The following is a 126,246-nucleotide window of genomic DNA, read 5'->3' as shown; positions in this document are numbered from 1 at the left end:
ATTAGGTTGTCAAATATCCCCCTTCCGCGTTTTTGCTTTAAAAAATTATTATTTTCAGCAACTTTTTTTATTTTTATTGAAAAATTTTAAAACCACTATGTTTAATCGTCTAATTGAGATAGTCAAACTTTGTCGCCGAAAGTTTTAAAGTTTGAAAAGCCAACTTTATGAATATGTGATGGTTATTTTTGAAAAACGACAATTAGTTGGTGAAATTTTAGTTGTAATGATAAAAGGAAAATTTGTATATTAAATGTATGGGAACCTTAAAAAAAAAATAGCGACGCCTTAGTTAAGCTACAGCGCCTGGCTTAAGGGAGGATTTTTTCTTTGTCAATCACTAACATTTGACGGGGTAAGAGTTGAAAAAAAAATCAAAATTTTTTTTCAAGCACCCTAATGTACATACATACTTAAATTTAAGTATGTGGGTTAGAAAAAGACTACTGTCTTACTTTTATTAGCAGATTTAATTGTATTGTTACTTTTAATGTAAACGTATACTTGCATTTATACAACTATTACGGTTTTATTTACTTTGCCTTTTTTATCTATTCACTTCAATGTTTATTTGTTTAGTTGGTGGATAGCTGATATGACTAGAAAATTTTGTAGGTACAGCAATTGCACCTGTTGCAGAAATATTCCACAGTATTGAAAAACAATCCTTGCATTCCTTCTCAATTATCAAAAAAAAAAAAAAAACAAATACCATAAGCTGTTATTAGAACAATTTTTCTTTTGTAATGGCAAACAAATTATAATAAGAAAGTTTTGCTTAAAACAAACCAATTAAAATGAAAAATTCAGAGAATCTCGGCAGTGTTAAAAATTATAAATAATAGCTAACTATATTTTTATTTATATGAATGCAACTATATATACGAGTAAGTGTATTCTATAACACATAAAGTACCTATGCATGTACATATGTTTGTTAACTAAACGCTAATCAATAGTTTATGCTGACGCATTACAGAAAATCCCAAAAGCGGAAATTTTATTGGAATCCGATGTTTTTGATAACCCTATAACTCCTATTTACACAAACAAATTTATTGATCAGTATATTTTGCATGGAAGTATATAAATATTTTATATATAGTAAGAATATGTTTAATTAGAAATTAGTTTTAGCACAGATTCGTCGAAACGATGATTATGGTCTTATCAAATAAACCGATTGATAAAAGAGCGCAGGATTTAAAATCGTTCCTACGGCAGTCGGGTCTACATAACCGGAACAGTCTTGATTTTTATCTGCCTGCATTCCTTCAAACTATTTTAGGGATGTCTTTCTGACTGAATTCGATTTTTATGGTATCGAGTAGATATTTGGAAGTACCTTTAAACTTATAAATTAAATACTATCTTATTTAAGATTACTGCTACTTTAGTAAAATATAAAAGTTTAGTATTTACAAACATTCTTGATGCTTCTATTTTAATATAACGACTATAAGTACTAAGTGATAGGATATCATAAAGTAAATTAGTTCTTCTCCTCTCGACTTATGAATGCCGCATAAAATCCGGACGGATAACTAATGTATTATTAATAAATAAAAACTTACTATTGTATGTAGTATGCATTTAAGTGTACAAAACATTTGTTTAAAATTTTTTTGTTTATGAATTCGAATAAATGTTAAATTAATTCTCATTTGTTTCGCAGAAACAAATTGCTAACAAAAAACTAGTTCTGTAATTAAGCGCCAATAACAGCAATCCTAAACTATCTAACTACGAAACTGCGCGGCAAGAAATTGTGTTAATGTGCAAAATATGTAAATTAAATAACGCAATGGAGTGAACGTTCATGCAGGCCGCGTTCGTTTTAGGTATTCGCGCCATACAGCAGTAAGCGAATTGGAAAGACGGCTTCATTACATATGTACAAAAATACATACATACGATATACATACATATATACTATAGTATAAAAGCAAACGGGTGTAACGACATTGCCAACCATATAATTAATACAAATTTAATCGACTATGTTATAAACAGCACCTCGCTCCCACCCACATTTCAAGCAAGTAGTGAGATTTTTGTTTGACTGTGTTTGAGTGGAGCAAGTTCTTGGAGCTAAAAATCATGACTGGAAATTAAAACTGCATAAGGCAGAAAATTGTCTGTAAAATATATGAATACACATATATTGCAACACAATTATCCCCATCAACCGAAAAAACTCCTAAACCCACGGAGAAGTTGTAATACTTGTAATAAAGTCAACAATAAAATTGTTTGTAACAATATTATTTTTATAGATATGCCTGTGACTGATGATCGAGAGGTTAAGAAATTGTAAACAAATTATCTAAAGCGATACATTTTGATTTAAATATATTTATGCATGCAACAAGAAATATTTTTTAGGGAAAAACTCCCACAAATAATACCAACTATAACAACACCGCCAGTGAATAATAAATGAAACGTCATGAAAAACCCGACAAATTACAACGTAGTACGTTATATGTATGTGTGAAATATTATATGCATATGTACGTCGGCTGCGGAAAACAATTCAGACGATTTAACTAGTCAACTAGTTGTAATTGCTGAACATAGAGATTACAAAAAAAAATTATAGTGGATGAGATATAGGAATTAATATATGTGAAAATTAACTAGTATTATATTTATTGTTTTAGTTACGCAATAAAATATCGCATATTATAATACACATTCTGTCAATTTGGAGATTCATAGTTCTGCATATTGATAACGAACTTAAACCATTTAAATTAACACAAATGTCTATACACGATAGCAGAATAAGGTAGCTTTTTGAATAAAAATTGATATTGATAAGTGTTAGCCAAGTTTTTCTTCAATTTGTTTCGTAGCCTTTTTATTATAAGTATGTACTTTTTTTACCAGTAACAGTTCACATGCCAATGATAATTTACAAAGGTATAAAAACAAAGCTACTTATTTGTCCTTGCATTCAGCTCACGGTTCTGTTGCATCAGGCCTCTCCGACGAGGCCATATCGGGTAAAATATTTATAAATATGTACACCATTGTATATCAACACAAACGGTCTCCAATGCCCACCTTCTTTTTCAGACGTTCTCTGTCCTAACCTTTCATAAAAAATAGTGTGTATATATACATATACATGTAGGTACAACAACACCTGGTTTATTTTTAAAACATACTTTTTCACTTCATTTCTTCGCACTAACCTTTTCAACTATAAAATCTTCTAAATATGTATTCGCGTAACAATTTGCCACTTAAATTTCGATGTTTTCGATTTATGAGTATTTTTAAATATTTTGATTTCTATGCACTCAAATTCTTTACCATAAAACAAAGTTGCATTAAAATTCACTAATAAAAGTTAACTCAAGAACAAAATTCACGACACATGAAATAGCCGAAGTCTTTTTTCGTTCTGCTCTGCTATCGGCGTCATATGTAGTTATTTTTATGCACACGGTTGTATTTCGATGTAGAGTAATGTGGCCATATCAATATGGTAGTTTCCAGATTATAAATTTGTCCATAACAAATTAGACGATAAAGAACTTGCTTTCACACGAACTACTTGTTGATGAAAATTGAAAACCATGACATAGGCTGCAATAAACTTAATATTCATTAATTCTCTTAAAATACCGCCGTCATAATAACCATTTTAAATTATTGAAAATTTCTCACGAATTTAGCTATTCAGTTGTGATAGAATACTTGAAAATTGAATTCGACTCTAGTTGTGCTCCCTAATTTACTGCATTCAATGGCACATCTTGTGAGGAATATTTTTTAAATTTATGAAAACACTCAAGAATGTGTAGATTTTTATATTTAGAACGCAAATAAAATGTAAATTTATGATTTTAAAATCGTTTTATTACGTCTTACTAAATTTAACCGAAATGGCAACTCTAATACATATCGACAGTCAACTCACCTACACTTTTCACTGCAACTCGTTTTGTTGGTTGTTTTATCAGTGGCTTCTTATCTTACAATTCCTTTATGTATGATTGGATGCGCTTATGATTCTATGTGCTCTTGCCTTCGGCAAAAGCTTTTTCAAGGATTTTTGTAGCATAAAAAAGAAAAGCGCAACACGTTGATCAACGTCCAAGCAATGTAATTTCAGACTTATGCACTACATGAAAACCCTTTCAAATAACACTCATTACCGGTTTATAATATGTTTCTTAGAAACTGTTGAAAGTATGATGCACTTGAATTAAATTTAATAAATTAATTTGCGAGCCAACGAAAATATTTGCAAACCCAATCGATATCTTTTACACTAGTTTATTGTGAATGGACGTGTGACAGAATGTTGCCACGTTCCATATTTTTAAAATATAATATAAAAATAGCATTCATAAAAATTCCTCCGAAAATACTCAGATTTTTAGCGTTCATTTACAATAAATTCAATAAATACTTCATTTCTTACGAGCAATATGAACAAATGTTCAATTTAAAAAAACGAAAGTCAAATTATAATAAATATTAATTGTATTCCTACAGTTTTTATGAGACTTATTTACATAAAACGAGTCCATATGGTAATTAAAAGAAACTATGTTAAGAGTATTAGTATAACACTTTGTTAGTTAAAGCCATAAAAAACATTTACTTTAACAATACCGAAACAAAAATACCCTTCACTGGTTCATTTCTTATAGCATGGAAGGCAATTAAAAGATATTCTTCTCTTAGATCTTAATTTTGCTCCGTCAGTTTGGCAGCTACACGCTACAGTGGTCTGATCTGAATAAATATTCGAAGATAATAGCGCTGCTGCCTTGGATAACAACCATATCAATCTCTTCTATACAAGGACTTGATTTTGACCGATCACCATGGCAGCTATATGCTATAGTGGTCGGATAGCGGCGATTCTGATATATGAACAGTTTTCTAATATTTTCATAGTACATCGAAATATGTTACATTGTATTTGCAACATATGAAATGTAAAACCCTTTTGGTCCACACCTTATCTTTTATCCAATTACAGTATTAGTTAATAAATCTTTCTAGCTGCATATCCTTTGGACCCGTCGACATTTGAATTTATTGAACGAAGGTGGGGACTTCTTGGTTTCTATTCGACATTTCACAGTAAAACGTCTTAGTGTGCATATACAGACATGCATGTTTATGAATTAATTGCGCTTGGAGTACAATTCTCTAGACTGTTCACCGCCCACCATAACACAAAACTTGCACTAAGCACCACATGTACGCTGTGCATTTGTATAATGCATAAATTAGCGAATAACATTAATATGTCTATGTCTATTAATAATAAGTTAGAGAACGAGTCTCACACAGCGAGAAAATAACAGCAAAAGAAAATCAACCGTAATAAATGAATGGAAATGATAGACAAGAATTGTGGGCAAACCGGGTATTGAAAAATAAATTTCGCAATGAAATGAAAATATTGGAAACGAACGAATGTGAAACGAGCAATGGCGCTAAACGAAAAAATAATAATAATTGATTATTGATTTCACAGGAAAAAGGTTAGAGCGCAAATATTACCATCAAATATATAGAAGACAGGCATACACACAAACATGCAATCAAACCATAAATATTTTTTGATATTTATTTAAGTTTGCTTAAGTTTATATGCATATAAGGGGTTTATATACATATATATGTTTATTTATAGACCAATTTTGAATGTATTTATTTTAGTGTTCTTGTTGGAGTAGCAACAATTTATAATTTCAGTTTTCAAACAACTTAGCCGTTTTTTCTAATATTTATATTAGATTGAAATTACATTCAAACAGAAAAAATTATTAAATCAAAAAATGATTTAGTTTAGTTACTTCCTTTTTGTTTTAACAGCCTTGGTTTTGGTTGAAAATGACTGGCACATTGCTTTTAAGAAAACCGGAGACATTAAATCATTATATCTTTTGGAAATTTCAAAGTCTTAATAGAGTTTTTTTTTTGTAAAAAAGTTTGACTTGAAGTTAGTTTTAACTCAACAAAAGTTAACGCCTCAGAGTTTGTGTGTTAACTCGTAGAGAAGAAGAACAGCAAAAATATATCAAAGAATCAAAATTATGTACATATATTTTATAACATATAATATCAAAAAGCAAAATTCATCCAACACAGAGTCGTTTTTTTTACTCAGTAAACTTACATATCCAAATAGTCTTCATTTTTTTATTTTGCGAATTTATACTCAATATCGAATTATTCGCCTTGAATGTCGAAATTATCCCATGTCATATCGAATCAAAGGATTTTCGAAAATATAATAATAATTTATTTCCAAGAATACTGTTGTCATTTTAATTAGTTACTCTTTGTTAATTATTATAAATAATTTAAATAGCAAAATGAAACTTCGCCATTTATAATATACATACATACATATGTACAGACGCGCCATGACTTTGCAATAGACGAAGTTGTCTTTCGGAAAATATATCGGCAATTAAAAATAATTACTTCAGAGGTTAATATAAATACGTCCAAGCACATAAAATTGATTAATTGTATAAATGATATTTGTATACACATCTGTATGTATAAGTTTCAATAATTTGTAAAGTTTTGTTTTTGTTTTGTTGGTATTAAATGTTGAAATTACAAATTTTCAATTTTTCACATGGCATTTGAAGAAGCGGCGGAAACTAGTACTGTCAGATGAATTGAATTATGATAACAGTTTACTCAGGATTTATTAGTTTAAATACAATAATATTTTCTATGGAAAGTTTTTTGGGTATATTAAAAAAATATTTGTTCTAAAGTTATTAATTCTTTCGCTACATTAGAATTAAGCATTTGATAACCAACATCAATGATTAACAATCTATTAGAAAGAAATGTATGCAGATAGAAAATGGGAACTACTTATTAAATTTTTCAAAATACTGGTAACACAGTCCAAACGCTTTGTCAAGTTTCCGCCGCCATTTCATACGTCAAACGTATGCTTCCGATGCTCGTGGTAATGAGTGAAAATAGTGAATTTTGAATTTTTTAAGTCTATAACTGTTTATGTATTCGAGTGTCTATCTATATGTAAATAAAAGCTGCATATCTACACACTAATAAATACAAAGTGAATGTTTCTTCAGATTGTAAGATAGTTTCCAGTTTGAAAAAAGCTTCTTCGCCATTTACACTAAATTACATCAGTTGTACAGGTAAAGCGTTAAAATCTTTTAATACTTTATTACGTTGAATTTGAAAATAAGGATTGTACTTTTGAGTTAAGGTATATTTGAAAACAATTTAACATTTTATGAGTTACGCGCGACAGCACAAAACAAAAGGTTCTCCACTACAACAGTGATTCCGGTCTTCTTCGTAACCTAAAACAAAATTCTTAGAAGATATTGTCCAAGCAATGACTTGAGGTTAAAAAAAGATGTGTTTTATCCAAAATTTTCATCGTTTTCGCCTTTGGTAGGTCATTATACACAGAACATGTAGAGCTGAACGAGCTGAGAAATTATTCAAGCAGATTTGAAAAATATAGTTTTGAGATAAACTAAAAGCTCTTTGACCTACCTACCGACACTTTAGAAGGATGTAACTGAAAACTTTTGTTTTTAATTTCACACTTAGAATGTAAAAGATTCTTCCTAAATATCAGATTATGTATAATCATTAAATGATGGATTAAATAAGCGAGTTAATATAATTGATTGCACTTTTTATTAATAATATATATAGTACAAAAATATATATGTTAATAAGCACTAATAAAAAAAAAGAAAATAATTACAAAACTGGCTAGTACACAAGTATAATCGATATGTTTTTTAAACATATACGGTAGTGATAAAAAAATTATAAAATGTACAAGTATTTACGTTATAAAATATATAGAAACTTATTATATGTATAAGATTTAAAGCTAACAACAAGTATTTTTCATAAATAGTATTTTGCAAATTTACTCATGAAAAACTGTTAACAATTTCTAATATCTATCTATTTGATAATATCTGTGTACCTGTATATACATATATATAGTTATATGAAGATCCTTATATGGAGTTCAAACTCCAATCATTGATGATCCAGGGGACATAATTTCGCTTAAGGAAAAGTCATCTGTCGATGCTGTTGAATATGCGGTATCCCAGTCCTGCCATTCAATGCGATTGAAACTATTGACAGTAACACATAAAAGTATTTGCATATAGTTAAATTAAAAAGTAAAAATATGTTCATTTTTTTATATTGATACATAAATTTTTCCTGTATGGGAATGTATTCGGGATCTTATTCAAATGTGGTTATCAAAACACATGCAATCTTAGTTAGATGATGGAAAATTGTATAATCAACTCACGTTTGGTGATTGAAGATATTCAATTCATTTTCTGTAATAGTTTAACAGTATATATTTCAATATACATTTTATATATAATTTTTAATAAAGAAATATTTTACCAAGTTGTTCGATTGGGAAACTGTGCATATTCTGCATGCTGGTATTGTCTGCAACAGTAGCTTCAGGAAGTTGTGGCGAACTAGGGTAAGATTAAAGAATTAGTTTATGTACTTTTCGTATTTATATAAGGCATTTACGTTTGCTGGTCATTAGAAGAGGCGGGCTCAATTTGCACTTTTATTATAGAGTCTACATAACCACCTTCTTCAGATTTTGCTTTAGTTGCTGAAACTATGAAAAAAATTTAAATTCAATCTATGTATATATACATTATATATTTTTTAATATAAAATATTTTTTCTTATTGAAAAAAATAAATAATAGTAAGAAATTGGTTCAGACAGCCTGCCCAGAAGAAGCCAGAACTGTGGTAAATGATGGAGAAATGTATAAGAATTGTACCTATTGCGACTATAACTTCTCTCGCGTCGTAAGTTGGATAAATTGCGTATTTTTTTATTTTATTTTATTGAGTTTTTTTTTAGATAAAAGTTTTGCATAATCATATCTATATAGTATTCAGAATCCGCATAATTACCATTGTGCTTTGTGGGTGAATTAGAGAAAGCAACATTGCTGGGCATCATGGTGGGATATACAACCTTTAAAACATCCAAATCTCCTATACTATTAGCCAGGGAGCGTATTTGAAAATGTACGCAAGTCCACGGCGCCAAAAATATTATGTTCCCACAGTAGTCGCGATAGGCAATAGTTATTCCACCTAAAATTTATGAGTTCAAATTACGCATTCAATATACATATATGTGTGTATGTATGTATGCCTGTATGTCTGGATTTATATGCAAGCATTATTACCTTTTTGACTATCCGAGAAGCGAAGTAGGAAAGTCCCCATGGGTTGTTGCGACAATATTTCCTTGGTTCTAAGCTTACTTATAAATCCGACAATATGTCCCTCCTGCCATATTTGCCTGAAATGCGCCTTTGTCAATTTCATTATGCCATAGAACCAATCCCAAAATGTAATGCCACAGTCAGGCAACTTATCTTTGCAGAATTGTGAATAACTTATATACTCGTTAGGCTGAACAGCTTCACCTACAAGTTTTTTGTCTGCCAATTCAAATGAGGTTTCATTTTAAGAAATTATGTATAATTCGATTGTTTCAACTTACGAAGAACTTCCAAATTTTCTGCAGTCAATTGACGACCTGTATAGTAGGCGAATCGCAAATTTAATGTCTCCAACAGTTTAATATAATGTACTCGCTCTGGCACTTTAAATGGTTCACGTTCAATTTCGGAGAACGCATTATCCCAGGTAATTGTGGCCCAGCCCTTTGATGCCTGATTATCGTGTACCACAACAACTATGGGTAGACTGAGTGCCCAACACTAAATATAAAATGAAGATGCAATTACAAAGGTAACTTTTGCTAATGAAAATCATACACAGTTTTGTAAAATTTGAGTGAAAACAAAAATGATATTCGCTTTAGCTTTACTATTCTGCTCGAAATAGCCTGTTTTTGGGTCAAGTAGAAAAATTGTCAAGCTCTTAACGCGATACTTTTCCCAAGTAATAATGTATTTTTTGGTGTTAAATTGTGCAAATAATTAAATAAATAAAGCAAGCGAGCAAAGTGTGTATGTCGCTGCTTAGAAATCATTGGAACCTCGCCTACCTCTCTCATGGTCAATTTCCTTCACATTTTAAACGATTGTGTTGTCACTTGAGACTAACTCTCTTACGACCCTCCTTGATCCTAGGGTACTTGCGTAAACACTCGTAACATATTCGTGAAGTTTTAATAATTACGAAAATGCATCATTTCAAATACATTTTTTTCTTAAATGAAAATGCTTTAAACACTCCCATGCTTATTACTTAGGTATTAATTGTACATACATTCACTTTGGCAAACTTACATTTATCGCATATCCCTTATATATCGCGGTTGTGTAAAAGAGCAAAGCGTATTTGCCGTCTGCAACAATTTCGGAACCCTTCTTCACGGAGCGTTTGTTGTCGTGGATTACAAGATTTCTGTAATAAACACATAATAATTTAACTTAGAAAATTAATATTCTGTATTGTGTTCGTACGAAAAATTTGCTGAAAAACTCCTATTACTGGCATCGAATTCCATTTGGCACTCATTTCCTGTCATTTTGCCATTGCACTCTGGTGGCATATGAATATTCTCAATTGTAAGTCGTTTTGCTAGAGCCTCTAAAAATATTGTGAAATAAGAAATTCATTACTTCAAGTTCGTACGTACATATAATATTTAAATTGTATACTGAATGCAAAATTATTGTAAACGAAATTACGACAGTTTTATTTGGTTACTTTTTCTGAATTTACTTTGACAGAAAAGTATATTGTTTACAAGGAAAAGTACATTGTGTAGTTTGGAAGTTTGATAGAACGGACCGTTTCTGACGTTGAATTTTTGAATCTATAATATGTATTCCTAGATAAGTATGTATGTTTTCAGTAGTCATAAATAGAACTGATGATATCGAATTAAAATGGATAGAGAATGGGAAGAATTATATTCTATTATCAAAATCATCGCAGTCATGATTTTCTATCTTGGGCTCAGCCAAACTAAATATTTAGAAATTGTAAATATAATAATTATGTCGAAATGGCTAAAGAAGAAAGAAATAAGGTGAAATGTATCCTTCATCTAGCCAAAAGTATGGTGAACTCTTCATATTTTATAAGAATATTTATTATTTTGTAAGATCTACGATAAAAGCTATCCCACTACGTTAAAATATGTAGTTATTGTATATAAGATATGATTAAAGAAACCCGATATTAACTCCATGTAAAAAACACACATTACAATTTTACCTGAGAGTATTTCACATTTTACAACTGGTTTGCTCAAATTAATGCCCAATTTATCACCGATCAACCAGCGCACAGTTGCTTGAAGTCTGAAAGTTTATGGGACTTTAATAAAATTTTTATTTATTGTTTAACAACATTTACTTACTTGGAACCCTTTTTCTTCACTTGTGGCGGTTGCTTTTCGACGATGAATGTTGAAAAGATGAGTATGTTATGTAAGGTCTGTGCATGTGTCAAGAACTCATTAAGTGTTGGGTCATCTCCAAAATGCAGCAGATTACTTATAAATAATGTAATGTCTGCCATGCGATCCATTAAGGACTCCACAACATATTGTATACCATCTAAATAGGTTGGGAACGGTGCACCATTGCCAGCAAAGGCCTGCTTTCGTTGCCACACTTTCAATGCAACGATCAGCTGGTCCTGAATGACACCATATTCTCTAAGTAGAATACCCACATTCATAATTAAACCATTTTTGCGCTCTGTTAACGATAATGTGTCTGTTGAGGGAATATGCAGTGGTTCCAAGCCGCTTTGGTAGCCATTAAAAAAATCGTTGGCGATGATTTGATCGTTTTGAAATGCCAAAAGTGTTGTGCGCATTTGTGCGGTGCCATCGGATAAACTTCGTAAACTTGCATATAACGGCATTAAATCATCGTCCGCCAATGGCGGCAACATCACACCATTTCCAGGTGGCATACTCATATTTACGTCCTGGTGGCTTTTTAGAAGTTTAGCCCTAGCATTTACAAACAAGAGCTCGGTAACCTCCGAATTTAAAGCTGTAAACATTATGTAAACAATTGAGCTCGTAAAATTCGGAAATTTCTATTCTATTGCATTTGAAGTATGTATATGAATGTGATATATACTTTTTAGGTATAAATGTGTCGAGATACTTATTTTTTACGCTTCACAAAGATGTTTGATAGCAAAAATAGCATAAACCTATATTTTTTTCCTGAATACTGTTTTGCAGCAAAAAAAAAAATAACGTTTTTGTTTTAGGGATATTTGTGGTTTCTTGAATGACTTCAAAGATTTTTAGTGTTAAATACAATATTTGCGCTATCTCTTTATTCTGTCTTGAATGCTGTTCCCATTCAAGGGATCGGTCAGGTTCAAGCTAAGCTTCGGCGTTTAATTGTAAAAAGCAAACAAAAGATTATTTATTAGTTTTCAATTTTTTTTTTCGTTTTTTTTTTTTTTTTTGTGTTTTATAATCACAAACGTTACGTACATCGAGGTAAGGCAGCAAAACTAAATCACAAACTAAGAACAATAATTGTGGAACAAACTGCTCAGCGGTCATTCCTGTGTCCGCACGAAATCAGTAGAATTCAGAATGTACCATACGATCCATACGATAGTAAATTACTCTTTGCATCGAATCGGCCCGGATGGTGAGGTTAAATAACTATTGAACCGCCATTGTAATATAGTAAGAAAGCAACAACTTTTTACGATTAAAAACGAGGAAAAGAAACACAATTTTAAGCAACCAAATGTAGAGCTTCAAATCAATAAATAAAATGGGCCGTAAAGCTCGACTCGATTCTGTTATGGTTGTATGTCAACTAAGGAAGTCTGGGTAGTCAAATATTTACTGATAGCATAATAATAATAATCCATGTCTGCTCATTTTTATAGAAATTAACTTTTCCTGCAGCTTCGTTCGCATTGAATTCTTTGAATAAATGTCAAAGATTATTAACATTAGCAAATAAAAAATTTCATGTGTATGTATGTAATATGTATGCGAATATTAATAATTGTCGCGATAATCAAGTTCTTAGTGGTGGGGTTAACCTTTTTTTTTTTGTCTGATTGATGCTTTATTGATGCATATCGGCCGAAACAAATATTTTCAACTTATGAAATTTATTGTACAAACAGAAATCAAATTTAAATTTCTTGAATTGTAATTTATTTCATCGAATTTAATTGCAAAATCGAAATTCCAAATTTCGTTAGAATATCTTGTTAAATGAATGAGTTCTCCATATGCTATGTTCTTCATAGTATGTAAGAATTTGATTTTGATCGTTTAGTTTACACGAACGCTACATGATATACATAGTTCGATGATCCAACCTGAACACTTTCTTCGGAAATTGTAATGTTGCCTGGGCTCATAATCCTTGCCAAATGTCATGAAGATATCTTTTAAAATAAAAAAATGTTTTCTGCACAGTTAGTATATCAGCTAAAGTGGCCCGATCTTAAGAATTTGCCAGGAGAGTATAGGATTGCCTTGGACAAGAACTTTCTTTTGATCGTTCAGTTTGTATGGATACTATATGTTATATAGGGTTTATCCGCAAAGTAATAGGACAGATTTTCTTCCGCCGTGATTGTGCTTCTGAGCGTGTGCGCACCGACTGGATTCGGTAGAGGGCGTTCCTAGCTAACGAACGAGCGGCTAGTCAGTTGTCTCCGAGCACGTGGAGAGTTAGGACAAACATTATAACGCGACATGTTTCTGTGAGTGCTGCAAGCCGAAAGCGCAGTATTCGATAGAGCAGAAGAACGCGTTTAAATTCTGTGTGAAATTCGGTAAATCTGCGACAGAGACGTTTTATATGATCAAGCAGGCTTACCCAGTGGTGTGTTTCGATGGCCTCAGGCCTTTTTGGATAGCCGGGAAGAGGTCGCTGATGAATAAGCATATTCAAAGTGAAAACGATGCTCATTGTCTTTTTTGATATCGTCCCCCTTGACGTCGCCAAGTTTTACGTGGAAGTCCTCAACAGACTAAAGACAACAGACGAAGATGCAATCGGGTCCGACAAGACATTGCATCCGATTGGAAGTTGCACCACGACAACGTCCCGGCTCACACCGCCTTTCTTGTGAACAGCTACCTAAACAAGGCCAACTTTCCAATGCTCCCGCAGCTGCCCTACAACCCAGATGTGGCCCCCAGGACTTTTTTGTTTCGTTGCCTGAAAAGGTCGATGAAAGGTAGACGGAGCCTAATTTTAAATTTTTTAAAGTATTGTAACGATTAGTTTAATAATTTGTGTTTTATTCAAGCCAATTGCTTTCCTGACAAACCCTGTAGTGTTCTGATATCGGTGAGGTAGAGGGAAAAGAACGTGTGCAAATCATCAGATCGAGATCTCAAAAGACTGAAAGACTAGTTCGCGTATATACGGACAAACAGACGAATATGGCTAAATTGACTAAACTCGTCAGGTTGCGCATTTATGTACATACATACGTGTATGTAAAAAGTTAATATTATATTTATTAAAAAATGTTGTTTATAATTAAGTTCAAATTAATTGGACAATGAATGAATGAATTGAAAAATATATGATCAGCTGCGTTTGCCAACTTCTTCGCTAACTGTCTTTTGCCAACTGTATTTGCCAACTCTCGCTACTCCTTGAGATGTGAAGTTGGTTGCTGCTTGCCAGCATCACATAAGGTGTTGCCTACATTACATATATTTCATATAGAACCACCAACGTTTTCTTCCGGATATTACAAACTTTAGGACAAACTTAATATAGCCTGTTGAATTTTTTATTATTTTAATTATGCACTCCTTATTTAAATATCCATTAATTATTTTAGAATATTGATTGATAAATTAACATAACGTTATGCGAGACTACTTTTAAAGAGCCAAAAAATATTCTTAAACAACAAAAATACACATCATAAAAATATTCCAGACAAGCATTAAAAATATATGTATGTACATATGTGTGACTGTTGCTGTAGATTTCTTGCGAATTTCACAGGAAAGCGACTCGTCATACATATGTAGGTATTGCTGGTGAGCACAGACACACACACACATCATGCACACCACACGATAAGAATATGAAATGTTTATAAATATTTGTTAGTTTTGCATCCAGTGAGACTCTTGGGCACAAAATACACAAATTCGTGGTGCAATCCTCTTTCTTATATTTATTTATTCAGTTAGATATGTCTACGTATGGTTAATGTTTATAACAACCATGCCCACGCCTAAATATATAGGATATTTAAGTAATATTACTTGCATTCATATTTGCGATTGGGACTTTGATAGCCGTTGAAGCTAAGCAATAATTATTATATGTACATATGTATGTGTATGATATGATTTAAAAATTATTAAAAATCACATTATATTTCGATTATACACTGTTATTCATTTTAATATTATATACATATTTACATACATGTAGGTACATTTGAACAATATATCGTCACCTAAATTGTAAAACAACGTAACATCACTTTTCATAAGTTTACGAGCGATAATATAATAGAAACCATTCCTATTGAAATAAAATTTAAGTTTTGGATATAAATTTGTTATATATTGGTTATATAACACTTTTGTATGTACATATATGAAAACAACACCTGAGTTTTGGTTATAAAATGGTTATATATTGATTATTATATCTGACAGCATTTTCTAATTATTATTTTTTCATATTGAAAGAAGTTTGAGTTTTGGTTATGCATAGTACATATATTGGTTATCAAACACTCATATTGAAACAAAATTTTGGTTATAAAATGGTTATCATATCTGAAAACGATTTCCACGATTTTTTTCCAAGATACATTGTTTTGCATTTTAAGCGGCGATATGTACATATGTATGTATGTATTATATGTATTTATGTACGCAACATTGCTTAAAGTCGCTGCCGATTACATTCAATCTATTATAAAACAACTTTAATTAATGCATATATGTATGTACATTTTAATAGCTTTTAAACATGTACATACATACATATACATACATACATATATGTCTAAAAAATAATTTGATTTTGTTTTCACAATTTTTGGATTATTAATAACACATCCATGTATAATTTAATTGTGCACTTATTTTTTTAAGCGATAAGAATGAGCGGGGAAACATCGTATGAATCTCATGATTACAGGCATTTGTGGCAAATAATAATCAATTCATTTATATGCATGTATACGCATACCACAAAATTGAACTTCTACAATTCAAGTTTTGACTATACTATATGCATAAACTGCATTGCAATTATTTACATTCATACGTTCATATATAAAATACCCCACAGTAGTCAACTCACTTTGTAATACTACTAATAACTATTATGAGCAAGTTTAATTTTATTTTAACACTATTAAGATTGTTTACTAAGTAGTTGTGATTAGCTAGCACATAAAAAGATCTATAAGAATATATATATATTTTTTTTAAGTAATGCGCGCTAAATTAGCGCTCTTTATTCACTGAATGAACGTCCGATAATCACTGTGCGATGGCCACTGCCGGCTCTAAATAAATAATAGTAGAATGCTAAGCACTTTCGACTAGCAGTAAGAATATCCCAGGGTAGTATTGAAATGTAATGCCACACTCAACAGAAAAATATGCGCATTTATTTAAATATGGAGTACGTTTTTCTATCAAAAGATTGTGGCGTTATACGATATACAGTTAAAATTTTCAAAAACTATATTTTTTTCAATATTATTTTATTAAAATTTAAAAAGACGTTTGAGAGTGCTTGGAAGTACATTTAAAACTTTAAACACGTTTGTCTCAAAATGGTGTTTTCAAAGTCGGTAACCAACATTACTCCAAAACGGCCAAGCCGATTAGTATCAAATTTTAACCCGATCTTCTTAAATATATTTTTTAGTAATAAGTCCAAAAATTTTTCTCGCAGATAAATATTTTCTTATAAACAATTTGAGATCGAAATTTTGGTCATAAATCGGTTTTGTTTTTTTTGAGAAACCACAATTTTATCAAATAATTCTATTTTGCTCATTCCTTCGATTAATTTAAGATTTAACATTACTTTAACTAAATTTGTTTGGTTTTTTTAATTTCAAAGAATAAAGTTCAGAGTTATAGTTGTCGCCGCAAAACGTCTGTTTTAAGAGGAGCACCCAGAGATCAGCTGTACTTCCTTTCCAAACTAAACACAAATATCTTTAAATACAGTTAAAAAATTTCTGGAAAAATCGTTTTTTCGTCCTTTTAACTGTGTATAACTCCTTAAGCCACCTACATACATACATACATACATACATACATACATATATCGTTAAAATATGGACTAACTTTGACAAGAACATATAACTGGGAGTAAAGAACAAGGAATCTTCTCGCAATTATTGAGCAAGTATTTGTATCTGTAAAAAATATAGAAATTTTCAAAAAAAATTATGACCACTCTGCCAATTTTCAGAATCACTTTGGATGGGTGACGCTGATTCTATGACAGCAGTGATGGCTACTCTGACAATCTCTTACAACATGTCACGGTGATTCCAGCAACTTGTGCTATCGGAAATAAAAAAAACGGTACCCGAAATTTGCTAGTAAAGGACGTACGTGTTTTAAACTTTATATCAAATTTACGCTAAATGGCGAATCTGTAAAAATCACGTATCCATTTTTAGTTGAACAAATTAGTAGGAAACTTTTTACAAAAAAAAAAACAAAAATTACACCTTTAACAAAAATATCGTATATAGTTTAATTGGTAATGTAGCTGTGAAGCTACAGTTAAAATTTCAAGTGGGTGCCTGCGAAAGTGTCCGAGTTCCACCGTCGCACGATTTAAAAATGATGTTGAGTAAAAAACGATTATCAACTTTTAGTTTAACTGACTCACACAAGCGCTTCGACACTACATCCGAATTGTACAAATTATATTATTTCATTATTCTATCAATTGAAAAATTATTTTATGTTCTTATATTGTACTACGATATAATTCTTGTTGCTATTTCACTTAATCCTAGATTGCTCTTAGCCTTTAAACAGGGCACCCACAACCCACATATTAAGTTCTCACAAATATCACTTTTTTGCGATTTTTTCCCTAATCCTAAGTTGGTCTTATCCTTTAAAAAGGATAAAAAAACAACCCTCAAATTATATTCCCACAACATGTTACACAAGAGTGTAATAAAATTATTCATCTGACATCCAAAGTATATCGGGATTTATATACGGTTGTCAAAGTAATAATTACGACAATAATAATTGATTGCCGGATGTCGATCTTTACATTCGTTCAGTTTCCGCCTATCTGTGCAAGCGATCACTTGAGTTAACTTGGTAAGATTTTGAGAAATAGATTCTTTGGATTCCAATGAAAGTTGGTTTTTACAGAATTCAAAACTATTAAACGAATTGACAGGAGTAAACTTTATATATTAAATTTTTTAATAGATTCTCGTTCCAGAGTTTCTGTACTACTTTCCATAGAACTCCATCTTGAATTCTATTAGCCTTAATAGATAAACCAACCGTCACTATAGATAAAATAGAAAGTTAGCACAACAATCCATTAACAATATGCAACTTGAAAACATTTCTCTATTGTGAATTAAATATGCGGTGTGGCCACTCTCTCTTATTTGAGTAAAAAACTTGTTATTAAACAAAGCCTTCGCGTTATTTAAGAAACAGTTTTGCATGAAACACATTAAAATGTTTTAATCAAAATCCAAAAAGTTTATTTTATTGCTGTCATAATAGTAAATAATATATAGGGTCGCGTGTAGTTCATCATTAAGCGGCTGATAAGCGAAACCGCAACGGAACGGAAGTCAATGTTTGTATGTACACGCATACATACGTATAGGTGCACGGAATATGTTCTTTAAAAACATTTTGTTTTATCGTGATAAGAAAGATAAAGTTTATACATATTTAACAATATATAAAATTTAGAAAAAATTAAATTACATGCGATCTCCCATGACTGCAGTGATTACAGCCTAATCCGTGCATGAAACTTAAAATAAAAAAATCTCTACTATCAGATACCATACATTACCTATGGTAAAAAAAAAAATTAGAAATTCAAAATTGAAAAAAGAAAGAATTTTTCTCAAAATTTTGAACGTTTTTTGACAGTAAACAAATCACCATTGTAATTAGGGTTAAAATCGATATCAAACTGAATTGGAAAATTAACATTAACACAAGTAACTATTGAAACCTAACCTTGTTAAGATATAGTCTGATTAACTAACTAAGCTGGCTCAGGACGACGCTATTTTCATATTATTTCCTGTTTCAACATCCTAATTACTAGGGGCGGAAGATACTACATCTACCTATATCGACGTGTCCAAAATGGACTGTTGACATCTATGTTTCTATCCGTCTATCTCGTTCAACCAATATCTTCCAAGCGGATGTATTAGGTATAGAGAAGGCCTGTATAATTCTATTGAATAACCACAGGAGGACACCGAATGCAACCTATATACGGATAGCTAGACTGCACTGCGGGTCTTGTTGACGCCAAAGATTAATTCCAGTATAGTTAACGATTGTAGAAAAGCTTTAAGCTCACTGGCAAGTCAACTCGACTTACCCATAAATTGGTTTAACGGTTATAAGAAAATTTTCGGCAACTGAAAAGCAGACGAGTTGACAAAGTTATATAACTGTTTAGACGAATCCGAGGCCGAGTTAAAATCACGCCCGCTGGGGACGATGAAATTAGAGCTTTATATGCATTTTATACAAACAGCTAAGCTGATGGAAATCAATAACAACATTACAGACTTACACACACTATAACGAGGCACGAAAGGCTTTCCACTTTCTCTGTGAATGACCAGCTCTATCACAAACCCGATACAAAAACTAGGAATCCATCAGGCATCTTACCTTGAATGGTTGTTCACAAACTGGATATATGTAAGCAGTTTCATTGGGAGCACCAAATGGTTAGAACGCAACGATGAAACGAAAAAGCATGGCGACTACYACTACAACAGTGCAACAAAATGGCCTATGGTGGAGGCACTCCTACCTACCCATCATGACAGCTTCGCGCTTAATATTATTTAACAGTTTAACAATAAAAAATGCGACATTTTCATTTCAGTTTTCTATTTATTTTAAATATCTTCAATATTTTCGGCAATAGAAAATCCACCAAAAGACCTACGAAATTTAACAATCCGCCCACTATGCATTTACACGAGTAAATTCTGGTTGTACAACTAAACGGCAAGGAGTATATATAAGCAATTGAATGTTATTTGTTATTTGTACAACATAATTAGCTTTTATCTTATATGTATGTATATGTACGCATTAATATAAATCAAAAACACTACACTATATTACAAAGGTTTTGAAAATAATTTCAAACAGCTGAAAACGTTTCTCTTAACTATACATTATATCCAGACATGTATGTATGCAATACGGTACAATCCGTAGTTAAAGGATTGTATGTAATTTGTAGATAATTATGTAGGTATGTATATGAAAAAATCAGTTAAGATTTATTGTCGCATTGTGCTTACTATATTTTTAAACATTAAATTACTCGTATTTTAGTTTTATTTATTGTATATATTAACACATATAAAAAGGAACAAAACTTCACTCGCCAAAATTCGAAGCTAAAACGATTACCGTTACATATTCATATCATAATACATATAGATGGCATAGATGGATAATTGCACTGATTATATTCAAACCCACATACATATATGTATGTATGTATGTAAATATACGCGTGCGCATTGTAAACCTTTAGATAAAATAATTGAACGTTGCTCGTTTACTCAGTTTATCGGTAATATATATATATAGCAGTAATGCTTGATTTATATTTTTTTATATTCACTTTCAATAATTTTCGTCCCTTAGTATACCGTTTAGTATTTCTTCCAAGTAAAAAGTAAGAAAATTTAACATAACAATACATATAAATATCATTAAAATATAAACAATAACAATTTCATCATTTACGCATCGTATCGGCCACGTTTCAAGTGGAATAATTCCCTAAGCAACTCCTTAATCAAATCGTAGGCAGAAAAGCTGATGCCAACCGCGATCGGTCCCTTGATCCAGTTCATGCTCAACCCTTTGTAGAAGCCATTTTTAATACCTTCCTCCCTGCAATTAATAACACGTAAACGGTATAGGTTTTAGTAAAGAGTGCGCCTACTAGTTATCGGCTTTACAGTTATATACTCACTTATAAATTTTCTTCAAGGTCGAGTATATAGTGCGATATTGATTGTTGGCACCTTTATTGATGCGCATTGTTTGCATACGCCGACGCACTATGTCCAGTGGGTAGCTGGATGTTTGACCTGCCGCACCGGCTACAGCGCCAAATGCAAGCGAGACTAGAGTATTCGGTTTCGAATTTCCTGTCACCTCTGCAAATGGATAAAAAATATATATTTTTGTTTATTAAAATAAAAACAAGAACAAAGCTTGATTTTGGTGGTAGAAAATTAGGTGTAATCATCACGACCATCTAACTACAGTCTGATAATTATAAGTTTGCATTGATAAGACATATTTTCCTTGTTGTACCCAATATTTGTAATCCATGATCATATAGAGGACCGATATTAAAGATGTGTTGCTATACGAAAACCAACCGATTCGAGAGTTCGACCAAACTACGGACGCAACTAACTTCAGATAGGCGCAGGAGTTAAATCGCCACACATTGCATGCGAAGATCTCGATTTGTCTTGCGAATCTAGAGCGACACTTGCACAACTTTTTTTTGGATACTGTAACAGGTTAAACTCCAACACCCCCTCTTTATGCCTTGGCCCCGGGCCACTCGTTAGATGATCTTAATGACAGTTAACTTGCGCCTAAACATAGTATATAAAGCCGCTAAAACAATCATAGAGTTTGTGATAGGTAGTAAAAGAGGTTCGGAAGAGGTACAATTTCAACCTTGCCACGATCTCAAAGACTTTATACCCCATAGGTGTAATGCTTTGTTAAAAAAAAACTGTGTCAATTCAAAAAATATCAATTGCATCACAATTCTGTAAAGTTTTGAAACCATTGTAATTATTGTGATTAAACTCCTTAATTTTACGAGTGTCACTCACTCAGCACACCCAAGTAGAGTGGTTGGGATTTTAGAAAAAAAAGAGGCATACCACGCATATATACGAAAAAGTAATAGCAATTTCTGTTAACTTACCATAATATTCACGTTTGAGTGTGCCATAGGTAAAGAAGGAAACACCGGCGTAAGGTATCACGCCCAAAACGGTCGCGAAATAGCCACGATAGAGTGTGCGCGGTCCTTCTTCGACCCAAATTTTAACAAAAACTTGACGCAGCGTTCTGTAAGTAAACTGAAATGTCAGTACAAACTAAAATAATGGTCTTTATATGCCGTTAACATACCTGTAACCGGTGTACTTGTCCGTTACGGCCATTCGGGCGCGTGCCAAATCCAACGGATAAGTCAGAGACTGTGAGGTTATGCCAGCCAATGAACCGGCTATGAAACGTCTGCCTTTCGTGCTAAATTTGGTGAAAAAAATTGTATTGTTGTATTATAATATAAATTAGTAAACATTTAGGATTTTGTAATGAAAATTCGTTTTTTCATTTCAATACGACATTATAACGATAGTTATTCACATGTATTATATGTATTTTGATACTTACTCGCTACCATCTTTATCGACTTGCAGAATCTTTCGCCACTGCTCGTGCGCTGTGAATTGTATGGCTGCATAAGGCACAATACGCGCCATGGTCGCCGAATTGCCGCGCCATAACGCCAAAATACCCTCTTTTTCGTAGGTATTCCTAAGAAAAGCGATCGCCGCTTTAAATGAGTAGGGAACATTTTTACTGTAAAAAGTATTTAAACAAAACATTTAGGAGAAAAATTAAATTTTGCGAATCAAAAGCGAAACGCACCTTATTTGAAAATTGATTTTTGTGCGATCTAGAGGGGCAATAGTGGTTTTCGCTAAAGCTCCAGCCGCTGAACCGGACACCAAACTTATGAAGACTTCATCGAAAATTGTGTGAGATCCTGCAGTAGTGTTAAGTAAGTTAGAAAATATGAAATTTGCAATAAACTTCGTCTTTCTCACCATTATTACTTGTACTCGAACTGATGACTGCGCTGGGACTTGTGATCGTTTCCGTTGGACTTTGCACTGCTACTTCACTGGCGCTAACACTTAATGCGGTAGCATTACCGGCGGCTGCAGCACTTGAGGACAATTGACTACCTGATGACGACTTAATGGACATCGCTATGTTGGGCTTCTCGAGAAGACGGCTCATTGCAAACTGAAAATACATACAGACAATTAATAAATGAGCAATTTTTTGGACTTCATGAGGCGACATAATCATAATGGAAACAGATGAACAACTAATTTCGTACACAATTTAATTAGCAGCAGGCACTTGCTGTCATTTGTTGAGCTTCATTTGTGTTGCCGACAACATATCAATAATGTTTGTGAGGACATGATACATGAGCAAAAAATAGTAAGACTTTGTTCATAATTTCAAAATGCTTAATTTATTCTTCAAAATCTATGTCGCCCCCCTCAAAGTAATCCCCCTTGTCCCTAATACACTTGTGCCAACGTTTTTATGAAACCTTAAAACAGTTGTTAAGGTCAATTTCCGGAATGGGCGTAGCGATTCACGTTTAATGTCTTCAATTGATTTAAAAGAGTTTCCTCGGAGCGGTCGTTTAAGTTGACTGAATAGCCACGAAACACGGCGAAAAATGACGAAGAATGCGACGGTGTATTATCGTGGTGCAGAAACTAAGAGTTGTCGGCCCATAGTACCGTTCTCTTTCTACATGCATATAAAAGCACAGGATTCTTATTGCAATCAACAGGGAACAAGGTATCTCTTCCGATAAATCTTCGTAGGAGTGAAAATGTGTATTCTGCTTTTCTGATTGCATCATTTTAGGAAACGAATACTTAACCATTCCACAGGACTGTATTAATTTTAAAATCGAACACGAATTACAGTTAACATTTTTTGTAGAAACGTAATCGCCTTAGGGACGTGAGCTTTCCATATGTTAGTATTATTTTTTATTGGCAAATTCATTCAGTTTTCATTTGTTCAAAACTAGTCATCCATTTAAAGACAATACGTCTTACCGGATACAGTTATTATCAATTCTTAAAACGCGCTGAACCGTTAGAACCAGCGCTTTGTGCATCGAATTAGTCTAATAAGTAACTCATATTAGTGGCAATAGTGTTCTTATCAAATAACAAGTAAGGAAGGGCTAAGTTCGGGTGTCACCGAACATTTTATACTCTCGTATGATAAAGTGATAATCGAGATTTCAGGCGTGGTTGTGAACCGATTTCACCCATATTTGGTACATGTCATCAGGGTACTTCCTGAGATATGGTTTTTGGTCCATAAGTGGGCGACGCCACGCCCATTTTCAATTTTTAAAAAAAGCCTGGATGCAGCTTCCTTCTGACATTTCTTCGGTAAAATTTAGTGTTTCTGACGTTTTTTGTTAGTTGGTTAACGCACTTTTAGTGATTTTCAACATAACCTTTGTATGGGAGGTGGGCGTGGTTATTATCCGATTTCTTCCATTTTTGAACTGTTTATGGAAATGCCTAATAGAAACGACTCTATACAGTTTGGTTGACATAGCTATAGTAGTTTTCGAGATATGTACAAAAAAGTTAGTAGGGGCGGGGCCACGCCCACTTTTCCAAAAAAATTACGTCCAAATATGCCCCTCCCTAATGCGATCCTTGGGCAGTGGGCCGATTTTGCCCAACTTCGAACTTAACCTTCTTATGGAGCCAAGAAATACGTGTACCAAGTTTCATCATGATATCTCAATTTTTACTCAAGTTACAGCTTGCACGGACGGACGGACGGACAGACAGACATCCGGATTTAAACTTTACTCGTCACCCTGATCACTTTGGTATATATAACCCTATAGCAACTTTTTTGCGAGAGTATAAAAACTAATAAAAAGTTAACATCTGCATTATTCTATTCAATGAACTGCTCAAGCAAATTGTCATATGAATTATTTTAAACCGTTACACAGCTGTGAAGGTCAGGGTATAATGCCAGATTAAATGTAGAATGCGTTCGTTAGTGTGTGAGGATTTGCTGATTTCGCACGGCTAATTAGCACAAAGATTAAATCCATGACGCACAAATGACAAGTGAAATGAAAAAAGAAGAAGTGGGTGATAAGAGGTGCTCTTTGTTTACCGAAAACTATATACATACATACATACATATATGTTTAAGTATTGTAATAGTAGAGTAGAGAAGAAACTTTTTAAAGCCGTTTTTTTATAATTTTACTAAAGGGTGATCCAAGTAGAGGAACTTTTTCAATAAACTTTTGTAGGCATGCTGTTTTTGTTCAGTATTATTTGGTATTTCATCATGGAGAGACTTACACCTGAACAATTTTTACAAACCGTTCAAATTACTACGAAAATTCAAGTTCTGTGAGGAATATGTTTCGCGCGTTTCGCTCAACTTATATAATAAGTTATATAATCGGCCTACTGGGCTTACTACACGCAACACCATTATCCAACTTGAGTCCCAGTATTCATTCGTGAATAATATGCGACCGAATAATCCACGTCCAGCACGCAGTGAAGAAAATATAGCAGCCGAGTGTACACCAAGACCACGGAGAGTCGATTTGGCGCCGTTCCCAGCAACTCGGACTGACGTATGGAATGACTTGGCGTAATTTACGTCGAGTTCTTAAATTGAAAGCGTATAAAAAACAGTTTTTGCAAGATCTGAAGCCGCTGGACCTTCCCAAGCGGCACCGCTTCGCTCTATGGGCTCTTGAAAAGTTCTAAGAAGATCCGATCTTTTCGAGCCAAATTTTTTTCAGCGATGAGGCTCATTTTTGACTCAATTGGTATGTAAACTAGCAAACCTGAAGAGACTCAAGAGCGGCAATTTCATTCATAAAAAACAACGATGGTTTCACCGACCCATATTTCTTCAAAAATGATAAGAACGTAACCGTCAATGGCGACCGTTATTGTGCCATGATAACCGACTATTTGATGCCTTAAATTGAAGCTCGTGATTTCAGCGACATTTGGTTCAACAAGACGGTGCCACTTTCCACACATCGCATCAATCAATTGATTTATCCAGAATGAAGTTTCGCAAGGGTCACTCTGATTTCACTCGCCAATGCGAGCTTACGACGAATGGCATACACTACATGTCCATACGTTCTATACACTTGTTATAAACGTCGGCTGGAATGGACTTCAGTGCGAAAATTTGTTCTTCCAATTTCGGCAAATTTTTGGTGCGCCATTCGTCAGATTTTTGGGTAATTTCGACGTCATATTCATTAAGCCTCGTCACCAGTAATGATGCGATGATAGTGCGAATACCCACAAGAGACGTTGAGATCCTCTACTGTCTCTTTGTAGTTTTTCACGCATTATTTTCTTAAAATTTCCCATGCTATTAAGCACACACCAATGAATATGTATCAAACTGCACACGAATCTAAAAAAGGTTGTTCGCTCCCACGGGTCTCCGTAACTGGAATGCACCAGGATTTTTTATATGTAAATGCATCTATCGCTTTAGATTTACGTATTTATTATGAACGTAGCACTTTTTCCTTAGGTGATAGCGATAATTATTTGTATAAAAAATCTATAACTGAAATCGCTTATCTAAACCGTTTTAACCTTTGAACAATGATTAACAATTCAACAATCAATACTACTTATATTGGTACTTCAAAAAGGAAGTAAAAGTAAACAAGTGAATTACCATGCACGTATTTATAATCCACATAAACGTTTGCAATATATAGGTCTTTAAAAAGAATTTCGAACACTAAACATGCATCTCTCTGATATAATTATAGGCTAAAAATGCTTAAAGCTAACGTGTACTACACCTAACACCATGAAGCTAGACCATCAAATTAAAATTTTTACACACAAATAACGTCATTTTGCGAACCAAGTCATTCTAATAAGATTTTGAATCGACAACAGGGATTATTTTGGAAATAATATTTCCCGATTTACAGGCAAATTAGATAATAACCCCCGACCTTTTAGTGTATTTTGGAAATATTTTCCACTTATACAACAACAACGCTTCGTGCTAGAAAAGACAGCAAAGCTAACAAAGTACATTCTATTGTGAAAATTTGGATCGAAAATCGGATTGGAGAAGTACAGTGCAAGTTGATTCTAAAATATAAAGGCAGTACATAGACATGTGCCTTTAGTAAATACTACTAAAATATCAAAAATATTAGAAATTATCAGCAAATATTTAAGACAGTAAAGTAATAGTCCAAATTGTTCTTTCACATTTTTATAAATATAGATATTCAGTATTTGGGTTTATTTACGAGTTGATACGAACAGCCATGTGCATATATAGTACATATGTGTTCATTATCAGTAGCAACGATATATGAGTATATATATATATATATTTTTTTTTTATACAGAGTCAGTATATACATATACACATTTATAGTAGCAAAAATTAGAAGCGAAAAATTGTAAAATCGTACAATTTTACTCTGTTCTTATGCCGGCTTGGTAAAACATTGCCATCGATATGCGCATTCATGGTGGCATTAGGCTGAACCATCACTTTAAATAAGAAATTACTTTCGATAAATTATTTCCAGTTAAGGAACAGAAATCCAACTGAAGAAGATATTTGCAACAATTAGTATTCTTATCATTAGTTTAGTACAAAAATAGCTAAAAAAAAGGAATATTAACGAAAATGAATGGGTTTTACTAACAATGTATTACTGTAAGTACCAAATCGTACTCTGATTCAAGAGCCTATAAATATCGATTCGCAAAAATAGTATAAAACAAAGCCGGCGATTCTAGTCGATCTCCAGGAAGTCCTTCCAAAAAACGTGTCAGGGGTGAAGGAGACATTTCTGCGAAAAATTATCTCAAATTCAAAAACCAAAAAACATGTTTAATGTTATAGAAGAATACAGTTTCGATTTTTTAAAATATAGTAGCTTTCGAAAACAGTCGCTTTTTGAAAACATGTACAATTCAGAGTGATTAAAAAATTACAATTATTATCAAAAATCATATTCTTTCTAATTAATACATCTAAGATCGTCGTCTGAAAATACCAACGACGTAATTGTTTCGAAGAAATTTTCCTTAACCCCTCTGAAAACAGCGTTTCGAACAAAAACAATTAAACTATATTAAAAAAATTGTACGTACGCTCATATCACCGAAAATATTTGCCTGATTAACTTAAAATTTTCGAAGAACATTTCGAAGAAAATTAATATCGGATACATACAAAAACTTACCGATTCAAAGTACAGCCTTTCTCCGGATAATGGTCAACCAACATTGTAACGGTATAGACAAAAGGCAATGGAATCGATGACATCTGCTCAAAAGTAACACTAACACTTTTCCTCACTGAATTCAAATCGACCATATTCACTAACAGGACGAAGGAATAAAGACTTGACCTTAATATTGCAGTCGCTGGCGTAATTTCGACTGTCAATAACCATAAGATTTTAGGTGAGATATTCGACAGTACAGAGCCGTAACAAAATCCTCAAGTCGCTAGCCGGCAGCACAAGAGGAAAAGGTAAATGGTAGTAGTTACAGACATGTCAGAACACTGCACTCTGGACTACCACGGGATGCCTCTTGATGTCTCCCATCGAACATCTGCATACTAAGGCCAGCACGCTCCCAGTTAAGGAGCTTAATGAAGAGCTTCTCCAAGCAATTTATGCCGCGATGCTTTCGTAGAAATCATCCCTGCTTGTAGCGGAACCACCGCCGGGGAGCATCAAGAGGTCCTGGCTCAACTACGTTGACGACATAAAACAAAATGCTTCGACCAGACTTCGGACACAACTAACTTCCGACAACCACTGACCGCCATTCACACTGGAGCCATTAACGCTTTCACCGACTTCCTCTCAGTGAATAGCAAAGTAAGAAAATACAGTTATTTGGTAACTAACACAATTATTTGCCACATAAAGTAGTAAGGATTAAGTTTTTTCTTGACTAAATAAAGCTGCAGCACCCTAGTGTGAGGAAACAACATATGTACCATCTATTTAAGTAGCTACTTATATACAAATGTATGTAGATATGTATGTTATGTACATATGGAGAGTTTAAGTATACTGAATTTGCATAAACAAAGCATTTAACATTTGACATGGGAAAAACTTTGGGCTCAGTGTACGCGGTAAAGCTCAAAAAGGTACATACATATAGTATACATATGTACTACATATCTAGGTATAAACAAATTTTTATGTCGTATAATATACATACATGCATATGTATGTGGTACATAGTTTGCTATGCGCAACGTGAAAATTAAATCTAGGCATCTACTACTGATATGAGCAGTAAAAATGAAATTTATTGCTGAAGATAATGCTAACTGTTGGCACTCATGAGTATGTATTCATATAAATGGAGAAAAATGTATGACTGTATGTACATACAAATGTATGTACTATATATCAATTGCAATATTTAATTCAATTAATTTAGACAATTGCATTTGTTGTTACTTTAGCATCGTCCTAAGAAAACCACATTTAAAGCAAAGTACTTTAAAATTAATACATATGTACATCAATACATATAAATAAAGATAAATACTAATTAATTAATTTCTTCTTGTTTGTGCCTCTTTTATTTCTAGATTGTTGTAATTTATTTCTTCTTTCATGTTACCGTTATTATTACATAAAAATCGATCTTAACCTTGGCAATTCTGTCAATATTTAGGAAAGTTATTGGAAAAATATTTAAATATTTGCAACACTAGCACAAACGCCACATTTTAGCAAAAGCATGCAAATTATTATATAACCGTGAATTTGAACAGCTAAAAATAAACTTCACAACTTTAACAGCGATTTAAGTGAACATCTGTACCGAACATTATATTGAAAAGAGTTGCTAATTAATTGTAAATTATTAAATTCTCACACCAGATGTTGGAAATTGTACCAAAAGAAAGTGTTTGGAACATTCTTAAAACGTCAAATTCTATTACTTATTTTACTACATACATATGTACATACATATATACAAGAAATGCTTATAGACACAATTCCAACTTGTCGGCACGTGTTTGTGTATATACATACATGTATACTTATAAATACCAGGGCAAAAAGGTGTAAGGTGTATATTAAAAATATATGTAAGTCCAAAATCCAAATAAAATCTTTCGTGTGCACCAAAACAAAAGATCTCTGGCTCATATCCAAAAAAATTTCAAATAACTATAAATACAAGAGAATTTGTTCCGCATTGTGAGCGTTTAGAAAAGTTTTGTATATAAAACATTAGAGTAGTGCAGAGAATATAAAAATATGCAATAATAAATTTTCAAAATAACATGGACAAAAAATGTCACTTAGGACTTATTGACAATATACCCAAATTACTGAAAAATCAGCGAATGCATATAATGGCATAAAATGGGTTTAGGGAAAAGTAGAAATAAAATGATTCTAGAAAGACAATATATCAACTACATTCGGAGGAAAAAGGAAAAAACGAACAAACGGAATGAAACTTTTATTCCTTATACGACCGCGATTATTATCAAAAAATACAGAGCCGCAATAAAATTCTCAAGTCGCTAGCTGACAGTATATAGGTGAAGGACAAAGGTCGGCCCTTAACGGCGCCGCACCAATATGATCGCCTGCATACAGCGAAACGCAGACGAGGAAACTCCACACTTGTCAGAATACTGCACCCCGGACTAGGACAGGATGTCGCTTGATGTCTTCTATCGAACACCTGCATAGTGAGACCCGTATGCTCCCAGTTTCTGCTGGGGTGCTTTCGCAGAAATCATTCTTGCAGTCAGCTGCTTGAAGCGAAACCGCCTTCTTGGAACAATAGGAGGTCATTCTTCCTTCCGATAACCATTAACCGCCATTCACTTTGGAGCCATCAACACTTTCACCGACTCCCTTTCAGTGAATGGCGAAATTGGAGTGAAACCACCTTGCCTACTTATCCAGAATAGACCCCCAACATGTCCAATATATGTCCTGCGTGCAATAAGTCTCCGCATGACACTGACCAACTCTTTGCATGCCCCACCAACCTCACTTATCTGAAACGCCTCTTTGTTCCGACCCCGTGGAAACAGCACGTTTCTGGGACCTTCCGTTGGATGACGTTGACGACAACTTAACTAATTCTTAGGTATCTAACGGAGATTAGGTACCCGTTACAACAATAACAAATTCAAGCTCTATTAAGAATCTTTTGTATTTTTATTCTTCAAAAGCTTGACTGTGTATCCTTAAAATTAAACCTGTACTTCCTGTACTTCTATATACATATATATCCTTAGAATTTCAAAACAATTGATAGCGTGTTTTTTTTTAATTTTCAAAAATCACCGCTTTTTGGCTGTCCCGCTAGGTGTGCCCCTTAAATGTCAATAAAAACTCAGAGGAAAATTAAAGCACAAATGTAAATATAATATAGATAAATATGTCAACACATAATCAGGTATGGTTGTGAAGTTAAACAAGATTCCTGTCATGGAATGAACAGCACAATTAAAAAAATAATCATTATCAAAATATGTGGGAACACACATTACTTTGTAGTGAAAATACTAATTAATGTCGTTGGATAACCGATTAAGGAATTACTGGCCTTACATACATATGATCGAATGCATATACATATGTATCGCATATACAAAATTGCGTTTATATGTAATTACATATGTATACATACTATGACATTTGATTGCCGATAATTCCAGTTTAGCGCTGAGTCCTCATGCCTTTCGGTTAGCTATGAATAGCGGTTACCGTTGATTGATTCTATCAATTTTCCATCACATTACATATGGATAAGTACAAATATGAACATAAAACACATACAAACAGCCATGAACAATATGTCTTCACACATGTAAATTAAATGTTATTTGTTTATTTATTTAATTATGTGTTCCGGAATAATAATATATATGTAATTTGATTACCGATAGTACGTGCGAAAATATTGAAATAGAACACTGTCGTACCTGTTTATTGATCTAAATGTGCGCACACATATATACTATAAGTACATATGTATTATTTATTAGCAAGGTATATTTGATCAACATGTTTACATTGTTATCAGTTGCTATAAAAACAAAACTGGTTAGTTTACTTTACAGTCGAGTTAACAGCGAAAAACGTTACGCACGCTTTAGTTTTAATTAGAAACTATAATATTATAGAGTAAAATAATATTATAAAAAAATTACCACCCTCGAACGATAATAATAAATTCTTCATTAAACAAACTCTAACATGCTATGTAATTCAAATTTCAACATTTTACTTTTGCTATTAGTGTAATAATTACAGTAATAATAACACAACTGAGCAGATTTTTAACATTACTTGCCATAAGCGAAGACTGTTAATAACAACGGCTGTTAAAAACAATTTATTTGTATTAGAGATTCAGATCAACGAATTTTTGAATGATGAAATCGCAATCGTTGAAAGCGGTGTTAAAATACCATCTGATCAAATTTTACCTGGACTGACAATACAATCTTTACTATCGCCAGTATCAATTTTCTTGTTATATATTTTGGCTCTTTTTGTGAGCCACATTTGCTGGATTGTTAGGCAGTTCCGACGTCATATTTATAAAATCAAGTCGCGGTATTATTATATTGCGGATGATGTATGTAGGGTCCTCAGCTAAGTTGTCAATTCTTTTTTCTGATCTCACTCAACGTAATTTTAGCAAAAAAAAAAAATGTTACGAGCCCAAAAGAACATTAAATAAAATATCTTGAGTCGATTCATAAGGGATGCTAAGATCCCCGGTCTATCTCTGTGATTTCAACACGATGGTTTTCAATTACTGGTTCTTTAACATTATCAATGTTATCGTCATTAGCAGAACTGGAAGATCTACTCGCATGAGGCAAGCTATGGATAACTTCACGATCTTTACTGCTACTCAAATAATTCTGTTCGTCTAGTGCAAACTCCACAAAACAACTTTATTCACAATTCGTCGGAAACATAAAATTCAAGCAAACTGGTTAAGTTTTCATTAAGTTTTTCCCATATTAAAAATAGCCAGACAAGCTTTTCACGTCGTAAACAAACAAATATTAATTGACACCAATCTGGGACAGTCTGAGTCAAATTTGATCAGGTGGTATATAATTAGAAAAAATCAGTAAACCAAGAATACACGCTGGCGGGCATTACAAATATGATTGGTAGGCGACTATTTCGTAGCAAAATTTCATGAACTTATCATTCGTATCACAAGCTGATTAAGCCACAATGGGCGGGTATAGCTTTGAAAATCCAATCCTTCCATTGTAAATAAAAATGGCTGAGGTAGCATCACTTAGAGACAAATAATTTGAAAACATTTGGTTAATATAGTATTATGAAACTTTAACCGTATTCTATTTAAGGTTAGTAATATCAAACGAGAACAAAGAACTTTGTTTGGATACAGAGTTTTTTGACAGACCAACAACTTTCACAACTTTCAACTTTGACAGACCAACAGTCCACATGTACATATCAGATTTGAGGAAGTGAATACATATGTACATATGATAATACGATCGAGATAGACAACAAATAATTTGCACATTGAACAGCGTTTCAAATGCTTTTACAACCGTAATTATGCATTTCTTCACATAAATGGAAGAGGCTATTCGAATTTTCAATGTGCACTATATATGTATGTATATGTAGATCTTTTTAAACACAAGTACATCGCAATCAGAAAATTTTGACTATACAATTCGCAAAAGGCTATTATGACCTCATGTGCGCTCGTATGTATTGTGTGTATGAGTAAACAAAACAATGCGAAGCGGTTGAAAGGCAAATCAAGAGAGTACGTTCAAAACAAAAAATGTAATGATAAACAATACAAAAGCGTGTTGTAAGTAAAAAGGCCGTAACAGAAAACAGCTGATTGAAGACAATGAACAATTATGCAGTCAAAGACTTTTTGCTTCATACATAATCGCAAAAACATATACATACATACTTATATGTAAGCACGTATGTATGTATAAAGATAAATATACTTTGAAGTGCATTTATATTTATATATACGCACTTTCATAGGTAAGAAATCAATTTGTTCGCTTTTGAACGATAGCACTCTACATTTTATATTGTTTATTAGTATTCTTTTTCTTTTTAGTATTTTGCAATTTAAAATGATTGCATTAGATTTGAAATTATTGTGCGCACCATGACGCTCATTGGCAAATACTCGTAAATATATGCACATGCAATATATAAATATGCATTAATTTATATGTACACACACACACACACATAGAGTTAAATATGTACTGCATATAATTTTGCAATACATTCTATTTATAAAATAAGTTGTCGCTGTTTATTGAATAATAAAGCACACGTCTGCTACCGTTCAGCGCATAACTGCATGTACATTTGTATATGTATGTATGTATTTGCCCATGTAATTGACATTTAAATATTTTTCAAGGTTTACGCCAAATGGACGACAATCATTAGATCTTGACGCATCTGAACTAGAGCACTCCTACATACATATGTATGTACATGCTTACTAATATGTATGAATATGTATGCACCTAGGGGAAAAATGACTAATACGCACACCCTGGAATATTGTAGGAGTGATTTCTATACCTAAATAAAATAAAATACATATAACTGACTATAAAGGTATTACCGTAAATTATGTATGTAGATATGAAATTTCTAACCGGGCACCCACTGTCGCAGTGTTTTTGTCAGGTTAAGGCAGCGTCGCAAAAACGTGTCTTAATAATGTTGACTTAGGAGCAGAAGCTGCAACTCAATTTCAATTGAACTAATAAAGGCAAGCCAATGTCAAGCAGGAGTGAATCACTGTTATCCCATCAGATCTGCTAAGCCATCGCGAACTAGGTGGCACCAGCTCAAAACAATTTGTTTGCTGTGATCATTTTACGTATTGTTCTTTAAAAAAACTGCCTCAAAACAAAAAAAGTTGCAAGAATTTAAAAAAGCGTGATAAATTTTATGAAATCCTGTTCGTTTATCAGAGAATATTACCAAAATAGTGTCCGTGTCCGGTCTTTAGAAAGCACTCATATCCGGTTATAGGAATTGCTTTTGTTTGAAAATAATAATAAAAACGTTGTGTTCATAAAGTTTGTTCAGCTTTGGATGATGACCGGCTATGACGATGGTCCGTAATGGGGAATTTCACTCTATATGGTATAGTGGTCTGATCTAAACATTTTATTCATTTTATGGTAGATATGTTTGTATATGTTGCAGTGGTCAGATATTGAAGGATATCCGAAAATTGAACTGATGGTGGAGAAAATAATGTTTGCAAACTTTCATATATAGAAAGACGGACAAAGCTAAATGTTATTTCATATGAACAATTTCTAGGGAGATTGTATTATTGCCTTAGATAATAATCCATGACAAATTTCGTGAAGATATCTCGTCAAACGAAAAGGTTTTCCTTACAAGGACTTGATTACTATCGTTAATTTTTTATGCCAACTACGTTTGTATAAGCTATAATGGTACGATATCGGCGATTCCAACAAATAAAGCAGCTTTTTGGGCAGAAAAGAAGTGTAAATTTCATAGCGATGTCATGAATAAAACTTAATACTAGTCTCGTATTTCTCGTCAGGCAGACAGGAGGATATGGCTCAATCGACTCAGCTCGCCACGTTGATCATTTAGATACGTATATGTATGTATGTATGTACATATAATTTTTATAGGGTCTCCGACGTTTCTTTTTGGATATTACAAACATATACCCTACTCAGGGTAAAAAAATTAATTTAATTTTATTACATTACCAAATGAAGATAAAAAGTGTTAACTAATTTAGAAAATGTAAGCATTTATTGTAGAAAAAAGTTATTAAATTTTATTTATAAAAAATTAGTTAATTTTATTTGACATAATAACTAATGAAAAAACTTCTAACTAATGTTAAACTTCGTGTAGTAAGTGCCTTAAGCCCACAACTTTGTTGCGAAGTTGGAGTACTTTTTCCTGTGATGAATTTTATATTAAATTTATATTGTAATTCTTAAAAAGTTATTTGAATTTAATTCTATATACATATGTATGTATGTATGTATTTAGTAGTTTAATTTTGAATTAGCAGTGTTTAATTTTTTGTTTAATTAAAATCATTATAACATGCTTAATACCACCTAATGGTGTTTCTGTTTGTTGAACTTATTTATAGATTTGCACTACAATTCGAGATGCTAATAGACCGTAAAGCGAGCGACTCAAGGGAGCAAACACACATACAATACACATAACGAATACATGCTGTTACGCATATACACATTGTTTATGTATATATGTAAGAGACATACTAAATAAATATGAGTCGGTATATGAGAATTATACATAAATTTATTTAGACACACACCTATGTGTACATTCCTATGTATCAATATGCTCCATGCCAAAGCATAAGACAAGAAAAGGTGGAAGGAGGCTGGTACAGTATCGCGCTTTGTATGAAGAGCTATGTATGTGGGCATGCGGACTTTGAACTTAACCCGGTAAATAACAAAACTGATAGAGTCCTAAGTAAGTAAACAAGTAATTAAAACAACATTTCATTAAGGAACAAATAAGCAAAAATATTGCAGTCGTATCTGTAAGGTACTTAAACAAGTACAAATATTTATTTGTATGCATATAATTGTTTATTTTATTTATTAATAATGTATAATGTATACATACATATAAGCATATGTAAGTATGCGGTTTGTTACTTACGTATATCGATGCCGATTAGTGTTTATGGAATTGTTATTGACATATTGACAGGTGCATACATACATATTTTCATTTCATTGACTTTAATATGGCAATTTATTATGAACAGTGTTTGAAACAAACAATAGTAATGTTTTTGTGTCAGATAATAACACTTTTACGCATCAACAACGGTACAATTGACATTATTTCAAATTTAAATATTAAGAAAAACAGCAGCTCACTTTCTCACTTCGCAAAACTGACGGAGTTATGAGTATTTATATAAATCTTATGAACGTTTTACACAATGTTTCAAAACTTTAAAGGGTTTTTTCCAAATTTGGCGTTTTCAAAGTCGGTGGTAACTTTAAAACGTCTAAATATTGTTTTGATATTTTTAACACTCTTTCTATATATATATAATTTACGAATTAACTTTGGAGCGTTTGTTTTACAATAACACATACAAAAATTGGCATTTCAACCTCGGAATTAGCTGGTCAAATCGTTTATCTTATGATGTAATTTTAATTTTAGTGATCCATCACCGATTTATGAGGGGCATCTTAAATGTCGTACTTAAATACACAATTGGTTTTTAAAAATAATTTTTTACTGTTTCAACAAAAAAATATCATAAAAATCGGTCTTTTATAGTGTAAACATATGCATATACAGCTGTGTACATACATACATATGTACACTCACATACAAGTATGTATATCCATATGATAAGTACAAATGTGAAGTTTTTCCAAATAATATGAATGCTTGTATATATATACATATACATACATATAGTACATATGTATCTCGTTATTTATCTGTTATCACAACTAATTGAAATGATTAAAAATATACTTGTTTAGAATACTAACGTAGAATCTTTGTTTTATCGCTATTTTTAATTATCACAATTCTTTAACTTTTGTATTCATAATTTTCGTCTTAATTAAAAAACAAAACTTGACACTTTGGTTGATGTACATATGTACGTATGCAAATATGTATGAGTATGGGTATGTTCTCTATGTTTTTTCCCCCAAGCTAATTATATAATAAGAATGTCATTTTCGGAAAACTGCAATACGGTTGGGTACAATTTTTAAGCATTATTTCAATTGTAAAATATACAGCAATCAACACTTACCACTCTTCATCCAAATGTGTTGCAGTCTTTTGTTAGATTTTAGAGGAACTTGGGCGATGGTTTCTGTGCGTGGTGGGGGTTTGAGCAGAGCACGCTGGCTCCTAGTATTCCGTGGCTGCTGCCAAAATTCTCAGATCCAACTGCGTTTAACACTACACACATCGATTTGTTACTTACTTCCACTTTAGCCTACTATAAGTAAGTTTAAAACATATGAAATTTTTTATTTGAAATTGATTTAACTCTTGTTATCTATAACACTTATTATTTTAACGAAAACTACGCACTGTGTTGAATTAAGGTGTATATTTCTAAATAAGTTTGAATAATTCTTATCGCCTTCTAGATTTTTCACTTCACGTCTTAGCAGATGATATTTGTAAATTTGCTTAGTTATGCTTAATTTGTCGTTTTTTAGCGATTTACTACAATAGAAAAATTGTATATTCATGCACAACACTTAGCGCCACTGAACTAAAATTATTAGCGACGTACAATTCACTTTTAATAAAAAAAATTACGAAACTCCTGAACAATTCCTATGTTCTGACATTTCACATTTGTTTTTGTTTTGTCTCCAACATTTTGCCTATTTTGCTTTCTGAATTTTATCAGTAAGTTTGCCTTGTGCAGTCTTCTATTTACAGAGCACCATCTGTTTTTTTCTAACATATGCCTAATTTCATTCATAGCATTTGTGCGAGTGAGAAAGCAGTTATGGCTACGAATTATTACACGCGGAACACATGGAGCGCCACAGACTGCAGGCGACGTCTGTAAAATATTAAAATACACACGTTCTTATAGTCACAGCTATGTAGTTGTGCAGCTGCCTCAATAACTATGTCCTTAAGAACGTGTGTATTTTGAAATTTGACAGATGCCGCTTGCAGTCTGTCGCGCTCTATGTGTTCTGGGTGTTATGTTCATGTAGCAACTCTCAAAATGGTTGTTCGCAGGTAATGTTCGTTGTGTATGTTGGACGTTCGAGTCGATCACCAACCAGGACAAAAATTTAGCAACAACTTTTCAGGTCGTATAAAAAACAAGAGTGGCGTGTAAAAACTACTGCATATGTTGTAAACAAAAACTGAAAACATCTAATTCGTTCTTTTATATTTAAAAGTGTGCAGTTGAACTTATTACTTACCTTAATTAGGAATATAAAATCACTGAGTGAAAAGTGTGTCAAAAAGGAAAGAGCAATAATACGAAAAAGGTAACCTGGTGCTAAAGTGACTATTAAAAAGGGAGACTTTCATTGCAGTTTTGAAATCTTTAGTAATAATAACCTGTAGTGAAATTTGGTCTTAGGATATTAATATAATATTAAATATTCGGGGGCAAGATCGCATATTTGTTGGGATCCGTTTCTAACTCCCTGATTTATACGGCGCGCAAACAGAGAGCAACATCCGAACGCGAGCGTGTTCGCTCGACCTGCTCGAGGGTAAGGAGCATTTCCGCAGACACCAACAAATAAATACAACCAATCCTTAAGAGGCTGTTAGGTGGTTTATATTATTATTTTTATACCCTGAACAGGATATTTTAAGGTTGTTATTAGAACGAAATGTCTTTGTGTTTTATCAATTACATTCCGAGCCTTAAATCAGTCGTTCAATGATATTAAGGTATTCTGTCCTGGTCGGTATTTGAATCTGTTTCCATCTGTTGTTGTTGCTGTTGTTATCTCACATATAATGGTTCCTAAATTGGGGTATTTTTCTAGTTTCTTTCCTCAGGAAACAGTTGACAAATCTGTCTGCTAAATTATTCATAATTTACTATAAACATTTAACAATTACCCTTTGCACTTAACTATTCAGTAAGAAAACTTTTTTATATTTAAAATTGTTATAAACTTTCAGAGCATACTAATCGTTTACGATGTCGGCTGCTTTGAGTCCCTTACATTGTGATCTAAGGTCATATTCAAGGCTTTGGCTCGGCGAGTTCATTGAACTTTATCAACAGGAAGAATGTTTATGGCACCCAAAACATCCAGATTATAGCAATCATAGGTAAATAAAAATGTATAACTGTTTATATAAGCAACTTATGTAATTATTTAAATAATATCTGCAGTGTACGTAATAAGGCCTATGATCGTTTGGTAGAAAAACTTAAGGAAGTTGAACCGAATCCAGATCGTGCGATGGTTGTGCGCAAAATCAACTCATTGCGTTCTGCATTCAGACGGGAATTTCGTAAATCAAGTTCAAAAAACAACTATGAAACTAGATTGTGGTACTATGACAAATTGCTGTTCATCGCCGAACAAAATCCCAAACGTCTTGCAGCTTTGCGTGATGCCAAAACACCTAAACGACCGTTAGCAATCAGTTTCGATGTGGACGATTCTATGGAGTTTGAAGAGGAACCTGTTGTAGAAGCTGCTACAGTATCACCATCAGAGAATATCAATCATAATAATCAAGCCACTGAAATTAAAACTGTAACTGTAACAGCGGGTGAATGTGTCATTGTGAAAGATGAAGATCAGCACCAACAGCAGCATCAAAATCAAATTCAACATCAGCTGCAGCATCAACACCAACACGAATTACAGCAACAACAACATAGCGCCGAACAACACATGCAACATGCAACAACCACAACGCAACCGCAGCACGCAACTGAAGTCAAAGTTTTGGAAATAACATCTCTCGACACAAATTCGCAGCGAGAAATACAACAGGTATACATTTTTATTAATACATTATGGAATCTTTATTAAACACTTTTTCATATTATTTAGGCTGTCAATTCGCTGGAACAACATCAGCAACATATTCAACAGCAATTGCATCAACAGCAACATCAACAACAACAGAATCAGGGTGGTTCAGCGCAAATCGCACAAATTCATCAGCAAGTTCCAACCATACAAATTGCACGTGAGCACCTGCAACCGTTGTTCGGTAACTCGTATGCAACGACTACAACTCACCGACAGGAGGATGAATACGACGCTATCGGTATAAATGTGGCATCCAAGTTGCGAGTAATGAATCCAACTCAACGAATTATTGCCGAGAAATTAATTAGTGACGTGCTATTCAATGGGCAATTAGATAGTCTCAGCGTCTCTTCAACTTTGACTCAGTGAAAATACATATGTCTTTGTAACACAGCAAATTTTGTGCAGGTAATAATTTACAATCTAAGTTATTAGGATTTATATAAGTAAGCAAATAGTTATATAAGTTCTAATTGTATGATATAAATACTAAAATTTAAGAAGTTTTTCTAAAATTGTGCTACGGTATATAAAACATTTTATATACAACATTAAATATTATGTTTAGCTTGGAAAATATACATATTTAGCCGGTACATTTGGTACCATCCTTCTTATTCTGTTTATAGTTTGTTTAACATTATAATACGACCATTTAAATAAAATAAACCTTATCTTAAACTGAATGTAGGGATTTGTATAGCTACATACATAAAAACTGTTTATACTATTCAATTGTGTAAATACATGTGAGTAATCTCATCTCAATTTGGCAGAAAGAACTCGCTGAATATTATTAAAAAATAAAGTATATTTTACTGTATATTGATATTGACAGCAAATTTTTATTTCGCACGTCACACTTGATTATGTAACTCATTAAACATTACAAACATAAATAGTAAAGGCGAATACGTGTTTATACATATTTCAAATAGCAAAAACGTGATATTTACAAAATTCAATACCGTATTACGAATGCTAATTTTATTTAACTGCTGCCGTTGTAGCAGCAGGAGTTGTGGCTTCAACATTTTGCTCACCTCCAGTAAAACCTTGCACCCGCTTCCAGCAATATTTTGCAAACTGCAAAATAAATTAAATATAAAATGTTCCTAAGTTTTGTATTTAGCTTTTCTGCTTACCGTTACAACAGGCAGATCGATCTCTTCTTCGGCGGTAACTAATGTGCGATTCTTTTGCATTACACTCCATGCGTAATGCATACCAATAAGTGAGGGAATCATCACAATCGTTACCAAATTGCGTTGTACAAATGTTTGATTCTTTTTCATCATATTTGTATATTTATTGTGTTTTTATATTTTACAAATTTTTAAACTTTAGATAGTAACACCGCTCTATCAATGAAACAATTTTTACGAATTATTGCGAACAGCTGTTTTGTGAATGTAAAATCAAAACAAATGAAATGGACAACAGCTGTGTTTATTGTGTCGAGTGGTGACAGAGTTACCGCGTCCAAGTAGATTATTAAAAATCGAGTTGAGAACGGAAACACCATACAAATATGTTATTTATTAAACGTTATTTTTAAAAGACTTTGTTATTCTTCCTATAAAAAATGAGCTAAGAAAATAACTACTACTCAACACTAGTTACTTAATGTACGAAAATATACGAATTTTAAGAACACGGTATTTATTATATAAACTACTTGTGTATGTTTAACTAAATCTGAAAATGCAACCGAGCAACCGCTTGTATTCAAAGGAAACCGTTTTGACAGCTCTTTCTATCCAAGTTGCTTGACATTCAAGTTATGTTAAGGTTAGTGATAAATACAGCTCTTTTATAAAAAATAAGCTTTGAGTATTTGTTTTTGATGGATCAGTTTGTATGGCATCTACATATGTGCTGTAGTGTTCCAAAAGCGCCGATACCAACAAATGAATATATTCTTGGCCTGTATTGATATCTCAAAAGTGGTTGACTCCTCACACAGATCATTTACATATAGACTTTATAGCGTTTCCGCTACCAGTTTACCCAGTTTAGGGTATAAAAATTGGTCTACGCTAAAAGTATACTAGCAAATGCATCGTTTTTTTTTATTGATTTCATTAAACAATTATTTATATTTTACATCTGATTTCTATCCAATCTATCATGATTTATTAATTGTGGACTAAGTGGCTTGCTGAGAATTATATATATTTGCGTCAGCACACATAAAGAACTTTCTTCCGTCTTTAATGACTCACACAAGTATTTAACCTAACAGCATCTTTTCGCGTCGAGCTAACATATCCAATATATATTGATGTATTTGTGCAAACCTAAATTCATACAGATAATTAGATGATTAAGAGTCCATAAAATAAGTACTACTCAATTAATTTTAACTCACCGATTATCTGTCGCACCACGAAAGAATCCTTTTGCTATCTTTGACATGGCATGATTGTGAAAAATGAAAACGTGCGTCAAATACGCGAGATTATATGGTACCAACAATTTAGCGAACGGGACACTTTTTAGAATTGTTGCTATTCTATTTTCAGGCTTCTCCACTGGCTGAGAGCAGTATGATTGCCAAAATGCTTGCACAGCTATCACAAAGGCCAAAACACTAAACGCCAGTTTGTTGAGGAAGAAATATGACAGACCACCCAAAGCGGCGGCAAGCAAATGTTCTCGTGTGCCATAAACTGTATAGCGAGTTAAGAGACAGCTTGACATCTGCAAAAGCAACACATTTGTAAATCATTTCAATAAGTAACGAAAGAAACTACTAATATTACTCTGTATATTCCCACATAGGAGAGAAAAAATGCAGTCATTTCGAAGCGTATCATCTTCAAGTCTCTCAAACGTCTTGGCATTCTCCCCTTAGTTACAGTGCTTAGTAAATCTAATGGTATGCCGTACATCAAATAACTACTCATTTCCCTCGATATATATTGGGTACACGATGTGCCCTCATGCAAACATTTTCCCGAATTTTGAAGATCTTCCAAGTTCTCTACACCTTTTTGTTGTGATTCATCTGTGTTTGATGGCTGTATAAACCAGAATCCATTGAATTCCTTACGGCGCTTAAAATGTAATACAACGGCGCTGGAGAGCATGAAGACTATTGTCTGAATGGGTAAGGATTTTGTTATGAAGTGGTTTTGTTTGCGCAGCCAGGTTTCTAAAGCCTGTAAAAAGTTGATTCGGAGATTGTTTAATACAGATGATACAAACAATGCGTTCTTCAGTTATATAAACCAAATATTGATGTGAAATTATGGATTTGGAAAATCCGGATTTTTTTGTTAAAATCGATTCCATCAATTATTATGATGTTGTTCGGATATCTTCACAATGTCTTCGAAATGGCAGCTTTAGAATCGGCTATCGTCGGAATATCGTTAACATCGGTGGTGGTACATGAATTAAGATGATCTTCAGAATTTTCTCTATACTCTTTATAAGCTTAGTCTCCTCACTCTCTGCAATTTGTTTAAAACCACTGGGGCTCGGAAATGGTACATCGGTGGATTGTGAGCTCGCACACAATGCACATTGTAAAATGTATACAATAACGATATGTTTACCAGGCTTTGAACCAGGTTTTGAACCTCCTCGTCTACATACGGCTTTACAAACCAATTGTACGACAAATGTGCAAAGTATAGGTATTGTCTGATGTTCCAACTTCTTTAACACTCTATGATGGCGATAACCTTCTAATTTGACACCAATTTCTGTTCGGTGAACACCAAAAACCAAAAAGCATGGGTCCAGATAAGAAGAATACATTAACAGGCTTTCAGTTCGTACTGAACTTTTTACAAACTTCGGCTGTCTTCACATTTCATACTTTTCTTTATATTCCATAGCGAGCCATCTGATACGATATTTGTCGATGGAAAGATGTCAAGTTCAATCGCTTGTTTGCAGCATCTTTTTCTCGATCAAACCAAGTGCTTGCCCTTCGGGTCTTCGCCTAAAAATTAAAAGCGCTTTGTCTTGCAAATATCTTACCGCTTGTGCTGTTGCTGTGCCGAAGAGGCGGACGGTACGTATGGGGTAGAACCAACATAACTGGAACGCTGTGTACGTTGGCAAAAATGTTGCCGTCAATAAGTAGTATCTTCCAAACAGGCGCCTTTAATTCCAACAATATTTGACCAATTGAAACTATTTTATGATTTCGAAAATCAGAAATTTCAAATATAATCACCTGTAAAGGCATATGCAGTAGATAGTCAAAGCAGAGCTGGTCGCACCCCATAGCGAAGTTTCCAAATAGTGACGTAGTATATTTAAGAGCGTTTGACGGTTCAAGCTACGCGGTCTGAGCACTAGCGGTGACTGCAAATACGTAATCGATTAGATAACAACACTTTCAGACCACAGACAATACACGACAATGATGTGCACTTACAATGGCTAACGGCAGGAAATATTTTAAGCAGCCCACAGAGCAACGATACCAATTCCATCTGAATATTTGTTTACATGTTAGGCCATCATGCCTTAATAGCTCCGAGCAGCTTACAGAATTGTAAGGTGGTTGATAGAGTTTGCTAATCTCAACCATTTTTTATACGCCTATTTATTATATATGTAGTTTAGCACATATATCGGGCAGAGTGCATTGACAAATTTGAACAACCGACCGTTGCGTTCGGAAAGGAACTGATTGATTTGTTCCCGGCTTGTGTTATTGCAAGTGTCGCACATATTTGAGTTAGCTGCAAGCCGAAGGTCGCTAATACGCGTTTATACACACATAACTATGTAAATATGTACATAACTGATCCAACGTAATACATTAGCTCAAATTGCAAGCAATAACGATGCCGATGTTACCCTATGAAACATATGTTGGCTCAGATTCAAGTGTAGTGTTATGTCGCTCAACAATAAACAAATTGCAAAAATAAACATTTTCTTCATTTGTCGAAATGCCTGACAAGGTGTCAAATGAATTAATTAAAATTAGTTTTTTAATAAGATATATTTCGCTATAATTAGCCTATACTTTGGCTGGTCTGCTCGTTAGACATGCTTCGTTGAGCTTCGTTGAGCTTCTTCAACTCATATTTGAAGTGGGTGTCGTAAAGTTGTCTGACAAATGGCGAATCCTAGCGGCTGTTTGATTATTATAGCCTAAACAAGATATACAAGTACATACATACACATGTATGTATTCAGTTTGTCACGAAATTTGTAACACCCAGATGAAAAATAAAGGATATAGTGCTTGAAAATCGTCAGACAAGTGTTAGAGAGATGACAAAGAGTTCGAAATCTCTCGCGAGTTCCTTTGAATGATTTTAATTTATAATTTGGGTATGAAACGCGTTTTTGCTATATGTAAAGCTGTATATTTTTCAAAAAGTGTACCGGAAACAGGTCTCTTTGCACAAGCTCGATCGTGCGAATTCCGATACCACCTTCATGGAGAGTATTATAACTGCCGATGAGACATGAATTTATGAGTTTGACATGCAAACAAGTCAACAATCATCGGAATGGAGGGAAAAAATGCCAAAGCCGCTCAAAGATCAAGGTGATGCTCATTGTTTTTATCGATATTCTTGGTTTGGTGCTTCATGAATTTGTTCCCCAGGGACAGACGGTCAATAAGGAGTTCTATTTGGTCATACTGAGATGTTGCGTGAGAACATCCGTCTATCACAGCCGTAGTTATGGAAGAACAATTTAAAGCCAAAAATGCAATAAATAGCATTGTTTAACCACCGTATTCTCCAGATTTCGCTCCGTGTGATTTTTTTTGTTCCCCAAACCGAAATTGCCGCTCCGTGGAATCTGCTTTCAGTCGATCGCAGAGATGAAACACGCTGCAGGATATTATGGTCATCCCAAAAAGTGCCTATGAAGTGGGGGTTACTAAGAAAGTGACTACAATTTCAAGGTACTTTTATGTATACTTTCTCTTATGCTGTATTTTTATGCTATAAGAAATATATTTGTTAAGGGTAAAACTATTATAGCTTCGATGCAGTCGAAGTTCACTATTTTACAAACTTTTTAGTGTCAAAAATAAGCTCTGAAGTCTTGATATTGTTCGTAAATATTAAGTTTAGAACCCACCGAGAGCGAGCTATTTGTTCTCATAGTCTCAAGTTCCCTTTTTTCAAGAATGCATTACATTTAAAAAAATTTTCAATGAATTCATATAAAATTATCAGTTTGCGACAAACTGTTTCAAAAGTGAGCCAGACCTTAGCATACCAAGTTCTAACTCGTATAATTTTTCTCTTATTAGTGCGGTGCAGACATGGCAAAACACAATAAATTATGCTTGTCAATTTGTAAACAAATAACATTAAGCAGTGCGTGTTTCTTGTTTAATTAAAGATTTATTCAACAGAGAAATCCCATTAAATTCTGGTGCTTTTGATTGGTACAAATTATTTAAAGAGAGGCGGGAATGCTTTGACGACGAACCACATCCAAGACAGATATCAACTGATAATCCGCACGTGAATAAAATAAAGGAATTGGTGCTTGAGGATCCACGATTAGCAGACAGAGATTTACAAGCATCTTTGAAATATCGGAAAAATCAGCGAAAAATATTTTGAAAAATCATTTGGGTCTATTAAAAGTGAAAGCACGATGGGTTTCAAAATCACTAAATCTTTTTTGAAAACAGCTTGACGTTAACGTCTATAAAATAATGCTTTCCGAATATCGGGATGTCACGAGACGTATTATTACGAGCGCAGAGTCTTCGATCTATGCTTGCGATCCGGAAATAGAGGCAAAGATGAGCAGAAGTTGACGAAATCGCGTCAAAGCAGGTCAAAAATCCTGGTTATGCTTACAGTTTCCTGCGATTATCGACGTGTGGTGCACTCCGTGTGCTGAATATTTGCGAATATTGGAAAAGGCTTGTGGCTATCTAAGACAGAAGGTTGCGAGTGGTACAAAGACTTCTCATTCTGGACGACCTTCGAACTCTTCAACTGAGGAAAATATTGAGAAAGTGAAAGATATTTTGTTTGCAAATTATCAGGCAAGTCTTAGAGAGCTGGCAAGAGAGCCCGATATCTCTCGCGACTGCGTGCGAATGATTATGGTGGATATTTTGGGTATGAAACGCTTTCTTGCTCGGCTCGTTGCGATAAAGCTGAATTTTTTCGCATCGAGCCTCGATTGTGACCTAATTTAAAGATAAAAACGCAATGAATACCATCGATCAAGCACCGTATTCACTAGATATGGCTCCATGTCAATTTTTCTTGTTTCCCAAACTGAAATTCTCGCTCCGTGGAATACATAAGAAAAACAGCTTATGAAAAGTGGAAAATGGTAGCTTCAGTGACCAACTAATCAAAGTAAGTCTTGCGGATTTTTAAACAGTTTTGAAACACATGAATGTATTCCATATGTAAGTAAAGACAAAAAAAACGTTTGTGACCTTCCACTAAGAAGTATGTCTGGTGATATAATTTCGTAAAAATATTATAGCTCAAAGCAGGGTAGGCTGATAATAAATCATACCATAAGTCCAGTCTACTCCACATTAAAGTGGCAATTCAAATTTATTTGACTTTTTTCCGCTATAAGTGACAGCGTTGGAATAATAATTCTCCAACCTAACATATCAATCACGGGGCCATATTAAGGTATTATGTAATGAAGCGACACGTTTTCGCATAACATTATTATAAAGCATAAAGCACACGCGAATACCAAGCACTCATTTTTTATTGAATACGAAATACTCAAAGTTAAATTGCAATATGTTAATAAGCCATGTCTTGACACTTGCATTTGTGTAAATTATTCCTCTAAGAACATTATTTAAATAGCGTTTCATCGTGTTAACACTTTATTTGTAAATCTCTAGTGATTAACTAATGTGTTACTTGCTTATTAGAGGTCATCAGACCCTAAATTATTTATTATTGAAACATACAAACAGGGTATAATAAGTTTGTCACGAAGTTTGTAACACCCAGAAGGAGACCCTGTAAAGTACATATATAAATGATCAGTTTGTTGAGCTGAGTCGATTTAGCCATGTCCGTCTGTATATATACGATCTAGTCCCTCAGTTCTTAAGATGTCGTTTTGAAATTTTGTAAACGTCATTTTCTCTTCAAGAAGCTGCTCATTTGTCGGAACTACCGATATTGGACCACTATAACATATGGTTGCCATACAAACTGAACGATCGGAATTAAGTTCTTGTATGGAAAACTTTCACATTTGACGATGTATCTTCACAAAAGTTGGCACAGATTATTTTCTAAGGCAACAATGTAATCTGCGAAGAAATTGTTCAGATCGGCTCACTATAGCATATAGCTGCCATACAAACCGAATGATCGAAATGAAGTTCTTGTATGAAAAACTTCCACATTTTACGTGGTATCGTCACGAAATTTGACATGGATTACTGCTTAAGGTAATAACATAATCTCCGAAAACATTATTCAGATCGGATTACTATAACATACAGCTACCATACAAACTGGGCACATAGTTACTAAAAGAAATGTACCTGTGAAGGATATATTAGCTTCGGTGCAGTCGAAGTTAACGTTTTTTCTTGTTTTTGTTTAGATATTATTTTTTTCATTTAAAATTTTTTTTGTTTACTTATATATTTTATTAGCTTTTATTAAGTAGCGAAATAAATTGATAAATACAAAAAATTTACTTTTACTATAAATGTGTAAGGAAGAGCTAACGTCGGGTGCAACCGAAATTTCATACTCCTGCAACTTGTAAGAATAAAGGCCAGGGAAATGCTTTAAGGTGTAAAACGTCACCAGAGATTGAAATTTAATTCGAATTTTCTATTAACTTGGTACAAAAAAGTCACCGGAAACTGTAAATAAAACGCAAAATATTTAATTATTCATCATTATTAATTTTGTCGCCTTGAAAGTAGTCCACACTAGATATAATACACTTATGCTAACGATTTTTATAATTCTCGAAACACTTTTCATAAGGACTTTTTGGGATGACCTTCGGCTCCTTTAGCGAATTTTGGTTTATCTCTTCGTTCGATTGAAAACGGGTTCCACGGGCGGCAATTTCAGTTTAGAGAACAAGAAAAAATCACACGGAACCAAATCTGGTGGGTATGGTGCTTGATCGATTATATTCACTGCGTTTTTGTCTTTAAATTCGGTCATAATCGTGGCTCGATGCGAGATGCGATGTGCATTATTACCGTGTAAAATCCATGAATTTTCCTTCCATTTTGACGGATGTTCTTAAACAAACGCCTCAATACGGCCAAATAGAACTCCTTATTGACCGTCTGTCCCTCTGGAACAAATTCTTGATGCACCAAACCACGAGGATCGCCTTGATTTTGGAGCCTTTTGCAACATGTGCAACGATTCCGCAAACGAATACAAAATTTGAGTTAAATTCTTTGTTCCATATTTCTATCCCTTTTAAAAATCGCAACGCACTACTGAGATATACCGAAATAAGCAGCTGCTGAAAATAAACTGGTTGACGGAACGCGCTCATATTTGGCATATTAAGGTCCTATTAAGAAATAAAAATATTTTTTTTTAAATATCATTTATACGCGGAATTTAATTACAATTTCCGGGTTCTTTTTTTGTCAAAATGTAAATGCCTTAGAAAGAACATATGATAGTATATTTTATAAGATTCAACCCAAAAATCTCAATAACACTCATAAAATCAGGAATATGTTGTATACTTTTATGTGCATTAACTTTTTATAATACATAAATGGTGTATGCACGTTAGAGGGAAATTTTCTCTGTTTTTTAAACCTGTACTTTTTAATTCGAAATTCAACCATTGTATTCCATTTCGTAAATTTTCAATACACTATTTATATATTCCAAGCACTCTTAAAGTAGTGTTCTAATCTAAATGCTCGAATTTCGACCATTTTTTTTAACTTTTTAAAAATCCCTATATACTATATATTATCCGCCCAATTTTTATTATTTGGTTATAAATATTTTAAGTGAAGGATTTACAACATTTATAAACTTATGCAATCCTGAAATAGGAAAAAAAAATGTTCTAAACTTCGCCGTCACAATATCTATCCATTTGTCCAAAATATTAGTTTGTACTAAAATAAATTTTATAAACATTATGAAATTGAAATTTTAAAAGACATGGTAACCCTATTGACAGCCTTACAAAGTCTCTTGCGTTTCATTCTTATACTAAAAAGCGAAAAACAAAAAAAAATTCTGATGAAAATTCATTTGAAATTTGAAATGATGATCATTACTACAACAAATTCCCTTCTAAAAATTACCTCAGCAGTAATTAAATACTGTTTTTCAGTTCAATTCAGTGAGCCAAAATTTATTTTAACTTACATGTTGTATGCTAAAAAATTGTTGCTATAACTTATTAGAAAAACAATTTTTTACATTTTTATTGGTCAACTCGATTTAGAGCCTTACAGAGCTGGTGAACACCGCGCCAGAATTTGCTCGACTACCTCAACGCTTGCATGGGTGGTTTTCACACTGAAATAAAGTGGAAAAGGGGGAATAAATATAATTTTAATTATGGCAAAAATATTTAAATAAAATAAAATATTTAAAATTTCAGGACCCTAGTAAACATAACAAACATTCGAACATCGACTACTACCATTATAAATAACGCTGGCGTAGTTACTCGTGATTGTTCTTATGATTAACATCATCATCACCACAAAAAAAGAATCGTGAAGAAATTAAACGAAGAGTGAATTTAAAATACCGTTATAAAGGAAAAAGGTGTGGACTTTGCGATAGGTAGTGTTCGATGAACTTGAGTTTCAGTGCACCATCCCACACTGGATTTCAAGAAAAGGTAGCTGCCATCAACGTAGCAGCAGACCTTCTGCCCCGATGTGCAGCAGAATACTATTATTCTTTGTACTACTTGGCTTTTCTAAGTTCTTCTTGTCGAAAAGATACGAGACTGGCTGCTTTTTAATAAGCATATTTATTTTAGTATTTTCGCATATATTAAAAATCTACCAAAGTGCTATGGAGAAATACGAGGTGGAAAGATGAGGACACTTTCCATTGTCAAGCTTTCGCCATACTGTAGTTGAAAAATCACTCTGAATGCATACTTATATTGAGACCTATGTACATTCTCAGCTGTTCAAATTGAATCCCTCTTGATTGTAGACGTGAGGATGAACCTATCCAAACCTTGAAAGAAGTTGACAATTGCATAGTGTCACAGTTAATAAGATTTAAAATCAAATGATATTCGTTTGATAAAGTTTAATCCTCATATTCAGATTTATGGGACTACACAGAGTACACAAGATGTGGATCGATTTCGGCATCTTCGTCAATACTACGTTTTTGGGAAAAGTTCTGAAGAAGTTCAATATTGCGTTGTATGAATAGTAGATGTGGTTGAAAATTGAACTCGCTAGAAATCGAATTTCAAACATTCTGCAAGGTGATAATCAAATGTTTTGAAAACGGAAGTTATGAACAAAAAGACGATATTAAACTGGATATGTTCTGTAACTGAAACCACCTTAGACTATAGATACTTACTAATTATTTGTGATGCCGTTTATGACCATCCCACCAAGCTTGCTGACAGAGTTTTTGTTAAGGGCATAAGCATTTACCAAATACGCGAGCGCCATTGGATAAAACATCATTGTGCAGGGCAAACGTTTGACCCACTCATAAGTGTCGCCAAAACGCGCTTCAGTCAAGTAAGTTGTAACATACTGCCAGCTAATTTGTAAGCTCGCGACCATCGCATAACTGAGCAGTGTTAATTTCGGGAAAAATATGAAACTGGAACCACTTAGAAAAGCCGCCACGCTGTGGTTCAGCGGTGAATCGCCACCGAAATTGCGATTAAAGTAACAATGCAGAAGCTGAAAATTACAGAAATCCATATTAAATGGAAATTATGAACAGAAAAAAGTGTCAATTGCTTACCCTGTATGTAGCGACGTATGAGGTGAGTATTGCAAAGGAGCGTAGTTTGAAAGTCTTCAATTTGACGTAGAGTTTCGCCATGAATCCGTTCACATTTGTTGGCACATTGCTCATCAGCATTTTTATGACGTCCAATCCCAGTCCGGTGAGCATAAAATTTCGAATACCTTGTAGCGCATATTGCTGGCATGTTTTGTCTTTGTGGTTGCATGAACTTTTGCACATTGTATTGTCGTCATTATCTTCCGTTTGTTCCACTGTTGTGGCATTGTAGGCTATGGGTTCCATCAACCAAAAGCCTTTGTACGTTTTTCTTCGTTTGGCATTCAATATCAAGGCACTACAACACATAAATATGAATGTGCGTATCAATGAGGATTTGACGATTAATTTCGTGAGTGCAGTATTCTCTAACATAATCAAGGTTTCGAGTGTCTGGCGAGATGGTGAGATCCAGCGAGTTAGGCGAGAAGGAATGAAATTTCAAAAAATAACAAAATTGCATTAGAATTTGAGAAATATTAGTAATTTCTTGTTAAACTCATTTATGTTTAAAACCATCATTTCCATGCGAACAAATAGATGCATAGGTAGAATGTATGGATGTAGTTTTATACCTTGTTCACCTTGAACACCTAAAAATCGAAATTGAATTTTTGATTGTGTGTAGCATAAAATTTTCAGCAGTCGCTCTCAGATGTAACCAATATATAACAATTTTATAACTAAAACCCTTAATTTTGTTTCAATATGGGTGGTCTATATTACATCGTTTTTCCTTCGCCTGCAAACTTATGAAAAGTGATGTTACGTTATTTTGCATTTTAGGTGAAGATAAATGTACATATGTATAAGGGGAGTCCTCCGCCTAACGGTTTTGTATTGTTTTCTTATTATCAGAAAAAAAAATTGCATCTCGCTTCCAACTACTAGTACAAATATTTCTTTTTGTGTATTTTGTAGAAAATTGAACGCTCTTTAAACAAGGTCAACGGCTATTTCTCAGTAAGCTTTGGAGAAATATGGCTATCCTTGGTCAAAGATCGAAAGTCCTGAGCTGCTTGAGCCATATGCAAAAGAATCGTTTCTGGCCACTCCCACGTGAATGGCGATCAGAAAACTTTCCTCACTTGCGTGAACTTCTACACATAACTCCATCCTCCCACTCATATTCCACTGGCCCACAAACTACACCAAACCGTTATTCTGTGTCTTCGTCCCAAATGCGGAAATTTTGCTTGTTTACATACCCATTGATCCAAAAATGGGCCTCATCGCTAAACAAAATTAAGACTCGATGCGATGTAGCTTGGGAAGGTCGAGTGGCTTCAGTTCTTTCACAAGATGTATTTTGGATGCTTTCAATTCAAGATCTCGACGTAAAATGCGCCAAATTGTTCCATATGTCAATCCGAGTTGCAGCGAACGGCGCTGAGTCGAATCTCCACGGCCTCCACAATCAGCTACGGCTACTAAAATTTGCTTTGCCGGAGTCGTTATTATCTGAGGTAACCTCATTCTGGGTCATAATATGCTAACAGGATATATGGTTTGCCAAGAAATGGAGTAACATCATTATCAGCCCTTGTTCTAATAATGTGAGCCTATGTTACCTTGGAAAGCTAATGTGCTTGTGCGTTTTCTTCAGTATATGCCATTAATTTTAAGCGTAAAAACAAAGTACAGGGTTTGCCCAGGAAGTAATAAGACTGAGTGGGTTTAAAAAAAAAAATATAGATTATAGAAAGATAGAAACTTTAAAAAATAGGCTGCGTCTGCGCCGATGTAGCACTGCCAGCGCGATTTCCAAGCATTAAAGGCGTCACGAAAAGTAATCTCTGGAATAGCCTTGAGAGCCGAGGTGCATGCTGCTTGGAACCCCTCTGTCGTCTCAAAATGCTCAAATCGGCATTTTCAAGCAAGGAAACAAAAAAAGGCCGGGGGCTACATCTGGGCTGTAGGGCGGCTGCGGAAGCTTTGGGCCTTGGTTAGGTGGCTGTTAACAAGAAAGGCCGTGTGAGCCCGGCGTTGTCGTGGTGCAACTTCCAATCGGTAGCAATGTCTTGTCTTGAGGACTTTCATGTAAAACTTGGTGATGACAGTTTGTCCAGGAGGAACAAATTCATGGCGATGCCTTTGAAGTCAAAAAAGACAATGAGCATCGTTTTCACTTTGGATTTGCTCATTCTTCCGGTCTTTATCAGCGGCCCTCCATAAATAATAAACTATTCAATACAGTGAAATTTTCATGCACGAATAAAGTCGAACTGTCTGTTCGTCTGTCTGTATATATACGAACTAGTCCCTCAGTTTTTAAAATATTGTTTTGTAACTATGCAAACGTCATTTTCCCTTCAAAAAACTCGGAACTGCCGATATCGGACCACTATAACATAAAGCTACCATACAAACTGAACGATCGGAATCAAGTTCTTGTATTGAAATCTTTCGCATCTGACGTGGTATCTTCACAAAACTTGGCACAGGTTATTTTCTAAGGCAACAATGTAATCTCCGAAGAAATTGTTCAGATCGGCTCACTATAGCATATAGTTGCCACACAAACCGAATGATCGAAATGAAGTTCTTGTATGAAAAACTGTCACATTCGACGTGGTATCTTCATGGAATTTGACATGGATTACTGCTTAAGTTAATAATATAATCACCGAAAAAATTGTTCAGATCGAATTATTATACCATATAGCTATATAGCTTCCATACAAACTGATCACATAGCTACTAAAAGAAATGCACCTGTGAAGGGTATATTAGCTTCGGTACAGCCGAAGTTAACGTTTTTTCTTGTTATGAATATGTTCATACAAATAAATGTCAATGGAAAAAGTAACGAATTTAAGGATTTTTTTCTCAGTTAGGTTAACAGCATATGTCAGTTCTTGGTAAAATAAAGTTTTTTACTAGAAGTTAACTGAAAAATGGATGCCAACCAAATATTGAGAAAATGGTCCTGAAGATTTGGCATTTTACTGAAAATTATAATTACAGTTGAACTTTCCTAACTCGAATCACCATAATCAACAAAAAACTTCCGAGTTATGACAGGAAATTTGCATGCAATTTGACTTCTATGTATTGCTAATTCAGAGTTATAGAAGTTTGAGTTATGGAAGTTCAACCGTATTATACCTTTTGGGAATTGTGAATACATGCGTATGTTTAGAAATATATAAAGTAAAAACTCTTCATAAACAAGCACTGACGAACCAGCCTTTCTGTCCAGTTATTAGAGTTGTCCGCTTAATAGAGCGCCCATCTTTCACTGTATTTATTATTTTTCAATTGTTTTGACTATCCTATCCTATAATTTTGTTAAAATCGGTTCAGTAGTTTAGTTGTCCATCGCCGACAAACAACGTGACAAGTAATTTTTATATATAAAGATGTGGTATACCCAAATATTTATCTCGATTAGTGTTATACGATAAATAAAACCGTTATGTAAATAAAACTATTATACTCTCTAGCAACATTTTGCGAGAGTATAAAACATTTCATCAATTTATTATCAGGGTATTATTTTAATTATTTTAGTGAAATTTGTACTTCCTCCTTTGTGGTCATTTATCAAATATAATATATTCCAGGCTGACTAATTTTTTTCTGTCATTATTTTCTACAAGCTCTTATACGAGTATAACTTCAAAATGCCTTTCATATACTTTATTGTAAAGGCAAAAAACCTTTCAAAGCAAACAAACGCATTGTCTAATATACATATATACACCGGTATAGGTAATATACTTGTACATATAGTATACTCGTATGCCTATATTTCACATACTTATTTTCTATATATCTTCTATCTCAGCCTTTGGATATTTGCAACTTGCGTTTTTCACATTAGAAATTGACTAAGTATTTAATTAATGCCGATTTAAAGAATTCACTGTTTAAAATAATAATTATACTTACACATTGAAATATGGTGGTCGAGAACAGGCTCTGAACTCGTGGACTTGGAACCATGAATGTACAAAAGCTGCCGATGAAAGTCGGCAGCAATGCAAAGGTTAAATAAGTGAATTTTCCTAATAAATGTCTATAAGGGGAATTTAAATTATTTTAATAGCATCGTTCTAGATTTTCATTTAGGTTTTTTGAAACGAACCGCAAACTACAAATAATGATTTGGATCGACCAACCGACGGCCGTGGCGCCCAACACTGCCTGCGCATAATACATGAGCGTCGACTGCAGCACCTTCTTGTTGAGTGACCGTATGCGCATGAGTAAGGGTAACTAAATAAAAAAAAAAAAATGTTCAACTTTATTGAACTGACGGACCAGCACATACACTTTCAAAATTTGCACTTACACCCATCACAGGCAAGAAATATTTCATATTCGAGAACATAAATTTATATGTGTTGTGTAATGCATTCCATTTACAAGAGTGATCATGAAAAACACCGCAACATTTAACATCGTTATCAATTAAATATTTAATGAATTTACTCATAGCCACCATTTTGCAATTTTGAAATTTTGTTGACTTCACTAAATTGTATTGTTTTTGTTTGTTTTTCTTTATACTATCGGTAAAATCGAACTTGCGCGCACCAGCGTTTATTTAAAACTAATTCGAAGTTAAAGTTGTGACCGTCAATTTAATGAATTTCTTTATGTTTCGCCTTCCCTTATTTTCAAACCTTGCACACTCACATTTATTTTTCTTCTTGTATAGTATATTTGTAAACGTCGATTGAACTTGTAGCAGTACGTCATTATAATTCCACGAGGAAATAAAAAGTTTAAATATAATTCTAATTCTAATTCGAATCTAAATATGCACTATTTATAAGCTGCTTAAGCGGCAAGTAAACTCAGCGTATAAGAAGCAAAGGAAACAAGAAAACAAACTCCGGTTATAACATACTTACATAATCCCTAAATTCAGTAAAAAATCTATACATATACATATATATATATGTATGTACATATATTTATAATTGGCTGTTTTAGAAAATGTACGAATAAATAATTCAAATTGAAAGTGAAAGTGAAAATGAAAGTATATGAGAAATTTAGTGAGAGACTATTTCTAAATGATTGCTAAATTAGTCGACTTCCTCGACAGTTGGCCCGCCAGCACGTCCACCTTGTGCTCCCTTAGCCGCACCTGCATCACCACTACCAGCGCCGCCATGCATTTTCGCCATTACAGGGCCACAAACTCGTTGACACTCCTTCAGGTGATCGTCGAACTCGTCCTTTTCAGCGAGCGTATTGGCATCCAGCCAGGACATCTCCGAAGTGCATTTATCGCGTACCGTGGACTTATCGGCGTCTGTCAGACGTCCAGCGGGTGCATCTTCAATGGCCTGAAAAGAGTATAAATCGATTTTAAATCGAGTGGTTTATTGGGTCAGAGTTACAAGGGAAGGTGAGTTTTCTGTAAGGTGCCCTCCATTAATCTTAGCTTAAGGCTACCGAACCACCGTAGTGTCTTTCAAGCAGACGTATGACGACTTGCGTCCTAGCACTGGACCAATAGGCCTCGCACGCTCTTAGCAAGCGCTGATTGACGAGCTACTCCTGAGCTAGAGTAGATTACAGAAAGTCTTTTGTACTACTTGCCCTTGGCAAAGTTCAGCTTGACGTAATAGTAGGTGCTCTTACAGGATATTCGCCAACAGGCATACACAAAGGTTTAAAATCTTGATGGACGCAAGTTATCAAAATTGTTTTTGCTCCTTTGTCCAGTCTTTGGATTTAACATCTTGTCGATCCTAACCTTTGGCGAACCAGAAGACATATTCGGAACTAACATTACCCGTCTCAACAAATTTGTGATAGGTTCAAAGCACTTTGTCGATTTGTAAGGGTCATAACAGAGTTCTAAACTATCCAAATGAGGTCGCTTTTCGACTCCTTAACGTAACCAAATCTTATGGGTAAATAATACATAAAGCTATTAAAAAAGAAGATATTAAAAAGGAGAAAACGTTAAATTTGCTTGAATCGAGGGATTTGATATTGATCAGTCACTGGATAGGCTAGTTTACTTCTATACAGACTGATAGACAGACGGTCATGACTATATCGACTCAGCTTGCACGCTGATCATTTATATATATAAAATAATAAAGAATAATCATGAAACATTCAGCGCCTTCAGGGCTTTTTCTTAACTATGACCTCATGATTCAGATATTTCCATAAAATTACTTAGGTGATGACGGATGAAAATTAACCCATTGATGGCTTTTTACCATTCAATATAGGTTAGAGTACGAGTTATCGCATTCAAATGAAATATTAATTACTTTTCTAAGAATGCTTTTAGGTTAATATTTCACCTACCTGTTTGCAGCTGAAGATGTAGCTCTCTAAAGCATTCCTAGACTGAATTCGCTGCTTCTGTTTCTCATCCTCATCCTTATACTGTTCAGCATCCGATAGCATACGATCGATTTCCGCCTTGGACAGACGTCCTTTATCATTAGTAATGGTAATCTTCTCCGATTTACCGGTGCTGTTGTCCTTAGCGGAAACGTGTAATATGCCATCGGCGTTAAGGTCAAAGGTGACCTCAATTTTGGGCACACCACGTGGTGCTGGCGGTATGCCAGTCAAATTGAATGTACCTAAAAGATTGTTGTCCTTAGTCATGGCGCGCTCACCTTCGTACACCTGTATTGTGACCGCATTCTGGTTATCGCTGTATGTAGTAAAGGTTTGTTGTTGTTTGCATGGAATGCGAGCATTGCGTTCAATTAGTTTGGTCATGACACCACCGGCAGTCTCGATACCCAATGAGAGCGGCGTAACATCAACCAGCAATACATCCTGAATTTGGGAACTACCCACACCAGTAAGAATGGCAGCTTGTACGGCGGCGCCGTATGCCACAGCCTCGTCGGGATTGATGGACAAGTTCAGCTGTTTGCCGCCAAAGAAGTCTTGGAGCATCTTTTGTATTTTCGGAATGCGTGTAGAACCGCCCACCAACACTACATCATGAATGGCGGCCTTATCCATTTTAGCGTCGTTTAGCGCACGCTCAACTGGCTGCAGTGTCGAACGGAACAAGTCCATGTTCAACTCTTCGAAACGTGCGCGACTGATTTTCGAATAGAAGTCAATACCCTCATGCAAAGCATCGATTTCGATGGAAGCCTCTGTGCTGCTGGAGAGGGTGCGCTTGGCGCGCTCACAAGCGGTACGCAGACGTCGCAAAGCGCGCACATTGGAGGACAAATCACGTTTGTGCTTGCGTTTGAATTCTTCAACGAAGTGATTGACAAGTCGATTATCGAAATCTTCACCGCCTAAATGCGTATCACCGGCTGTAGATTTGACCTCAAAGAGCGAGCCCTCATCGATGGATAATATGGAGACATCGAAGGTACCACCCCCCAAATCAAAGATGAGCACATTCTTTTCACCTTTCAAATTCTTATCTAAACCGTAAGCTAAAGCAGCGGCTGTGGGCTCATTAATGATGCGCAGCACGTTCAGACCAGCAATCGAACCGGCATCTTTGGTGGCCTGACGTTGACTATCATTAAAGTAGGCAGGCACCGTAATAACGGCATCGGTAACATTGCCACCCAGATAGACCTCGGCGATTTCACGCATCTTAGTTAAAACCATCGAGCTTATTTCTTCGGGCGCGAAACGTTTTACTTCGCCTTTGAACTCGATTTCGATTTTGGGTTTGCCACAGTCGTTGACCACTTTGAAAGGCCAATGCTTCATGTCCTCTTGTATTTTTGTATCATCGAAGCGACGACCTATAAGACGCTTGGCATCAAATACTGTGTTTTTGGCGTTCATGGCGACCTAAATCGGGAAATAAGTAAGTAAGAAGAAAGAAATATTAGTTGTTTATAGTAATAATATATATTTAAGGTATGCTAAACGATCTACAAAGCTGGTTTAAACAAGAATTTGTACTCGGAATAAAATTAAACAAATAACTGTTTTATTAAGGGTACTCATTGAATGAATAGGAATGGATGGAAAACTTCTCCAGTATGCTGAATGACACTGAAAGCATAATACCTGGAGGTGGTGGTGGAGGTGGACGATGCGGATGAAGTAGATGTCCCATTGCCTGACCATGGAGAAGTTCGTATAGCAATTACCCGTCTGACGAACAACAAAGCGGTGGGAGCTATTCAAATAAAGCGGTGAAGAACTGATAAGGTGCGTGCATCAGCTTCTTTGTAGAGCATGGTACGAGGAAAGCATGCCCGACGATTGGAATTTAAATGTACTCTGCCTAATCTACATAAAGAAACTGCGTCAACTACCGTGACATAAGCCTTCTAAACATCGCATATAAGGTTTTATCGGGCGTACTAAGTGATAGATTGAAGCCCAAAATCGACAAACTGATTGTACCCTATCGGTGTGGCTTCAAGCCTAGCAAATCTACAACGGTTCAGATATTCACCATCCGTCAAATCTTTGAAAAAAAAAAACCACCTCTTCGTCGATTTCAAAGTTTCTTTTGACATCACGAAAAGGAGTTGCCTTTATGTCGCTTTGTCTGAATTTGGTATCCCCGCAAAACCTGTGCAAACTGTCTGTAAGCAATACCAAAAGGTCTGTCAGGATCGGAGAGGTTCTCTCCGAGCAGTTCGATATCAAATGAGGTTTCAGTCAAGGCTATCTTGTGACATCTTCTGTCTACTGCTGGAGGAAATAATTCGAGCTGCTATAGAGAAAGTACAATCTTCTTCAAGAGTGTAGAACTGCTGGCGTACATCGATAACATCGATATTATTGGGCATAACAACCGCGCCGTTAGTTCTAATTTATCCAGAATTGATAAGGCAGCGAAGCAAATGGGTTTGATAGTGAACGAGGGCAAGACCAAATATCTCCTGTCATCAAACAAACAGTCGTCGTCCTCCTGACATGGTTCTTACACGATGGGACGATGAGCTGTACGGGATATAGGGCGACGTCCCATTGGATGAAAACACTTCAGCTCTGAAAGTATTCGACGTAATACCCGGGGTAGGTGAAAGACTAGGTGGGAAAAGACCTGACTACATTTGACGCCAAACAGCGAAAAGGAATAACCACTGGCGCTTTGCTGGAAACTGGGCTATAACCACGTAAGCGTGTTTACGCTAATAAAGAAGAAGAAGACTAATAAAAAGAATGAATAAAATTGATTTAAAATTATTGCTATTAACAAAAGGCCACCTCTGAAAGGTGGCCGTTAAATTCTGTATAGATCATATGATCGCCAAATGCGAGAACCCACTGGACGCCTTAGAAAGGCAATTACAGAAAGATTTCGGATAACCTTAAAATGAGATTGATCTAGAGTGAACCCTCGAGAGGATTCTCGATAACATGGTAATAGGTTGAAGATATAGGTCATGAATATTTGGATATATGCGCTAGTTGACTTTGCCGAATATCATTACAAATTTTTATGGGGAAAAATTGACCGAAACTTTGATCGAAAAACTGGGAAGTATGTATCTCCTTCACATGATTCGACGTTCTCCGCCCATGTGTTAAATAGAAAACTCTCAAAAATCAAGTTTAAAATATTTGTTATACACCCATTTGTTATCCAATCTATCTTAAATATTTAATTCAACTGTTTGCATTTTCTTTCTAGCAATACAAAAAAAAAATGTATGTATATTATTTAATTTCCTTTCCATTGCTAAAAATAGCCAACAATCATAAGCAATTTTAGAAAATAAATATACATACATTGATTCATTGCAATGAATGCTATTTTTGAAACAAAACAATTTGGATGGAAACACACGTCCTCTACACTGAGCCACTAAACCAGAATGTTCCACGCGATGTGACTTATTAAAATTTATGTATGTACAAACATAAGTGTTTGTATATATAGCATACATACATATATACATATGTATGTATATACATATGTATGTATATAACTTAATGATGCCAAAAGATGCGAACACCCACACGAACGCCCAAAATTCACACCATTCCCACAACATCGCTCTGCCTTGGTCAACATGGTAATTGGGGTACAAAAAGGAAAAGTATATATATATGTATTTATGTACATATTTACATACTTACATAACCATATATGCCGTACATATATTTAAACATTGTGTATTACGTATTTTCAAAATGCATGACGAATGCTTTCATATTTATGGCCGTTGAACAGGTGTCGACGACTCACGTCATGTATCGAAATGGTAGTAAATGTCGGAGAGTAGTGGACCAGCCAGATCCATATAAAGGCATTCCGAGCGACTGGGTGCTTGTCGCCGCCGATCATTACGGGTATTTGGCTATTGTAAAAATAATGAGTGACGGCACCTAATCCGACATAAATGTATGTGCGAGCCGGTATGTGCAAACTTACTACACCTTTTCACCTACATACAAATGTGGTAAATATGCTGTCTGACATGGCGGTTCATCGAATTTGGCTTAGAGCGCCTCTGGGCGATGACAAGTGTGTGAGCCATAATTTGAAGAATTCCAATGAGAATACAAGCAATCGTCAGCGGGTGCACGCTGCAATTCCCAGCACTATGTTTTGCCCGTAAAGTGTAGGGTCAAGAAAAACGTCGTTGCACAAATTGCAGTTTTGGTTGTGCTTTGATGAAATGTCAACTGAAAAATTTATAGTGACAGCTTGTCAAAGCGCGATATTATTCTAACGCTTTATTTGTGTATTTTGTTTTTACTTTTGTTTTGGTGTTTTTGTTTTTTGGCAGTTTGCATTCGTACTTATTAATGAAATCATAAATTACACATTTGGTGTGAAAACCAATAAAATTTTACAAATTAACAATTAACATACGATTTTGGTTGGCAAAGTGCAACAAAGACAAGCACCAAATGTATTCTTCGTGGATTTTGACGCATTTATGTTTGCGTGTAGAGCTTATTAAACAGTTGTCGATCACTAACATTCAGCATAAATATTGGGTGCATACAAGCCAAGCGTGCTGTTCTGTTTATTTGATAGTAAAAACTAAGGAAAATGAATTGTGAAAGATACTTTCCTTATAAGGATCTTTTCTAGTAAACTCATAGCAAATCTTTCAAATTTATAACTGTAAAAATGGACTTTCTTGGTTGGGTTACATTGTAAACAGCAGAATAGAAAGTTGGGAAATCGATTTATTTATGTAACCAGAGTAATTTAAGTCGTTCGAAGTTAGCTCCTCAAGTAGAGCCGGCAGATATCTCAAGCTTAGATAAGATTTAAAATTATAATATGAACACATAGAATTAGGATACAATATTTAAATTTAATGCTTTAGAAAGCATTTTAGAATCAAGAATGATGATAGACAAGGTGATGACACTCGTCGTCTTAAACAAAACGAACTGTCAAATTTTGATAATAATTGTAAACACAGCCTTTCTGACATTTCGTTCATGACGACACGTATCAATGTGTTCTGTTTTCAATCGCGCTCCAAAAAAGTAACGGGTCGAAATTATCGTAATTTTTTATTCTATCAACCGATTTCATTCGACAATAACGGAACGACAATTTCAGAAGCGGCAATAACGGATTTTTCCCCCTATATATAAACATTATTACTTTATTACGGCCACATGAACTAGACTCTGCTCAAAATTATGAACGAAAAAATCGCAGAGAGCCTCTAAAAATTTTACGCAATCACCCTGCTATTTTATTTAGTCTTTATTTTCTTCGCAACTGCTCGGTTAAAAAGTGTTTTTGACTAAAAAGGTGTAGTAACGACTTAATCTACCGATCCTGTGAAAATATGGATAACTCATCTTACGCCCCCTTTGTAAAATTACACTATATATTGGCATTTTAAGTTCGGGAGAAGATTAGCTAGGCATATGTATGTCCCTAGACAGCATCGAATACGCTCGCGTACGTAAAAAAATATTCCTCTAATAAAAACCTTTTGCTCTTCTTTATCTTCTTCTTTATTGGGGATAGACTTATGTGTAGAAGTTCACGCAAGTGAGGAAAGTTCTCTGAGCACCATTCACCTGGGAATGATCAGAAACGATTCTTTTACATACGGCTCAAGCAGCTTACGACTTCCGGCCTTAGACCAAGTATTCTCTGGGTAGCCAAAAATTGTCCGTTTGAAGGTGCGTATAAGTGAGAAGGCGAAACTTCTTTTACCTTTTAGTTAATTAAAGGCAAGTGTAGAGAAAAAAGAAAATAATAATTGAATTTAAAGTAAATGTAAAGTAACAGGACTAATTTCGATTTACTCGTGGTCGAATGGATAATCATTTTTGGTACCTGGAGTTTAATTCAAAGTTTTTTATTCAGGAAAAAAACAACGTTTTTGGCAAAATTTGATTTTAATGGGTGAAATTATTCAAAATAGAATGAGCACTAAATTTTTTGTGTGGAATCAAATTTCTTGGTGCCAAAACATTTAAAATGTTGGAAAAGGTGAAAACCATTTTGAAAGATCACTTAGGCCTATGAAAAGTAAAAGCACGATTTGTTCCAAAATTTCTAAACTTTTTCGAAAAGCAGCGTCACGTAATGGCCGTGAAAGAATACTTTCCAACTACCAGGATGCCATGAAACGTTTTATTACAGGCGTTGAGTCGTGGATCTATGATTACGGCCGGACAGACGATCTATCAGCCGAATAAATGTGAGCAGAAGCCGTAAAAATCACGTCAAAGCTGGTCAAAAATCAAGTTTATGTTGACAATTTTCTTCGATTGCCGACGTTTGGTGCACTCCAAATTCCTTCCGACTGACCTATATGTACATAACTGTCAACAAGGAATACTATTTGACTGTTAGCCGGAATTATGGGCCGACAACTCTTGATTTTTGCACCACGATAATGCACCGTCGCATACTGCACTGATTATTCGTGAGTTTTTTGCCAAAATTTCAGCCAATATCGTGCCGTAACCAAACAAACAAAGCTAAATCGGTCGACAACGGGATTTAGCTCTGTTTGACTTCTAGCTATTCAGCAAACTCACACGACCGCTCCAGGGAAATCGTTTTGAGTCTTTTCAGACATTAACCGTTAACCACCACGTGCCTTGAAGGCTATTTCGAAAATTAACTTTAACAACTATTTCAAGGATTCCGAAACGTTGGCACAAATGTATTTGAGCTAACAGAGGTAACTGTAAGGGAGATGGCATAGATTTTGAAGAATAAATTGAGAATTTTAAAATTTTGAACAAAGTCATACTAGTTTTTGCTCATACTAACATACCATCCTCACATATTATACTGTGTTTTATGACTTTATTGTTTGAGAGCTCTGAATTTTATAAAAGAGCCTTTTGAGAGCAAATGAATTTTGAACTACAAATGATATGCCTTCAATTCTAATGGCTTAATCTCATAGAAAAGCACTTTGTACCCCAAAAAGTTTCTCTATTCACACAAATACTTCAATGACTTTCAATTGTCCTTTCATAACTAAAACAAAAGTGTTCTTCATTTTTCAATGCAATTAAAACCGAATCCTTTGAATGTGTTGCTTAATAATATTTGCCGTCTTATTTCGTATTTTCACGAATTAAATCATATTCTTGAATAGGATTTGATTTAGCACTCTATTTTTTACAATTTTCATTGCTTGCATGTGTGCGCGTTTGTGTTGATACGCACCTGATTCTTGGCCGCATCGCCGATCAAACGTTCCGTATCGTTGAACGCAACATAACTGGGTGTGGTGCGATTGCCCTGGTCGTTGGCGATTATTTCGACTTTGTTGTTTTGCCAAACGCCCACGCAGGAATAGGTGGTGCCCAAGTCAATACCGATCGCTGGTGCCTTAACCATATTCGCGCTTGATTTTTCAAATGCTCACTTGAATGCACTAAAAATAAATGCAATGATATTTTATATTATGTGTATTGCACTCGGCACTTTCTCCGGCCAATTATGAGATATGTATGTTTGTCACTTGGTTGTTTGACTTGTGACTTGACAAATGCTCGCTTTCAAACGCGCCGGCAAACTGTTGGCTTTTCCTGCTGCAACACTCGAATTTATGCCTTCGCGCTTTCTTGCTATTCTTCTAATTTGCCGAATATTTGTGTTTGTATTTGTGTATTGACATGCACGAAGTTGCTGGCTTGCGTTTATCTCGTAGCGTAGACGAATCTCTTTGCGCATGCGCTTGAGCAGTTACGAGCACACGAGTTGTGAAAAGTTTTGTTTACGTTTAGCAGTTGTTTTCAACGAAAGTGAACGTTGTGGTGCTTCGGCTTTACTCGTTACTGGCGGCAATCGTGAGGGCTAAAATGCTTTCGGCCAATTGTTTGTGGAAAAGTTCTCAATAATAATAGCGTTGTTGGAAATGTTAATTTTGTTTGTTTTGTGGCAAGGAAATTCTTCTAGAACACTGCTTTTGAATTTTTTTTTTAATTAAAATTTCGATATCAAAACTAAATGAACGTATTGATGACTTTTCTGACATAAAAATAGAATTTCATTTGATTTTCGGTTTGTGATTTTTTTTTGGCTGTGAGTGGGCGGTGTGGGAGCATTTTGCGTCGGCAGACAGCTTAAATCTGTAGACATTGTATATGCAATAACAAAGTTTGTGGATACATGTACATATATACATATTATATGTATGTATACTATACATATGTATGTTTGCCATTAAATTATAGCATTCAAACTTGTGGCTTATGAGCTTAAATTAATACATTTTAATAATAAAATAAATGCTTATATTTATGGATCGTTTAACTTAGATTCACTAAAAATACAATAAATAAGTATTCAACGTTTGCCCTTTTTCTTCTTCTTTTGTCCATCGGGCCAAGCAAAGCCACGCGTTTTGAGTAAGTCCTAAAATGAAAGTAGAATTTAATACCACATTAATTAATAAACTCTGCTTTAATTAATACCGTGCTACTTTGTCTAATACAATTATTTTCGTGTAGTAAACCACATATAGACATAGATATTTACGTAGTACTTAGTGTACAAAAGCAAAATATAAATTTTGAAAAAATGGAGATTTATTTTTAAAGTCTCATCAATAAAATCAGCCGGGATCATCATCGAAATTCACGGAAATGGAATTGAACATCTCCAAAACATCGATTTATCGCATTTTGATCGAACATTTGGGCTTACGAACGACACTTGTGACCGATTATTTGACCAAAAATCACATTTTAACCATTAACCATTCCCCGTATTCACCTGATATGGCACCATGCGACTCCTTCCTTTTCGGAAAAAATGCATTTGCCCATGAAAGGAGAGCGTTAGTAGACGTAGAGGCCATTCAAAAGGCTTGCACCGGCATACTGTCGGCCATACCAACCAACGAGCAATGAAGCTGAAGAAGACTATTTTGTGTAAAATAAATTGATTTTGCCGAAAAAAAACATTTGTTCTGTTTTCTTTTTAAGTCCTTTTTACTTTGGAACGCACCTTGTAAGTAGTTTACACCTTGCGAATCCCAGAAAACGGTAGTGTTTGTCGATAGAACATATCAGTCTTTACCTACAACGCAGAAGGTGTCGGATGAAGTCCACGCTTTCGACTGTTAATTGGTTTATTGTTAGTATCAGTGGAGCCTCTTCAAAGGCCAAGCATTAGCTCCTTCGGATTGCATTTAATTAGCTTCAAATACTATTGCGAAGTGGTCACTCGGCTTCGTTTATTATCCGGAGTGGAAAAACACAACACCCATCGAGCCCCAGCTTTCATGCGTTATTTTTAGGTTCCTCTGTTTCAACTATCTCCTGCACTTTCAATAGCAGTAAACGTTTCGATGCATCTGGACATGACACCTAAAAAACTTACCTTAGAACACGTAAGCCCATTCTTGGCGGTCTTTAACGAAGTGGGGCAATTTTATACAGCATCTAATTGCTTTTTGATTTCATTATGTGATTTCCCTTCCAAAAAAAAAAAATAATCGAACATTTTTCTGAAATAAGCAGATATGTCCGCTTCATCGCGACAAGCGTCTAGAAATAGTTCTACACTAAAGTAATAGTCTGTTTCAACAGACCGCACTTTTATTTTTATATTTACCTGCACATTGTGACACACATAGTAGGCATTCTCCATGGCTACATCGTTGAAGATGTCGCAACCCAGCGACTTGCTGCCGCTGCTCTTCTTCTTACCATCCTTTTTCTTCTCCCCCTCCTCGCCGTTACCATTAGTACTGGATGAAGAATCTTTGCTATTACGTTTCTTCTTGCCTTTTCCACCCATTTGCAAAAATAAATTTACAATAATTCCAAATTAGAAAGACCAGAGTTAAAACATGATCGAAAATATTGTTTGTATTGACTTAATAAACAACTGTACATCTCCTTAGTAACATTGAGTGAAGCTAATGTTTACTGCTATTTCTTTGATGCAGCTCGTTGCCCAACTATTGTAACTGTTCTGGAAAATAACTGTCGTATTGTTCTGGCCAAACAACCGATGTGATCCATTCAATGTACGACGAAACACGCGTGTAAACTCCCGGATATGCGCTGCGACAAAATTCGCCATACGAGGTCATTCCGATTAAATAGTAGCGAAAATGTTTCCTATTTTTACGCATTAGGTTCAATTGCAGCGGTCCGCCGGAATCACCCTGAAGAGATATATAAAATATAACTTATTTATTATACATATATATATTTTTCTAACCATATAAGCTTAAGCTCTCTTCGAACCATTTTCCGAACTATGGTATAACAGAAATGCACATATACTCTGTTATATGTATCTTAGGGGGAGAGAACAGTTTTACAGGAAAAATAAAGGCAGGGTCTATATATGAAAATAGCCGAGAGTTTTGACCTGAAATCTAACAATACCTTGCTCTGTTTTCAATATCTCTTGCTGAAATTGAAATGAGGATTTAACAGTTGCTTTGGTAACATATCGACGAGAGAAGACATAGGGATATATTGTGAAATATTTTTCATCAAATTTAGACGTTATGTCTTTTGAAATACCTGTAGTTGGGTTATAGCTTGAGTTTGATTCAAAGAGTCTTTAATTAAGTTCTTTTCGAAGTTGGCGCTCAAGATCCGAGTCGCTAGGAAAATTATACAGATTCTTAAAAAGCAATAACATCTTAGTACTAAAAAACTTCAAATAATTACCATAGATCGTCTAGATCAATAAATATTAAAGTGAAACAATGATAGTTTTAACCTGTTAATTTTCGTAGAGATAAACGGCGAAAAAAATTAAAGAAGTTAATATGAAAGTTCAACAGGTCATTTCATTTATGAGGCCGTTTGTCACAATATAGTAATTTATAATTCTTGGTTTGTATCGTTTTACTAAGAGTATTGGCGCAAATATATTATATTATTCTGAAAATATAACTAAACTTCCGTACCAATAAGTACTCGTTTGGACTAAGTACGCAATGTAAAGAGGAAGTCCACTTTCGAGGTGAACATACATATGTTTATCTTCTAATGTATGCCCCTGCCTGTAAGAAAAAATGTGCCCTGTCATCAAACAAACAGTCGTCGCATTCGCGACTTCTCTTCCACGTCACTGTTGACAGTCACAACTTCGAAGTCGTAGATAATTTTGTCTATCTTGAAACCAGTATCAACACCAAAAATAACGTCAACCTCGAAATCCAACGCCGAATAACTCTTGGCAACAGGTGCTACTTCGGACTGAGTAAGCAATTGAGAAGTAAAGTCCTCTCTTGACGAACAAAGACCATATTCTACAAGTCACTCATCATACCCGTCTTTCTATAGGGCAGAGGCATGGACGACGACAATATCTGATGAGTCGTCGTTACGAATTTTCGAGAGAAAGGTTATGCGAAAGATTCATGGTCTTTGGCGCATTGATTGAACGATGAGATGTACGAGATATTTGACGACATGGATATAGTTTAGCGAATTAAGACACAGCGATCACGTTAGCTAGTTGGAGCAGAGGAAGAGGAAGACCTCCACTCCGTTGGAAAGACCAGGTGCACCAAATAGCGAATAGGAAGAACGACTGGAGCGCTGTTGCAAACTCAGCTATAACCGGGTAGGCGGTGTCTACACCAAAAAAGAAAGTGAAGTTAGAAGAAGAAAGTAAAAGGTCAACGGCTAATGATTTGAAGCAAAAACACGCAATAGGGTTTATCAACGGTTTCCTAAAAGAACGAAAAATCTGACACAATTTACATTCAGTAAGGGACTGTTCTCAAATCAGCAATTTCAAATTTATTTTATGAGGCTATTACAACATCTCAACATTTCTTTCGCGATTTCAGTAACAAACTGTAAGTCTCTCTCTCGGAATTATTTATAGAATTTTCGTGCTACGATTATTGTAATATATGCTTAAATATTTAAGTTTATGTCGACACAAACAACAAAACCAAAAGAGAAAAGCGTTAACTGTATAAACTACTCACCTGACATGTGTCACGATTTCGCTCGTAATCCTTGGCACAAATCTGCGAATCCACTACCCCCTCCGGCACACCAGAGTCCGACGGCAAAACTTGGTTGCACTGCAGCAATGGCACAATGGACAACTCCAACTCGGTTAAGATATTTGTGGGCGCCTGTGCGAAAGCGGTCGAGCCATAACCCATTGCATGTAGTTTATTATAAGGTATGTCGTCACTAACCCATAAGCGTATCGGACGTACAAAGTTCGTGTAGCTGTAAGATAGGTACATACATACATATGTACATATGAGTTTGAGATAAAAAAAAACAGCAATTTCTTGTAATTGACGGTCTTACACAACGGGCTGCGCCAAGCGTATCAGTGCTATATCGTGATAGTAGTACGAGGAGTTGTATAAAGGATGTATCTGCACTTCGGCAATGGAACGCACTTGGAATACTTCATCGAAGTCAACGTTTTTTAGATTGATGTCGCCCACTTTGACGGTCTCGGGCTGTTGGCTTTGAGGGGAAGCAATTTAATTATTTTTACTAAAATATATATGTTTGTATGTATATAAGTCTTACCCGCTGTGGTAGCAACAGTGCGCTACCGTTAAAACGAACATCTCATTAATTAAACTGCCACCGCATTTGTACTCGTAGCTGTCGGCGAAGGAGCGAAAACCTAAGGCAGCCTGCATTATAAATTTAAAAAATGTTTATATTATTATTTAATTGCGCTCGTTATCAACGCCAATTAATTAATTACTGCTCTTCTATATATATACTTATATATATTATTATATATATGTATGTATATTGATATCGATCCATTACAATATTCTTGAATGCACGACAGTGACCTCAATTTCGTTAATAATTTCAAAGCAATATGTAATGTGATTAGCGCGAGGCAAAAGTGAAACCGGTTTGATGCGGCGAGCTCGTGCTATTGGAATGCAATAATCTATATAGCCAATAAAATTAAAATTCTTCTCACCATATGCGGATATTGTCCTGGCGCCACAATGGATCGGCCATTGAAATCATCATTCACTTCGTCATTTTCGAGTGCCTCATCATAAGCCGCACCATGCACTTTTCTATCCACCTGATTATAGATGGCGGCAAAACGTTTGTAAAGTCCGGGTGGCGGTCGTTTCGGACCGAACTTATTATTACCACGCCCACGACAGTGACCATAAGCATGTCCACGTCCATGCCCATTACCAGGCCCGTTAGGGTTTGTGCAGTCCGCCGGCGTATTGCTGTTGTCCGACTCAGTGGCTAAGACGAAACCTTGCAAGCCCTTGTTACCACCCTTATTCTTATTGGCACCATTACCACGCCCATTACTGCCACGTCCATTATTGCCATGTCCGTTGCCGTTGCCTTTGCCTTGTTCATTGTCAAATTGAGCGAACAGCTCTGGTTGTATGTCATAGTCTCCAGACGGTGATTGAATGCCCGCTTGCGGATTGCGACCTTGACCGTGCACTTTTCGGGTTTGCCGCAAACCGGACACGCCAGTGCTGTGTATACTCAACACACCGAAGTATGAGATGAGCAGTATTCTAATATTCATTGCGCTTCGTGTGTTTAGTAATTCTTTTATTTATACAAACAATGTTTATTTGCAACCATCGACGCGCTTATCAAGCGCCAGACTGAATGCTGCAGCGTTTTGAAATCTCAATTTTAGTCAGCGTTCGAGCTCAAATAGCAATTAATTGCATTTTTTTAGAATTGTGTTGTTTTTTGTTTTGTATAAATTTTTTAGGAAATAAGCAGAATGGGTCCAAAAAAACTTATTGATGTTACGGTGAGTAATGTAAATAAATATTCGACAAAAACTGTGTACTTAGACGAGAATTATCTGTCTTCATCTGCTAAGCTTTTTGCGACAAGTGCGTCTGAGACCAATACTTAATTTATTTATCAAAAAAAAAAAAATAAATAAAACAAAAAAAAAAAAAACAAGAAAAAACGTTAACTTCGGCTGCACAGAAGCTAATATACCCTTCACAGGTGCATTTCTTTTAGTAAATATGCGTTCAGTTTGTATGGAATCTATATGCTATAATAATCCGATCTGATACCACGTCAAATGCGAAAGTTTTCGATACAAGAACTTGATTCCGATCGTTCGGTTTATGTGGCAACTATATGCTATAGTGAGCCGATCTGAACAATTTCTTCGGAGATTACATTGTTGCCTTAGAAAATAACCTGTGCCAACTTTTGTGAAGATATCACGTCAAATGCGAAAGTTTTCGATACAAGAACTTGATTCCGATCGTTCAGTTTGTATGGCAGCTAAATGTTATAGTGGTCCGATATCGGCAGTTACGACAAATGAGCAGCTGCTTGAGTGAGAGACTAGTTCGTATATATACAGACAGACGGACATGGCTAAATCGTCTCAGCATACTGATCATTTGTACATATTTTTTGGTGTTTTACATAAACTTGCCTTTTTCGGGTGGACTCCAGTGTAAAGCTCCACATAAATATGAAGCCAATTTGGCGGCAATTTACACAATATCTGCTTGAATCTTGCGCTTAGTTTTAAACTAGCTTTTAGTTGGCGATGATCTTATTTCCACACTAGCTCTTAAAATCCTTTTTCCCTACCCATCAGTTCATATTAGAAAATAGCCGAAATTGCTCTAACTTCCTTCTTCTCTTCCTGTGAAGGAAAATCTTTATCTTGTGCCCTCTTATTTCTACTTTTATCGGCACCTAAATAGAGTCAAGATGGTATGAAGCGATTCTGAGTTTGAATCAATACCGGTTAAGTTCTTTCAAAAGCCCCCTTGTTTGAATTGGATGTATATTAAGATAAACTTCTTCCTTAGGGGATTACATGGGTTTCCTCGTTTAAAAAACCGCCTTTTTCAATAATTTGTTTCTCATATAAAAAATTTAATATTTTATTCGAATTTTTTATTGTTAGAAATATACACTATTAACAAAGAATTTCTGAAATTTTTGAAACAAAATATTTTAAACTCTGTCATTGCGACGCCATTTCCGGTTACCTCTCGGAAAAAAGATGCGACCACGTTGGCAGGATAACTCCTTACAGGATCATCTAAAGGAAAAAATTAAGTGTTTTAGTTAAAACCTTAACTTGGAATTTATACGAAGAAAAAAATGGAATTTTTAGCAGACATTTTTACAAAAAAATGAAAAATGCAGTGAAAATTTCTCAACATTTTATTTTCATGCAGATCGGTTGAGTAGTTCGAGACAAACGGTTTCAAAAACAAAGATTCGGGAAAAACGCGTTTAAAGATGGCGCACTTAACCTAACTAGCCTCGAGCTCACAAGTTCTCAAAGCTGTATCTCCGAAACTATCACTGGGATCAACTTGAAAATTTAGTAAATATTCTAGAAGTGTTTTAGAATTAAATCAGACAATAAAAAATCGAAAAGTATCCCCTTTATGCAATAGGGGAGCCATTCACACTGCTTTTATCTGGTGAGAGATTGCAACGCGTTGAAGTGAGGTATAATGTAGTTATTCTTTTGAGATGCGTATTTATTTGTCAGGTATCATGGTTGTTAAGGCGGAGATTTCGGATTTTCCCAGGTTCAAAGTAACCCTGTTGTATCTGGCCTGGTGTATCTGCCCATCTGCTCGAGTTCAAGTGCCTTCCTTTCCTTTCCAAAATTGGAAGAACTACATAAATATTTCAACAAATTTAAAGTTGGATTCACTTCAGTCAAGTAGGTATGAAACAGATGTGTACGCTAAATTTCTGAGCATGCTATTTGAAAAAGCGTTTATTTCTTTGATAAATGGCGACAAAAGGAGAATGTTTACTACATTGCGGTCACACAAATTTACCCATAACCTTCAATTAATCTTTTACTTAGTTTGGGAAAATTTCACTATTAATTCTAAAAAAGTTGTGCCTAACCATAACCTTGGTGCACACGTGCCAAATGCAGGTATCTACATGTATGAAAAACGGTCTATTGTTTTGTGCGGTTTTTTCGGTAGCCCCACATTACGCACAGATAAAGGAAATAATGGAATGAGCGATCATAAGCATTTGAAATTTTAATTGATGCTGGGATTACCGAGAACCTTGAAGAGTATTTATGGAAAATAAAAATATGCTACTACAGGCCATTCAAAAAGGAATTTCAACAGGGAAATTTCGAATATAAAGGGCTTTCCGGGCTCAAGAAATAATAGACAGTAAACAGATGTTGAAGTAGATATTTAGAAAGGTTTTGGAGTTTTCTCATACCTACAGTCATACGCAGGAAACAGTATTAAATTAGTGTTCGAGAGAAACAGTTGTTGATGTGAGATTTATGCTTTAGTGTTATTAATATTTAAATAAAGTGGAATAAATTAAAAATAATAATAATAAAATGTGAGTATGGTGCAATTAAAGTTTAAGAGGAGTGGTATTCATATAATCCTAACCTCAAAAATTTTTGAAATAAACTTCAGTTTCATGGAAGAACGCTTCCAAACTTAGAAAAATTAATAAAAAATATTTAACAAATATAAAATTAATATTAAATATTTGTTTATTATTGTTATATGTATTAAAGCTGCTTTTAAATATCTATAAATTTGTTAAATGAAGTCCATGTTTTAAGTGAATAACCTCTTCTTATGATATTCTTCGATTTTTGTCATTGCCTCCATTTTTTGGTACATTCACCTTTATAAATATGTTAAACTAACGGTAAAATAATGTTTACCTTTTCAGGCTACCTTCGATGATATGTCGCGATGTCAACTTTGGATTCTACACTTTATGCAAAACAATGTTTCGTTTGCGATTTTTTGACAAGTTACTTATTTTGAGTATGCTTTTTAACTTAATTGCAGGTAATTAGTACTTCATTTTATTTACTATTATTTTATATGATTACAAGCATACATTTTCTATCAGTTTTCGGAAAACCACAGATGTTCCAGTACTACAGCAGCACCAAGTACACAGATTCGCGGCGTGCGGGAAGGAAAATGTTTGAGAAGTTGCCAAATGGCATAAATATCTTTGAAATGAAACCACGTCCGCCAAAGCGTGAAACAAATATTCCTAATCGCTATTATTATAATGTGTCTAAGAGCGCTAATACGGCGGTCACAGTAACGACCAGTAAACCACTGACTACAACACAATCAATTCCTTTTGTGGATTCTGACACTTATCGCTTATTCGGTAATATTAAAAATGAGATCGGCGTTACTGTCGCGCGGCCGGAGGGCTCTTTTTGTCGTCGTAGCTTTGATGGCAGAGCCGGTTACTGCGTTTTGGCTTATCAATGCATACATGCCGTTAACAACTATCGTGTGCATCGCTCCAAATTAGATGTGTGTTCATATCGTCAAAGTATACCGGTAATTTGTTGTCCGTTATTTGTCAAGTATGTGGAGACCAAAAGTCCCAGCGCAAGAAGTGAGTTTATACCAATATGCATATGATCAAGGATTTTAAATTATAATTTCTTTATTGTTTGGTTTTAGAATGCGAGCACTATAATGACATTATTGAAGGTGTGAAATTCGATTTGCCGCGCAAGTTTTCTGGGAAAACCTGTGTACCAAGTTTGCCGTTGATTGTAGGCGGTGAGGTCACCAATGAAGCTGAATATCCACATATGGTACATATTTCAAATTAAATTCAAATAATTAATATTGAATTGTAATTCTTTCATTGTTTTCTTTTCTTCTTTCTAGGCCGCATTGGGTTGGTCTCAAATAGGCCAGGATATAAGATGGGGTTGTGGCGGCTCACTAATAAGCGAGTTGTATGTTCTCACTGCCGCACATTGTGCAACATCAAACGCGTAAGTTATATAAATTAATGTAAGAAGTTAAAAAAAATTTAAAAAAACTACTTTTATTTTAGGAAGCCTCCTGATTTGGTCCGTCTAGGTGCATCCAATCTAAATGAAATCTCAAACGAATTCCAAGATATTAAAGTGGCTGTTATTATATTGCATCCGAAATATAAATCATTTTCTCACTATCATGACATAGCGCTGATAAAATTGGAGAGTAGTGTGAAAATATCTTCGAAAGTGCATCCAGGTTGCCTTTGGCAATTGCCTCATATAAATATACCAACTATGGTTGCTACTGGTTGGGGTCGCACCGCATTTCGTGGCTCTCGTTCCGATAAGCTACAAAAGGTGGAGTTGAACATGATTGACCAAAATGTGTGCAGAAGAATATATAATAAAGAACGTCGTTTGCCAAACGGTATTACGGATGAGCAGTTTTGTGTCGGTGATATGGCTGGAGGGAAGGATACATGTCAAGGTGATTCCGGTGGTCCTCTGCACGCTGAATTGCCGGAATTGAGATGTGTGAAGTTTATTGTTGGCGTTACATCATTTGGGAAATTTTGCGCCAAACCCAATGCACCGGGTGTTTACACGAAAGTTTACCCATACCTGACATGGATCGAAGGCATTGCATTCAAGGAAAATTAAATCCTGTTAAGAACTGGTTAAAGCTGCCTTAGCACTTCAACTATTGCTTTATTTATTGAAAACATTTTATTTTATTTTTAACATATACATACATATGTACATACATATCATAAGTACTTTATGTTTGCTTTGCTGTCGAAGTCGGGAGGCTCAGGGAATATGCTGATTCATCGGGGTCAGACACTTAGAGAGAAGAGTATTAAATTAGTGGGATTTGGTTGGCATGCAAATAAGTGGTTCGAGTCACGTCGGGACTCATTGTATGCCAGACATAAGTATATTTGGTATGTCGGGAGTTTAACCTGATGTAATATCCAGAATGAAGTTGCGCAAGGTTCACTCTAGATTGTCGGGCAACTCGACCTCTTCGCGCCCATAGGTGCTAGTTTAACTAGAGGTTAGTAGGCTATTCAATGAGAGGGAGTCGAGAAAGGTTTTACTGGGTCGATATTTTAATGCTTCTATCAGGCACCTTTTATAATGTCCTCAGCTTTCATTTAAACTTATTATTAAAAAAAAGGTCTAAACATGGCATCCTTCATTTAATCTTCACATACAGTATACAACAACTGGCAACATTGTGGAAATTAATGTGAAGTTATTTAAGTTCCACACATTTGGTGATTGTCGGCAGGTTTCACACTTGTTGATTTTTTATTCCTTCGCTTTAAAAATAGTTACATGACTTCAATTAATAATAAGTGCCATCCTTGAAGTGTAAACAAATACATAAAGTGAATTAAGTGTATAAATCAACAGTTTTGAACTGAATAACTGTTCCAATTTCTTCGTTACAAGTCGTCCTTTAAAGTCATTACAATAAGTTTTCCTAATATAAGAACTTAATATTCCATGAAACAAGTGAATGGTAAGCGCTACCGACGCATTTAAAACATTCATTATAAAGATCTTCATCGAATTCGACAAATTATCAGGGAAGAATTTGCGAATTTCATCACAATCCACAACGGCATATAATTTTGGCAAAGATTTTTCCAAAGGCTGTACATATCTTAGGTCCTGCTATAAATTTCCAAAATGATTCAAAATCACAGCGACAATAATGGTAGTAGCAACACCACTGTATGTCCCGTTAAGATTACAACTCATTCAGATACTACGACAAATATGAGGTGCCCATATTGCTTTTTTACTACAAAAGGAAAATTAACAATTTGCTTTGTTTTAGAACTAAGGAACAACGTGACATTATGGAGGAAAATAAACATATAACATTGCAATTTCACTCACAGGAATTGCAACAGTTTTTAACCCAATCTCGAGTCGATAATAGTTATGGTATTACAACCAAACATCTTGACATTTTCACTTCGGAAGCTAATTCGGGATACGAGCAGTTGAGTGAATTGGAAAATATGAAACCGTTGCCATTAACACCAGAAAATTATCCTAATAGTGTTATAACCAAGTAAGCAGCAAATTACTATTTACATATATACCCTACATGAATTAAGTAGGACATTTCTGAATCCTACTTTCGCTAATTAATTTAAATTTTTATATCAAGAATTTAGACATTATCGCTCAAAAACGTTTACCCTAAAATAATTCAATTTTACCACGAACTGGTTTCAAATTTGTTTACCAAACAATTGTAGATAATTAAGATATTTCTAAAATTGGTGACTCTGGGCTATGTACTTTGGCAGCTGACTTGTGGATTGTAACTGAAATATATGGTTGCCAAACTTACGAATTCCAAAAATCATCAATTCGTATTTAAATTATCAAAGATTAATGAAATTAAAAAAAAAATTACTCCAATTTCACATTTTTAAAAACTAATTTATCATTTAAAATGGGTTTTATGACAGAAAATGAGTTTTTCGATATTAATGAGTCTGTTCATTCGATTATTAAAAATAGTTGGTGACTCTGCTATTGCGCAGATTCGGTTTTCTTTAATAATTGTTATTTACACTGTTCTATATGTTTTCATCTTTAATTTGATGTGTGCTTACATTTGAAGTAGTAACTATATTTAAACTGGTAATATTTTTTCGCTATGTCGTGGCATGTGATCAGGTAAATAGACAGAAATTTTACCAAATAAATTTGGGAGTGGACTAATTACATGGAGATAAAATCCAAAGTTGGACTCAAAAGTTTTTGAGCAGCTGCTCAACAACCCAACGTACAATAGAAAAAACAATATTTTATATGTGACGAATATTTGTAGCAGGTACGCAACTATATAAATAAGTGCAGGGTTACAGGAATATAAAATAAATAAGGCTGTTAAATTACGCCAACAATTGGTATTTATAGCGTTCTTACTCCTTGCAGCGAATATTCTTGTAGCTCAAATCAAACTAACAAGGACACAGCCATGACGGATATCGTTCAAGTTTCCGATACGTCCAATTCTCCAGACGAACTGAACAAAGAGGAGGATATTATGTGAGTATTAGTTAGCGAAAACATATACATATATGATATGTGTTTGAACATGAAATATATTCTTGCAGACCAAGTGATGAGCCTTATCAATATCTACAAGAACTTAATGTAAGTAAAATCATACCAAATAATTTTCGTAATTAATGAAAAACATAATTTCTTTACAGTCGGATAATCTCATGCAGTTCAGTCAGGTAAGAAAAGTCTCTTACACTTCAACTAGTTTACTTTAAAGAGAAACGTAGCGTGAGATCACTTTGCACAAATATGAGCAAAAAACTTGTGACCGCCGACAGCACCTATACAAGAAAGAAAGTGAAGCATTGAAAATATTTCTAGGAATCATACCTAAGCACTTACATCTTGAATAAGGGAAATATTTATTTCCAGCATCCCGAGTGGTTCAATTTTATATTTTGTTACTAATACCAGCAGCGAAAATGCTTCCACCGATTGCTTGAAACGGAAATCTGCATGTGTCAAATTGATGCGTTGTAGAATCAATCCAGTTTCTTGCACCTGGAAAAGAAATGCTTTACCTAACATTGTTAACAACTTGTTTATTAATTTCAATTACACCTTTACTACGTTATTATCGCTAATTTGCGCCAGTAAAATTACTTCGATTACAGATATCGCCAGAAAAGCGGCATTAATTAAAGCTTGAAACACATCATAGGGCTCGTTGTTTACCAAAGTTTCAGCAACAGCTAAATATTGCCTAAAACACCCTACAGTGATGCCGCACAAATTACAAAGCAAAGAACAAATTACCGGCGCCGAAAGCAATTGCAAATACTTTGTTGTTTGTCTACAAATAATGTCGTATTTCTGCGCAAGCCTATCCATACGATCAGCCAAGTCACAAAAACGCTGCATCCGATAATATGGCTTGTGCAAACTCATCTGTAGCGGAGTTTGCATGCAGTTGACCTCATTGACAATTTCACATAAACGTTCATTTAATGTTTCCACAAGAATTTTGCCAATAACCAATGTGCTAAAGAAGAGATTGGGATACATTTGTGCGAGCACTAATGGCAGGACTGTATATAAACTCCACAATAAATGTTTATCTGGTTCGTTACGTATTTGTTGTAACAGAAATGTCGCCTCATAAATGGCAGGTATTAGTAAGGCTTTAAGTATAACCAATCTCACTGATACAATCACCGTTCGCGCGCTGACTTCGAAGAATCTTAATGTCTCAAAAAGTGAGATAGTGTTAAAAAAGCGCACAAATGTACTTGACAGTATGAACGCTGTCAAATAGTTGACAATGACCGATGTGATATTCATGTAACTGTATAAGCTAGTAACATTTTCCAAATCGAATTCGTCGTTCTGCCAATCGTTCAGCATACTTTGACCATAAGTCACTGTGAAAGCGCTTGCAATTGCCAATGCATACATTGCTATTATATAAGAATTGTAAAAGCGACCTTTACGTATTGATATGCCATGCGCTGTAAATCCGAAAAACATCAAACTGGCAAATATAATGATAACACATATTTTGACCCATTTTAAATGCTGCATCCTGAATGTGAATATGCGATTTTACGTTGTTAATTTACAATTTTTTTAACCGTTTTAAAATTTCAGAAGTTTCCGTCGCTATTCTCTACCAATTATGGTTTGTTTGCTTTCCAAGCGCGCACTTTAGCAGTATGAACTCGAATTTGTTTGAACGCATCGAAAATAAAAGTAAATTTTTGTTAATTGCCTTTTAATTGTTTGCTGTTATCTACAAATCGTATCTAGCAGTTTTCCCCCCCAATAATTTATTTCAAAATGTGTTTGTCATGCGCTTTTACATTGTTTCACATATAATGGTCATAAAAGCAAACATTTTCACATCGTTACACGAAGTCACGCTGTTGAAAACTTTAACAAATTTAGTCCTACAAACTACCAGTAAGCTATAATACTATTATTTTGATCAGTTTGGATGGCAAATGTGTTGCTGTTGTTGTAGCGGTAGAATTTTGACAGTCCTTGGCCGAATAAAAATGCGTATCCGTTCCGGTTACGTAGACTCGACTGTCGTGGGAACGCGTATGACAGCTATAAATAATGGTGTGATCTGACCAGCTTGTTTAGAGATTGTATTGTTGATTTGGACAATAATCCATGCTAAATTTCATTAAAGATGGTCAAATAAAAAAGTTTTCTATGCAGTTCGTGAAAGCTATGGTGGTCCGACCTTAATAAGTTGTTCGCAGAGTATGTGGTTGCCTTCAACAATAATCCTTGTAAAATTTCGTGAAGATGTCTCTTCGAATAAAAATGTTATCCAATACAAGAGAGAACTTTCTCTTGATCGTTCAGTTTGTATGGAAGCTAAATGCTATAGTGGCCCGACATCGGCAGTTCCGACAAATGAGTAGCGAACGTGTACAAAATTTCAGATTGATAACACAAAGGCTAGTTAGTTGAAGTAGCCTCACATATAAACAGACGGACAGACGGAATTTGTGGAATTTAAAAATGAGAAATTTAATGTCAATTTCGTAAGTATGTATTATTGTATGTATGTCTATTTAGAACCCGGTGGGAAATATCACTAGGAAAAGTAAAAAAAGTCGACAAGTTCTTTTCTTCGAATGTGACAGCTTAAAAATATCGATTCTTCGAAATTGTGGTCTACTCCGTCAATGAAACTTTAAAAAATCATCTCTACAAAAAGAGATCCGTATAATGATCTGCGAGCCGTGTAATGACCTATAGTCCAAAAAATCGCGAAATTGAATTATATGCTGTTGAGGTGTTAAATTAAATATTGGTACTATCAAAACCCTCTTGAGATATAAATAACATCTGTGCGATGTAAAGTACAATTTTAAATTACTGCGGATCTTATATTTTCCAAGAGTCGTAAAATTTCTCACAGGGTCGCTCAAAGAACTATCGTGTATTTCACCAGAAGCTACAAGCTTATCTGTCTTTATCGCATTAACGGCATGACGGTGACGTATCGCGTGACGTTTACACGCACACTCGCACACACGCAACGATGAGTAGTAGCACCACTACATGCACATAAATTATAACAAACACAAAAAAAAAAAAAAAATAATACAAAGGAAGAGCAGCGAAGAGAAGCAATAAATTTGTTTACAAACCAAATGAAATTGTGAATGAATTTTAAAATTTGCTTAGTCAGTGGTGTTGAGTGTGTATGAGCATGCATTGAGGACCTAAGTTGTTATTCTTCAGGGAATCAAACGGCCAGTTAGTTGTTAGTCAACCGCAGACCAAGCAAGCTTAAGAAAATGAAGTTGCTACACTTGTGCCGACGATACGAGCAATATGTAAATAAACAAGTGGAAATAAACAAATAACTTTCGCATAAACTGGCAACATATTTATAAAAATAATTATCTTTCTTTTGCGCAGCAATCGGCCATACAGGAGTTAATCTTGAAACAGCAATTGGATGCTAAGCCGGTGAGTTTAAGAAAATATTTTTAACAAAAAGTACTAATTTTATAATAATAATATTTGATGTTTAATAAACACACAGAATTTGGACATATTACCCACATTCGAGGAGCACGACATTGGCGGCTACAAATTCAACGTGCAAATTGCTAGTAACACTCAAGCCAAGAAGAGTTGGATGTACTCGCCCAATCGCAAGAAGCTCTACATACGTATGAATGAGATAATTTCGTTGGAGGCTGTGTATGTGCCCAAGCTGCCGCTGCAACAGCTTCGCGTGCGTGTGCTCATGAGCTTTAAGAATGAAGTGAGTGAGCCAGTGGTGCGCTGTCAAAATCATCTCAGCAAGGATACCGGTATGTTACAACTGTCAATTAAAGGAATGTCTAATGGAGTTTTTGCTTAACTTTATACTTTCCACCATTTTTCAGAGTCACAACAGAAGCGCCGTCACAGCTTGCTGCGCTGTGAAAATCCTACTGCTGAGTATTGCGGCACAGCCGATGGCAAAAGCATTAATGATCGTTTTTCGATATTAATACCGCTGGGTCTCAGCGCCATGCCAAAGAATGACAGTTCCATTTCGCAAACGATCGCCATCAAGTTCACTTGTCAGAATTCCTGCATTGGACGCCGAGAGACAAGCATACTATTTCTACTAGAGGGCATGAGGTAAGTAGGTGCACGGTGAGCTCTGTGGTGACAGAGCGAGTTGATTAAAAATTATAGAAAAAAAAAATATATATATACCTTTGCACTTATGAAGTAGATTTGCGAACATGTTACTGCATGCAACCATATACATATATGTGTGTATATGTATGTATACATGTGTATGTGTGTTGTGAAAGTCCTATAATATAAGGTGTACTGATTCATTCTCTATTTACGTTTAGTGGTGAAATACTCTCACAACGTGTGCTGGATGTCAAGATTTGTAGCTGCCCCAAGCGAGACTTCGAAACCGATGAGCGCAACAGCACAGTTCCATCCAAGCGTAAATCGAGCGGAGGTTTGTTAATTGCAATTGCATTATTAATATATAATATAAATAGGAAAAAAATGTGAGTTCGGTTGAACCGATAATACCCGTTATAAAAAAGAAAAGTTTCAATACAAGAAATTGACTGATAAACAGTTTGTGTGGCAGTTGTATTCTATAGTGGTTCGATCTGAACAATATACAAACTTTGTGGCCACAAATAAATAATGTCTATGTTGTTGTTGCAGAAATGCCAAGTCGCACGACGAAATTGATGAAAAGCGCCAATGACAGCAGCAAACATCCAAAAGCCTTAAAAGATGAGGACACCAGCAGTGATTCGGAGAACAGTGATAGCGGCATTAGTATTGCTCGCGATGTAGACATACAACCAACGCCATGCGGTGGCTATCGCCTCATCATTGAATTCGATAAGGAAATGATGCAGAAAGCTATCGAAAACATGATTCAAGTGGTTGCGGTGAAGATCTGCACTGAACCACAACAGGCTAAGCGTTACAATAAAATGTTTCGACGGCTAAGTCGATACAGAGGTTAGTCGAAACTTAGCTACTTTTAAAGTGTTTATTTTTGACCATAGTTCTTTTCTTTTTTACAGAAAAATTGTAGAGAAAATAATTGTGACCTTAATTTGTTGCGTAAAAATGCCTTTACTATGTAAATAGTTAGTCATAAGTTAAGTGAGGTTTTGTTTACTACGTCTAGAATTGTACTTAGTTTGTGAGGTTTCGTTGTAAGATTTTGTTTTAAACTTTGTTGTAAGATCTTTTTTTGTAAGGTTATGTTGCCTCCATGTTTTTTTTCATGTAACCAGCTAGTAGCGTGTATGCATTTATTTTTCTGTGAAATATTTGGCACTACGCGTCTACACATTACTCTTTCTTGTTTTTGTTTTTTAATTGTATGTAATTTTGGTCTTTCGGAAATATTTCAAATCCAGCTTTGAAATGTTCTGCCTAAGCGCTTTAATATGTATAAGTTTTAAGTGATACTTTTTTTTTTTTGTTTTTAGAGTACATATACACTTCATGTATATATGTATATATATATATAGTACATATAATATATAAATATATATAAGTACATAATTTCTATTTTTTTTGTAATTATTGAGTATTTCTCATACTCATAATTCAAGCATTTTAATGCAAATTAAACTTCAACTGTGAAGGATCAATATTTTTTAACAATAATAAACAAAAATATATGAGTTGCCACTCGTCCCAAAATCACTTTTGATTGAAATATTTGTTGATTTATAGTTTTAGTCAAATGTAATTTCAATACTATGACTATGAATGAGACAAAAGTAGAAAATATAACCAATAATATAAGGATTTTTTTTTCAAATAAAGCCCATTGCCGCTAAAAATATGTTAAGTAATAAGGATAACCAGTGTAGCCCAGTTTAGTTTCCCACTCAAAACATATTTATGGCTCATATACATATGTATATCGTCACCTAAAATGCAAAGCAATCATGAAAAAAATAGGAATTGACTTCTTTATTGCTTGCCATTCGCAAAATCATATAACATGTACGTAGGATATAATTTTCAGCTTCCGCTGTCAGACGTAATCAATATTTAACCATTTTATAAGCAAAATTCAAATTTGGTTGCAATGTAGTGGTTTCTATAATTTTTCTTCGTGTAAACTTATATAAATTGATATTACGTTATTTTCCATTTTAGGTAGCATATCGTCAAAGCTTGTAAATAACAACTGTACAGCATAATAACTACTTTATTACTAGAGTCAGGTTTGCTTAAGGGGCTATATCCACTTGCGAGTTGAAAAAAATCGTTTTTTCTCTTTTTGTTTTTAAAGAGGCGTTTTATTTAAAAAATCAATAAAAATATTACACATTTACTGAATTTAAATTTACTTAAATAATTGGCAATACATTTTTAAATATTTCGGTTTCTATTAGTTCCGCTCCCGCAGTATTTCTGAAAAAAGGTGTCTGGTGGTGGGAAATATTTTTCTGCTTAAAATTAACTGAAATCCAAAAACCAAAAAATTATATTATTACCGCAAATCAAAGCACTTTTGATGATTTTTAATAAAACAGCGGCTTGCCAAAAAAAAAAAAGTTTTTTTTGCGAAAAAAATTTTGCACTTCAAATTTTTCTCAAGGACTCTGGCAACATCGTTAGGCGAAAAATGTGTTGAAAGTTTCGTCAGCCGATTACACTAAGGCAAAAAGTGTTTCCACGACGGTGGAACTAAGTAACCGGAACGGTTTCGTATTTTTGTCCGGCCAAGGACTGTCAACTCGGCAAATGCGCTCTTATCTCCGAAATATTTGCGGAATCAAGTTCAAATTTTCGAAGAATATTTTTAAATATGCAAATAAAAAAATATGCTGTTTTAAATAGCAAGTGAATATAATCCCATGAAGAAAAATACTTCAAATTACTGCTTTAATTACTTGTGTCATTAAAAGCGGTGCTTTTTTCTTGCCAGTTTTTTCCTTAAGTAGCAAGTTATTGAACTTGTAAATATATATTATGTATGGCTATGTGCCATGGCAATTATCGTTTTAGCATTTAAGTCATAACTTTATGAATTTTATGTGCCTTTTATGTCATTTATTAAATCTTTAAAAAGTAAAGAACTTAAATAAACAATGATTTGTGTTAATCAATATAAAACCATTTTCAGATAGACCTAAAACTTACCGATCCCAAGAGTTAGATCGCCGGATTAATTCCGGTAACGTACAACCGACTGCCGTGGGAATTGAGTCAAACCACCAACCATTGCAGACGAAGAGCTCGATTTCTATAGCAACTTAAACTGCTACTAATCCAGAATCAATCCAGACATATGAAATATATGCCAGCGCCTAATGAGTTTCCGCATGAATCTAACCCTCTCTTTGCATGCGCAGCGAACCCCATTCATCTAACATCCCTCTCCCTATAGCCCGACTGCGTTGTAACAGCATGTTTCGTGGTCTTACCATTAGATTACTTCGATGACATTAACACGAACTTTACCACACAAGCGGGGAATAGATGACCGCTATGACCGTAACAACACTTTTCCGACATTTCAGCCTAAAATTAGAGAGCTGAATAATTTGCTGAAATCCAACTTTTTTTAGGTTTATATCTTTTTAAATTGCTTAGATCCGTAGACCAGATAGCCTTGGGCATAGCCAATCAGCTCTTAAAATACGTTAGGCTTGGAAACTGGTACCTGTGATGGAGATTCTGACGTTTCCGCTTGGGTTCACGACGCCTCCCAAATAACAGCAGAGCGTTTTCGCCCATTTTACCGAATGAACGACTTCCGAACAGCATTGTAATTGACGTCCATCAAACTTTCAACTTCACCGGATTTGCTAATTGGACCACTTAAAATGCCTATAACCGGAGCAAAGTGAGACCTACAGAGTGCAAATAGCTTGACAGTTCTCTTGCATTCTACTCTGCACCAGCAGATTCTCGCACCCGTGAGGGTGCTGGTGCCGGCATTGCTAGATTACAAGAGGTCTAGAGTACTAGAATGAAACATTCTTGCTGCTGAGTACATAAACACCGCTTATTGAATATTGGACAAAGAAAACTTGAATGTTTGCGAGTAAATCAGAATGCTAGAAACTAGACCACAAACTATTTTGCTGAAGTAAAATTAAGCCTTATCAGTTTTCGAGTTTGGCTCAAGCCGGATTTCAATCCGGTCAAAGGCTTTGTACTCCACAAAATTCTCTAAAATTTTATGAGGAATGTTTCTTGCTATACGATTTTTAGTTTCTCTTTAATGTATGATGGATGAGTCCCCTAGTATTTTCATTTCAAATATATAAATAAAGTAGTATGTGTTATCTCCGAGGTTTTTTTTACTCTATGGTAGATAATTCTTATCGACTGGTAACTTGTTTCTTTTAAGCGGTCAGAAAGTCGATAGATAAATACATTTCCCAAGATCTCGCGACTAATATCATAAAGCTGACCGTAATTAAAACGGATATATGAAATATTAATAGAGAAGAGTTCTCTGTTTTCCAAAAAATTTAAAATTATAGTTTTGTAAACAATGACATTACTTGATATGAATATGAGCACAATCTGTCACAGTCAGTTTGTTTATAGCAGCTCCTTAAGGCGTTGCAATTCGTACAAAGAATTTGTCTCAAATTTTGTTTTCCTAACCGAGTTTCGTGTGCGAAATGGTTGCGAATGTTGGAAAAGTCTTATGGTGATTCAATTTTATCAAAAACACAAGCACAAAGACGTCAAGAGACCGTTGAAGACATGCCTCATTCTGGACCGCCATCGATCTCTTAAACTGATGAAAATACTAAAAAGATGAACGATATGTTACTTGAAAATCGTCAGGCAAGTGTTAGCGAGACGGCAAGAGAGCTCGACGTCGCTCGCGAGTCCCTTCGAATGATTTTGTTGGATATTCTGGGTATGAAGTGTGTTCTTCTGCGACTCAATCCGAAAAAGCTGAAATTTTTCAAAAAAAGGACTGTAAAAGGTGTCTTTGGACATGCTTATCGTGAGAGTTCCGACCTCACATTAATGGAGAGCATGAGTTTGACATGCAAACAAGTGAGTAATCATCGGAATGGAGGAGAAAAAACGAATCGCAACCACAAAATATCACGCCAAAGCCGTTCAAATCAAGGTGGTGTTCATGCTTTTTGAATATTCGTGGTTTGGTGCATCATGAATTTTTTCCTTAAGGAGAGACGGTAAATAAGAAGTTCTATTTACCCCTATTGGGGTGTTTGCGTGGGACGCAATCCGTCGAAAACGGTCGGAATTGCGGAAGGTTCTTCCACATGTATTTTAGACGATGATAATGCATCATCGCATCGAGCTACGATTATGACTGAGTTTAAAGCAATCAAGTAAGGAAGGGAAGCTAAGTTCGGGTGTCACCGAAAATTTTATACTCTCGCAYCAAATACCGTGTTTGTGTAAAGTTTTATTCCGCTATCATCATTGGCTCCTAATGTATATATTATACAGAGAAGGCATCAGATGGAATTCAAAATAGCGTTATATTGGAAGAAGGCGTGGTTGTGAACCGATTTTATAACATTTTATACTCTCGCATGATAAAGTGATAATCGAGATTTCAGGCGTGGTTGTGAACCGATTTCACCCATATTTCGTACATATCATCAGGGTGTTAAGAAAATATTATATACCGAATTTCATTGAAATCGGTCGAGTACTTCCTGAGATATGGTTTTTGGTTCATAAGAGGGCGACGCCACGCCCATTTTCGATTTTAAAAAAAAGCCTGGATGCAGCTTCCTTCTGACATTTCCTTCTTCCATTCTTCCGTAAAATTTAGTGTTTCTGACGTTTTTTGTTAGTCGGTTAACGCACTTTTAGTGATTTTCAACATAACCTTTGTATGGGAGGTGGGCGTGGTTATTATCCGATTTCTTCCGTTTTTGAACTGTATATGGACTGTCTCTTATACACATCTAGATGTGTATAAGAGACAGGTATATGGAAATGCCTAAAAGAAACGACTCTATACAGTTTGGTTGACATAGCTATAGTAGTTTTCGAGATATGTACAAAAAAGTTAGTAGGGGGCGGGGCCACGCCCACTTTTCCAAAAAGAATTACGACCAAATATGCCCCTCCCTAATGCGATCCTTTGTGCCAAATTTCGTTTTAATATCTTTATTTATGGCTTAGTTATGACACTTTATAGGTTTTCGGTTTCCGCCATTTTGTGGGCGTGGCAGTGGGTCGATTTTGCCCATCTTCGAACTTCACCTTCTTATGGAGCCAAGAAATACGTGTACCAAGTTTCATCATGATATCTCAATTTTTACTCAAGTTACAGCTTGCACGGACGGACGGACAGACGGACAGACGGACGGACGGACAGACAGACATCCGGATTTCAACTCTACTCGTCACTTTGATCACTTTGGTATATATAACCCTATATCTAACTCTTTTAGTTTTAGGACTTACAAACAACCGTTAAGTGAACAAAACTATAATACTCTCTTTAGCAACTTTGTTGCGAGAGTATAAAAAAACGCAATGAACACCATCGATCAACCACTGAATTCAAGATTTTTGAGTCCGTGTAATATTTTCTTGTTCACCAAACTAAAATTGGCGTTCCGTCGCAACCGTTTTCAGTCTATCGATGAGATGAAACAGATGCTTTTGCCGCTTTAACAATAATCGTTTTCGAAGTGGGTTTCACGGTAAACTGTCTAGCCTTTGTATTTTAACATTTATTATTAGGTTTAGTATCCTCACATATAGCATATTTCCTCTATCACTTCTCCTTACATAAATGTAAATATGTATTGTAGCCAACTCTGGTTCAGTTGCTACATATGTGCACCAGAGAAGCCATTGAACTTTCCGTGCAATTGAAATTGCAAAGACTTGTGATTTTAAAAAGTTTATTACTGTCACGGCTAGACTGCTAGAGGCAACAACATATGGATTACTAAGTTCTAGACGAGTATAAGAAACCACAAGAATGTCATTTGCAGCATTCAATTTATTTGTTGCAGCAAATGGCTTTTGCATGCTAATTTCATGTTGCGCATGCGTGCTGTTGCACGCGTTGCAACATATGTCAGGAAAATGTTATAAATACAGACATACATACATACATACATGTATATAGTATGTGGTCGAGTGTGCATAGCACGCAAGTAATGATAATGGCACAGATGCTGACATGCAATTTTTAACGCAAAATCTGTTTTGCCACATGTGACGTTGGCACATGCAGCCGCAACGCAGTGCCCGGCCATTGACCTATCCTAATGTTGGATGCATTGCGACGACGGGCAAAAGTATCTGTAACATTTGCTTGAACATTTGTAGTATAGTATTTTTGAAGAAAGTGGTGCGCTTTGAAAGTAAAAAGAAATAATTTTATGCTCACATTTTCTACACTATTTTTTTATGTAGAAAACACACCACTTTGCATAACAAACTCAAATCACTGACTACAAACACTAAAAGCGCTCTTAGGTGTACGCGCATGCGCGCCCGCAACAGACACGAACAATAACAGTACATGCACAAAACAACAAACTACAACAAAAAAATGTTCGAGAACTCATTTCCAATCGAACACATTATTATTTGTGGCAAACGCGCAAATATGGCCACAAGCCAAAACTGAGTAAGTCACAAGCTTGGCTTGTGTGATCACTGCGCTTTCAAATCACCACTTTGACGCTTTGACACACATACATACACAAATAGGCGCGTATGTTTGGCCAGTTGACAACTGCTGTCCGCAGCCAATTCATGCGGAAGACCTGTTGTCGTTCGCAGCGCTGTTGCCATTTAAGTTTTAAAGCCTTTTACGGCGCTTCGAAGCTCTTTGGGCATGCGTTGTGCGTGTTGGCGCGTGAGCGGCATAAAGAAAATTTGTATGTATCTGTTGTAAATACAAAAAATGCCCGAAAAGCCAACAACAATTTTATTATTGAATCGTGTAAACAATGCGCAATATCGGCAGTGAGTTATTTTACCTTTGGAATGTCGTCCTCCCTCTTAAAACAACTCTCTTCCGTAGTCATAAAAACTCTCGAATAAAGTTGTTGTCATTTGCTGTTCAATCGTCTATTGAATTGTTTATTAAGACACACCTGCGCAATGCGTAAGATCGTTTGTCGTGGAGTACTTGTTTGCTTTTTCATTTAACTTTGCCTTTTATGCCCATTTTGTGGCAATTATGACGTTCAAATGTCTTTATCATTAGGTCTTTAAGTGCTGCGCTATCTGACTATGCTGAGACCAAGTCCGTTCTGCGTCGGAGCTTTTTTATTTCCTTTTTTTTACGAAAATGTACTTCTATGTATTTAGATATGGATGTACATGAACTAGACACTATCGCAGAAGTTGAGTCGAAAATTAAAAGCAAAAAATTAAATAACTCAAGAGTAACAATAAATGGTTTTCTTTACTAGGCGATGGAAGATCCCGAAAGTATCACTGCTGCGGAAGAGAAGAAACCACTTGCAACCTGCAGATACGTTGAAGAAACCTTAAACTGGACTGTACTGGAGAGATCAAAGAAGATGACGAATGATTGGTTTGTATTGCTGCAGAATAGGTATTGACAAAAGCTGGGATTCCACACCGAAAGTAGTCATCTAGCTCCACAACATCATAGTGAAGTTCATTATGGTTTTTGGCTCTTTAAGTGATGGAGAGCTCTAGAAACTATATTCTGCATATTCTTCCGCCGGAAGGTATATGACCGCGAAAATTGCTACTATAATCCGAGAATCTGGGTTTCTAAGTGTAAATCTGTCTGAACATTCATTTATCACACGGTTTGATTTCATATTGGATCTCTTGGATCGTGAATTCGCAAAACAAACAAACTCGAGCGCCTCTTTGCCAACCTAGCAGTGTTATTAAGGGAATGGAAACGGATCAGTGCTCCACTATTCATCGGCTCCTGCGCTGTTGCAAGACGATCGTAAGAGATCTAGTAGTTCAGTAAGGCATTTTCCTAGTTGTAGGTGTTCACTTCATTGCTCTATCGGCGTCCTCGCTGCAAGGTTGAAAATCTTACGGGTTATCAGCGGCGGAAGCTATATGGCAGAAGATGAGGTGGTATCTCAACACTTTCTTCTTGATTGTACCACGTTTGCGAGATCAAAGTTTAAACACTTGAACGCTGATACTTTTAGAAATCCAAGCGAGATGGTGGGATGAGAATTTAAACGCATAAGAAATTTTAACAGAATTTATAATTTTACGGCTTTATAAAGCACTGTCTATACGAGTATTAGTCCTAATGCAATTTCTGGGTCAGATATTGATCCTAAACTAAAAACAGATAAGGTTCCCTACATACTTAAAGGTAAATAGGTGAGTAACCAGCCATAAATATTGACAACAGTGCTTCTAAAAATCTAAGGGGCGATCTATTTCGAAGTTCCCTACTTTTTTAAAGAAAAAACACAGAAGCTTCAAATTTAATGCGAAATGTTTATTAACATACGAAAGAATATTCTTATTTTCTCCGATGTCATTTATTTTTTGAGGATTATTTCGTTTAAGGGTTCAGTAGGATAATATTTTTTCAAAACTTTTTTTTTTTGCATTTTCTGTTCTCTTATACCCTTACCCTTAGAATTAATGTAGAAACTCACTTTACCATTGGAAGGCTTCAAAAAAGGCCCAAAAATAATAATACTGCTCGACGTTCGGAGCGCTCTTAGTGCACACCTGGCGTGTGTCTCACACTTTAAAAGCGCTTTTCTCAAAACACATTTTTTAAACTGGCGGACATGATTCCGGTCGAACTACTCAACCGATTTGCTTAATTTTTTCTTTTTAATGTTCACAAAACGCCTTACTGAAAATGTTGTGACAAAATTTATGTAAAAAAGCACGGGGAAAATTAAAAAAAAGTTAATTACTTTTTAATTTATCAACATTTTTTCTTTATTCTGGTAGGGACGATAACCATTCACGTATTTTTTAAGAATAAATTTGGTTCTTGTATTTAAAATGATCCAAACATGAGAAATCGTGTCCGCCAGTGAAAAACCCAGCCATTTCTAGGACAGATGTCATAAAAAAATTCCGAAAAATGTGTTTATACAATCCACGATATATCTCATGATATGTGAAGAAAGTTCTATTGTAGAATAAAAATTTCTATGAAAAAAATGTCAAAAAACAGGCCATATTATCCTACTGAACCCTTAAATGTTGGCCGCGGCTACGTCTCAGAAATGGCGAATGACACGCGCGATTCCTTGCTCCAAGGTCTGCATCGAAGCGAGATTGTCCGCAAAGACTTTAAACCTTGCATATCCCCACAGGAAAAAGTTTAACGGTGTTATATCACACGATCTTGGTGGTCAATAGGCTATACCAAATACCGCCGAGATCGCGAGCTTCAATTTCAAGCATCAAATAGTCGCTTATCATATCGCGAAAACGGTCGCCATTGACGGTTATGTTCTCACCGGCATCATTTTTGAAGAAATGTGACCCAATGATCCCACCGGCCTACAAACCACACCAAGCCGTTGTTTTTTTATAATTCAAATGACAGCTTTTGAATCTCTTCAGGTTGCTCTTCATCTCAAATGCTGCAATTTGCTTGTTTACATAACCATTGATTTCTGGCTCATCGCTGAAAAAATTTTGTCTTGAAAGCGATATCTTCTTGTAGCTTTTCAAGAGCCCACAGAGCAAAGCGATGTCGCTTGGGTAGGTCGAGCGGCTTCAGTTCTTTTACAAGCTGTATTTTGAATGCTTTCCATTTAAGATCTCGTCGTAAAATCTCGACGTAAAATGCGCCGTTCCGTACGTCCGTCCGAGTCGACTCTCCACGGTCTTCGTTTACACTCTCAGCTAGCAGCTATTTGGACATGATCTATTCGAACGATCCAATAATGAATGCTGGGTCTCAAGATGGGCAATTGTGTTGCGAATAGTAAATTTAGTAGGCCAATTCAGGCATAAGTCTCTCTTTAACGAAATGCCAAAAAATAATGAACAGAAATATTATGACAGTTTGACACGCCTCACGCGTGATCTGCTGAAAAAAAGCTATTGAAAAAAGTACCTCTACTTGGATCGCCCGTTATATGAATTTTTCCAAAAATTGCTATGTACCACAGCAATTAGCTTCGAGCGTATCGCCGTTTTATGGTTTCGAAACTCTCTAAAATAGGCGATCTTAGAATTTAGTAGTAGTCTATCTCTAGTTGTGTTATCGGTGGGTCAAGTTTGTATGGAATGCTACTGAACATTGGTAGACAGCCTGCGTCTGCTACGACTGTTACTAACTTTGGGTGCTTACGGCACTCAACCCACTTCACAATTTTCACTCATAATCGAATGCTGCGTCACAAACCACTCGATCGCAACGAACGTTACTGGAGAAGCTCACCGAGCGCGTGAGTGCAGCGTTTTGAATTTCACGACAAGGCCAAGACACCAGGCAAGCCGACCAACATAACACGAACATTAAGATAACAGCGGCGCGGCAGTGAGAATGAAAAAAGTAAGCAAAAACAACAGCACACACCGCGGCAGTCTAACACTCAATGCGGAGACTATTGACTTACCTTTTTTGTGTTGTTTTGTTGTAGATCGAGAAGCTTTGCGGGGAGTTTTGCCATTTGTGGCTCTTTGCTGACAACCTGATTGACCGGCAGGAAAGCGGGCACCATTTACAGACGCGCCTAATTGAGTACAATCACCAAAGAAAAGAAAAATTATGATAATTAAAAAAGTTTGAGCCAAATTCAAAGAGTTGAGTAGAAATTGTTTTTGTGTACATTACAAATGGCACTCGGAGCGCTTATGAATGCAACCAGCTCGACGGCAGGCGGTGCGACAATTGCGATTTACGCGTCGAACGGGCGAGATTGTCGAGATCCAAAGCGCGCGCTCGCTTACCAACGCCAAGATCACTTGGGTTACAACAACACCAATAAAGTTACATAGTTTTTTTCACACAATGAACATAACAGAAAACAGTTAAGAAATTCCAGCGGAAAGTAAAGCGAAAACTATAAATAATAACAAGCGAGCGCAAAAGAAAACAAAAAGGCAATAAATATTTGAGAAACAAGATCGCTAGCGCGACGCGTCTACATTTCGAAATCATATTTTAGGTGACAGTGCGTGCGTAGACTCTGCGAGATCTGAGTGTAGTTGGCCAATAAGTGTATAAGTGAAATCAGCAGACGCAGTTAGTGCCGCAAAGTTTGTGTTTAAAAATAAATTTCGTTTCAGTTCTAATATTTTTTCGTTTGCAAACTGAAAGCGCCAAAGTTTTTAAGTAAAATGGTGGAGACGGCAAAAGTAACGACTTTTACGCGTACGACCACCGCCGTGCCAGCGCCTGCCTCAGCACCAGCAGCTGCAACGACGCCAGCAACCGCGCCCGTCACGGCAGTCTCCGTTACGCCGACGCCAGCAGCAACAACGGCGACGACGACGACGGCGGCCAGAAATGCGCAACGCAACGATGAGACCGCGCGTGGCATCTACAATCTGAAGGTGATCGTTTTTTTCTTGCTGCTGCCGCTGATCCTGTTTGCCGTGTTTCTGAAGCATTTGCTTGACTACCTGTTTGGGCTGGGCGAGAAGCCGAAGGATGTGCGCGGCAAAGTCGCTGTGGTGAGTGAAATTTTAGTAGCGCACGGTGGGTGTGTGTGTGCGCGGGGGGAATGTGGTACAGGTGCGCGTCAAGCGTCTTGCGAAAGCATGCCATGCAGTGAAGCAATGGTGGGGGAACACTGGAGTGGTGTAAGCGCTTGGCAAAGTGGCGCGGTGAGAGTATCAATGTCAATTGTGCAAAAAAATAGATAATATATTACCATTGGGAAAGTTTTAATGAGCAACGGAAGCGATTCACTTACTTTATGTGACGCTATGCGACATAGAAACGTCAACGATTTCAAGTTTTATTTATTTCGTGGGAGAAGTGGTTTTTATATGGATGACTTTGCGAATCGATATTGCTGATGTTAAGAGAAAATCACAATGTCGGACATATTTTAAAGTGTTTACGATTAAAAGAAAATGAATTAAAACTTAAGTAAGAGCAAGAGGTCGTCTCATTCTCATTTGATGAAAAACGCTTGCCACGCATGAATTTTTTGAGTTCTGGAAAGAAATAGAAGTCGCTGGTGGCCAAATCTAATGTATGCGGTGGATGCTCCAACAATTCGCACTTCAATTCGTGGATTCGTATTCATTCTCAAAATGCTCTTGTGACACGGTGCATTGTCCCGATGAAAGAGGATTTTTTCAATTGGTTGCAATAATATTCAGAATTAATTGTTTTACCAGTTTTCAAATATATGGCATCCCAAAAAACTGATGCCATAACCTTCTTGGTCGATTACCGGACACGAACTAGTTTCGAAGTCGAATTTACAGGTTCACACCACTTTTTAGATTCTTGTTTTGGTGCAGGATCATGGTGATAGACCGAGTTCTCATCCATAGTGATAAATTGACGTACAAAATCAACTTAATCCTTTTTAAAACGCTGCAAATATTGCTGCGAAAGTGTTTTGGTTCCACTGTTAACGAATGCGACACCCATTGTAGACGCAACTTTCTAAAACCCAAAATTTCACTTAAAATATGGGTTACACTGTCTAATGAGATGTGTAGAGCCTATACTAAATCTCTCTTAGTCAATCGACGATCGTCCCAAACCATATCCTGTATTTTGGTACAAAAGGTACAAAGTGGTACAAAGTCTTTAAAGACGGTCGAGAGATCGCCGAAGACAGGGCCGACATGGGACATCGACTTCTTTAACTGATGAAAATATTAAAAAAGCAATGAATATCATCGTATTCACCAGATTTAGCTCCCTGCGATTTTTCTTGTTCGCCAAACTGAAATTGGCGCTCCGTGGAGCCCGTTTTCAGTCGTTCGAAGAGATAAAACAAAATTAACAAATTAATTGTAGCAGGCTAAACTCCTACTTATCCAGAATAGACTCTGACATACCTAACGAATGTCCTGCATGCAACGAGTCTCCTAATGACACTGACCACCTCTTTGCATGCCCAACCAACCCCACCCATCTAACACCCCTTTCCCTTTGGTCCGACCCCGTCGAAACAGCACGTTTCCTGGGCCTACCGTTAGATGACATCGACGACAACACTGATAACCCTCACCATCCCAACGGGGACTGATAATCGTTACAACAACAACAACAACATAAAACAAAATTCGCTGAATCCGCTGAAGGGCATCCCAGAAAGTATTTATTTGTTTCGAGGACTGGAAAAATCGTTGGCATAAGTGTATTACATCTGGTGGGGATTACTGTGAGGGCGATCAAATAAATATTGAATAATAATTAAATAGTTTGCGTCTTATTTACAATTTCTGGGTACCTTTTTATTACACTGTTTTGACGTGAAATTTAGCACAGATGTCACCAACACATACTACCAACTTACAAAAAATTTACTGATTCGAAAAAAAATATAAATTAAAAATTCAACTTTCAATTTGATCACAGCAGTATATAACTGACGAGTTTCTAGAAATTGAATTTTTCGCGGACACATTGACATTAATCTCCAGATCAACTGCGATCAACAGTCGTTCTAGGAGCTGTAATATCTTATTATTATTTCTTTATCTTTCGTCTAATAGCGATGAGCTGATGAATACATTAACAAAAAATAAAATGAAGTTTATAATAAATAGCCACTATCCCTGGGAAATCAAGTAATAATATACAAATTTACAATAGTATGTCTATTGCGCTTAATATTTTCTTCGCAACACCTTTACCTATGCATTCCCGATAGCGATTAGGTCATCAGATTCATTTCGAATTCACGGGGTTGACTGAACGCAACGATGCGTGTGTAACCAACAGCTGCAAGCAGGCGCTGAGATATTAGCCGCTCCCCAAATTAGATGTCATAATGTTTTGCTTAATAATAATATATGTAGCGCGTGCTGGCTGCTTATGGACCCGCCTATACATGTATGTATGCATTTCTAAATACTGAACACATATGTGCATACAACTTTATGCCTGTAAGCATTTCTACTGAGAAAACTTTTCGGAAAAGCAATTAAATGTATTAGCATATCGGGTCACTGGTCATGACTACACTAAATAACATGCCAGCGACTTTAATAAGAATTTTTCAAAACACGCTTAGCAAAAAATTGATTCGAGTACGCAGCTCTTGGGTGTGGCACAGCGCTGTTAACCGCTTAGCAAAGCATGAAAACAAAAGTGAAAATATTTATTTGTCAATTGTATACAAACTTTTGTCTTTTTATTCATTTAATAAAAATTAGTTACAAACACATACATACATACATATGTGTATGTGTGTCCATGTAACAGTAGTGTGTGCTTGTTTGTTTTCATAATTAATTTGGTAACTCTATCGGTTTTGTTGACCGTCAACTAACTGGTAGTCCCGACTATAGCGGAAAACAAAACAGATTTGTTTTTATTTGAATATTAAAGTAAGCAAGTTTCTGTTTATTCGAGCAACAACTTTAATTAACAGCACATTTATTTATTTTTTATAAATTCAACTGGAGGCAAGTGAGTAAGCGTGACGGTATTGAATTTTTGCGAAGCGCGTTTTCGGTGTGTTTTTTTGCTTGGCAAATGAGACAAGTGCTCAAGGTCAGTCCCGGGAAACGACAACGGCTTGAGGAATGTTGCGCTACAGACGTGCTAAACTATGCATATTTTATTTCCCAACCCCGCCACCCTACTGCTTGCTTTTTACGCATGTGTGAATAAATATGTCTATATTTATATGTCGTGCTGCTGCAAAACTCAATAGAAACCTGTTTCTTCGTGACGCGATCGCTCAAATTCATACACACAGCACTCGACAATTGTTGGTCTCAAAGCCAATCGGTAACTCATTCTCATCATATTCATGCTATACGGGAGCTTCGCTAAGAATATGCCATTTGTGCTGGCAGCTCGTTTGCGCGTCTCTGAGCTGTATGTGTCAACAGCGCATTTCCAGTTAATGACGTTTCGGCAGCACTCACTCATCGATCTCAATGTCTCAAAGCGGACAGTTGTCCGGCTTTTTGGGTGAACTTGCTTTTAACGATATGTGCTTGTCGATATTACCTCTATTTATGTAGAGGTATGTCTGTAGGCGTTGATCTCTTCACGTTTCAGTTCACCCAGTGGTTGAAAATTAAAAACGCAAGGAGGAAAGCTAGTCTATAATAATGTCAATTGGTAACTAGTGTGTTCGGAGCTAGTTATGCAGATAATTTGGGGTAAAATAAACCGGTAGAGTCATCATTATCTTATTATAAGATTAAGATAAGGTAAGATAAGATAAGATAACTGGAAAGTTCTATCGAGCGAAATACAATGATATTCTAACGGCTCAATATCATTTTTGTTGTGCACTTAAACTTCTACTTCATATTGGGTATTCGACTAGGAAGCTACTTCCCAGCTTGCATTCTTTTGAGCGCTGAAGACAGGAGAATGTCGATATAGATCCGATGAACACGGTAGATGTGAGAGCAATTCGTTGCATTTTCGCAATAATTTCTATTCATTTTTTTGTCATCCTCGTGTCAATCGGTCGATTGTGAGGTCGTTTCGTACTTCCTTTGCACAGAGCCTGCATACCAAATCAATATTTTGATAAAAGGTATCTTCAACAAAAATCGCGTATCACATATCGGCCAGAAGTGTCTTGAGTAGCAGGGTAGCAGTGGAATGTGTTGCCAGAAGCAAGCAACTTCACTTCTACTGAGTGCCATACCACAAAGGCATCGAGGACAATGAAATGATGGACGAGATTGCCAAGAGTGGTCATCCGATAACGTGCACTGTCTATACGACGATCTGGACAGAAGCATGGTAAAGAAAAAGAATACCCGATGTAACGAGCTACCTGGATGTCTAGAGCAAGGAAACAATGCAGCATCTCTTGTACACTTGCCCCGCATTGGCAAGACTACGGTATGATACACTGGAGGATATCGGTACTGAGGCCGCAGAACCTGTTAAAATTCACGTCAAATGCAGGCATCCTGAGCTATGGATGGACTTAGCAAGTGAACTCCATCTGGTATCGCAAAGGACAAAGACCTACCAGATTAACCTAACCCATTCCAACTTATGTGCAACACATTCGTTTCATATCTTTACCGTATCAACTATCTTGATCAACTCTATTCTATGTTACAGTAATCCAAACCCATTTGATTGTAAAAAAATTTCAGAATATAAGAGGGAACAATTTACCAGTACCGTATTTACCGGTTTTACTTCACTTCACTTGCTCTGTTCCCGTAAGGGAAATTCTGGTTTTATTTCAGACACTCAACTAGCAATTCGGAAATGCCTCAATCAATTAGCTAACCAACTATAGAGCGCCCGATTTCAATAGATTTGTGAAGAAATGTTATTCTTCCAGAGAGTGTCTAGTTGAACTCTACTGTAGTCAAATGCATTGCCTTCGTAAACTTACCCAAGTGTAGATCACGTGCTTTTAGATTTGAGCGGGTTGTAGATGAGTCACAAAATATTCAGTGATTCTAAATTCTCAATACTTTCCGTTCTGTGTTGAATTCTATGAGCACTAATTCGATTTGTATGGCATCGTCAATTAGCATGATGAGCTGTAGATGCGCATATTTTCGGTTCATTTGGAATATTAAATATTCGAGCTGCTTTAGATGCTTTTTATATTCAATCATTCAATCACTTCATGCATTCATACGAAAATATATATATATGTATGTACATATGTATATGGATATAGTTATTTACTCGTACATATAATATGTGCCAAGTAGAAATCTCCATTTAAGCAAATACAAATTTTTATTGTTGCGTTGAGTTTTGGCAAGACGTGTCCAGTCACTGGAATTGTTTATAATATTGCCTAATTTTGTTTTAAATTTCAATTTTAACATGCGTATGATTTGTTGTATTAGAAGTTTACATGGATAATGAAGCTTTGACATGTTTACCATGTCTTTAATTAGTTCGACGTGACTTTTTCGAGAAGTTGTATTCATGATTCCTCATAAAGCACTCTTATATAATATAATGGTCAACTATTGGGTCTAGTAACTATGTTCGTGCGGTTTTTGAAGAAATGGCGGAATTTGATTATTTTTGCATTGTTGCATTATTCCGAACATGATTTGCCAAGCTATTGTCCGTGTACGCACATGAATCTACCGAATAAATCATTCATTTGAAACGTAAAAAACAATATAAATTTATTTTTGCAAAGAAATACTGTTGTAGGAAAAAATTAGTAAGAGTTTTTTCATAATTTAAAATTCGTAATTAATTCTTGAAAATCTATGTCGTCCCCTTCAAAACACTCCTCTTTGGGCCCAATAGACATGTGCCAACGTTTTCTCCAATTCTCGAAACAGTTGTTTTAGTCAATTTTCGAAATGCAGGCGGCGATTCACGATTAATGTCTTCAATTAATTTAAAACGGTTTCCTCGGTGCGGTCGTTTGAGTTTTCTGAATAGCTAGAAGTCACACGGTGGTTGTGGCACGATATTTGTTAAAAACTTGGAGACAAACTCACGAATAATCAAAGCAGTGGGCGACGGGGATTATCGCGGTTGTTGGCCTATAATTCCAGCGTCTTAATGCGAATATCTTGGCACAAACGAATTTTAATATTCAAACCGTATTGCCGGTCGGAAGGAGTTCTGAGTGCACTACACCTCAATGATTGAAGAAAACTGTCAACATAACTTTGTTTTTTGACCTGTTTTAATGTGGCTTTTTTACCTTTGCCACGATATTCGGCCGATTGAACGTCGGCTTCCGAATCGTAAGCATAGACACAAGAGTCATCGCCAATAATAATACGTTTCATGACATCCTGGTAGTCGGAAAGCATTGTTTCACAGACGTTACCACGACGCTGTTTTTCGAAAAAATTGATTGTTGTTTGGAAGTAATCGCGCTTTCACTTTTCTTAGGCCCAAATTATATTTAAAAATGGTTTTCAGTGATCTCTTCGATATTCCAAACGATGCAAGTATGATCTCTCACTATTAATCATCGATTCTTAAGCACCAATTTCTTTCCTTTTATCGACGTTTTGATCATCAATTGATGTTGATGGCCGTTCTGGACGTGGTTCGTCGTCAACTCCTTCTCGACCCTATTTAAATTATTTGTAACGAGGGCAGTGAGTCGATTCGTCGTCGTTCGCAGTAGTTCGGAGTGACTTATGGAGCGACTTGGCGCATTCTACGTCGAGATTGTAAATTGAAAGCACACAAAATACAGCTTGTGCAAGAACTGAAGCCGTTTGACCTTCCCAAGCGACCCAAGGTTGCCCTATGTGCTCTCACATGAGATTTTCAACAAGACGGCGCCACTTTATACACGTCGCATCAATCAATTGATTAACAGAAAGGACATTTCGGTGAGCAGATGAATTCACCGTTTTGGACTGGTGGGATTGGCCAAAAGAAAGATCGTGTGATATCACACGGTTAGACTTTATCCTGTAGAGATATGTGAAATCTGAAGTATATGCGATTCAGTTTTTGGAGCAAAATATCACGCGTCTCTTTCGCCTTTTACTGTCGGAATGCTCGAACGAGTCATTGGAAATTGGTCAGAATGGATGGACCGCGGTCAACATTTATAAAAGATAATCTTCAAACAATAACTTCCGAAGAATCTCCTTTCGAATGATAATAAACATGCTCCATTAAATTTAAATTATCTGTGTTTTTTCTTTACAAAAGTAGGGAGCCTTTAAATGGATCACTCTTGATACATACAAGGTGCGTTCCAAAGTAAACAGGACTTAAAAAAAAGATCAATTCATTTTTTAAAAATAGTCTCCTTTTGCGTCAATACAGCTTTTTCTATTGCCCAAAAGCATGTCGAACGAATGTTTTAGCTCATTGCTTGGTATGGCCGACAGTATGCCCGTGCAAGCCTTTTCAATGATCTCTACGTCTGCATAACGCTTTCTTTTCATGAGCAAATGCATTCTGCCGAAAAGAAAGAAGTCGGGGAATACGGGAAGTCGTTAATGGTTAAACTGTGATTTATGGTCAAGTAATCGGTCGCAAGCGTCCTTCGAATGTTGGATTCTGAGCAATTTTTGGTCGTCAGTTAATTTGTGCAGAACAAACCTTGCATACACCTTTCGTAAGCCCAAAAGTTCTGTTAAAATGCGATAAATCGATTTTTTGCAGATGTTCAATTCCGGCTGATTTTTGATGAATTCACGCACGGTTTCGATGGATTTTCCTGTGATGACGGATTTAGATTGGCCCACATGTTGATCGTCATTTATGTCCTCACGGCCACTTTGAAAACGTTGAAACCACTCTTGCACACTGCTAGGGGATAGGCAATCATCGCCATAAAGTTGTATCATCAATTGAAACGTTTCGGTAAAAGTTTTACCAATTTTAAAACAAAATTTAATGTTGGCTCTTTGTTCGAAGCTCATTTTCGCATCGATAGCACAAACAAACTGATACTTAAAACGCAATAATTCGACAAATGGATGCACCAGGGGCGGTAGATTCAAAAAGTCTTGTTTACTTTGGAAAGCTCCATGTATATAACCTTTTATTAACCTTCTATAAGACCAAAGAGAGACTATAGACAAACTCTTAATCCACTTGAGCGCCAAGAAGAATGAATATGATGACAATGTCATATTATAATACATATACTGTGACGGAGTCCTTAAAAGCTGTTTATAACCTCTGTTTAATTTAATCAATGGAATAGTTGTGTAGTCGAAAGCTTCTAATTGACTTCGTTTAGGCCTTTGTCTAAATATATAGTAATACAGCCTTAGTCGAACATTTGTGACTCTTTAGAACATATTATATCAGTCTAAGTTACACCTGCCTACGGTGGGCATACAAACTTCCATTTTGCAATATAAAATTCGCTAAGGTTACTCGTTACAAAAATACTCGTTGCCAACTTCGCGCTCAACGAAGCACACTGCTGAGCACTAATTACCAGCAAATTTAATGTCAATTAGGCTCTTTAACTCATATCAAATGACTATCATTTAGCACGCTTAATGGTTGTAAAAGAAACTATTAAAATGTATTTTTTATGCTTCTTCAACAAAATGCTTAGTTAATGACGAAAGTCATAGAGAAGCTAAACTAGTTTATTAAAGGTCGAAAACAACAACAAAGTGAGAAAATGCGAAATGCGACGAAAGCAAAATGGCAGAAATAGCAATGTGAAGGAAAAATAAAGACGCGCTAAAATAACTAAAGAATGTAATAAAAACAGAAAACGTGTAAAACCAACGGAAAATGTGGTAAATATTGAAATAAAAGAGATAAAAATAAGAAAAATCATTGTGAAGAAAGATAAACATGGGAATTTTTTCAATTGTTTTCTTATTACAAGAGTAATTAGCATATTGTAGTTAAATGTGCATGTGTGTGTATGGCAAGCAAGCGTACTCGTGCTGAGTGTTGGCTGTCAACGGTAAACAAAAACAGACAAACGCGCGCCAGCCGTTAAATTAAGCGCCGAGGGGTTAGCGACAAAGGCCACTGCAAAATGTTAATATAATGCCAAATATGTCAATTTATAAATACACACATACACACACTGATACATACGTGTGCACATGCATAGTTAATAACTGCACTCCACTCGCTTGCTATTTGAGGCATTTTGAGTGAGCGCACGCTGGGGCGGATGAGTAATACGAGCAACAAATGCATGCTGCCATGTATTGGTGTATGCATATATGTATGTGCGTGTGTGTGGGAAATGAAAAGAAGCGCTACACCCGCAAATGCAGAATGTGGCATATTCAATTTCAGCGGTTGTGCTGTGCTGTGCTTTGAAGGCGGCTGCTTGACTCGCAGCGAGGGCTTAATGGATTGCCTTGGTTGCTGCTGGCCGCCAGATGACCAGCTGACTGCGCAATTAATTTGATGATGAACATCTTGATAATAAAGATGTTGCTGCTGTTGTTTGCCTGTAGCAGCGGTGTGCGCTCTTGGTCAAGCTGGGTGGCGGCACTCTTGAATTGTTGGCTGCGCACTGGAGCGCTTGGCTGCGAGTTGCGCAACATTTACATTTACATCATAAAAGACATTAATTGAGTTAGCGATGAGGGCATGCCTTACACTGTTGGCCACCTATATACAGATACATGGTGCATATGTATATATAGAATACTTGTTAAAGCTTGAGCAGTAGCATCAAAGATTCCTGTGTAGTGTGTGTTTAGTTGTGTATAATTGCTTAGCAGTTTTGTTTACTTTTATTAATAAATGTAATGGGGTCAATTTGCTCTACACACTTTTTACACAATTTTTTCAATAATTGAGGTTTTTTTTTTAATTAAAAATTATTATTTTTATGACTAATATTTATTACTTTACGTACATATTTTTATGAAAGCTAAAACAATATATTACTTTAAGCATATATTGATTTAAGCACCATAAATTACTTGATTGTCATATCTCTTATTTATTTAATTTGTATGTAATGATGACTATGAATATAGTTAGCTAGAAGTTAAAGGAAGCACTTAAGTAACAGGAAAGAATGAACTAAATTTCTAGCGAAAACTGAATGAATATAAAGAACTTTGATTTTTTTTTAAATTTTATTTTATATTTTCTTAAATGCCAACGAGGCTGACACATGGATTATAGATATATGCCTGATTTTTTTACGCCATTTTTTGGAGAAGGGTTTATCCTTTACTTCCAAATAGTACTCAGTATATCCGGTTTTTCGAAGCGATAATTTTCCTGAGTTTTTAGCATAAAAAAAGACTCTTAGAAAACGAGAGGGTGAAGCAATGTGTAGAAGTTCACGCAAATGGAGAAGGCTTTCTCAGTGTCATTCACTTGGGAGTGGCCAGAATCGATTCTTTTACATACAGGGTTTGTCCGAAAAGTAATAGGGCTGCAGTTCATTAAAGCAGAGGTACACGATTAAATTCTGTGTGGAATTCGGTAAATCTATGACAGAGCCTTTTAATGAAGAAGTGGTGTATTTCGGTAGCACCAGGCTTTTTTTGGAGAGCCGGAAAGAGGTTGGTCGATGAAAGAGCAAATCCAAAGCGAAAACGATGCTCATTGTCTTTTATCGTCCACCAAGAATTTCTTCTTCCTGGACTCAAAAGGCTCAAACGAAGGTCAATCAAATATGTCTTCTACCGATGAGAGCTGTCCCCGTCACAATGTCAAAATCGTGCTTGGAAACTTTAATGCCAGGGTGGTAGAAAAGGTATCTGTGGCACAATCGTCTTCGCCGGGGCGGTTATCTGTAGTGTTATATTCCAACATAGAAAAATTCATCACACCACCGGGCTACTCCAGAACGAAAAGCCATCTAGGGCCAGACGAAATAACTTCTGTCATCAAGCAAACTGTCGTCGCATTCGCGAGTTGGCTCCTATGTCACTGTTAACAGTTCTAACTTCGAAGTCGTAGATAATTTCGTCTATCTTGGAGTCAGCATTAAGACCAACAACAATGTCAGCCTCGAAATTCAACGCAGAATAATTCTTGTCAACAGGTGATAGTACTTCGGATTGAATAAGAAATTGAGAAGTAAAGTCCTCTCTCGACGCAGAAACTCCGAATTCCACAAGTTACTCATCATCCCCGTCCTGGTATATGGTGCAGAAACATGGACGATGACAACATTTGAGTTTGCATTACGAGAGAAAGGTTTATTCTGACAGCGGCTATGCTGGCTAGGTTATATTGGCCGACTGGCTGAAAACACCCCAGCTCTGAGAGTACAAGGAAGAGGAAGACCTCCTCTACGTTGGTAAGACTAGGTGGAAAAGGATCTGGCTACTTTGGAACTTCCAATTCTCGCCACATAGTTAAATAGAAGTACGACTGACGCGCTGTGGTAAACGCGGTTATAGCTTCGAAGGCCCTGTCTACGCCAACAAAGAAGAAAAGAAGCTCTCGACGTTCCTTCATCTGCGCCTGCATAGAATAACAGAATAACAGTGCTGCTTGTACCATTCCCTAGTACTTTTGAACGGTAATCGGCTAATCGCGTATGTTCCGTTGCTTTTCAAACTTAATTCCAAGATAATATTTAATAATTCTTCTAAATGTTTTGAATTTTTTCAATTTAATGTATTTTGTACATGACTTTCGGGGAAGTCATAAAAGCACGATTTTCTTTGCACCGCCTTTTTGTACAAAATGCGCCCTGTAAATAGAGTTAATCCCACGTATGTAGAACTGTAAATAAATTTGATTTTATTTTTGCATAAAATTAACCGCAAATTTTCTGTTTTCTCTGCAGGTGACCGGTGCAGGTAATGGCCTTGGCCGGGAAATAGCCATTGAGTTGGCTCGAAAGGGTTGCAAATTGGCCATTGTGGATGTGAACTCGAAAGGCTGCTACGAAACTGTTGACCTCATTACCAAAATACCCGGTGCCGTGGCCAAACCATATAAGGTAGGCGTGCATATAATGCCCATGCAAGGACGTCGAGTGTGTGTTCATACAACAACAAATGCATACGAACAAACAAACACAGGAACATGCATGCGAAATCACTTTCCTTTCAATTATAGCGGTAAATATAAGCCAATTACATGCAAGGCTGTTATTCTTCGAACCCACTTGGCTATTTGCATATGACTGCGCGTAAAAGTATGCTACGCTTACTGGATTTTTCTTTGACTTATTGAGTTTTATTTACGTGACTTCTGTGCATAATGGAAATCACCTGTGTCAAGGTGCATTTCCAAAAAATTATATTTCTTCTCTTTCATTATACAGACAGATGTCTCGTCGCCACGTGAGTTACAGTTGATGGCGGTGAAAGTCGAGAAAGAATTGGGTCCTGTTGAAATATTGGTCAACAATGCCTCGTTAATGCCTATGACCTCCACACCACATTTGACCAATGACGAAATTGAAACCATACTTACGGTCAATTTGGGCTCGTATATTATGGTGAGTGATATCAAGATAGTAGAAGTTAAGAACATAACTGTATTAACCGAAGTTTACGTGTTGTTGCAGACCGTTAAGGAGTTTCTACCGAAAATGGTGGCACGAAAATCGGGACATGTTGTGGCCGTGGCTGCTTTGGCAGGTGAGTTATTTAAAAAGGAGTCTTAAAAGTTTTGTTGAGCACTATTTCCTCCGTGAATTTGACCTTTCTCATATTGAATTTCATACCGTCATACATAGAGGTGACCTGGCAGGAACAAAAATGAAACACCTTGGCAAATTTGTGACAGGTTCAATATAGAAGTTTAAACTAAACATTTTTACTGGCTTTTGAAATGACTGATTTTAGTAGTCCAAATGATGAAGTTAACTCTTGGCAACAGCCGTAAACTGCTCAACTTAACTGTCCTTATTCTTTTTTTTATTGACGTTGATACCGCTTGCCGTCGTTATTCCTTTCGCTGTTTGGCACCAATTGGAGCCAGGTCATTCTTTGCTTGGCCTTTCCAACGGAGTTGCGATCTTTCTCTTCCTCTGCTTCTCCAGGGCGTCGAATACTGGATTGTTTTCATTCAATCGGACGACAAAATCTAGCGTAGCCGCTGTCCCTTAATTCACTGAACTACGTCAGTGCCGTCATATATCTTGTGCAGCTCATCGTTCCATCAGCTGTGATTTTTGCCATTGCCAATGCGCAAGGGACCAAAAATCTTCCGCAGAATCCTTCTCTCGTAAACTCGTAACGTCGACTCATCGAATGTTGTCATCGTTCATTCTTTTGCACCATATAGCAGGATGGGGGTGATGAGTGAACTATAGAATTTAGACTTTGTTCATTGAGAGTGGACTTTACTTCTCAATTGTCTACTCATTCCAAAGTAGCACTTGTTGGCAAGAGTTATTCTGCGTTGAATTTCGTGGCTGACATTGTTTCTGGTGTTGATGCTGGTTCCAAGACAGACGAAATTGTCTACGACTTCGAAGTTTTGACTGTCGACAGTGAAGTGAGACCCAAGTCCTGAGACTCTTTGTTCGATTACAGGAGATTTCTTTTCGTTCAATACCACAGTCATTTGCTTCCTTTCCTTATCCAGTCTGGAGAAAGCAGAACTAAAAGTGCCTTTGTTGAGGTCAATGATATCAATATCATTGGCGTACGTCAACAGCTGAATACTCTAACAGAAGATCTAAAAGAAGATGGAACTTTCTCTATTCTATACTCTCTGCGGCTCGAACGTTTGCTGTGGTCGTCATCAAAAGGAAGATTTCTCTACCGAGGCTGATTTTTACATTTCATTGCGGACATTTTTTATGTGGCGGGTCTCAAACCCAACGCACAACCTTGTGGATGTTTTGTCTTATGACTTAAGCTCGCCCTTAAACGGATGTTCTTTGGCTACCCAGGGGATACTTGGTCTAAGGAAGGAAGTCGAGAGCTGCTTTCTGGCCACTCCCAAGTGAATGCCGATCAGAGAACTTTCCTCACTTGCGTGAACTTCTACACATGATTCAATCCATTTTTTCTATCCTTAGTATTAGCATTGCCTTTTTGATTGCTAGCAAACTTAAATTTATTTTTTGGGTCTATATTGAGGCCCATTATGACATGATGATAATTTGACAGTTACATATTATTTGGGGTTAATACCGTGAAAAATCAGAAGATTTCATCCAAACTATAAGAAAAATAATAAACTAAATAATAAACTTTGAAGAATGTAATGAAAAATGAAGGATATGAGGAACAATATCTCATTTTCTACACCTTCTCAACTGCTTCATTCATTACTCCAACGTGAATATCTTCGGCATTTTAGCAACGTTTACGACCGCCGAAAATGTGCTTTGGCCTCCCTCGTACCCACATACCCACATATGTACATAGCTTCGATTTAATTACGTGCGTGGCATAGCATCACATAGCGCATGAAATTCTTCTAATCATATGAAAATTCCATAATTGCAGGTTTGTTACCGCTGCCCGGTGCTGGCATTTACACCGCCACGAAGTATGGCATTTTGGGTTTTATGGAGGCGTTGCGCGGCGAATTGCGTCTCTCCGACTGCGACTACATACGCACCACCGTGGCAAATGCCTATCTAATGAAGACTAGTGGCGATCTGCCCTTACTCAGCGATGCGGGGTGAGTGCAACAACAATAATTATAGTACAAAGTTAGCGGGGTTACATAATGGATATGTGTTCATGTGCATATGTTTAGTAATATTACATAAGCTGCTAGTTATGCGTCTAGGTTAAAAGCAATTAATGCCGTGCGGCAAGAATGTGGGTGGCAGGCAAAAATTGGAACGCATTACTGCTCGTATATATGTATGTATGAGTGGCGTTAGTTTCTAAGAATGTAATAATCAAGAGTATGCTTTGTATGCAAAATTTTGCGGTTTTCCAGAGGCTTGTACGTGCATTAGGGTGATGCTTAGAAAGTAAACAATTTTTTTAATTTTCACCTCTTCAAACTATAGTGTTACCTTTCTACACAACCATTCCTGACACTTTTAAATACATTAGTGTGATCCGTAAAAAGTCAAATTATGATATCTTGGTTTTATTCTCTCCAGCGTTAATATTATACTCATATTTTTATAGTTTAGTCATACCATTCTCAACCTTAACAAAATGATTCACAACTTTCTACAAATGTACATTCATTAGGGCGTTGTCAATCAATTAATTATTTTTGAAGTCCTTGAGCGTTTATGTTATTCTTAACCTTAACATAATGTTCCACGACCTTCTGTATACATACATTAGGGTGTGATGCTCAGAAGTTAAATCAAATTATTTTTAGTTTCAAGCCCCGAAGAGTTAATCTAATCTCAACTTGACTATGAACTGTTCTTTGGAAGCTATCTTTCATTTTATGTTTCAATTTGTATTGCCTTAAATGACCTAACTCTCCATAAACGATTTACCTTTCTATATACACTAGGGTAGTCAAACATAGTTTAAAGCATCAAAGGTTAAATAAACGCTCCCAAAAAAAAACAAAAAAAAAAACAAAAAAAAAAAATCCAAGCCTTTGAGCTAGGGTGGTAGTTATGAAGTCTTGATCATCACGGAATAACTATAGCTCAATGGTGCTGCCGGCCCGTACCAAACCGTTTTTTTTACTCATAGAGTACGTGTGGATTGCTGCCTGACCAATAACGCATATTGTGCTTATTGATGAAGCCATTCAGCCAGAAATGAGCCTCATCGCTGAAGATGATTCATCATCATTCAGCCCAATTCACCAACATATGACGATTCTAGTGGTCAAGCAGCTTCAGTTCTTGCGTCAATTCGATCTTATAAAGATGTAGGCTAAAATCTTTTCGCAACATTCGCCACAGCAACGTTACAGAGGTGCCGAACGCTTGAGAACGACGGGTGAGAGACTGACTTGGGTGTTTCTCAATTGATGCGCAGCATTATTTTCGACACCACGGGTATGTCTTTGTCCCAATGGCACGGGAACATTTTCACTAGACCCTCAATGGTTGACTTGACAGGACAATTATGACGACTATAAATTGGACGTAGCGCTGAGTTGAGGCCACTGACTCCGCTTTTCGGTAGTAAATTTTAACAATTTCGACTCGCTGTTAGATCGTATAGCTTTCCATGATGAAATGACAAATCGTACTGAAGAAAAATGTCAAAAGAGCGGGAAAAATATGGGGTAGTTTACTGTCCTATCGGCCTACTTTTGTAGCGCATTTATTGAAAAACCCGATATATGCATTTAGCTACACTCTTTCGAATGATAAAAACACTTTTAAATGATATCTTGCAAGCTTTAACTTACACTTAAAATCGTTGAAATGTACCCAATTTAGCACAAACAAAAAAAAAAAAAAAAATTAAAAGCTACCTGAATTTATCTAATTTTTAACCTCTATGTATTAATCCTTTAAATTTATATGTGGCACCGTAATGCTATCGATTATTGGTATATATTTAAAGAAAAGAACAATAGTCTTTGACTTTCTGTAGAAGAATCAGAGTTTGGCCTTGTATAGATCGCCTTAGCCCTCTCACAGGATAGCAACAATAAAAATAAGGGTTGCCATATGGAAGACTTGTATTAAAATTTTCTTCCTATACCTAAGCACCACCCCAATGTATAGACATGTATGCCTACAATCAATACGCATGCCATACATTCTTGTACTTTAGCGTACCTTCTGTGCTTATATGGCTACAAAACGCACGAACACTTACACGGAACCCCCATAAATATACCCGATATACATACATACTATATACCCAAATGCTTGTGTGTCCATGTATTCATATTGATTTCTTAATTATTTTATATTGTAATTTTTATGACAATCACCAACTGCTATAACCAACGCGTGCGTGTAATTGGATTAACCTGAAATCATGTGCTGTACAACAACAACAACCACACTGATTGCTGGTTGCTCGTGTGCAAATCCAGCATAATGGCCAGTTATCCGGGCTTGCCGACACCCTACGTCGCCGAGAAGATCGTACGCGGTGTCCTCTACAATGAGCGCATGGTCTACGTGCCGAAAATATTCGCGCTCACCGTGTGGCTGCTCAGGTGAGTACGCTTTTATGCGAACGTAATGTGTGTGTCTGTGTGGCCATTGTTGCCAACGCGGCAAATAATTAAATTCAATTAAGAAAGTGCTGGCAAAATAAAAAGTGAAGAGCAAACGGTACATAAAAAGTGCCTGCGTTGGTAAGAATGCCACACTTAACAGTTATTATTTAATTATGTTGCAATTGCGAAACGCATTGCCGTTGCATTTTTCGCATTTATTCTATTTTAATTCACTTTACTGCATTGCTCATACGATTTTCACGTTTTTTGTTTTCCTTTTCGCCTTTCTCTTCCTTCTCTTTATTGTTTTGGCGCAGATTGTTGCCCACTAAATGGCAGGATTACATGTTGCTGCGTTTCTACCACTTCGATGTGCGCAGCGCCCATCTTTTCTACTGGAAATAAGTACACGGCGATCCACGGTCCAGCATATCCACAAACATATATACATACAGACACACATGTGTGCCCCTCCACCCGAAACTGTGGCCGTGTGTGTGTTCAATTTGGAGTTCGCGACGTTTGTTAGCTTGTAATGTGTGTGTTCCAGTCCTGCAGGCAGCCCGCCGCGTCTCGAAATCCTTATAAGCATTTGCCCTATACTTATATGTATGGAAGTATTGGTTTGCGCCTTCTTCTCCCGTTTCGCGGTCACACTTTATTGCATTAACAGCGCTGCTGCTGCTCATATGTATGCATTTAGCTTCTGCTTTCACATTTATTGTGAAGCCTTCATTTGCTTATCACATTTTGTATTGAAAACTTTAATTGTTTTTTTTTGTTTTTCTTTTTTAATTGTATTTCAATTCTTTGTGTTTGCGTAAAGCGTTACACTTTTATATTGTTAGTGTATTAAATAAATATTTAGCATAAGAGTACAATGTTAGTCATATCTACTAAATATTATAAATATATACTTATATTAACACATAAAACAACTGGTGTGTTTCAATGTACAAAAAAGTACTCGAAATTGGTAAATCAAACGCAAAATATTTAATTTTTCATCAATTTATATTGGTTCGTCTTCAAAGTAATCCCCATTATATGTATGTTATGCCAACGGCTTTTCCAGTCCTTGAAACACTTTGGATTTCCTTCAGCTCCTTCAGCGATGTTTTATCTCTTCGATCTGACTGAAAACGGAAGTTTAACTTCAATTTGGAGCACAAGAAAAAATCATACGGAGCCAAATCTGGTGAATATGGTGGTTGATCGATGGTTTTCATTACGTTCTTGGCTTTAAATTCGCTCACAATCCAAGCTCGATGCGAAGGTGCATTATCATGGAGTAAAATCCATGAATTGTTCTTTCATAATTCCGACCGTTTTCAAAATATGTTCTCAGGCAAATATCTCAATACCGCCAAATATAACTTTTTATTGACCGTCTGTTCTTCCGGAACAAATTTATGATGCACCAAGCTACGTATATAGAAAAAACAATGAGCATCACCTTGTTTTGTGAGCGGTTTTGGTGTGTTTTTTTTTCGATTTCGGCACGTTTTTTTCCTTCTCTTCCGATAATTGTTGACTTCTTTACATGTCAAACTCATGAACACATATCTCATCGGCAGTTATAATTCTCTCCATGGACATGGGATCGGAATTCGCACGATCAAGCATGTCCAAAGTCGGTACTCTTCATGAAAAAATTCAACTTTATAGGGACGAGTCGGGCAAGAATGCGTTACATACCCAAAATATCCACCAAAATCGTCCGAAAGAACTTGCGAGAGATGTCAAGCTCTCCTGCAATACCTCTAGCAATTGCCTGACAATTTTAAAGCATCTTTCATTTTTATCAGTTGAAGAGGTCGTACAGAACGAGGCATGTCTGCAACCACATGTCTTTTTGATAAAAGTGAGCCTTTTCCAACATTCGACACAAAGTACGTTTTCAAGTTGTTGGAAGTGCGATATTTCATAAAATTACTCTGAGAGACATCGTTGTTTCTTTTCTTGTTGCAGTGCTTGGTTTCATCGAAGTTATATAACGGTAGGCCCAAGAAGCGTGGAGTTCACTGTGTTGAAGTACCCAGAACGAAGTTGCGCGAGGTTCTCTCTAGATACTCTCGAAGCCTGTTCGGCGTACTTCGAGAGAAAGACCCTTTGATGATCATAAGATGTGACTCCGTTTAAAGCAGACGACTGCAAGGATGATTTCCCAGCAGAAACTGCTTGGAAAGGAGTTTATTATGTTTCTTGACCAGAAAAATACGGGCATCGCTGTGCAAATATTCTATCGGAGACATCCACAGTGCTTAAGCTTCTTCGTCTGCGTCTCACTACATCTCGGAGACTGCACCAATATGTAGTTTATGAACGGCCGGCGGATCTGTGGGTTTTTGACAGTCGGAAATGTAAAGTCTTCGACTGTAATGCTACGATTGCTGTGGATTCGATGGCGCAGAGAAGTAACAGGGAAGGTCGGAGAGATAGTCGTTTAGTCCCGAGATCATGTCATCGATTCTATTGCCTGACGTCATACTCGTAAAATCATTAGCGGACGAGGTTATAGAAATTCGCTTTGGTGATAGAGGCAGCTTCAAAATATAGAAGCTTCTCGTCTTTATTGACTAAAAAGTGGAATAGCCATAACCGCAGGTGATTATCACTTGCTGCCTAGTTCGAACTAAATGATGGATCTATAAAAACCTTCCAACCAAGTTTCCGGATATTTGAGTTACTATTTATGTTCGGTCTGGCAATGTCTGATCATTTTCTATTGGCAAAAACTTGTCACTTCTGGGTGATTGCTTTCTTTCGGCGGTCCAATTGTAGCTTGCAGCAGCTTATAATATATGTTTTCCAGGTAATCGCATCAAACTCATAGCAAAATATTCATTACCGTCAATCTCCTCGGCTTGGCCAAAGTTTGTACCGGCTGAACCTCATTCGACTATGACCGTTTAGGTTGTCGTACTTTTTCATCACCGGTAAACATCCGCTTAAGAAATTGGTCGATTTTGTTGCTATTCACCAGCATTTTGAAAATGGTCCATGAAGTTGTTTTGCGGTGTCGCGGGTGACAACCATGCAGTTTCACCGACCTATCATCTTCTTGATACACTTACGGAGAACTCAAAAAATCAAAGAACAACTTAAATATGTATTATGAACGATTTTAACTTCCTTTCTTTCGTTAAGTTAATATTAAGTATTAGGTGATAAAAGGTATGCTCGAAGTAGGTTGTTCGTGACTGATCTCCTAAAAAAAAAAAACAAAAGAAAATAAGTCTAATTGGCTTTGAAGAACAATATCTCAACCTCGAGAGACAAGATATAGCAAGCCAATAATAATATTATATAATATATGGCACATTTTTGCGTAAAAATTTCAGCTTCTTCTTTTTTCAATTTCCACCGGAAATTGCTTAAATTAAGAGATTTATTTTACTTGTAGAATGACTAGACTTTTTTGATTATTAAGTCGTGTATCGAATTGTTATGCAAATGATGTGATCGGTACGTGTGAACTTTGCAACGAATTTAGTTCAAAATAACTGCAAAAATTTTGAGGATGAAACTGGGTATCTCTATTTTGATAAAAATATGTCTATGTAGGTATGTGGGGTAAATATCTGGTAGTAACAAATAAGCAATTTTCGAAGATAACAAGACACCGAAATTGAGAATGCCTACCGAAATTGTCAAAGAAGTGAATTTCAGTAATTTTTCGATATTCGCAAAGTAAACAGGCAAATTTCGCTATTGATGAGTGGAGTTACAAATTTTAGAAATTATTGAACGGAAAACCTTGAACTCAACAACAACAACAATGGTAACAAGTAAATGGATTATTCATATACTACTTGTCTTTGCGGCCGTTTTTAATGCTGCGGTCAGCGGCAAATCCTATCGCGAATGCATTGGTTTTGAAAATGGACAGAAGTATGTAGCGAGCCAGGAAGATTGCGCCAAATATATCTATTGTGATGGCAACAATTCCTTCGAAGGCGCATGCCTCGCTGACAACTACTTCAACGAGAAAGAGGGTAAATGTGACGAACGCGCCTCGGTCGTGTGTAAAGTGGGTCAGCAATTGTCCGGTGAAGATAAACCGCACAGCAGTAAACAAAGTTTTGGTTCGGGCGTTGCGAGCACTGACGGTTTGCGTGTTGATCCCGTCAATATTTTCGATGGACAATTGATAAGCCAACAGCAAGCAAAACAAGAGCAACAGCTAGTAAATGGATTTGGTGGCGGCATTGTCGGCAGCGAGGCTGTAACTGGTTTGGCGCTAAATGGTATCGATGTCGGCAACACCGGCTCGTCCACCGCAATGGCACAGACACCATTGTGTCCACGGCGCTATGGCCTCGAAAATGTCATGTATCTACCCAATACGCAGTCTTGTGCCGCATACTATGCCTGCTATAACGGTATTGCCATACCAATGCTTTGTCCGCGGCACAGTTACTTCAATCAGATGACGTCGCATTGCGAACGCGAAAACAATATGTACTGTCCGGTTAGTTGTGTTCCTTTGTTGTAGTTTTGCCAGTGTTGCGACTTACAATCATTTTTTTTTCTGCTTTTAGTACGATCGTCCAGTGCGTTTGATATGCAATCGCGGCGTTTACGATTATATACCGCACCCGCGTAATTGCGGCTATTACTACTTCTGCTCCAATGGTTATTTGATGATCTTCCAGTGCCCCTTCCAGTATTTGTGGGACTATGTGCGACGCTCTTGCGTTCAACGTTCGGAAGCGAAGTGCTTTTCCAGCGCCATTGCGGAAGCGATGCTCACTTAGACCCACTACATATGTGTGTATATGTGGAGTACATTAATGTATGTTAATACATAATTATTTCTAGCTGATAATATAACTGGTACGGCCTTCTCAATAGATTTCCATATTCAAATATGCAAGTCAGCAGTGAACAAATGTTATCGGCGTTGTTTTATTTTCTTCGTTTTTATGGTTCTTGTGTTTATTTGTTTTGCTTGTATGTACTCGGTAAGTATCGGTTATATACTGGATGCTCATATCTAAATTAAATGTTCTCACAAGTAATCAGATAGTTTACCGCAACTAGAAAGTCGCAATAGTATTTTATATTCACAGCATAAATATAATATGTGTTTGCTGACTATTTTTGGTTGCACTGACGTCATTGCTGTCTTCAAGCATGCTAATGCGTCGAAAACTGTTAATGAGACTCAAACAGCCGCTCCTCAGGATGGTATTAAGGGTGTAATATTTTTTTTTAGATTAAAAAAAAAAAGTAAGTAAATGTAATAAATATGGCGCAAGAACCATTCGGTACCATTTGTAAAATGTTGGAAAAAATGGACTAATTTTCATTTGGAAAATGATGGTTACTGGTGATGAAAAGTAGGATACTTACGGAAACGTTCAACAAAAACAGTCGTAGTCGAATCGTGGTGGGTCGGCCAAACAGTGACTAAGCCAAGATTAACGGTCAGTAAGCTCTTGCTATATGTTTTTCTGCTACTTTGAACTTATCCTCTACCGCAAAACTTTTAATTTGTACTTTTACTGGCAATAATTGGAATTAGAAGGATTAGCCCATAGGTGAGATGTTGTGTTCCGGGACAACGATCATATATGTACAATATATCGATGGGGACTCGCCAAAAGGCTTAATTGGATGGAATAAGCTTATGCATCCAATTTATAGTTTATACCTCATGTTATCTGCGCTTGTCTATAGCGAATAATTTTGGTGGTGATGGTCCTATTCGTCGTCCTTGCAACTGCCTCGAAAGTTGAAGTACCCGATCTTATGAGCGTCACGGCGTGCTTCTTAAATGCCAAAAGTGTTCAATATCTGTTCGAAGTCGACCGTGGTAGTTTTCTCCTACTTAGAATGGAGCTATAACGCAGCTATAACCGCGTAAGCGATGTCTACGCCAGTAAAGAAGAAGAAGAAGGTAAATTTTTATGATCTTTTTTTGATAAGACAGTTATAATCAATTTTTTCAATCTACATAAATGGCAATGGCAGAAATTACTCTGAGGCATCTCGAAATCGACGAAGAGATGGTGTGAATTGACCTTCCATTCACCTGTCTTTTCCAAGTTTTGGCGCTTGGCAAAAATCCGGTCGAATGTATATTTTCCAAGTTTAAGCTACACTGATAAGAACCAATCAATTTGTTGACGATCGGCTTCAGTCTTTCGCACAATAAGCTCGATTGAATCTTTCAGGCGATACTAAGAAGGCTTATCCTTTAGCATATTGTGGGCTCTCCCTGTTTGTGGATTGGGCAGATCACATTTAAATTCCAATCTTCAGGCATGCTTCCGTCCGACCATATTCTACAAAGAAGCTGATCAATGATTCTTATCAGTTTTTCACTGCCGTGTTTGAGTAGCTCGGCCGGCAATTCATCGGCGCCCGCCGTTTTGTTGTTCTTCAGGTGGGTTATTGCTATTCGAACTTCTTCATAGTCGGGCAACGGAACGTCTGCTATATCGTCATCGATTGGGAAATCGGGTTCGCCGTCTCCTGGTGCGTTCACTGTCATTCAGTAGGCTGAGGACGTGCTTCGTCCATAATTAAGCTCTGGACATGAGTTGCTAGATCACCTGTGGGAGTTCTACAACAGTATGCTCCGTTCTTGAAACCTTCTGTTAGTCGCTGCAACTTTTCGTCAAGTGTTACCCCTGTTGACCAGCTTGTCAAGCTCCTTCGTACTCACGCATTTCGGCCTCTCTCCTTTTTTCGGCAAATGCATCTCACTTTCCTCTTCAGCTCTCGGCATTTATCCGAAAATGGACCTTACCACCCTCTTAATTAGTAGAATGTTTTCCAGCTAAATTTCTTATTCAACCAAAAAGTATACGCAAATTCCCTGTGTTAAAAATGTATAAGTTCTGCCAATAAATATCAAGCAAATTAATATCCATTAATTTCTTGAATAATTTCATTTCATGCCATCAATTACGTACAAACTGTCAACAAAAATGGCAAATGGAAGCTTACGTCAGTATGTGTGTATTGACAATTATACTATTAACGGGGTAAAAAAATATGGAAAAAGCCATGCATTTGCAATGAAATTGCACGCTTGTTGCCGACATTTACCTTTCAACGATTTAATGCTGCAAGTATAATGTATTTTTAAATACTCATTTGTGTACATAAATAAATACTTAAAACGACCGCTTAATACAAATAAATCATCGCAACGTTGACACACGCACACAAACACCTACATATGCATACCGTTGTAATCACTAAAGTGAGGAATATGTATGTGCGCCTGTGTGTCTGTGTTTGTATTCATAAAATGCTGTGAAAATCATAATTCTTAATTAGGCAGTTGATGAGCGCTTGCTCTTGGCAAATGCGCCGTTGGTATATTTAAAAACATGAACACAAACACATACATATGTATGTATACATGCGTATATAAATCCACCTATATACATATTTATTTGTGTGCAAGCCAAGCATCAGGTGTATATGTGTGGAACATTAACTGTTTCTCACATACATACTTGCTGCCACATTGTGCGCCATCACAAGTGCTTATACATATACAAATGTTCAGTAAGTGATGAATGAAGTGGGGAAACTCAACTCTTGTTCGGTGGCATTGTAAGCGGAAAGCATATGCGGCATGCCACAACTGTTTGCCACCCACAACACTACACTTAATGATGTGTTGTCGAGAAGTCCGATTGAGTTTGTTGCATAATAAGTGCACTCCCGGCGGGAAATTTTATAAAAGCAAAAAAAGTCATAGCAAACAAAAAAAAAAAAAAATTCAAAAATAGTGGATTTTTTCTGACTTGCCTCTTAAATATCCACTTGAACGTCAGAAAACCCATTTTAATTGTATTTTTTTTTTTGAGAAAGATTAAATAAAATAATAAATAAAGCAAAATAGTCTACATTTAATCGATGATATAATTTGAAAAATTTTAGATTTCCTTCATCCCGTAGCCGAACTTGCAGAAGACCACCGAAAAAGGGGGTCTATCAGTGAAACATATTTTTCCACTTAAAATGAACTCAACTTTAAATGTCAAACATTTTGGTTCATTTAGATTTAGAACAAGCAAAAATCAGCCGATACGTACAAAGTTCATCAATCGTCGCCGGCTTGTTAGCATAAACCATAGCCGCGCAGAAAATAATCTAACGGCGTGAAATCACACGACTGAGGCGGCTAATGGACTTGGCCATTTCTTGAGATAACAATTCCACCAAACTTGCTTCTCAATGAATCATTGTGTCATTCGCTATGCGGCTTGTGGCACAGTACTGTTAAAACCACATATTGTCCAAGTCCATATCATTCAATTTGGACCAATAAATTTCGTTTATCACTGAGCGGTAGCGATTTCCATATTTTGCTCACTGACGAAGCAATTCAGCTAGAAATGAGCCTCATCGCTGAAGAAGATTTTTCGATGATCATTTTCAAGTTGTTGTTCAGCCCAATTCACCAACTTACGACGATTCTGGTGGTCAATCGGCTTCAGTTCTTGCATCAATTTAATCTTGAAAGGATGTAGGCCATGATCTTTTCACAAATTTTGCCACAACGACGTCACAGAGGCGCTCATCGCTTGAAAACAGAGACTAGGGGCAAGCAATATTCTCGGCATTGCGGCCAGTTCTTTGTCTCACTGGAACGGGAGCATTTTGTACTGTGCCTGTGGATTAAAATTTTTCCACTATCTTTTCCACGCTCTATTGTTGAACTGACATAATTTCGATTCGTTGTTGGATCGGAAAACTTTCCATGATAAAATGGCAAACTGAAATGGCACTGAAAAGAAATGTCAAAAGAGCGTGAAAAAATATGACGTCGTTTGTTCTCTCTATGGGTCTACTGCAGCTTCCCTATAGAAAACCCCATTACACAAGTATTTGGGAAGGTCGTTTTTAACGAAAATATGGCTTTTTTTATTGATCTAATCGATATCTGGAATAATGTATTTGTTGTAACAACTTTTCAGTATTTAAATATCGGTTCGATGATGTTAAGCTTTGAGGTTTTCAAAATAGACGTTTGCTGCCATTTTATAGTGTGCCACTTTTAAGACCAAGAAAGAAGAAATAGTTTCTATGCATTAGGCATCGGCAAACGTCATTATGAAAATGCTCGGCCTCATGTTGCAAGATTGGTTAAAAACTATTTGGAAAATAGCAGCAGGGTAGTTTTGCCTCACTCGTCTTATAAGCTAGACCTTGCCTCTTCTGACTATCATTTCTCCCACTAAATCTAGAGCTTTCACATTAGAATATCGTTTTCCAATTGTAACTTTTCGTGTGCTTTTGCCATTTTATGGTCGTAATAATCGTCTAGCCTGTGTGTGAGCGTAATTTTTTTTTTACCTTGTGTTCAGGTGGCCTAACGAGGAAGATCCTCTGGAAGTATTGAAAATAATTTTGCCGTTCAAGCAACTGTTGCTGAAGACCGTAATTTATTGATTCCAGGACGTTCTCTAGAATTGGGACTGTCTCAAACCACAACCTGGCGGGTTTTGAGAAAGCATTCGGACTTGCATCCATATACAATTGTTCTCACACAAGAGCTCCAGACATCGGAACACCGTAAACATCGTAAATTTGCTGATTTTGACTAGGAATAACTTGAAAGCGATAAAAATTTTTTTAAAAAAATCACCTTCGCTGATGAGGCTCTTTTTCATCTGAGTGGTGCGGTAAATAAACAAAAGTGGCGATTCTGGTGCGCAGCAAATCCACAAATTATTCGTGAACAACTATTATGTTTACCTAAATTGACAGTTTGATGTGGTCTTTGGTCTGGTGGAATCATCAGTCACAGGTATAGATCGATGATAACCGCAAGAAGTTGATCTTGAAAACATCTGGTTTCAACAATATGGAGCTATATACCACACAGCATGTGCAATAACCGAATTAATGCGATATAAGTTTGGAGATTCGATTATATCAAGAAATTGTGACATTGAATGGCCTTCAAGTATTTGTGATTTAACAGCATTAGAGTAGTTCTTGAGGGGCTATTTGAGGTCGTTTTTGATCTTTAGCAATAAACCAGACTCTCTACAAGCTTTAGAAATCAATATCGAACGTGTTATGCGTGACATACGACTTGATTCAGTGGGAAAAAGTGCTTGAAAAATGGCTTCATAGTATTCTCGACAATTTCCCAAGTTTCGTGAAGATACTTCGTGAAATAGAAAAGTTTTCAAGGCAATCACTTGATTTCGATCGTTCAGTATTTTTGTAGCCATAGCCTATGGAAGTACAATATCGACGGTTCCGACAAATGAGCACTTTCTTGGTGAGAAATGATGTGTGCAAAATTTCGGATCGATATCTCAAAAATTGAGGGACTAGTTCGCATATACATATGTAGCCAGACGGACACGGCTAAATCGACTCAGCTGATAATGCTGATCAGGTATATATGTAGGTATATTTCATAGCGTCTCTGACGTTTAATTATACCCTGTTCAGAGTTTAAAAATGAAGAGTTTAATATGTACGTAAACAAAAATATTGATAAATTGACAAAACTATTGATAGGTGAAAATTTTTTTCAACACCTTTTCGTTGATCGAATAGAGTTTGCTTTAATGTCTTTTAATTTCCATACAGTCATCCGATACAATTTCCTACGGCGCATGTATATAAGCATGTTAATGAATGCTGCATATTATTTAACGCTACAAAATTGCTGTTAGCAGTAATTTCCCTGAGTTGTGAATATGTTGGTCCATTTATTGAAGTACCCAGCTACCTGCGTACAAATGAATTCAACTACGTATATACAATTTCCTACGGCGCATGTATATAAGCATGTTAATGAATGCTGCATATTATTTAACGCTACAAAATTGCTGTTAGCAGTAATTTCCCTGAGTTGTGAATATGTTGGTCCATTTATTGAAGTACCCAGCTACCTGCGTACAAATGAATTCAACTACGTATATACTGACATATTGACATATAAACAGTTATTTGAATAAATGCTCATTTAAGTCAGTGTTGACACTCACAGATAAAGAAAAATAATATAAAGAAAGAGAAAAGAGAGCGAAAACAAGCGAAGAGCACGAAAGTAAACGGGGGGTGTGAAGGGCGAAAGACAGAAAGACACTTGCAAAAAGGGCTGCGAAATTGAATTTACATTAAATTGCGAGCCAACAACTGTCCTCACAAATGAAATTCAATTTTAACCATATGTGCGTTCACACAAACTAATATACATATATACACTTACACATGCATACATCTGAACAGTGTAGTCCAACAGGGTCAATGAATATCGGTTATACGCCCAGTGCCAGGCTGAGAGGCCACGACAGTGCTGCTATTGCCACATTTGCCCGTGCATTTATGCGACCAACGATGGCGACGTTTGTGTGGCATGCAACATGTTTGTAAGTATAAAGTGTGTGTGTGTATGTGTTGCTGCTCGTACACGGTGTTAACTTCCGTTTTTGCTTAAATTAAAATTTTAATTAACAACACACATACATATGCATTTGTATGTGTGCATATAAAAACGCCGTTATTCGCCCTAGCTCATGCACGGGAAATATGAATGCAAATTCGCATCTGCGCAGCGCACATAAATATGTATGTGTGTAGGTATGCGCGCATATGTAATGTGCATTTGCCTCTCGCATCGTCTATGCCGTTGCATGCATAACTAAAATACATAGAAGTTGCCACGCAAATTTGCACCTCTCTGTTAGCGAGGAGATTGTCAAAGGTGAGTGAGTTTGACAGTCATTTTGCGACATTTGAATTTCGAAATCGATTCTAGTTGGTATGCATAAAACGGTACTTCAAACTTAGATTGACTTCATACACATACATATATATGTACACACATACATATTTGAAGTGTACTTACAAATTACATAAAGCCATTTGTATGAGATTGACAAGAATGTATTTGCTTTCAAAGTGGTAGTAACCAAATAAAGTTTTTTTTTCAATTTCAACAAATCAGCTTGCCCGAATAATGAAATTATGTTTTTAATGACATTTTTACTTAATATGTTTTTCAAAATTTATGTCGTCCCCCTTCAAGTAATCCTCCTTGATGCCAACACACTTGTGCCAACGTTTTTAGCAATCCTTGAAACAGTTATTAAAGTTAATTCACGGAATAGGCTTCAACGGCCGTAGAAATTCACGTTTAATGTCTTCAATTGACTCAAAGCGGTTTCGGAAGAAGTAATTTTCCATATCCATATCGAACCATATTTCGATAATTGAAGAAAACTGTAACCACAACCTCGATTTACCTGTTTTGACAAGGTTTTTTCGGCTTCAGATCACCTTTGCCCCGATATTCGGCCCATTGACTGGTAGTCGGAAAGCATTGTTTTACAGACGTTAACGCGATGTCCGTATTCTAACGATGCCAGTTAAATCTTTTACTGTTAATCGTCGATTCTTAAACACCAATTTCTTCAATTTATTGATCAGCATCAGTTAAAGTTGATGGCCGTCCTGGACATGGTTCGTTAAATGTAAATATCGACCAGATCAATTGAGCTCAACTAAGGAAATAGGCTTCTTCAGTGGCAAAATGTCAAGGGAAATCTTTATCTTAAAGTAGTGCTTAGTTATGGCGTTTTATAAGTTTTCAGTTAATGGAGTTTTGTTGACGTGATCCGATTACGCCCATCAACGAACTTGCCATCACTCTTTTGTGACGGAACAAGTGTACCATTTCGACATCTTAATTTTTTACTCAAGTGCTTATTTGCTCGAATGGTTTTAGGTGATACTAATAACCGTCAGGTGAACGAACTATTATACTCTATTACAATATTCTGCAAGAGTATAACAACCAAGTACAGGGTGGCTGATGAATTTTGCTACATTAAGAAACT

At 35.9% G+C, this 126,246-nt stretch overlaps 15 protein-coding genes across 20 annotated transcripts in view; 5 read left to right on the top strand and 10 right to left on the bottom strand.

Moving 5' to 3' along the window:
* The window catches only part of LOC108970607 (signal transducer and transcription activator-like), a 26,671-nt gene extending 22,381 nt beyond the window's left edge, over positions 1-4,290 (bottom strand). Inside the window, exon 1 of the mRNA XM_018936094.1 lies at positions 3,932-4,290. The gene's annotated coding sequence lies outside the window, so the exon portion shown is untranslated. The remainder of the gene's footprint in view (positions 1-3,931) is intronic.
* A 3,587-nt stretch (positions 4,291-7,877) lies between these two features.
* On the bottom strand, positions 7,878-16,537 carry LOC108970734 (signal transducer and transcription activator-like). Its single transcript, XM_018936273.1, has 12 exons — positions 16,343-16,537; positions 11,404-12,049; positions 11,259-11,344; positions 10,499-10,625; positions 10,322-10,439; positions 9,568-9,787; positions 9,248-9,505; positions 8,967-9,152; positions 8,566-8,659; positions 8,428-8,507; positions 8,327-8,357; positions 7,878-8,141 (listed from the first exon to the last, which is right to left on the bottom strand). Exons 2-12 carry the CDS (start codon positions 11,970-11,972, stop codon positions 8,030-8,032), a joined length of 1,881 nt encoding a protein of 626 aa, XP_018791818.1. The 5' UTR covers positions 11,973-12,049; positions 16,343-16,537; the 3' UTR covers positions 7,878-8,029.
* Positions 16,538-20,838: 4,301 nt separating this feature from the next.
* On the bottom strand, positions 20,839-38,599 carry LOC108970743 (mitochondrial coenzyme A transporter SLC25A42). 3 transcript variants are annotated; one of them, XM_018936286.1, is made up of 9 exons: positions 38,342-38,599; positions 38,055-38,246; positions 23,148-23,349; positions 22,969-23,086; positions 22,711-22,899; positions 22,444-22,563; positions 22,235-22,380; positions 21,254-21,440; positions 21,018-21,171 (listed from the first exon to the last, which is right to left on the bottom strand). In XM_018936286.1, the coding sequence occupies exons 3-9, from the start codon at positions 23,341-23,343 to the stop codon at positions 21,018-21,020; spliced, it is 1,110 nt and encodes a 369-aa protein (XP_018791831.1). In that variant the 5' UTR covers positions 23,344-23,349; positions 38,055-38,246; positions 38,342-38,599. The 3 variants fall into 3 exon arrangements, with proteins under 3 accessions (XP_018791849.1, XP_018791831.1, XP_018791840.1); XM_018936295.1 differs by having other exon boundaries at positions 38,055-38,243; XM_018936304.1 differs by having other exon boundaries at positions 20,839-21,171; positions 38,055-38,599.
* Positions 38,600-39,026: 427 nt separating this feature from the next.
* On the top strand, positions 39,027-41,626 carry LOC108970454. Its single transcript, XM_018935856.1, has 4 exons — positions 39,027-39,273; positions 39,926-40,078; positions 40,143-40,755; positions 40,816-41,626. The coding sequence occupies exons 2-4, from the start codon at positions 39,945-39,947 to the stop codon at positions 41,164-41,166; spliced, it is 1,098 nt and encodes a 365-aa protein (XP_018791401.1). The 5' UTR covers positions 39,027-39,273; positions 39,926-39,944; the 3' UTR covers positions 41,167-41,626.
* Positions 41,607-42,220, bottom strand: LOC108970464. Its single transcript, XM_018935870.1, has 2 exons — positions 41,943-42,220; positions 41,607-41,883 (listed from the first exon to the last, which is right to left on the bottom strand). The coding sequence occupies exons 1-2, from the start codon at positions 42,093-42,095 to the stop codon at positions 41,785-41,787; spliced, it is 252 nt and encodes an 83-aa protein (XP_018791415.1). The 5' UTR covers positions 42,096-42,220; the 3' UTR covers positions 41,607-41,784.
* Positions 42,221-42,839: 619 nt separating this feature from the next.
* On the bottom strand, positions 42,840-45,451 carry LOC108970529. Its single transcript, XM_018935975.1, has 6 exons — positions 45,194-45,451; positions 44,990-45,120; positions 44,791-44,914; positions 43,563-43,961; positions 43,169-43,500; positions 42,840-43,097 (listed from the first exon to the last, which is right to left on the bottom strand). The coding sequence occupies exons 1-6, from the start codon at positions 45,347-45,349 to the stop codon at positions 43,031-43,033; spliced, it is 1,209 nt and encodes a 402-aa protein (XP_018791520.1). The 5' UTR covers positions 45,350-45,451; the 3' UTR covers positions 42,840-43,030.
* A 5,628-nt stretch (positions 45,452-51,079) lies between these two features.
* On the bottom strand, positions 51,080-57,572 carry LOC108970695. 2 transcript variants are annotated; one of them, XM_018936221.1, is made up of 6 exons: positions 57,034-57,572; positions 56,848-56,978; positions 56,652-56,778; positions 52,716-53,150; positions 52,317-52,651; positions 51,080-51,275 (listed from the first exon to the last, which is right to left on the bottom strand). In XM_018936221.1, the coding sequence occupies exons 1-6, from the start codon at positions 57,205-57,207 to the stop codon at positions 51,206-51,208; spliced, it is 1,272 nt and encodes a 423-aa protein (XP_018791766.1). In that variant the 5' UTR covers positions 57,208-57,572; the 3' UTR covers positions 51,080-51,205. The 2 variants fall into 2 exon arrangements, with proteins under 2 accessions (XP_018791766.1, XP_018791772.1); XM_018936227.1 differs by having other exon boundaries at positions 57,055-57,207.
* Positions 57,573-57,653: 81 nt separating this feature from the next.
* Positions 57,654-67,104, bottom strand: LOC108970685 (heat shock 70 kDa protein cognate 2). The gene is made up of 3 exons (XM_018936209.1): positions 66,313-67,104; positions 59,043-60,524; positions 57,654-58,060 (listed from the first exon to the last, which is right to left on the bottom strand). The coding sequence occupies exons 1-3, from the start codon at positions 66,484-66,486 to the stop codon at positions 57,797-57,799; spliced, it is 1,920 nt and encodes a 639-aa protein (XP_018791754.1). The 5' UTR covers positions 66,487-67,104; the 3' UTR covers positions 57,654-57,796.
* Positions 67,105-67,393: 289 nt separating this feature from the next.
* On the bottom strand, positions 67,394-68,923 carry LOC108970675 (small lysine-rich protein 1). Its single transcript, XM_018936200.1, has 2 exons — positions 68,710-68,923; positions 67,394-67,506 (listed from the first exon to the last, which is right to left on the bottom strand). Exons 1-2 carry the CDS (start codon positions 68,893-68,895, stop codon positions 67,438-67,440), a joined length of 255 nt encoding a protein of 84 aa, XP_018791745.1. The 5' UTR covers positions 68,896-68,923; the 3' UTR covers positions 67,394-67,437.
* Positions 68,924-68,940: 17 nt separating this feature from the next.
* On the bottom strand, positions 68,941-72,832 carry LOC108970668 (serine protease snake). The gene is made up of 5 exons (XM_018936189.1): positions 72,046-72,832; positions 71,631-71,740; positions 71,400-71,564; positions 71,063-71,315; positions 68,941-69,268 (listed from the first exon to the last, which is right to left on the bottom strand). Exons 1-5 carry the CDS (start codon positions 72,628-72,630, stop codon positions 69,059-69,061), a joined length of 1,323 nt encoding a protein of 440 aa, XP_018791734.1. The 5' UTR covers positions 72,631-72,832; the 3' UTR covers positions 68,941-69,058.
* Positions 72,833-75,782: 2,950 nt separating this feature from the next.
* LOC108970660 (serine protease snake) lies at positions 75,783-77,630 on the top strand. Its single transcript, XM_018936176.1, has 5 exons — positions 75,783-75,904; positions 75,969-76,478; positions 76,547-76,683; positions 76,760-76,869; positions 76,932-77,630. Exons 1-5 carry the CDS (start codon positions 75,793-75,795, stop codon positions 77,515-77,517), a joined length of 1,455 nt encoding a protein of 484 aa, XP_018791721.1. The 5' UTR covers positions 75,783-75,792; the 3' UTR covers positions 77,518-77,630.
* Positions 77,631-78,146: 516 nt separating this feature from the next.
* Positions 78,147-85,396, top strand: LOC108970850 (cellular tumor antigen p53). 3 transcript variants are annotated; one of them, XM_018936513.1, is made up of 12 exons: positions 78,147-78,385; positions 78,453-78,650; positions 78,707-78,946; positions 79,825-79,938; positions 80,007-80,046; positions 80,106-80,132; positions 83,338-83,388; positions 83,465-83,738; positions 83,814-84,054; positions 84,279-84,394; positions 84,613-84,918; positions 84,984-85,396. In XM_018936513.1, the coding sequence occupies exons 2-12, from the start codon at positions 78,556-78,558 to the stop codon at positions 84,992-84,994; spliced, it is 1,515 nt and encodes a 504-aa protein (XP_018792058.1). In that variant the 5' UTR covers positions 78,147-78,385; positions 78,453-78,555; the 3' UTR covers positions 84,995-85,396. The 3 variants fall into 3 exon arrangements, with proteins under 3 accessions (XP_018792058.1, XP_018792067.1, XP_018792077.1); XM_018936522.1 differs by lacking the exons at positions 78,147-78,385; positions 78,453-78,650; positions 78,707-78,946 and adding an exon at positions 79,429-79,563; XM_018936532.1 differs by lacking the exons at positions 78,147-78,385; positions 78,453-78,650; positions 78,707-78,946 and adding an exon at positions 79,570-79,720.
* LOC108970865 (putative gustatory receptor 94a) lies at positions 80,139-83,209 on the bottom strand. Its single transcript, XM_018936546.1, has 2 exons — positions 80,518-83,209; positions 80,139-80,457 (listed from the first exon to the last, which is right to left on the bottom strand). The coding sequence occupies exons 1-2, from the start codon at positions 81,475-81,477 to the stop codon at positions 80,287-80,289; spliced, it is 1,131 nt and encodes a 376-aa protein (XP_018792091.1). The 5' UTR covers positions 81,478-83,209; the 3' UTR covers positions 80,139-80,286.
* A 10,270-nt stretch (positions 85,397-95,666) lies between the features above and the next one.
* On the top strand, positions 95,667-114,310 carry LOC108970893 (estradiol 17-beta-dehydrogenase 11). Its single transcript, XM_018936593.1, has 7 exons — positions 95,667-96,516; positions 108,174-108,329; positions 108,657-108,833; positions 108,903-108,975; positions 110,800-110,977; positions 113,282-113,407; positions 113,728-114,310. Exons 1-7 carry the CDS (start codon positions 96,181-96,183, stop codon positions 113,813-113,815), a joined length of 1,134 nt encoding a protein of 377 aa, XP_018792138.1. The 5' UTR covers positions 95,667-96,180; the 3' UTR covers positions 113,816-114,310.
* Positions 114,311-117,151: 2,841 nt separating this feature from the next.
* Positions 117,152-118,246, top strand: LOC108970599. The gene is made up of 2 exons (XM_018936081.1): positions 117,152-117,884; positions 117,955-118,246. Exons 1-2 carry the CDS (start codon positions 117,192-117,194, stop codon positions 118,168-118,170), a joined length of 909 nt encoding a protein of 302 aa, XP_018791626.1. The 5' UTR covers positions 117,152-117,191; the 3' UTR covers positions 118,171-118,246.
* The last annotated feature ends 8,000 nt before the right edge of the window (positions 118,247-126,246 follow it).

The sequence above is a fragment of the Bactrocera latifrons genome, unplaced genomic scaffold (assembly GCF_001853355.1).
Source record: "Bactrocera latifrons isolate USDA-ARS-PBARC rearing strain unplaced genomic scaffold, ASM185335v1 scaffold_107, whole genome shotgun sequence".
Taxonomy (NCBI): Eukaryota; Metazoa; Arthropoda; class Insecta; order Diptera; family Tephritidae; genus Bactrocera; species Bactrocera latifrons.
The sequence above is the reverse complement of the archived record's forward strand: the minus strand, read 5'-3'. Positions and strand labels throughout refer to the sequence as shown.

Excerpts from the sequence above, each read along its gene's own strand:
- LOC108970734 (XM_018936273.1), bottom strand. The coding sequence starts at position 11,972 with ATGAGTATGCCACCTGGAAATGGTGTGATGTTGCCGCCATTGGCGGAC. Across the intron at positions 10,626-11,258 it reads AAAATGTGAAATACTCTCAG|AGGCTCTAGCAAAACGACTT; the intron begins GTAAAATTGTAA and ends CAATATTTTTAG. Across the intron at positions 9,506-9,567 it reads AGAAAATTTGGAAGTTCTTC|ACAAAAAACTTGTAGGTGAA; the intron begins GTAAGTTGAAAC and ends TTGAATTGGCAG.
- LOC108970743 (XM_018936304.1), bottom strand. The coding sequence starts at position 23,343 with ATGAGCCGTCTTCTCGAGAAGCCCAACATAGCGATGTCCATTAAGTCG. Across the intron at positions 22,900-22,968 it reads AAAATCAATTTTCAAATAAG|TAAAAATGTTCCCTACTCAT; the intron begins GTGCGTTTCGCT and ends TACTTTTTACAG. Across the intron at positions 21,441-22,234 it reads ACTCAAACGTGAATATTATG|AGGTGACAGGAAATTCGAAA; the intron begins GTAAGTTAACAG and ends ATCCATTTGCAG.
- LOC108970454 (XM_018935856.1), top strand. The coding sequence starts at position 39,945 with ATGTCGGCTGCTTTGAGTCCCTTACATTGTGATCTAAGGTCATATTCA. Across the intron at positions 40,079-40,142 it reads CCAGATTATAGCAATCATAG|TGTACGTAATAAGGCCTATG; the intron begins GTAAATAAAAAT and ends TAATATCTGCAG. Across the intron at positions 40,756-40,815 it reads CGCAGCGAGAAATACAACAG|GCTGTCAATTCGCTGGAACA; the intron begins GTATACATTTTT and ends CATATTATTTAG.
- LOC108970464 (XM_018935870.1), bottom strand. The coding sequence starts at position 42,095 with ATGATGAAAAAGAATCAAACATTTGTACAACGCAATTTGGTAACGATT. Across the intron at positions 41,884-41,942 it reads TCGATCTGCCTGTTGTAACG|TTTGCAAAATATTGCTGGAA; the intron begins GTAAGCAGAAAA and ends TTTATTTTGCAG.
- LOC108970529 (XM_018935975.1), bottom strand. The coding sequence starts at position 45,349 with ATGGTTGAGATTAGCAAACTCTATCAACCACCTTACAATTCTGTAAGC. Across the intron at positions 44,915-44,989 it reads TACTGCATATGCCTTTACAG|GCGCCTGTTTGGAAGATACT; the intron begins GTGATTATATTT and ends TTGGAATTAAAG. Across the intron at positions 43,962-44,790 it reads GCACAGCAACAGCACAAGCG|GCTTTAGAAACCTGGCTGCG; the intron begins GTAAGATATTTG and ends AACTTTTTACAG.
- LOC108970695 (XM_018936221.1), bottom strand. The coding sequence starts at position 57,207 with ATGGTGGCTATGAGTAAATTCATTAAATATTTAATTGATAACGATGTT. Across the intron at positions 52,652-52,715 it reads CATACGTCGCTACATACAGG|CTTCTGCATTGTTACTTTAA; the intron begins GTAAGCAATTGA and ends TGTAATTTTCAG. Across the intron at positions 51,276-52,316 it reads AACGGCATCACAAATAATTA|TGTGAAAACCACCCATGCAA; the intron begins GTAAGTATCTAT and ends ACTTTATTTCAG.
- LOC108970685 (XM_018936209.1), bottom strand. The coding sequence starts at position 66,486 with ATGGTTAAGGCACCAGCGATCGGTATTGACTTGGGCACCACCTATTCC. Across the intron at positions 60,525-66,312 it reads GCGATGCGGCCAAGAATCAG|GTCGCCATGAACGCCAAAAA; the intron begins GTGCGTATCAAC and ends TTCCCGATTTAG. Across the intron at positions 58,061-59,042 it reads ACATCTTCAGCTGCAAACAG|GCCATTGAAGATGCACCCGC; the intron begins GTAGGTGAAATA and ends TACTCTTTTCAG.
- LOC108970675 (XM_018936200.1), bottom strand. The coding sequence starts at position 68,895 with ATGGGTGGAAAAGGCAAGAAGAAACGTAATAGCAAAGATTCTTCATCC. Across the intron at positions 67,507-68,709 it reads ATGTGTGTCACAATGTGCAG|GACTTACTCAAAACGCGTGG; the intron begins GTAAATATAAAA and ends CTTTCATTTTAG.
- LOC108970668 (XM_018936189.1), bottom strand. The coding sequence starts at position 72,630 with ATGAATATTAGAATACTGCTCATCTCATACTTCGGTGTGTTGAGTATA. Across the intron at positions 71,316-71,399 it reads CGCTTGGCGCAGCCCGTTGT|CTACACGAACTTTGTACGTC; the intron begins GTAAGACCGTCA and ends CCTATCTTACAG. Across the intron at positions 69,269-71,062 it reads GAAATCGTGACACATGTCAG|GGTGATTCCGGCGGACCGCT; the intron begins GTGAGTAGTTTA and ends ATATCTCTTCAG.
- LOC108970660 (XM_018936176.1), top strand. The coding sequence starts at position 75,793 with ATGATATGTCGCGATGTCAACTTTGGATTCTACACTTTATGCAAAACA. Across the intron at positions 75,905-75,968 it reads GCTTTTTAACTTAATTGCAG|TTTTCGGAAAACCACAGATG; the intron begins GTAATTAGTACT and ends ATTTTCTATCAG. Across the intron at positions 76,684-76,759 it reads AAGCTGAATATCCACATATG|GCCGCATTGGGTTGGTCTCA; the intron begins GTACATATTTCA and ends TCTTCTTTCTAG.
- LOC108970850 (XM_018936513.1), top strand. The coding sequence starts at position 78,556 with ATGATTCAAAATCACAGCGACAATAATGGTAGTAGCAACACCACTGTA. Across the intron at positions 78,947-79,824 it reads CCTAATAGTGTTATAACCAA|CGAATATTCTTGTAGCTCAA; the intron begins GTAAGCAGCAAA and ends TACTCCTTGCAG. Across the intron at positions 83,739-83,813 it reads TCATCTCAGCAAGGATACCG|AGTCACAACAGAAGCGCCGT; the intron begins GTATGTTACAAC and ends ACCATTTTTCAG.
- LOC108970865 (XM_018936546.1), bottom strand. The coding sequence starts at position 81,477 with ATGCAGCATTTAAAATGGGTCAAAATATGTGTTATCATTATATTTGCC. Across the intron at positions 80,458-80,517 it reads GCGATAATAACGTAGTAAAG|GTGCAAGAAACTGGATTGAT; the intron begins GTGTAATTGAAA and ends TTTCTTTTCCAG.
- LOC108970893 (XM_018936593.1), top strand. The coding sequence starts at position 96,181 with ATGGTGGAGACGGCAAAAGTAACGACTTTTACGCGTACGACCACCGCC. Across the intron at positions 96,517-108,173 it reads TGCGCGGCAAAGTCGCTGTG|GTGACCGGTGCAGGTAATGG; the intron begins GTGAGTGAAATT and ends TTTTCTCTGCAG. Across the intron at positions 108,834-108,902 it reads ATTTGGGCTCGTATATTATG|ACCGTTAAGGAGTTTCTACC; the intron begins GTGAGTGATATC and ends GTGTTGTTGCAG.
- LOC108970599 (XM_018936081.1), top strand. The coding sequence starts at position 117,192 with ATGGTAACAAGTAAATGGATTATTCATATACTACTTGTCTTTGCGGCC. Across the intron at positions 117,885-117,954 it reads AAAACAATATGTACTGTCCG|TACGATCGTCCAGTGCGTTT; the intron begins GTTAGTTGTGTT and ends TTCTGCTTTTAG.